The sequence below is a fragment of the Protomyctophum bolini genome (genome assembly GCF_963924005.1).
Source record: "Protomyctophum bolini genome assembly, chromosome: 9".
Lineage (NCBI taxonomy): Eukaryota > Metazoa > Chordata > Actinopteri > Myctophiformes > Myctophidae > Protomyctophum > Protomyctophum bolini.
The window spans coordinates 36,433,880-36,578,058 of record NC_137870.1 but is presented as its reverse complement, the minus strand read 5'-3'; the positions used below and the strand labels follow the sequence as shown (position 1 = coordinate 36,578,058).

At 40.8% G+C, this 144,179-nt stretch overlaps 2 protein-coding genes across 2 annotated transcripts; one reads left to right on the top strand and one right to left on the bottom strand.

The window, feature by feature from the left end:
* Positions 1 to 36,672: 36,672 nt before the first annotated feature.
* cbl (Cbl proto-oncogene, E3 ubiquitin protein ligase) lies at positions 36,673 to 104,718 on the bottom strand. Its single transcript, XM_080772614.1, has 16 exons — positions 104,564 to 104,718; positions 92,705 to 92,952; positions 65,651 to 65,797; positions 64,606 to 64,762; positions 63,407 to 63,528; positions 58,791 to 58,928; positions 56,523 to 56,610; positions 56,062 to 56,193; positions 54,694 to 54,915; positions 53,124 to 53,255; positions 50,739 to 51,215; positions 49,607 to 49,695; positions 47,738 to 47,968; positions 46,816 to 46,919; positions 45,285 to 45,542; positions 36,673 to 43,899 (listed from the first exon to the last, which is right to left on the bottom strand). The coding sequence occupies exons 1-16, from the start codon at positions 104,708 to 104,710 to the stop codon at positions 43,583 to 43,585; spliced, it is 3,009 nt and encodes a 1,002-aa protein (XP_080628740.1). The 5' UTR covers positions 104,711 to 104,718; the 3' UTR covers positions 36,673 to 43,582.
* Positions 104,719 to 105,103: 385 nt separating this feature from the next.
* On the top strand, positions 105,104 to 113,608 carry drc12 (dynein regulatory complex subunit 12 homolog). Its single transcript, XM_080772616.1, has 6 exons — positions 105,104 to 105,237; positions 106,369 to 106,440; positions 106,997 to 107,116; positions 107,697 to 107,789; positions 108,674 to 108,804; positions 113,165 to 113,608. The coding sequence occupies exons 3-6, from the start codon at positions 107,056 to 107,058 to the stop codon at positions 113,291 to 113,293; spliced, it is 414 nt and encodes a 137-aa protein (XP_080628742.1). The 5' UTR covers positions 105,104 to 105,237; positions 106,369 to 106,440; positions 106,997 to 107,055; the 3' UTR covers positions 113,294 to 113,608.
* The last annotated feature ends 30,571 nt before the right edge of the window (positions 113,609 to 144,179 follow it).

Genomic DNA, 144,179 nt, shown 5'->3' with positions numbered 1-144,179 from the left:
GGCTATAGCCCCTACCGTACGGCATACTATAGCACGCCGTTTTTCATCATTTTTGAGGATTTGAAGAAAATTCAAAATTTCAAAAAACATGGGTTATAGCCCATTGTTTTTTGAATTAAAAAAAAAATGTTATCCTCATTTTTCATCATTTTTGAACATGGGCTATAGCCCCTACCGTACGGCATACTATAGCACGCCGTTTTTCATCATTTTTGAGGATTTGAAGAAAATTCAAAATTTCAAAAAACATGGGTTATAGCCCATCGTTTTTTGAATTTTTGAAAAAAATGTTATCCTCATTTTTCATCATTTTTGAACATGGGCTATAGCCCCTACCGTACGGCATACTATAGCACACCGTTTTTCATCATTTTTGAGGATTTGAAGAAAATTCAAAATTTCAAAAAACATGGGTTATAGCCCATTGTTTTTGAATTTTTGAAAAAAATGTTATCCTCATTTTTCCTCATTTCTGAACATGGGCTATAGCCCCTACCGTACGGCATACTATAGCACGCCGTTTTTCATCATTTTTGAGGATTTGAAGAAAATTCAAAATTTCAAAAAACATGGGTTATAGCCCATTGTTTTTTGAATAAAAAAAAAAAATGTTATCCTCATTTTTCATCATTTTTGAACATGGGCTATAGCCCCTACCGTACGGCATACTATAGCACGCCGTTTTTCATCATTTTTGAGGATTTGAAGAAAATTCAAAATTTCAAAAAACATGGGTTATAGCCCATTGTTTTTTGAATAAAAAAAAAAAATGTTATCCTCATTTTTCATCATTTTTGAACATGGGCTATAGCCCCTACCGTACGGCATACTATAGCACGCCGTTTTTCATCATTTTTGAGGATTTGAAGAAAATTCAAAATTTCAAAAAACATGGGTTATAGCCCATCGTTTTTTGAATTTTTGAAAAAAATGTTATCCAAATTTTTCATCATTTTTGAACATGGGCTATAGCCCCTACCGTACGGCATACTATAGCACGCCGTTTTTCATCATTTTTGAGGATTTGAAGAAAATTCAAAATTTCAAAAAACATGGGTTATAGCCCATTGTTTTTGAATTTTTGAAAAAAATGTTATCCTCATTTTTCATCATTTCTGAACATGGGCTATAGCCCCTACCGTACGGCATACTATAGCACGCCGTTTTTCATCATTTTTGAGGATTTGAAGAAAATTCAAAATTTCAAAAAACATGGGTTATAGCCCATTGTTTTTTGAATTAAAAAAAAAATGTTATCCTCATTTTTCATCATTTTTGAACATGGGCTATAGCCCCTACCGTACGGCATACTATAGCACGCCGTTTTTCATCATTTTTGAGGATTTGAAGAAAATTCAAAATTTCAAAAAACATGGGTTATAGCCCATCGTTTTTTGAATTTTTGAAAAAAATGTTATCCTCATTTTTCATCATTTTTGAACATGGGCTATAGCCCCTACCGTACGGCATACTATAGCACACCGTTTTTCATCATTTTTGAGGATTTGAAGAAAATTCAAAATTTCAAAAAACATGGGTTATAGCCCATTGTTTTTGAATTTTTGAAAAAAATGTTATCCTCATTTTTCCTCATTTCTGAACATGGGCTATAGCCCCTACCGTACGGCATACTATAGCACGCCGTTTTTCATCATTTTTGAGGATTTGAAGAAAATTCAAAATTTCAAAAAACATGGGTTATAGCCCATTGTTTTTTGAATAAAAAAAAAAAATGTTATCCTCATTTTTCATCATTTTTGAACATGGGCTATAGCCCCTACCGTACGGCATACTATAGCACGCCGTTTTTCATCATTTTTGAGGATTTGAAGAAAATTCAAAATTTCAAAAAACATGGGTTATAGCCCATTGTTTTTTGAATAAAAAAAAAAAATGTTATCCTCATTTTTCATCATTTTTGAACATGGGCTATAGCCCCTACCGTACGGCATACTATAGCACGCCGTTTTTCATCATTTTTGAGGATTTGAAGAAAATTCAAAATTTCAAAAAACATGGGTTATAGCCCATCGTTTTTTGAATTTTTGAAAAAAATGTTATCCAAATTTTTCATCATTTTTGAACATGGGCTATAGCCCCTACCGTACGGCATACTATAGCACGCCGTTTTTCATCATTTTTGAGGATTTGAAGAAAATTCAAAATTTCAAAAAACATGGGTTATAGCCCATTGTTTTTGAATTTTTGAAAAAAAAATTATCCTCATTTTTCATCATTTCTGAACATGGGCTATAGCCCCTACCGTACGGCATACTATAGCACGCCGTTTTTCATCATTTTTGAGGATTTGAAGAAAATTCAAAATTTCAAAAAACATGGGTTATAGCCCATCGTTTTTTGAATTTTTGAAAAAAATGTTATCCTCATTTTTCATCATTTTTGAACATGGGCTATAGCCCCTACCGTACGGCATACTATAGCACGCCGTTTTTCATCATTTTTGAGGATTTGAAGAAAATTCTAAATTTCAAAAAACATGGGTTATAGCCCATCGTTTTTTGAATTTTTGAAAAAAATGTTATCCTCATTTTTCATCATTTTTGAACATGGGCTATAGCCCCTACCGTACGGCATACTATAGCACGCCGTTTTTCATCATTTTTGAGGATTTGAAGAAAATTCAAAATTTCAAAAAACATGGGTTATAGCCCATTGTTTTTTGAATTAAAAAAAAAATGTTATCCTCATTTTTCATCATTTTTGAACATGGGCTATAGCCCCTACCGTACGGCATACTATAGCACGCCGTTTTTCATCATTTTTGAGGATTTGAAGAAAATTCAAAATTTCAAAAAACATGGGTTATAGCCCATCGTTTTTTGAATTTTTGAAAAAAATGTTATCCTCATTTTTCATCATTTTTGAACATGGGCTATAGCCCCTACCGTACGGCATACTATAGCACGCCGTTTTTCATCATTTTTGAGGATTTGAAGAAAATTCAAAATTTCAAAAAACATGGGTTATAGCCCATCGTTTTTTGAATTTTTGAAAAAAATGTTATCCTCATTTTTCATCATTTTTGAACATGGGCTATAGCCCCTACCGTACGGCATACTATAGCACGCCGTTTTTCATCATTTTTGAGGATTTGAAGAAAATTCAAAATTTCAAAAAACATGGGTTATAGCCCATCGTTTTTTGAATTTTTGAAAAAAAATGTTATCCAAATTTTTCATCATTTTTGAACATGGGCTATAGCCCCTACCGTACGGCATACTATAGCACGCCGTTTTTCATCATTTTTGAGGATTTGAAGAAAATTCAAAATTTCAAAAAACATGGGTTATAGCCCATCGTTTTTTGAATTTTTGAAAAAAAAATTATCCTCATTTTTCATCATTTTTTAACATGGGCTATAGCCCCTACCGTACGGCATACTATAGCACGCCGTTTTTCATCATTTTTGAGGATTTGAAAAAAATTCAAAATTTCAAAAAACATGGGTTATAGCCCATCGTTTTTTGAATTTTTGAAAAAAATGTTATCCTCATTTTTCATCATTTTTGAACATGGGCTATAGCCCCTACCGTACGGCATACTATAGCACGCCGTTTTTCATCATTTTTGAGGATTTGAAGAAAATTCAAAATTTCAAAAAACATGGGTTATAGCCCATCGTTTTTTGAATTTTTGAAAAAAATGTTATCCTCATTTTTCATCATTTTTGAACATGGGCTATAGCCCCTACCGTACGGCATACTATAGCACGCCGTTTTTCATCATTTTTGAGGATTTGAAGAAAATTCAAAATTTCAAAAAACATGGGTTATAGCCCATTGTTTTTTGAATAAAAAAAAAAAATGTTATCCTCATTTTTCATCATTTTTGAACATGGGCTATAGCCCCTACCGTACGGCATACTATAGCACGCCGTTTTTCATCATTTTTGAGGATTTGAAGAAAATTCAAAATTTCAAAAAACATGGGTTATAGCCCATCGTTTTTTGAATTTTTGAAAAAAAATGTTATCCAAATTTTTCATCATTTTTGAACATGGGCTATAGCCCCTACCGTACGGCATACTATAGCACGCCGTTTTTCATCATTTTTGAGGATTTGAAGAAAATTCAAAATTTCAAAAAACATGGGTAATAGCCCATCGTTTTTTGAATTTTTGAAAAAAAAATTATCCTCATTTTTCATCATTTTTGAACATGGGCTATAGCCCCTGCCGTACGGCATACTATAGCACGCCGTTTTTCATCATTTTTGAGGATTTGAAGAAAATTCAAAATTTCAAAAAACATGGGTTATAGCCCATCGTTTTTTGAATTTTTGAAAAAAATGTTATCCTCATTTTTCATCATTTTTGAACATGGGCTATAGCCCCTGCCGTACGGCATACTATAGCACGCCGTTTTTCATCATTTTTGAGGATTTGAAGAAAATTCAAAATTTCAAAAAACATGGGTTATAGCCCATCGTTTTTTGAATTTTTGAAAAAAATGTTATCCTCATTTTTCATCATTTTTGAACATGGGCTATAGCCCCTACCGTACGGCATACTATAGCACGCCGTTTTTCATCATTTTTGAGGATTTGAAGAAAATTCAAAATTTCAAAAAACATGGGTTATAGCCCATCGTTTTTTGAATTTTTGAAAAAAATGTTATCCTCATTTTTCATCATTTTTGAACATGGGCTATAGCCCCTACCGTACGGCATACTATAGCACGCCGTTTTTCATCATTTTTGAGGATTTGAAGAAAATTCAAAATTTCAAAAAACATGGGTTATAGCCCATCGTTTTTTTAATTAAAAAAAAAAATGTTATCCTCATTTTTCATCATTTTTGAACATGGGCTATAGCCCCTACCGTACGGCATACTATAGCACGCCGTTTTTCATCATTTTTGAGGATTTGAAGAAAATTCAAAATTTAAAAAACATGGGTTATAGCCCATCGTTTTTTGAATTTTTGAAAAAAATGTTATCCTAATTTTCCATCATTTTTGAACATGGGCTATAGCCCCTACCGTACGGCATACTATAGCACGCCGTTTTTCATCATTTTTGAGGATTTGAAGAAAATTCAAAATTTCAAAAAACATGGGTTATAGCCCATTGTTTTTTGAATTAAAAAAAAAAAATGTTATCCTCATTTTTAATCATTTTTGAACATGGGCTATAGCCCCTACCGTACGGCATACTATAGCACGCCGTTTTTCATCATTTTTGTGGATTTGAAGAAAATTCAAAATTTCAAAAAACATGGGTTATAGCCCATCGTTTTTTGAATTTTTGAAAAAAATGTTATCCTCATTTTTCATCATTTTTGAACATGGGCTATAGCCCCTACCGTACGGCATACTATAGCACACCGTTTTTCATCATTTTTGAGGATTTGAAGAAAATTCAAAATTTCAAAAAACATGGGTTATAGCCCATTGTTTTTTGAATTAAAAAAAAAAATGTTATCCTCATTTTTCATCATTTTTGAACATGGGCTATAGCCCCTACCGTACGGCATACTATAGCACGCCGTTTTTCATCATTTTTGAGGATTTGAAGAAAATTCAAAATTTCAAAAAACATGGGTTATAGCCCATTGTTTTTGAATTTTTGAAAAAAAAATTATCCTCATTTTTCATCATTTCTGAACATGGGCTATAGCCCCTACCGTACGGCATACTATAGCACGCCGTTTTTCATCATTTTTGAGGATTTGAAGAAAATTCAAAATTTCAAAAAACATGGGTTATAGCCCATCGTTTTTTGAATTTTTGAAAAAAATGTTATCCTCATTTTTCATCATTTTTGAACATGGGCTATAGCCCCTACCGTACGGCATACTATAGCACACCGTTTTTCATCATTTTTGAGGATTTGAAGAAAATTCAAAATTTCAAAAAACATGGGTTATAGCCCATTGTTTTTTGAATTAAAAAAAAAATGTTATCCTCATTTTTCATCATTTTTGAACATGGGCTATAGCCCCTACCGTACGGCATACTATAGCACGCCGTTTTTCATCATTTTTGAGGATTTGAAGAAAATTCAAAATTTCAAAAAACATGGGTTATAGCCCATTGTTTTTGAATTTTTGAAAAAAAAATTATCCTCATTTTTCATCATTTCTGAACATGGGCTATAGCCCCTACCGTACGGCATACTATAGCACGCCGTTTTTCATCATTTTTGAGGATTTGAAGAAAATTCAAAATTTCAAAAAACATGGGTTATAGCCCATCGTTTTTTGAATTTTTGAAAAAAATGTTATCCTCATTTTTCATCATTTTTGAACATGGGCTATAGCCCCTACCGTACGGCATACTATAGCACGCCGTTTTTCATCATTTTTGAGGATTTGAAGAAAATTCAAAATTTCAAAAAACATGGGTTATAGCCCATCGTTTTTTTAATTAAAAAAAAAAATGTTATCCTCATTTTTCATCATTTTTGAACATGGGCTATAGCCCCTACCGTACGGCATACTATAGCACGCCGTTTTTCATCATTTTTGAGGATTTGAAGAAAATTCAAAATTTAAAAAACATGGGTTATAGCCCATCGTTTTTTGAATTTTTGAAAAAAATGTTATCCTAATTTTCCATCATTTTTGAACATGGGCTATAGCCCCTACCGTACGGCATACTATAGCACGCCGTTTTTCATCATTTTTGAGGATTTGAAGAAAATTCAAAATTTCAAAAAACATGGGTTATAGCCCATTGTTTTTTGAATTAAAAAAAAAAAATGTTATCCTCATTTTTAATCATTTTTGAACATGGGCTATAGCCCCTACCGTACGGCATACTATAGCACGCCGTTTTTCATCATTTTTGTGGATTTGAAGAAAATTCAAAATTTCAAAAAACATGGGTTATAGCCCATCGTTTTTTGAATTTTTGAAAAAAATGTTATCCTCATTTTTCATCATTTTTGAACATGGGCTATAGCCCCTACCGTACGGCATACTATAGCACACCGTTTTTCATCATTTTTGAGGATTTGAAGAAAATTCAAAATTTCAAAAAACATGGGTTATAGCCCATTGTTTTTTGAATTAAAAAAAAAATGTTATCCTCATTTTTCATCATTTTTGAACATGGGCTATAGCCCCTACCGTACGGCATACTATAGCACGCCGTTTTTCATCATTTTTGAGGATTTGAAGAAAATTCAAAATTTCAAAAAACATGGGTTATAGCCCATTGTTTTTGAATTTTTGAAAAAAAAATTATCCTCATTTTTCATCATTTCTGAACATGGGCTATAGCCCCTACCGTACGGCATACTATAGCACGCCGTTTTTCATCATTTTTGAGGATTTGAAGAAAATTCAAAATTTCAAAAAACATGGGTTATAGCCCATCGTTTTTTGAATTTTTGAAAAAAATGTTATCCTCATTTTTCATCATTTTTGAACATGGGCTATAGCCCCTACCGTACGGCATACTATAGCACGCCGTTTTTCATCATTTTTGAGGATTTGAAGAAAATTCTAAATTTCAAAAAACATGGGTTATAGCCCATCGTTTTTTGAATTTTTGAAAAAAATGTTATCCTCATTTTTCATCATTTTTGAACATGGGCTATAGCCCCTACCGTACGGCATACTATAGCACGCCGTTTTTCATCATTTTTGAGGATTTGAAGAAAATTCAAAATTTCAAAAAACATGGGTTATAGCCCATTGTTTTTTGAATTTAAAAAAAAAATGTTATCCTCATTTTTCATCATTTTTGAACATGGGCTATAGCCCCTACCGTACGGCATACTATAGCACGCCGTTTTTCATCATTTTTGAGGATTTGAAGAAAATTCAAAATTTCAAAAAACATGGGTTATAGCCCATTGTTTTTTGAATTAAAAAAAAAATGTTATCCTCATTTTTCATCATTTTTGAACATGGGCTATAGCCCCTACCGTACGGCATACTATAGCACGCCGTTTTTCATCATTTTTGAGGATTTGAAGAAAATTCAAAATTTCAAAAAACATGGGTTATAGCCCATCGTTTTTTGAATTTTTGAAAAAAATGTTATCCTCATTTTTCATCATTTTTGAACATGGGCTATAGCCCCTACCGTACGGCATACTATAGCACACCGTTTTTCATCATTTTTGAGGATTTGAAGAAAATTCAAAATTTCAAAAAACATGGGTTATAGCCCATTGTTTTTGAATTTTTGAAAAAAATGTTATCCTCATTTTTCCTCATTTCTGAACATGGGCTATAGCCCCTACCGTACGGCATACTATAGCACGCCGTTTTTCATCATTTTTGAGGATTTGAAGAAAATTCAAAATTTCAAAAAACATGGGTTATAGCCCATTGTTTTTTGAATAAAAAAAAAAAATGTTATCCTCATTTTTCATCATTTTTGAACATGGGCTATAGCCCCTACCGTACGGCATACTATAGCACGCCGTTTTTCATCATTTTTGAGGATTTGAAGAAAATTCAAAATTTCAAAAAACATGGGTTATAGCCCATTGTTTTTTGAATAAAAAAAAAAAATGTTATCCTCATTTTTCATCATTTTTGAACATGGGCTATAGCCCCTACCGTACGGCATACTATAGCACGCCGTTTTTCATCATTTTTGAGGATTTGAAGAAAATTCAAAATTTCAAAAAACATGGGTTATAGCCCATCGTTTTTTGAATTTTTGAAAAAAATGTTATCCAAATTTTTCATCATTTTTGAACATGGGCTATAGCCCCTACCGTACGGCATACTATAGCACGCCGTTTTTCATCATTTTTGAGGATTTGAAGAAAATTCAAAATTTCAAAAAACATGGGTTATAGCCCATTGTTTTTGAATTTTTGAAAAAAATGTTATCCTCATTTTTCATCATTTCTGAACATGGGCTATAGCCCCTACCGTACGGCATACTATAGCACGCCGTTTTTCATCATTTTTGAGGATTTGAAGAAAATTCAAAATTTCAAAAAACATGGGTTATAGCCCATTGTTTTTTGAATTAAAAAAAAAATGTTATCCTCATTTTTCATCATTTTTGAACATGGGCTATAGCCCCTACCGTACGGCATACTATAGCACGCCGTTTTTCATCATTTTTGAGGATTTGAAGAAAATTCAAAATTTCAAAAAACATGGGTTATAGCCCATCGTTTTTTGAATTTTTGAAAAAAATGTTATCCTCATTTTTCATCATTTTTGAACATGGGCTATAGCCCCTACCGTACGGCATACTATAGCACACCGTTTTTCATCATTTTTGAGGATTTGAAGAAAATTCAAAATTTCAAAAAACATGGGTTATAGCCCATTGTTTTTGAATTTTTGAAAAAAATGTTATCCTCATTTTTCCTCATTTCTGAACATGGGCTATAGCCCCTACCGTACGGCATACTATAGCACGCCGTTTTTCATCATTTTTGAGGATTTGAAGAAAATTCAAAATTTCAAAAAACATGGGTTATAGCCCATTGTTTTTTGAATAAAAAAAAAAATGTTATCCTCATTTTTCATCATTTTTGAACATGGGCTATAGCCCCTACCGTACGGCATACTATAGCACGCCGTTTTTCATCATTTTTGAGGATTTGAAGAAAATTCAAAATTTCAAAAAACATGGGTTATAGCCCATTGTTTTTTGAAAAAAAAAAAAAAATGTTATCCTCATTTTTCATCATTTTTGAACATGGGCTATAGCCCCTACCGTACGGCATACTATAGCACGCCGTTTTTCATCATTTTTGAGGATTTGAAGAAAATTCAAAATTTCAAAAAACATGGGTTATAGCCCATCGTTTTTTGAATTTTTGAAAAAAATGTTATCCAAATTTTTCATCATTTTTGAACATGGGCTATAGCCCCTACCGTACGGCATACTATAGCACGCCGTTTTTCATCATTTTTGAGGATTTGAAGAAAATTCAAAATTTCAAAAAACATGGGTTATAGCCCATTGTTTTTGAATTTTTGAAAAAAATGTTATCCTCATTTTTCATCATTTCTGAACATGGGCTATAGCCCCTACCGTACGGCATACTATAGCACGCCGTTTTTCATCATTTTTGAGGATTTGAAGAAAATTCAAAATTTCAAAAAACATGGGTTATAGCCCATCGTTTTTTGAATTTTTGAAAAAAATGTTATCCTCATTTTTCATCATTTTTGAACATGGGCTATAGCCCCTACCGTACGGCATACTATAGCACGCCGTTTTTCATCATTTTTGAGGATTTGAAGAAAATTCTAAATTTCAAAAAACATGGGTTATAGCCCATCGTTTTTTGAATTTTTGAAAAAAATGTTATCCTCATTTTTCATCATTTTTGAACATGGGCTATAGCCCCTACCGTACGGCATACTATAGCACGCCGTTTTTCATCATTTTTGAGGATTTGAAGAAAATTCAAAATTTCAAAAAACATGGGTTATAGCCCATTGTTTTTTGAATTAAAAAAAAAATGTTATCCTCATTTTTCATCATTTTTGAACATGGGCTATAGCCCCTACCGTACGGCATACTATAGCACGCCGTTTTTCATCATTTTTGAGGATTTGAAGAAAATTCAAAATTTCAAAAAACATGGGTTATAGCCCATCGTTTTTTGAATTTTTGAAAAAAATGTTATCCTCATTTTTCATCATTTTTGAACATGGGCTATAGCCCCTACCGTACGGCATACTATAGCACGCCGTTTTTCATCATTTTTGAGGATTTGAAGAAAATTCAAAATTTCAAAAAACATGGGTTATAGCCCATCGTTTTTTGAATTTTTGAAAAAAATGTTATCCTCATTTTTCATCATTTTTGAACATGGGCTATAGCCCCTACCGTACGGCATACTATAGCACGCCGTTTTTCATCATTTTTGAGGATTTGAAGAAAATTCAAAATTTCAAAAAACATGGGTTATAGCCCATCGTTTTTTGAATTTTTGAAAAAAAATGTTATCCAAATTTTTCATCATTTTTGAACATGGGCTATAGCCCCTACCGTACGGCATACTATAGCACGCCGTTTTTCATCATTTTTGAGGATTTGAAGAAAATTCAAAATTTCAAAAAACATGGGTTATAGCCCATCGTTTTTTGAATTTTTGAAAAAAAAATTATCCTCATTTTTCATCATTTTTTAACATGGGCTATAGCCCCTACCGTACGGCATACTATAGCACGCCGTTTTTCATCATTTTTGAGGATTTGAAAAAAATTCAAAATTTCAAAAAACATGGGTTATAGCCCATCGTTTTTTGAATTTTTGAAAAAAATGTTATCCTCATTTTTCATCATTTTTGAACATGGGCTATAGCCCCTACCGTACGGCATACTATAGCACGCCGTTTTTCATCATTTTTGAGGATTTGAAGAAAATTCAAAATTTCAAAAAACATGGGTTATAGCCCATCGTTTTTTGAATTTTTGAAAAAAATGTTATCCTCATTTTTCATCATTTTTGAACATGGGCTATAGCCCCTACCGTACGGCATACTATAGCACGCCGTTTTTCATCATTTTTGAGGATTTGAAGAAAATTCAAAATTTCAAAAAACATGGGTTATAGCCCATTGTTTTTTGAATAAAAAAAAAAAATGTTATCCTCATTTTTCATCATTTTTGAACATGGGCTATAGCCCCTACCGTACGGCATACTATAGCACGCCGTTTTTCATCATTTTTGAGGATTTGAAGAAAATTCAAAATTTCAAAAAACATGGGTTATAGCCCATCGTTTTTTGAATTTTTGAAAAAAAATGTTATCCAAATTTTTCATCATTTTTGAACATGGGCTATAGCCCCTACCGTACGGCATACTATAGCACGCCGTTTTTCATCATTTTTGAGGATTTGAAGAAAATTCAAAATTTCAAAAAACATGGGTAATAGCCCATCGTTTTTTGAATTTTTGAAAAAAAAATTATCCTCATTTTTCATCATTTTTGAACATGGGCTATAGCCCCTACCGTACGGCATACTATAGCACGCCGTTTTTCATCATTTTTGAGGATTTGAAAAAAATTCAAAATTTCAAAAAACATGGGTTATAGCCCATCGTTTTTTGAATTTTTGAAAAAAATGTTATCCTCATTTTTCATCATTTTTGAACATGGGCTATAGCCCCTACCGTACGGCATACTATAGCACGCCGTTTTTCATCATTTTTGAGGATTTGAAGATAATTCAAAATTTCAAAAAACATGGGTTATAGCCCATCGTTTTTTGAATTTTTGAAAAAAATGTTATCCTCATTTTTCATCATTTTTGAACATGGGCTATAGCCCCTACCGTACGGCATACTATAGCACGCCGTTTTTCATCATTTTTGAGGATTTGAAAAAAATTCAAAATTTCAAAAAACATGGGTTATAGCCCATTGTTTTTTGAATTTTTGAAAAAAATGTTATCCTCATTTTTCATCATTTTTGAACATGGGCTATAGCCCCTACCGTACGGCATACTATAGCACGCCGTTTTTCATCATTTTTGAGGATTTGAAGAAAATTAAAAATTTCAAAAAACATGGGTTATAGCCCATCGTTTTTTGAATTTTTGAAAAAAATGTTATCCTCATTTTTCATCATTTTTGAACATGGGCTATAGCCCCTACCGTACGGCATACTATAGCACGCCGTTTTTCATCATTTTTGAGGATTTGAAGAAAATTCAAAATTTCAAAAAACATGGGTTATAGCCCATTGTTTTTTGAAAAAAAAAAAAAATGTTATCCTCATTTTTCATCATTTTTGAACATGGGCTATAGCCCCTACCGTACGGCATACTATAGCACGCCGTTTTTCATCATTTTTGAGGATTTGAAGAAAATTCAAAATTTCAAAAAACATGGGTTATAGCCCATCGTTTTTTGAATTTTTGAAAAAAAATGTTATCCAAATTTTTCATCATTTTTGAACATGGGCTATAGCCCCTACCGTACGGCATACTATAGCACGCCGTTTTTCATCATTTTTGAGGATTTGAAGAAAATTCAAAATTTAAAAAAACATGGGTAATAGCCCATCGTTTTTTGAATTTTTGAAAAAAAAATTATCCTCATTTTTCATCATTTTTGAACATGGGCTATAGCCCCTACCGTACGGCATACTATAGCACGCCGTTTTTCATCATTTTTGAGGATTTGAAAAAAATTCAAAATTTCAAAAAACATGGGTTATAGCCCATCGTTTTTTGAATTTTTGAAAAAAATGTTATCCTCATTTTTCATCATTTTTGAACATGGGCTATAGCCCCTACCGTACGGCATACTATAGCACGCCGTTTTTCATCATTTTTGAGGATTTGAAGAAAATTCAAAATTTCAAAAAACATGGGTTATAGCCCATCGTTTTTTGAATTTTTGAAAAAAATGTTATCCTCATTTTTCATCATTTCTGAACATGGGCTATAGCCCCTACCGTACGGCATACTATAGCACGCCGTTTTTCATCATTTTTGAGGATTTGAAGAAAATTCAAAATTTCAAAAAACATGGGTTATAGCCCATCGTTTTTTGAATTTTTGAAAAAAATGTTATCCTCATTTTTCATCATTTTTGAACATGGGCTATAGCCCCTACCGTACGGCATACTATAGCACGCCGTTTTTCATCATTTTTGAGGATTTGAAGAAAATTCAAAATTTCAAAAAACATGGGTTATAGCCCATCGTTTTTTGAATTTTTGAAAAAAAAATTATCCAAATTTTTCATCATTTTTGAACATGGGCTATAGCCCCTACCGTACGGCATACTATAGCACGCCGTTTTTCATCATTTTTGAGGATTTGAAGAAAATTCAAAATTTCAAAAAACATGGGTTATAGCCCATCGTTTTTTGAATTTTTGAAAAAAATGTTATCCTCATTTTTCATCATTTTTGAACATGGGCTATAGCCCCTACCGTACGGCATACTATAGCACGCCGTTTTTCATCATTTTTGAGGATTTTAAGAAAATTCAAAATTTCAAAAAACATGGGTTATAGCCCATTGTTTTTTGAATAAAAAAAAAAAATGTTATCCTCATTTTTCATCATTTTTGAACATGGGCTATAGCCCCTACCGTACGGCATACTATAGCACGCCGTTTTTCATCATTTTTGAGGATTTGAAGAAAATTCAAAATTTCAAAAAACATGGGTTATAGCCCATCGTTTTTTGAATTTTTGAAAAAAATGTTATCCAAATTTTTCATCATTTTTGAACATGGGCTATAGCCCCTACCGTACGGCATACTATAGCACGCCGTTTTTCATCATTTTTGAGGATTTGAAGAAAATTCAAAATTTCAAAAAACATGGGTTATAGCCCATCGTTTTTTGAATTTTTGAAAAAAAAATTATCCTCATTTTTCATCATTTTTGAACATGGGCTATAGCCCCTACCGTACGGCATACTATAGCACGCCGTTTTTCATCATTTTTGAGGATTTGAAGAAAATTCAAAATTTCAAAAAACATGGGTTATAGCCCATTGTTTTTGAATTTTTGAAAAAAATGTTATCCTCATTTTTCATCATTTCTGAACATGGGCTATAGCCCCTACCGTACGGCATACTATAGCACGCCGTTTTTCATCATTTTTGAGGATTTTAAGAAAATTCAAAATTTCAAAAAACATGGGTTATAGCCCATCGTTTTTTGAATTTTTGAAAAAAATGTTATCCTCATTTTTCATCATTTTTGAACATGGGCTATAGCCCCTACCGTACGGCATACTATAGCACGCCGTTTTTCATCATTTTTGAGGATTTGAAGAAAATTCTAAATTTCAAAAAACATGGGTTATAGCCCATCGTTTTTTGAATTTTTGAAAAAAATGTTATCCTCATTTTTCATCATTTTTGAACATGGGCTATAGCCCCTACCGTACGGCATACTATAGCACGCCGTTTTTCATCATTTTTGAGGATTTGAAGAAAATTCAAAATTTCAAAAAACATGGGTTATAGCCCATTGTTTTTTGAATTAAAAAAAAAATGTTATCCTCATTTTTCATCATTTTTGAACATGGGCTATAGCCCCTACCGTACGGCATACTATAGCACGCCGTTTTTCATCATTTTTGAGGATTTGAAGAAAATTCAAAATTTCAAAAACATGGGTTATAGCCCATCGTTTTTTGAATTTTTGAAAAAAATGTTATCCTCATTTTTCATCATTTTTGAACATGGGCTATAGCCCCTACCGTACGGCATACTATAGCACGCCGTTTTTCATCATTTTTGAGGATTTGAAGAAAATTCAAAATTTCAAAAACATGGGTTATAGCCCATCGTTTTTTGAATTTTTGAAAAAAATGTTATCCTCATTTTTCATCATTTTTGAACATGGGCTATAGCCCCTACCGTACGGCATACTATAGCACGCCGTTTTTCATCATTTTTGAGGATTTGAAGAAAATTCAAAATTTCAAAAAACATGGGTTATAGCCCATTGTTTTTGAATTTTTGAAAAAAATGTTATCCTCATTTTTCATCATTTCTGAACATGGGCTATAGCCCCTACCGTACGGCATACTATAGCACGCCGTTTTTCATCATTTTTGAGGATTTGAAGAAAATTCAAAATTTCAAAAAACATGGGTTATAGCCCATCGTTTTTTGAATTTTTGAAAAAAAAATTATCCAAATTTTTCATCATTTTTGAACATGGGCTATAGCCCCTACCGTACGGCATACTATAGCACGCCGTTTTTCATCATTTTTGAGGATTTTAAGAAAATTCAAAATTTCAAAAAACATGGGTTATAGCCCATCGTTTTTTGAATTTTTGAAAAAAATGTTATCCTCATTTTTCATCATTTTTGAACATGGGCTATAGCCCCTACCGTACGGCATACTATAGCACGCCGTTTTTCATCATTTTTGAGGATTTTAAGAAAATTCAAAATTTCAAAAAACATGGGTTATAGCCCATTGTTTTTTGAATAAAAAAAAAAAATGTTATCCTCATTTTTCATCATTTTTGAACATGGGCTATAGCCCCTACCGTACGGCATACTATAGCACGCCGTTTTTCATCATTTTTGAGGATTTGAAGAAAATTCAAAATTTCAAAAAACATGGGTTATAGCCCATCGTTTTTTGAATTTTTGAAAAAAATGTTATCCAAATTTTTCATCATTTTTGAACATGGGCTATAGCCCCTACCGTACGGCATACTATAGCACGCCGTTTTTCATCATTTTTGAGGATTTGAAGAAAATTCAAAATTTCAAAAAACATGGGTTATAGCCCATCGTTTTTTGAATTTTTGAAAAAAAAATTATCCTCATTTTTCATCATTTTTGAACATGGGCTATAGCCCCTACCGTACGGCATACTATAGCACGCCGTTTTTCATCATTTTTGAGGATTTGAAGAAAATTCAAAATTTCAAAAAACATGGGTTATAGCCCATTGTTTTTGAATTTTTGAAAAAAATGTTATCCTCATTTTTCATCATTTTTGAACATGGGCTATAGCCCCTACCGTACGGCATACTATAGCACACCGTTTTTCATCATTTTTGAGGATTTGAAGAAAATTCAAAATTTCAAAAAACATGGGTTATAGCCCATTGTTTTTGAATTTTTGAAAAAAATGTTATCCTCATTTTTCCTCATTTCTGAACATGGGCTATAGCCCCTACCGTACGGCATACTATAGCACGCCGTTTTTCATCATTTTTGAGGATTTGAAGAAAATTCAAAATTTCAAAAAACATGGGTTATAGCCCATCGTTTTTTGAATTTTTGAAAAAAAAATTATCCTCATTTTTCATCATTTTTGAACATGGGCTATAGCCCCTACCGTACGGCATACTATAGCACGCCGTTTTTCATCATTTTTGAGGATTTGAAAAAAATTCAAAATTTCAAAAAACATGGGTTATAGCCCATCGTTTTTTGAATTTTTGAAAAAAATGTTATCCTCATTTTTCATCATTTTTGAACATGGGCTATAGCCCCTACCGTACGGCATACTATAGCACGCCGTTTTTCATCATTTTTGAGGATTTGAAGAAAATTCAAAATTTCAAAAAACATGGGTTATAGCCCATCGTTTTTTGAATTTTTGAAAAAAATGTTATCCTCATTTTTCATCATTTTTGAACATGGGCTATAGCCCCTACCGTACGGCATACTATAGCACGCCGTTTTTCATCATTTTTGAGGATTTGAAGAAAATTTCAAAAAACATGGGTTATAGCCCATTGTTTTTTGAATAAAAAAAAAATGTTATCCTCATTTTTCATCATTTTTGAACATGGGCTATAGCCCCTACCGTACGGCATACTATAGCACGCCGTTTTTCATCATTTTTGAGGATTTGAAAAAATTTCAAAATTTCAAAAAACATGGGTTATAGCCCATCGTTTTTTGAATTTTTGAAAAAAATGTTATCCTCATTTTTCATCATTTTTGAACATGGGCTATAGCCCCTACCGTACGGCATACTATAGCACGCCGTTTTTCATCATTTTTGAGGATTTGAAGAAAATTCAAAATTTCAAAAAACATGGGTTATAGCCCATTGTTTTTTGAATTAAAAAAAAAATGTTATCCTCATTTTTCATCATTTTTGAACATGGGCTATAGCCCCTACCGTACGGCATACTATAGCACGCCGTTTTTCATCATTTTTGAGGATTTGAAGAAAATTCAAAATTTCAAAAACATGGGTTATAGCCCATCGTTTTTTGAATTTTTGAAAAAAATGTTATCCTCATTTTTCATCATTTTTGAACATGGGCTATAGCCCCTACCGTACGGCATACTATAGCACGCCGTTTTTCATCATTTTTGAGGATTTGAAGAAAATTCAAAATTTCAAAAACATGGGTTATAGCCCATCGTTTTTTGAATTTTTGAAAAAAATGTTATCCTCATTTTTCATCATTTTTGAACATGGGCTATAGCCCCTACCGTACGGCATACTATAGCACGCCGTTTTTCATCATTTTTGAGGATTTGAAGAAAATTCAAAATTTCAAAAAACATGGGTTATAGCCCATTGTTTTTGAATTTTTGAAAAAAATGTTATCCTCATTTTTCATCATTTCTGAACATGGGCTATAGCCCCTACCGTACGGCATACTATAGCACGCCGTTTTTCATCATTTTTGAGGATTTGAAGAAAATTCAAAATTTCAAAAAACATGGGTTATAGCCCATCGTTTTTTGAATTTTTGAAAAAAAAATTATCCAAATTTTTCATCATTTTTGAACATGGGCTATAGCCCCTACCGTACGGCATACTATAGCACGCCGTTTTTCATCATTTTTGAGGATTTTAAGAAAATTCAAAATTTCAAAAAACATGGGTTATAGCCCATCGTTTTTTGAATTTTTGAAAAAAATGTTATCCAAATTTTTCATCATTTTTGAACATGGGCTATAGCCCCTACCGTACGGCATACTATAGCACGCCGTTTTTCATCATTTTTGAGGATTTGAAGAAAATTCAAAATTTCAAAAAACATGGGTTATAGCCCATTGTTTTTGAATTTTTGAAAAAAAAATTATCCTCATTTTTCATCATTTCTGAACATGGGCTATAGCCCCTACCGTACGGCATACTATAGCACGCCGTTTTTCATCATTTTTGAGGATTTGAAGAAAATTCAAAATTTCAAAAAACATGGGTTATAGCCCATCGTTTTTTGAATTTTTGAAAAAAATGTTATCCTCATTTTTCATCATTTTTGAACATGGGCTATAGCCCCTACCGTACGGCATACTATAGCACGCCGTTTTTCATCATTTTTGAGGATTTGAAGAAAATTCTAAATTTCAAAAAACATGGGTTATAGCCCATCGTTTTTTGAATTTTTGAAAAAAATGTTATCCTCATTTTTCATCATTTTTGAACATGGGCTATAGCCCCTACCGTACGGCATACTATAGCACGCCGTTTTTCATCATTTTTGAGGATTTGAAGAAAATTCAAAATTTCAAAAAACATGGGTTATAGCCCATTGTTTTTTGAATTAAAAAAAAAATGTTATCCTCATTTTTCATCATTTTTGAACATGGGCTATAGCCCCTACCGTACGGCATACTATAGCACGCCGTTTTTCATCATTTTTGAGGATTTGAAGAAAATTCAAAATTTCAAAAAACATGGGTTATAGCCCATCGTTTTTTGAATTTTTGAAAAAAATGTTATCCTCATTTTTCATCATTTTTGAACATGGGCTATAGCCCCTACCGTACGGCATACTATAGCACGCCGTTTTTCATCATTTTTGAGGATTTGAAGAAAATTCAAAATTTCAAAAAACATGGGTTATAGCCCATCGTTTTTTGAATTTTTGAAAAAAATGTTATCCTCATTTTTCATCATTTTTGAACATGGGCTATAGCCCCTACCGTACGGCATACTATAGCACGCCGTTTTTCATCATTTTTGAGGATTTGAAGAAAATTCAAAATTTCAAAAAACATGGGTTATAGCCCATCGTTTTTTGAATTTTTGAAAAAAAATGTTATCCAAATTTTTCATCATTTTTGAACATGGGCTATAGCCCCTACCGTACGGCATACTATAGCACGCCGTTTTTCATCATTTTTGAGGATTTGAAGAAAATTCAAAATTTCAAAAAACATGGGTTATAGCCCATCGTTTTTTGAATTTTTGAAAAAAAAATTATCCTCATTTTTCATCATTTTTTAACATGGGCTATAGCCCCTACCGTACGGCATACTATAGCACGCCGTTTTTCATCATTTTTGAGGATTTGAAAAAAATTCAAAATTTCAAAAAACATGGGTTATAGCCCATCGTTTTTTGAATTTTTGAAAAAAATGTTATCCTCATTTTTCATCATTTTTGAACATGGGCTATAGCCCCTACCGTACGGCATACTATAGCACGCCGTTTTTCATCATTTTTGAGGATTTGAAGAAAATTCAAAATTTCAAAAAACATGGGTTATAGCCCATCGTTTTTTGAATTTTTGAAAAAAATGTTATCCTCATTTTTCATCATTTTTGAACATGGGCTATAGCCCCTACCGTACGGCATACTATAGCACGCCGTTTTTCATCATTTTTGAGGATTTGAAGAAAATTCAAAATTTCAAAAAACATGGGTTATAGCCCATTGTTTTTTGAATAAAAAAAAAAAATGTTATCCTCATTTTTCATCATTTTTGAACATGGGCTATAGCCCCTACCGTACGGCATACTATAGCACGCCGTTTTTCATCATTTTTGAGGATTTGAAGAAAATTCAAAATTTCAAAAAACATGGGTTATAGCCCATCGTTTTTTGAATTTTTGAAAAAAAATGTTATCCAAATTTTTCATCATTTTTGAACATGGGCTATAGCCCCTACCGTACGGCATACTATAGCACGCCGTTTTTCATCATTTTTGAGGATTTGAAGAAAATTCAAAATTTCAAAAAACATGGGTAATAGCCCATCGTTTTTTGAATTTTTGAAAAAAAAATTATCCTCATTTTTCATCATTTTTGAACATGGGCTATAGCCCCTGCCGTACGGCATACTATAGCACGCCGTTTTTCATCATTTTTGAGGATTTGAAGAAAATTCAAAATTTCAAAAAACATGGGTTATAGCCCATCGTTTTTTGAATTTTTGAAAAAAATGTTATCCTCATTTTTCATCATTTTTGAACATGGGCTATAGCCCCTGCCGTACGGCATACTATAGCACGCCGTTTTTCATCATTTTTGAGGATTTGAAGAAAATTCAAAATTTCAAAAAACATGGGTTATAGCCCATCGTTTTTTGAATTTTTGAAAAAAATGTTATCCTCATTTTTCATCATTTTTGAACATGGGCTATAGCCCCTACCGTACGGCATACTATAGCACGCCGTTTTTCATCATTTTTGAGGATTTGAAGAAAATTCAAAATTTCAAAAAACATGGGTTATAGCCCATCGTTTTTTGAATTTTTGAAAAAAATGTTATCCTCATTTTTCATCATTTTTGAACATGGGCTATAGCCCCTACCGTACGGCATACTATAGCACGCCGTTTTTCATCATTTTTGAGGATTTGAAGAAAATTCAAAATTTCAAAAAACATGGGTTATAGCCCATCGTTTTTTTAATTAAAAAAAAAAATGTTATCCTCATTTTTCATCATTTTTGAACATGGGCTATAGCCCCTACCGTACGGCATACTATAGCACGCCGTTTTTCATCATTTTTGAGGATTTGAAGAAAATTCAAAATTTAAAAAACATGGGTTATAGCCCATCGTTTTTTGAATTTTTGAAAAAAATGTTATCCTAATTTTCCATCATTTTTGAACATGGGCTATAGCCCCTACCGTACGGCATACTATAGCACGCCGTTTTTCATCATTTTTGAGGATTTGAAGAAAATTCAAAATTTCAAAAAACATGGGTTATAGCCCATTGTTTTTTGAATTAAAAAAAAAAAATGTTATCCTCATTTTTAATCATTTTTGAACATGGGCTATAGCCCCTACCGTACGGCATACTATAGCACGCCGTTTTTCATCATTTTTGTGGATTTGAAGAAAATTCAAAATTTCAAAAAACATGGGTTATAGCCCATCGTTTTTTGAATTTTTGAAAAAAATGTTATCCTCATTTTTCATCATTTTTGAACATGGGCTATAGCCCCTACCGTACGGCATACTATAGCACACCGTTTTTCATCATTTTTGAGGATTTGAAGAAAATTCAAAATTTCAAAAAACATGGGTTATAGCCCATTGTTTTTTGAATTAAAAAAAAAAATGTTATCCTCATTTTTCATCATTTTTGAACATGGGCTATAGCCCCTACCGTACGGCATACTATAGCACGCCGTTTTTCATCATTTTTGAGGATTTGAAGAAAATTCAAAATTTCAAAAAACATGGGTTATAGCCCATTGTTTTTGAATTTTTGAAAAAAAAATTATCCTCATTTTTCATCATTTCTGAACATGGGCTATAGCCCCTACCGTACGGCATACTATAGCACGCCGTTTTTCATCATTTTTGAGGATTTGAAGAAAATTCAAAATTTCAAAAAACATGGGTTATAGCCCATCGTTTTTTGAATTTTTGAAAAAAATGTTATCCTCATTTTTCATCATTTTTGAACATGGGCTATAGCCCCTACCGTACGGCATACTATAGCACGCCGTTTTTCATCATTTTTGAGGATTTGAAGAAAATTCTAAATTTCAAAAAACATGGGTTATAGCCCATCGTTTTTTGAATTTTTGAAAAAAATGTTATCCTCATTTTTCATCATTTTTGAACATGGGCTATAGCCCCTACCGTACGGCATACTATAGCACGCCGTTTTTCATCATTTTTGAGGATTTGAAGAAAATTCAAAATTTCAAAAAACATGGGTTATAGCCCATTGTTTTTTGAATTTAAAAAAAAAATGTTATCCTCATTTTTCATCATTTTTGAACATGGGCTATAGCCCCTACCGTACGGCATACTATAGCACGCCGTTTTTCATCATTTTTGAGGATTTGAAGAAAATTCAAAATTTCAAAAAACATGGGTTATAGCCCATTGTTTTTTGAATTAAAAAAAAAATGTTATCCTCATTTTTCATCATTTTTGAACATGGGCTATAGCCCCTACCGTACGGCATACTATAGCACGCCGTTTATCATCATTTTTGAGGATTTGAAGAAAATTCAAAATTTCAAAAAACATGGGTTATAGCCCATCGTTTTTTGAATTTTTGAAAAAAATGTTATCCTCATTTTTCATCATTTTTGAACATGGGCTATAGCCCCTACCGTACGGCATACTATAGCACACCGTTTTTCATCATTTTTGAGGATTTGAAGAAAATTCAAAATTTCAAAAAACATGGGTTATAGCCCATTGTTTTTGAATTTTTGAAAAAAATGTTATCCTCATTTTTCCTCATTTCTGAACATGGGCTATAGCCCCTACCGTACGGCATACTATAGCACGCCGTTTTTCATCATTTTTGAGGATTTGAAGAAAATTCAAAATTTCAAAAAACATGGGTTATAGCCCATTGTTTTTTGAATTAAAAAAAAAAATGTTATCCTCATTTTTCATCATTTTTGAACATGGGCTATAGCCCCTACCGTACGGCATACTATAGCACGCCGTTTTTCATCATTTTTGAGGATTTGAAGAAAATTCAAAATTTCAAAAAACATGGGTTATAGCCCATTGTTTTTTGAATAAAAAAAAAAAATGTTATCCTCATTTTTCATCATTTTTGAACATGGGCTATAGCCCCTACCGTACGGCATACTATAGCACGCCGTTTTTCATCATTTTTGAGGATTTGAAGAAAATTCAAAATTTCAAAAAACATGGGTTATAGCCCATCGTTTTTTGAATTTTTGAAAAAAATGTTATCCAAATTTTTCATCATTTTTGAACATGGGCTATAGCCCCTACCGTACGGCATACTATAGCACGCCGTTTTTCATCATTTTTGAGGATTTGAAGAAAATTCAAAATTTCAAAAAACATGGGTTATAGCCCATTGTTTTTGAATTTTTGAAAAAAATGTTATCCTCATTTTTCATCATTTCTGAACATGGGCTATAGCCCCTACCGTACGGCATACTATAGCACGCCGTTTTTCATCATTTTTGAGGATTTGAAGAAAATTCAAAATTTCAAAAAACATGGGTTATAGCCCATTGTTTTTTTAATTAAAAAAAAAATGTTATCCTCATTTTTCATCATTTTTGAACATGGGCTATAGCCCCTACCGTACGGCATACTATAGCACGCCGTTTTTCATCATTTTTGAGGATTTGAAGAAAATTCAAAATTTCAAAAAACATGGGTTATAGCCCATCGTTTTTTGAATTTTTGAAAAAAATGTTATCCTCATTTTTCATCATTTTTGAACATGGGCTATAGCCCCTACCGTACGGCATACTATAGCACACCGTTTTTCATCATTTTTGAGGATTTGAAGAAAATTCAAAATTTCAAAAAACATGGGTTATAGCCCATTGTTTTTGAATTTTTGAAAAAAATGTTATCCTCATTTTTCCTCATTTCTGAACATGGGCTATAGCCCCTACCGTACGGCATACTATAGCACGCCGTTTTTCATCATTTTTGAGGATTTGAAGAAAATTCAAAATTTCAAAAAACATGGGTTATAGCCCATTGTTTTTTGAATAAAAAAAAAAAATGTTATCCTCATTTTTCATCATTTTTGAACATGGGCTATAGCCCCTACCGTACGGCATACTATAGCACGCCGTTTTTCATCATTTTTGAGGATTTGAAGAAAATTCAAAATTTCAAAAAACATGGGTTATAGCCCATTGTTTTTTGAAAAAAAAAAAAAAATGTTATCCTCATTTTTCATCATTTTTGAACATGGGCTATAGCCCCTACCGTACGGCATACTATAGCACGCCGTTTTTCATCATTTTTGAGGATTTGAAGAAAATTCAAAATTTCAAAAAACATGGGTTATAGCCCATCGTTTTTTGAATTTTTGAAAAAAATGTTATCCAAATTTTTCATCATTTTTGAACATGGGCTATAGCCCCTACCGTACGGCATACTATAGCACGCCGTTTTTCATCATTTTTGAGGATTTGAAGAAAATTCAAAATTTCAAAAAACATGGGTTATAGCCCATTGTTTTTGAATTTTTGAAAAAAATGTTATCCTCATTTTTCATCATTTCTGAACATGGGCTATAGCCCCTACCGTACGGCATACTATAGCACGCCGTTTTTCATCATTTTTGAGGATTTGAAGAAAATTCAAAATTTCAAAAAACATGGGTTATAGCCCATCGTTTTTTGAATTTTTGAAAAAAATGTTATCCTCATTTTTCATCATTTTTGAACATGGGCTATAGCCCCTACCGTACGGCATACTATAGCACGCCGTTTTTCATCATTTTTGAGGATTTGAAGAAAATTCTAAATTTCAAAAAACATGGGTTATAGCCCATCGTTTTTTGAATTTTTGAAAAAAATGTTATCCTCATTTTTCATCATTTTTGAACATGGGCTATAGCCCCTACCGTACGGCATACTATAGCACGCCGTTTTTCATCATTTTTGAGGATTTGAAGAAAATTCAAAATTTCAAAAAACATGGGTTATAGCCCATTGTTTTTTGAATTAAAAAAAAAATGTTATCCTCATTTTTCATCATTTTTGAACATGGGCTATAGCCCCTACCGTACGGCATACTATAGCACGCCGTTTTTCATCATTTTTGAGGATTTGAAGAAAATTCAAAATTTCAAAAAACATGGGTTATAGCCCATCGTTTTTTGAATTTTTGAAAAAAATGTTATCCTCATTTTTCATCATTTTTGAACATGGGCTATAGCCCCTACCGTACGGCATACTATAGCACGCCGTTTTTCATCATTTTTGAGGATTTGAAGAAAATTCAAAATTTCAAAAAACATGGGTTATAGCCCATCGTTTTTTGAATTTTTGAAAAAAATGTTATCCTCATTTTTCATCATTTTTGAACATGGGCTATAGCCCCTACCGTACGGCATACTATAGCACGCCGTTTTTCATCATTTTTGAGGATTTGAAGAAAATTCAAAATTTCAAAAAACATGGGTTATAGCCCATCGTTTTTTGAATTTTTGAAAAAAAATGTTATCCAAATTTTTCATCATTTTTGAACATGGGCTATAGCCCCTACCGTACGGCATACTATAGCACGCCGTTTTTCATCATTTTTGAGGATTTGAAGAAAATTCAAAATTTCAAAAAACATGGGTTATAGCCCATCGTTTTTTGAATTTTTGAAAAAAAAATTATCCTCATTTTTCATGATTTTTTAACATGGGCTATAGCCCCTACCGTACGGCATACTATAGCACGCCGTTTTTCATCATTTTTGAGGATTTGAAAAAAATTCAAAATTTCAAAAAACATGGGTTATAGCCCATCGTTTTTTGAATTTTTGAAAAAAATGTTATCCTCATTTTTCATCATTTTTGAACATGGGCTATAGCCCCTACCGTACGGCATACTATAGCACGCCGTTTTTCATCATTTTTGAGGATTTGAAGAAAATTCAAAATTTCAAAAAACATGGGTTATAGCCCATCGTTTTTTGAATTTTTGAAAAAAATGTTATCCTCATTTTTCATCATTTTTGAACATGGGCTATAGCCCCTACCGTACGGCATACTATAGCACGCCGTTTTTCATCATTTTTGAGGATTTGAAGAAAATTCAAAATTTCAAAAAACATGGGTTATAGCCCATTGTTTTTGAATTTTTGAAAAAAATGTTATCCTCATTTTTCATCATTTTTGAACATGGGCTATAGCCCCTACCGTACGGCATACTATAGCACACCGTTTTTCATCATTTTTGAGGATTTGAAGAAAATTCAAAATTTCAAAAAACATGGGTTATAGCCCATTGTTTTTGAATTTTTGAAAAAAATGTTATCCTCATTTTTCCTCATTTCTGAACATGGGCTATAGCCCCTACCGTACGGCATACTATAGCACGCCGTTTTTCATCATTTTTGAGGATTTGAAGAAAATTCAAAATTTCAAAAAACATGGGTTATAGCCCATCGTTTTTTGAATTTTTGAAAAAAAAATTATCCTCATTTTTCATCATTTTTGAACATGGGCTATAGCCCCTACCGTACGGCATACTATAGCACGCCGTTTTTCATCATTTTTGAGGATTTGAAGAAAATTCAAAATTTCAAAAAACATGGGTTATAGCCCATCGTTTTTTGAATTTTTGAAAAAAATGTTATCCTCATTTTTCATCATTTTTGAACATGGGCTATAGCCCCTACCGTACGGCATACTATAGCACGCCGTTTTTCATCATTTTTGAGGATTTGAAGAAAATTCAAAATTTCAAAAAACATGGGTTATAGCCCATTGTTTTTTGAATAAAAAAAAAAAATGTTATCCTCATTTTTCATCATTTTTGAACATGGGCTATAGCCCCTACCGTACGGCATACTATAGCACGCCGTTTTTCATCATTTTTGAGGATTTGAAGAAAATTCAAAATTTCAAAAAACATGGGTTATAGCCCATCGTTTTTTGAATTTTTGAAAAAAAATGTTATCCAAATTTTTCATCATTTTTGAACATGGGCTATAGCCCCTACCGCACGGCATACTATAGCACGCCGTTTTTCATCATTTTTGAGGATTTGAAGAAAATTCAAAATTTCAAAAAACATGGGTAATAGCCCATCGTTTTTTGAATTTTTGAAAAAAAAATTATCCTCATTTTTCATCATTTTTGAACATGGGCTATAGCCCCTACCGTACGGCATACTATAGCACGCCGTTTTTCATCATTTTTGAGGATTTGAAAAAAATTCAAAATTTCAAAAAACATGGGTTATAGCCCATCGTTTTTTGAATTTTTGAAAAAAATGTTATCCTCATTTTTCATCATTTTTGAACATGGGCTATAGCCCCTACCGTACGGCATACTATAGCACGCCGTTTTTCATCATTTTTGAGGATTTGAAGATAATTCAAAATTTCAAAAAACATGGGTTATAGCCCATCGTTTTTTGAATTTTTGAAAAAAATGTTATCCTCATTTTTCATCATTTTTGAACATGGGCTATAGCCCCTACCGTACGGCATACTATAGCACGCCGTTTTTCATCATTTTTGAGGATTTGAAAAAAATTCAAAATTTCAAAAAACATGGGTTATAGCCCATTGTTTTTTGAATTTTTGAAAAAAATGTTATCCTCATTTTTCATCATTTTTGAACATGGGCTATAGCCCCTACCGTACGGCATACTATAGCACGCCGTTTTTCATCATTTTTGAGGATTTGAAGAAAATTAAAAATTTCAAAAAACATGGGTTATAGCCCATCGTTTTTTGAATTTTTGAAAAAAATGTTATCCTCATTTTTCATCATTTTTGAACATGGGCTATAGCCCCTACCGTACGGCATACTATAGCACGCCGTTTTTCATCATTTTTGAGGATTTGAAGAAAATTCAAAATTTCAAAAAACATGGGTTATAGCCCATTGTTTTTTGAAAAAAAAAAAAAATGTTATCCTCATTTTTCATCATTTTTGAACATGGGCTATAGCCCCTACCGTACGGCATACTATAGCACGCCGTTTTTCATCATTTTTGAGGATTTGAAGAAAATTCAAAATTTCAAAAAACATGGGTTATAGCCCATCGTTTTTTGAATTTTTGAAAAAAAATGTTATCCAAATTTTTCATCATTTTTGAACATGGGCTATAGCCCCTACCGTACGGCATACTATAGCACGCCGTTTTTCATCATTTTTGAGGATTTGAAGAAAATTCAAAATTTCAAAAAACATGGGTAATAGCCCATCGTTTTTTGAATTTTTGAAAAAAAAATTATCCTCATTTTTCATCATTTTTGAACATGGGCTATAGCCCCTACCGTACGGCATACTATAGCACGCCGTTTTTCATCATTTTTGAGGATTTGAAAAAAATTCAAAATTTCAAAAAACATGGGTTATAGCCCATCGTTTTTTGAATTTTTGAAAAAAATGTTATCCTCATTTTTCATCATTTTTGAACATGGGCTATAGCCCCTACCGTACGGCATACTATAGCACGCCGTTTTTCATCATTTTTGAGGATTTGAAGAAAATTCAAAATTTCAAAAAACATGGGTTATAGCCCATCGTTTTTTGAATTTTTGAAAAAAATGTTATCCTCATTTTTCATCATTTCTGAACATGGGCTATAGCCCCTACCGTACGGCATACTATAGCACGCCGTTTTTCATCATTTTTGAGGATTTGAAGAAAATTCAAAATTTCAAAAAACATGGGTTATAGCCCATCGTTTTTTGAATTTTTGAAAAAAATGTTATCCTCATTTTTCATCATTTTTGAACATGGGCTATAGCCCCTACCGTACGGCATACTATAGCACGCCGTTTTTCATCATTTTTGAGGATTTGAAGAAAATTCAAAATTTCAAAAAACATGGGTTATAGCCCATCGTTTTTTGAATTTTTGAAAAAAAAATTATCCAAATTTTTCATCATTTTTGAACATGGGCTATAGCCCCTACCGTACGGCATACTATAGCACGCCGTTTTTCATCATTTTTGAGGATTTGAAGAAAATTCAAAATTTCAAAAAACATGGGTTATAGCCCATCGTTTTTTGAATTTTTGAAAAAAATGTTATCCTCATTTTTCATCATTTTTGAACATGGGCTATAGCCCCTACCGTACGGCATACTATAGCACGCCGTTTTTCATCATTTTTGAGGATTTTAAGAAAATTCAAAATTTCAAAAAACATGGGTTATAGCCCATTGTTTTTTGAATAAAAAAAAAAAATGTTATCCTCATTTTTCATCATTTTTGAACATGGGCTATAGCCCCTACCGTACGGCATACTATAGCACGCCGTTTTTCATCATTTTTGAGGATTTGAAGAAAATTCAAAATTTCAAAAAACATGGGTTATAGCCCATCGTTTTTTGAATTTTTGAAAAAAATGTTATCCAAATTTTTCATCATTTTTGAACATGGGCTATAGCCCCTACCGTACGGCATACTATAGCACGCCGTTTTTCATCATTTTTGAGGATTTGAAGAAAATTCAAAATTTCAAAAAACATGGGTTATAGCCCATCGTTTTTTGAATTTTTGAAAAAAAAATTATCCTCATTTTTCATCATTTTTGAACATGGGCTATAGCCCCTACCGTACGGCATACTATAGCACGCCGTTTTTCATCATTTTTGAGGATTTGAAGAAAATTCAAAATTTCAAAAAACATGGGTTATAGCCCATTGTTTTTGAATTTTTGAAAAAAATGTTATCCTCATTTTTCATCATTTCTGAACATGGGCTATAGCCCCTACCGTACGGCATACTATAGCACGCCGTTTTTCATCATTTTTGAGGATTTTAAGAAAATTCAAAATTTCAAAAAACATGGGTTATAGCCCATCGTTTTTTGAATTTTTGAAAAAAATGTTATCCTCATTTTTCATCATTTTTGAACATGGGCTATAGCCCCTACCGTACGGCATACTATAGCACGCCGTTTTTCATCATTTTTGAGGATTTGAAGAAAATTCTAAATTTCAAAAAACATGGGTTATAGCCCATCGTTTTTTGAATTTTTGAAAAAAATGTTATCCTCATTTTTCATCATTTTTGAACATGGGCTATAGCCCCTACCGTACGGCATACTATAGCACGCCGTTTTTCATCATTTTTGAGGATTTGAAGAAAATTCAAAATTTCAAAAAACATGGGTTATAGCCCATTGTTTTTTGAATTAAAAAAAAAATGTTATCCTCATTTTTCATCATTTTTGAACATGGGCTATAGCCCCTACCGTACGGCATACTATAGCACGCCGTTTTTCATCATTTTTGAGGATTTGAAGAAAATTCAAAATTTCAAAAACATGGGTTATAGCCCATCGTTTTTTGAATTTTTGAAAAAAATGTTATCCTCATTTTTCATCATTTTTGAACATGGGCTATAGCCCCTACCGTACGGCATACTATAGCACGCCGTTTTTCATCATTTTTGAGGATTTGAAGAAAATTCAAAATTTCAAAAACATGGGTTATAGCCCATCGTTTTTTGAATTTTTGAAAAAAATGTTATCCTCATTTTTCATCATTTTTGAACATGGGCTATAGCCCCTACCGTACGGCATACTATAGCACGCCGTTTTTCATCATTTTTGAGGATTTGAAGAAAATTCAAAATTTCAAAAAACATGGGTTATAGCCCATTGTTTTTGAATTTTTGAAAAAAATGTTATCCTCATTTTTCATCATTTCTGAACATGGGCTATAGCCCCTACCGTACGGCATACTATAGCACGCCGTTTTTCATCATTTTTGAGGATTTGAAGAAAATTCAAAATTTCAAAAAACATGGGTTATAGCCCATCGTTTTTTGAATTTTTGAAAAAAAAATTATCCAAATTTTTCATCATTTTTGAACATGGGCTATAGCCCCTACCGTACGGCATACTATAGCACGCCGTTTTTCATCATTTTTGAGGATTTTAAGAAAATTCAAAATTTCAAAAAACATGGGTTATAGCCCATCGTTTTTTGAATTTTTGAAAAAAATGTTATCCTCATTTTTCATCATTTTTGAACATGGGCTATAGCCCCTACCGTACGGCATACTATAGCACGCCGTTTTTCATCATTTTTGAGGATTTTAAGAAAATTCAAAATTTCAAAAAACATGGGTTATAGCCCATTGTTTTTTGAATAAAAAAAAAAAATGTTATCCTCATTTTTCATCATTTTTGAACATGGGCTATAGCCCCTACCGTACGGCATACTATAGCACGCCGTTTTTCATCATTTTTGAGGATTTGAAGAAAATTCAAAATTTCAAAAAACATGGGTTATAGCCCATCGTTTTTTGAATTTTTGAAAAAAATGTTATCCAAATTTTTCATCATTTTTGAACATGGGCTATAGCCCCTACCGTACGGCATACTATAGCACGCCGTTTTTCATCATTTTTGAGGATTTGAAGAAAATTCAAAATTTCAAAAAACATGGGTTATAGCCCATCGTTTTTTGAATTTTTGAAAAAAAAATTATCCTCATTTTTCATCATTTTTGAACATGGGCTATAGCCCCTACCGTACGGCATACTATAGCACGCCGTTTTTCATCATTTTTGAGGATTTGAAGAAAATTCAAAATTTCAAAAAACATGGGTTATAGCCCATTGTTTTTGAATTTTTGAAAAAAATGTTATCCTCATTTTTCATCATTTTTGAACATGGGCTATAGCCCCTACCGTACGGCATACTATAGCACACCGTTTTTCATCATTTTTGAGGATTTGAAGAAAATTCAAAATTTCAAAAAACATGGGTTATAGCCCATTGTTTTTGAATTTTTGAAAAAAATGTTATCCTCATTTTTCCTCATTTCTGAACATGGGCTATAGCCCCTACCGTACGGCATACTATAGCACGCCGTTTTTCATCATTTTTGAGGATTTGAAGAAAATTCAAAATTTCAAAAAACATGGGTTATAGCCCATCGTTTTTTGAATTTTTGAAAAAAAAATTATCCTCATTTTTCATCATTTTTGAACATGGGCTATAGCCCCTACCGTACGGCATACTATAGCACGCCGTTTTTCATCATTTTTGAGGATTTGAAAAAAATTCAAAATTTCAAAAAACATGGGTTATAGCCCATCGTTTTTTGAATTTTTGAAAAAAATGTTATCCTCATTTTTCATCATTTTTGAACATGGGCTATAGCCCCTACCGTACGGCATACTATAGCACGCCGTTTTTCATCATTTTTGAGGATTTGAAGAAAATTCAAAATTTCAAAAAACATGGGTTATAGCCCATCGTTTTTTGAATTTTTGAAAAAAATGTTATCCTCATTTTTCATCATTTTTGAACATGGGCTATAGCCCCTACCGTACGGCATACTATAGCACGCCGTTTTTCATCATTTTTGAGGATTTGAAGAAAATTTCAAAAAACATGGGTTATAGCCCATTGTTTTTTGAATAAAAAAAAAATGTTATCCTCATTTTTCATCATTTTTGAACATGGGCTATAGCCCCTACCGTACGGCATACTATAGCACGCCGTTTTTCATCATTTTTGAGGATTTGAAAAAATTTCAAAATTTCAAAAAACATGGGTTATAGCCCATCGTTTTTTGAATTTTTGAAAAAAATGTTATCCTCATTTTTCATCATTTTTGAACATGGGCTATAGCCCCTACCGTACGGCATACTATAGCACGCCGTTTTTCATCATTTTTGAGGATTTGAAGAAAATTCAAAATTTCAAAAAACATGGGTTATAGCCCATTGTTTTTTGAATTAAAAAAAAAATGTTATCCTCATTTTTCATCATTTTTGAACATGGGCTATAGCCCCTACCGTACGGCATACTATAGCACGCCGTTTTTCATCATTTTTGAGGATTTGAAGAAAATTCAAAATTTCAAAAACATGGGTTATAGCCCATCGTTTTTTGAATTTTTGAAAAAAATGTTATCCTCATTTTTCATCATTTTTGAACATGGGCTATAGCCCCTACCGTACGGCATACTATAGCACGCCGTTTTTCATCATTTTTGAGGATTTGAAGAAAATTCAAAATTTCAAAAACATGGGTTATAGCCCATCGTTTTTTGAATTTTTGAAAAAAATGTTATCCTCATTTTTCATCATTTTTGAACATGGGCTATAGCCCCTACCGTACGGCATACTATAGCACGCCGTTTTTCATCATTTTTGAGGATTTGAAGAAAATTCAAAATTTCAAAAAACATGGGTTATAGCCCATTGTTTTTGAATTTTTGAAAAAAATGTTATCCTCATTTTTCATCATTTCTGAACATGGGCTATAGCCCCTACCGTACGGCATACTATAGCACGCCGTTTTTCATCATTTTTGAGGATTTGAAGAAAATTCAAAATTTCAAAAAACATGGGTTATAGCCCATCGTTTTTTGAATTTTTGAAAAAAAAATTATCCAAATTTTTCATCATTTTTGAACATGGGCTATAGCCCCTACCGTACGGCATACTATAGCACGCCGTTTTTCATCATTTTTGAGGATTTTAAGAAAATTCAAAATTTCAAAAAACATGGGTTATAGCCCATCGTTTTTTGAATTTTTGAAAAAAATGTTATCCTCATTTTTCATCATTTTTGAACATGGGCTATAGCCCCTACCGTACGGCATACTATAGCACGCCGTTTTTCATCATTTTTGAGGATTTTAAGAAAATTCAAAATTTCAAAAAACATGGGTTATAGCCCATTGTTTTTTGAATAAAAAAAAAAAATGTTATCCTCATTTTTCATCATTTTTGAACATGGGCTATAGCCCCTACCGTACGGCATACTATAGCACGCCGTTTTTCATCATTTTTGAGGATTTGAAGAAAATTCAAAATTTCAAAAAACATGGGTTATAGCCCATCGTTTTTTGAATTTTTGAAAAAAATGTTATCCAAATTTTTCATCATTTTTGAACATGGGCTATAGCCCCTACCGTACGGCATACTATAGCACGCCGTTTTTCATCATTTTTGAGGATTTGAAGAAAATTCAAAATTTCAAAAAACATGGGTTATAGCCCATCGTTTTTTGAATTTTTGAAAAAAAAATTATCCTCATTTTTCATCATTTTTGAACATGGGCTATAGCCCCTACCGTACGGCATACTATAGCACGCCGTTTTTCATCATTTTTGAGGATTTGAAGAAAATTCAAAATTTCAAAAAACATGGGTTATAGCCCATTGTTTTTGAATTTTTGAAAAAAATGTTATCCTCATTTTTCATCATTTTTGAACATGGGCTATAGCCCCTACCGTACGGCATACTATAGCACACCGTTTTTCATCATTTTTGAGGATTTGAAGAAAATTCAAAATTTCAAAAAACATGGGTTATAGCCCATTGTTTTTGAATTTTTGAAAAAAATGTTATCCTCATTTTTCCTCATTTCTGAACATGGGCTATAGCCCCTACCGTACGGCATACTATAGCACGCCGTTTTTCATCATTTTTGAGGATTTGAAGAAAATTCAAAATTTCAAAAAACATGGGTTATAGCCCATCGTTTTTTGAATTTTTGAAAAAAAAATTATCCTCATTTTTCATCATTTTTGAACATGGGCTATAGCCCCTACCGTACGGCATACTATAGCACGCCGTTTTTCATCATTTTTGAGGATTTGAAAAAAATTCAAAATTTCAAAAAACATGGGTTATAGCCCATCGTTTTTTGAATTTTTGAAAAAAATGTTATCCTCATTTTTCATCATTTTTGAACATGGGCTATAGCCCCTACCGTACGGCATACTATAGCACGCCGTTTTTCATCATTTTTGAGGATTTGAAGAAAATTCAAAATTTCAAAAAACATGGGTTATAGCCCATCGTTTTTTGAATTTTTGAAAAAAATGTTATCCTCATTTTTCATCATTTTTGAACATGGGCTATAGCCCCTACCGTACGGCATACTATAGCACGCCGTTTTTCATCATTTTTGAGGATTTGAAGAAAATTTCAAAAAACATGGGTTATAGCCCATTGTTTTTTGAATAAAAAAAAAATGTTATCCTCATTTTTCATCATTTTTGAACATGGGCTATAGCCCCTACCGTACGGCATACTATAGCACGCCGTTTTTCATCATTTTTGAGGATTTGAAAAAATTTCAAAATTTCAAAAAACATGGGTTATAGCCCATCGTTTTTTGAATTTTTGAAAAAAATGTTATCCTCATTTTTCATCATTTTTGAACATGGGCTATAGCCCCTACCGTACGGCATACTATAGCACGCCGTTTTTCATCATTTTTGAGGATTTGACAAAAATAAAAAAAACGATGGGTTATAGCCCATGTTTTTTTCATGGGCTCATTTAAAAAACGATGGGTTATATTGAAGCGTGCATGCGTATGCACACCTGGACCTGTAAATGAACAACACAAAAACTAAGGCACTGGTGTCGGACTTCTGGTTTACCGGAACGGGGTTCAACTCCCTGCAGTGCCATGCTCAATGTGTTGTATTTACCGGAAAAATTGAGTGTTGCGGAGGATGAGAAACATTAGCAAATTACGGAGTGTTGCGGAGGATGAGAAACATTAGCAAATTGCGGAAGATGAGAAACTATAGCAAATTGCGGAGTGTTAAAAAAAAAGAAAAATTGCGGAAAAATTGCGGAGGAATTGCGGAGTGTTGCGGAAAAATTGCGAAATTGCGGAAATTGAAAATTGCGGAAATTGCGGAAATTGCAAATTGTGGAAATTGCGGAAATTGCAAATTGTGGAAATTACGGAAATTGCGGAAATTAAAAATTGTGGAAATTACGGAAATTGCGGAAATTGAAAATTGTGGAAATTGCGGAAATTGCGGAAATTACGGAAATTGCGGAAATTAAAAATTGTGGAAATTACGGAAATTGCGGAAATTGAAAATTGTGGAAATTGCGGAAATTGCGGAAATTACGGAAATTGCGGAAATTGCGGAAATTGCAAATTGTGGAAATTGCGGAAATTGAAAATTGTGGAAATTACGGAAATTGCGGAAATTGAAAATTGTGGAAATTACGGAAATTGCGGAAATTGAAAATTGTGGAAATTGCGGAAATTGAAAATTGTGGAAATTGCGGAAATTGCGGAAATTGCGGAAATTGCAAATTGTGGAAATTACGGAAATTGCGGAAATTGTGGAAATTGAAAATTGTGGAAATTACGGAAATTGCGGAAATTGAAAATTTTGGAAATTACGGAAATTACGGAAATTGCGGAAATTGCGGAAATTGAAAATTGTGGAAATTACTGAAATTGCGGAAATTGCAAATTGTGGCAATTACGGAAATTACGGAAATTGCGGAAATTGAAAATTGTGGAAATTACGGAAATTGCGGAAATTGAAAATTGTGGAAATTGCGGAAATTGAAAATTGTGGAAATTGCGGAAATTGAAATTACGGAAAAAATTGTACTTAAGTACATTACTTAAGTAAAAGTACTTAGTTACTTTCCACCACTGCATACATCCATGCAGCTGACCTCCCCATTGGTGGATGACAATTGACACTGTAAGAACAAAACTGAGATATAACCGACAAATGGATAAGGACTACTTCAAACTATATCCCGTGAGGCGCACGCACACACCTTACCTGGCTGTAATATATTACAACAGTGATTATTACTTCATTACTTACTACACAAAGTCAATGGCTTTTGCTTTTCATTTTATTAACAGCACTGACACTGTGCATATTTCCAAAGTGATATGAGCTTTTAAAAACCATCAAAAAAGTTAATGAAACGCAACATGGCAACATATAGAACAGCATCTCCCTCTTCTGGTAGAAAGCTGAACTACAGCCCACTGTGGGCCCAGACGAGTTCTATTAACAGGTAACAGCTCCTGGTAATGCATCGGATTATCTCCGAGGGATGAGGGATCTGGTCTAGGATCAGTTTTCTTTTTTCTTTCCTTTCAAACCTGAGGCATGTTCCTCGACCGTCAACCTGCTACTCTCAGAGGTCCCCAATGCCATTGTGACGTCACATGGGCAAGAGAAGAAATGAACACAAGCAATACTGAAACTGTCTCGCATTCAGAGATTCAAGAGGTACACTGACTGAGCAATACCTATGTATACTCTGTTCAAAAACAAGGCCTTATTGTACACACGCTGAAGAGCTTTGCTAAGAACTCTAAACATATGGCACTGCTCACAGAATTATTCACAAAACGAAACAATAAAACCTTTGGAACAAAAACAAATAAAAGTCTGACAATGTATTGTACAGGAATGCAGAAATGAAATAAAACATAGCTGTTTATTTTTATATCAGTAACTTTATACATTTTTTCTCTTTCCTTTAAAGTGACAGTATCAAAGCACAAATTGGTATATTGTGCAAAAAGAAAAAGATGATAATAATAATGATAATACAAAACAATGACATGAGCATGTCTTCTCAGAACATGGACAAAGACACCGGTACAGTATTCATGATCTGAGGGAGTGCTTAAAAAAAAAAAAGTCCCCATCCATCCAATGTCTATTTGCAAATGAAACCACGCATTCAAACACTCTCACTGCTGTTTTTTTTGTTTGTTTGTTACATTTTTTTTAATCAAGGCAACTAGGAAGAAAAATGAAAGTATAGAGCACGTCCTGACAGCATAGAGAGACGACAGCATTGTACACCTATAAACTCCAACAAAGGGCTGATAAGCCGAACCTCTCATTAACATTCTTCACATGCTGGGAGAGGTGAACAATAACGCCCCCTGTGTTCACTCATAGTACCTGAATAATTCATCCTGTTAAAAAAAAAAAAGGAAAAAAGAGTGCAAGTTACAACGTGACAAAACGACAAGCTACTTGTGTGTGACTTCAATGAGTGGATTTTGTTTTAGCTACAGTGTGTTGCATGAATCAGTGGTTCTCAGACGTTTTTCCTCGTCAACGACCCCCAGATTAATATGCATGCATTATTAGTCCGCAGACCCTCAGTCATCAGACAATATTTTGTGCCATGGTCAGGGAACCCACATAGGCCTACTGCGTTCATATGGTTTAAAAAATATTTACTATTTCCCCCCCTCCCTCCAAAGTGTTTCAAATAGCCACCAATGGGGTCCTGGAGCTCATTTTGAGAACCACTGGCATGGATGACCGTGCAGGTCTGAGACCTGATCTAAGGCTGTGTTCAGTTATCTAGCTCACTGGCATGGATGACCGTGCAGGTCTGAGACCTGATCTAAGGCTGTGTTCAGTTATCTAGCTCAGTGGTTCTCAGAGTGGGGTCCGGAGACCCCCAGGTGTCCTTGAGGGAATTCAAGGGGTCCCCAGCTAAATGATGGTTAGGAACCAAATGGACCCTTATGGGTCTGTAACTCAGAACCAAATGAACATAGATTTTACAATATAAATTGGATACAGATGCCATTAAATGGGGGTCCGTAGCCTAATGCATGTCAAACTTTGGGCCCTTGAAATGAAAATGGTTGAAAATCAGAGTGGAGAAAAAAATCTTTTCAAACGGGGGTCCACGGGCAAATTATTGTCAATTTGGGGGTCATTCACATGAAAAACTTTGAGAACCACTGATCTACAGGTAAGTGAGTCATGGATGCTTAATTGCGACTGTATAGGTCGCATTTATATTTGTAATATTTATGTTGTGCAACGGCGTCGCTTGCCAAAAAGCTCACGAGGCCATGATAAGACGTGGTGTAAGCTTTGGGGATCTGCCGTCCTCGGCAAGCAACACCGCGTTGTGCCTCTAAGTATAAATGAGACTTCAGTGTCCGAGTGAGTGTCCAGACCGGGAGACAGTTTGGGAAATTTGACTCGCATTTGAAACCATCCAGGCGTGTGGTTCAAACCTGATTCACAAAAATAATTAAAAATACAGTTTCCAAGTGTTTATCCCTTATTGTTCAGACATGAAACAAAAAAAAAAAACAAGCTGATTCAAGCCGTCTCTGGACAGGGCTAGCCTTGCATAGCGATACTAATATCACTGCGTGGATATTAGTCTCGTCCCTCTCAGTATTAGCTTAATTTCTTTCTGCAATGTCCCGCCCCATATTTGCATGCTGGGCCCTGGTTGGTTATAGCCTGGTTCCAGGCGAATCTGGTTGGCAGTCACCACTTCGGCCCGTGAAGTTGAAGTCCTCCCACAATTGAGAGGAGCCAGAGTGTCTGCCAGGGGGGCAAAATATGCATCGCAAAGGCAGATGAAGGCAGGCTATGCAAGGCTAGGACAGGGCAAACATCAGATTTGAGCTGCCAGTATGAACATAATACCAATGTGAGCACAATGCAATGTGCTAACTATCAGAAGAGGGGTCTAAGTCTTTGATGAGGGTCCTAACTCTAGCAGGGACAGCCAGGGTGAAACTGAGCCACGTCTAGGTACTGCACATATTATTCCTGAGTTACTTATTAATAATGCTTAATTCATAAAGCATGGCAAAAAAGCTGCCGCTTACCGAACACAACTCATCCTGGAGCCAACAGCATGGACCATGGATTATCAATTAGGCTTTACAATTGTCCCAAATACTGATAAAGAAATAAAACAAAAAGCAAACTCATGAGCGAATATTAAAATAAAAGTAAAGAAAACACCAGAGTGACCATGCTAGTCTCTCCCTTTCACTGAGTCACATTATACGGATGGATCTTAGGTTAAAAACAAATCATAATGTTTTTGTTAAATAGTTAAAGCTCTAGAGTATATATTCTTATAGTAATGTTGCTATAGAGCATGGTTCTTCAACAGGGGGTCCAGGGCCACCAAATCTTAGCAATTCGTTTTTTTTTTAACATTAACCACTTTAACCTTACCATACCTATTCTGAGGGAACATTAGCCAAAAAGGTTAAATGTCTGAAATAAACAGAAAACATTGATTTTACATACCACTGATGACAGTGCTGTCAAACAAGTCTATGAGTTTAATCTGCAACCCAATTTTATACAATATATAGTGGGGGTCCCTGCTTCGTCTTTCTCTCTCAGATACGGGTTCCTAGAGGCTTGACAAACGTTGAATACCTCAGAGTCTGAGTGTATGTTCAGTAACGGGAGTCTCCCTGTCTCTCAAGCACTTTAATAAACAGAAAATACATTTTCACGTGGGTTAACAATTCTCCAGGAGAGGGTATACCCATTTGTCAGCTTCAATTTCATATTGGTCAAGTTCCAATTTTTGTCTGCTTATTTATTTGTCTCATCCCTTTCTGTATCCTGTGTGAGCTCTCTCTCTCTCTCCTGTTTGGATAAAAATTATATCCTGACCCGGAAATGCATTTTATGTTTATTAAAGAGCTGAAGAGACAGAGACAGACGCCTGTTAACAAACACAAACAGCAATGATTACTATCAGAATATAGAGCTTTTTAACACTCATTCTAACAAACACATACGTATCACGTAATGCACCTTAAACCACACTTGTGGGTGGGGCTCGTTTCCTATTTCAGGAGTTATTCGCTCTTCCAAGAAATGTCATTTTATGAGGGAACATTCACTATGTTGAAACTTTATGCTGTATAAAAAAAGAAAGGGGTTTTATTTTAAAAGCTGCAGGTTCACGAGCCGCTTGTGTAAATTTCAAGTATGCTACATTACTGACTGAAGGAATACCAGTGATACTGTCACTTTAAAAAAACAACCCAAAAACAAAACATAGAACAGAAAGACTGTTAAACAAATATTCACAAATGTACATTTAAGGCTTAATTGTTTAGCACTAACAATAGTAGCAGCAGTGAAGCACTTCCGAATGAATTATAATAACAATAATTATGATCATATTACAATAATATATTCTCAAAGTAAATCAATAACAAATATTTGTTTTTAACTTTCCCACCAGTTGTTTACAGCAGTGGTTCCCAAACCTTTCAGCCCGTGACCCAAAAGAGAGATTAGACGTTTGCCCGGGACCCAAACCAGTGAAAATAGCAGATCTACAAGCTCGCGGCGCATTGTGAGCTTGTAGATCAGCTATTTACCCATAAAAATGCGTCTCGTGACCCACAAATGGTTCCTGACCCACTGTTTGGGTACCAGTTGTTTACACAAACAGCTGGCCTGGGCAGGAGAAAATAACCCCAAGACACCCAGAACCACTTGCTGCATCAACAGAGGAGCACAGAATGAGAAACATTTCACCTGACAAAAGGTCATAGTATAGAGCGCCCCCAACCCGTCCTGTCTGGGTAACTGTCGTACGTACGTCCACTAGTCGCTAAAAAGGTCACATGATTTCACACGCTCAATCGCTACACGCCAGTCCCTCAGGCCACATGGGCAGAGAGCGAGTCGGAGAGGTTTGGAATCTGTGTGTGTACGACTGCACTGTTGACCGCACATTCATGGAGTCTGTGTGTGTGTGTGTGTACGACTGCACTGTTGACCGCACATTCATGGAGTCTGTGTGTACGACTGCACTGTTGACCGCACATTCATGGAGTCTGTGTGTGTGTGTACGACTGCACTGTTGACCGCACATTCATGGAGTCTGTGTGTACGACTGCACATTCATGGAGTCTGTTTGTACGACTGCACTGTTGACCGCACATTCATGGAGTCTGTTTGTACGACTGCACTGTTGACCACACATTCATGTAAGAACGAGAAGAGAAGAGGGGGGGTTAAGCCAGATTTGTACGCCGACGACGCACAACAAGTATAGTCGACCTACAAGCTCATAACGTGATACGGATGAGAGCTTGTAGGTCTGCTATTTTGGGAGCGTGCGACAGAGCACAAGTTTGGCTTTAGATGGAACGCATGCACACGCACACACACACTTACCATACTTATGAATACAGTTTTTTGCATTTCTTTGTGATTATACGTAGTTACAAATTGCAGATCTACAAGATGCTGATCTATTTTTCGGTGTGTGACACACTGGGGCACAACGAAGTATAAACTGACCATGACTCCAAGGCCAAAAGCTACCCTCTAACCTCATTCATTTGAGGTACAAGTATAGTAAGCGCTCGCACACACACACACACACACACACACACACACACACACACACACACACACACACACACACACACACACACACACACACACACACACACACACACACACACACAGTATCTGGAACTGATGTCATGCTAATGTGAAAAAGACAACAAAAATAACAACAGAACTGCATGTATGCTCTCATAAAAAAGGGAAAAAAGAGAGAAAAATGTACCACGGTAATATTTGAAACCCAAGGTGGTCACAGACTGAAAAACATCCACACAATATGACCCTTCTCTTTCTTTACAGGGACATCAAGGCTGAACTCATTTTCACATACTGTATATGTACGTACACATATATTATACATATTTAATATATATTTGCTCATATATTAAATTTTCATATAGACACAGACCTTTTTTGTTTTGTTTCGTTTGTTTCATTTCGTTTGTGAGGTGTTGGTTATATATATATTTTTTTCCCCCGCAAGAGGCTTCTTAACGGTGTAACATCGTCAAATCGTCTTCTAGAGGTTATGTAGAAAACTTCACTGGGGTTAATCCAGTCATCACTGTTCCACAAACACACATACACGCGCACACACACACACACACACACACACGCACACACGCTCTCACCTGGTCTGACCGAGGTGTACTGTGGGGGAGGGAGGGTGCGAGGGGGGGGGCTGTAGCACAGTTTAGAGGCCAGACCGTGAAAAGCGCATCATGGAGTGCAGGGACAGAATCGGCCAGCCAGCCAGTTAAGAGATTGAAACCACATGAACGCTATAGCGTCCCTATTCTGGGAGTGGACGTTGGGCGATAGAAAAGGCGATCTACAAGCTGACAGCGCGTCGCAGCGTGACTCAATGCAAGTACCACATCACTGCCTCAGGACTCATACAGGGGAAAAGCCATTCACTTAATACACTTTGTGGAAAAGGCTAGATTCAGTTTGCAGCAGTTTGTAGGCTTATAGTCAATAATGTGCAATCTTAAAAACAAATAGCGTTGGTGTTGCTTAGAAACCTTGTACTTCATAATTTCAACACAATGTTTTTTGCTTCTCTTTTTTTTTAACCGTAAATCCATACCCGACTTCGTCATACAAGAGTGTCGTGCAAAAGTTGTGAAAATACACATTGCAACGCAACACGTTGTGAGCTTGTAGATCTGCTATATTTGGGGGGCTGGGGGGGCTTGGCCAATCTGGGACTAGAGCAGTGGTTCCCAAAACGGTTTTAGCCTGTGACCTAAAAGATAAATGTGACGTCTCTCCACGGGACTTCGAAACTAGTGAAAATAGCTGACCTACGACGCGATGCTTCGTGCCGCGTTGTGAGCTTGCAGATTGGCAATTTTCACTAATTCTTAAAACATTTGTTTTCTAATTTATGGAATTTATTAGATTTGTCTTTGATTTCTTCATGCCATTACTGGAAAAAAAATATTTTTCATGAAAATGTTTGCTTTTTGGGAATGTTTTTTGAAAATGTTTTGAAATAATAATTAAAAACAAAATGTAGCAAAATAAAGAATAAAGGGACCCATAAAAATTGCGTCTGCGACCCACAAATGCCCCACTGTCTGGGAACCACTGGACTAGAGCACAAACAACAGACAGAGAGAGAGAGAGAGAGAGAGAGATCCAGAAGAGGAGTGTGTGCTATGTAAGAATGTGGGCTGTGGAGGGAATGGAGACAAACTCGCGCAGGATGTTCTTGGCCATTTCGACATTGTTCTGTGCAATCATCAGGGCTTTCTGGATGTCCTGCTGCGAGTAGCCCTGGCTCACCAGCAGCTCGATCTCGCTGCTGATCTGTGGGTTGGCCCCGCCCCCTACACCTCCCCCTCCCCCCGCCCCCCCGCCGCCGAGGGGTCCGAGCATGGCGGGCGGGACGGGGCTGGGCCGACGCTCCGAGTTGAAGCGTCTGGGCAGGGGCTTGGGGGGTCTCTCCGGGGCTTCGCCCGAATCCGAGAACGCTACGGGGGAGAGAGAAAGAGGCGAGGAGTTCTTTATTTAACCCATTTAGGCCTGACGTCGAAGTAAAAAAAAAACGTTCACTCTGAAAGAATATAATATTCAAAGATTTGTGCCGCATTTTTACGATTTTTCAATAGCTAAAGTATAACATAATGCTTAATTAAAACACCAAAAGGGGTTCCCACCCAAAATGGGTTAATCATCTTTCTGTTTTTCTCAGATAAACGGAAGCATTTAGATCACAAGCACACACGGAACCACACTCCAAGGATGAATACAAATCTTTGGAAAGATTTGGAAACATTACTTTTCGCCTACAATAGGGAAGGCAGATGGAAAGCGGTTACCGCTTAAAACCCGCCGGCCACACAAGCGTTAAGTGCACGCACGCCAAATTCTCTCTACTCCAAGTTTGCAGAATGCGGCCGTTCTCACCGGGGTGTGCATGGACGCTACACTCGCACATGGTTTTTCTCCACTCTGGACGCATTCTCTTGAAATGCATTGACCAGACGCCCTGCCGTGCTGTATATTGGTTCAAATAGATATTTAACAAATGAAGTATTAACACGAGCTTGTGAATAGATAATAACTACTGACCTACCGCAGCCGTCTCCAGCACGAAACTTTATATATATATTGTGATATTTGGGAGACATTCAGTAGGCTGCATTCTGCGTTGATCACAGCTACTGTTTTGACAGCGTTGAGTGCTCTGATTAAACGTCATTTTATCCCCTTCGATGCATTGGCGGTAGGCATGTAACGATACACTCAACTCACCATACGATACGTATCACGATATGAGGTTCACGATATTTTCAACACAATTATTTTCCATACAATGATTTATCTCCCCCCCTAAGAATTTTTCACAATTTCTGAGTGGTGCAACCACTCCTACAACTAGAAATGTCTGTGTTCACCTACAGTATGTGTTCACCTATCTATGTATGTATTAATGAGCACGAGTATGACTGAGTACCAGTAGGGGCGCTGTTTGCCAGAAACAGAGAGAGATAGATAGTATTAGTGCTGCACTGTTGCCTGCTGAGAGAGAGAGAGAGAGAGAGAGAGAGGAGGGGGGGAGAGAGAGAGGGGAGTTGCACCACTCGGCTCACACAGGTGTGATTTTTATTTAACTACTAAATCGATACATATCGTCGGGATATAATGTCGATATATATCGATATACCGTTACATGCCTAATAATTGACGGCATTGGAAACGGGTGCATTACTGTACGTCACTAACGGGTGTGTTACTGTACGTCACTAACGGGTGTGTTACTGTACGTCACTAACGGGTGTGTTACTGTACGTCACTAACGGGTGCATTACTGTACGTCACTAACGGGTGTGTTACTGTGCGTCACTAGACTTACGCATCACGCCTCCGACGTCCAAGTCCATCGACAGGTGGCTGAAGGCCGCCGTGGTGGAGGAGGAGCATGAGGACGAAGAGGACGAAGAGGAGCAGGAGGTCTGACCCAACAGGTCAGACAGGGTCCGTCGGCCCGGGGCTAAAGGCTTGGGGACGTCGTAGCTGTTCTCCTCCTCCTCCTCGCCGTCCTCGGTGGGACCGTTGGTCAGCGCCAGAGGGGGCAGATCGGTCAGCGCCAGAGGGGGCAGATCAGAGTAATCTGAAGGGGACACATGGGAGAGTGCAAAACACAATGACTGGTTGGTCCTCAAAAACTGACTGACTACCATGGACATCCCTGGACATATCAGAGGACGTACCTTGTAGTATGTGGACTTTATTTCCTCATTACAGTTAGATTTCCAACCACAGTTAGATATCCACCTAACAGTTAGAAACCACCTAACTTCAAAGTGTTCATTTTTTCAGAAAATGAAAAATACACATTTTTCAGGAAATGAAGAAAACCTTACATTTTGAAAACAAACCAATACTGCCTCCTCAAAGTTGGTGCTGTGACTTTATATTGTCAATATTACTTGCATGAGAAGGAGAGAGGTGGTGGAGTTGGCTTCATTAGCAGACAGTTTGAGGGTCCAATGGAGTTAAGAGCTCTTTTCCGAAGCACTCATTTTCATTGGTTCAATATTGTGTTCAATAGCACTGATTATGAAAAAAATATATAAAATCAAAAACCTCACAAAGGGAGTTTCCTCCCGACAGCAACGACTTATTTTGGCTTTGGACACACCTGCCCTATATAGGGCAGTAAATAGAGTAAACCTGCCCTATATAGGGCAGTAAATAGAGTAAACCTGCCCTATATAGGGCAGTAAATAGAGTAAACCTGCCCTATACAGGGCAGTAAATAGAGTAAACCTGCCCTATATAGGGCAGTAAATAGAGTAAACCTGCCCTATATAGGGCAGTAAATAGAGTAAACCTGCCCTATACAGGGCAGTAAATAGAGTAAACCTGCCCTATATAGGGCAGTAAATACAGTAAACCTGCCCTATACAGGGCAGTAAATAGAGTAAACCTGCCCTATATAGGGCAGTAAATACAGTAAACCTGCCCTATACAGGGCAGTAAATAGAGTAAACCTGCCCTATATAGGGCAGTAAATAGAGTAAACCTGCCCTATATAGGGCAGTAAATACAGTAAACCTGCCCTATACAGGGCAGTAAATAGAGTAAACCTGCCCTATACAGGGCAGTAAATAGAGTAAACCTGCCCTATATAGGGCAGTAAATACAGTAAACCTGCCCTATACAGGGCAGTAAATAGAGTAAACCTGCCCTATATAGGGCAGTAAATACAGTAAACCTGCCCTATATAGGGCAGTAAATACAGTAAACCTGCCCTATACAGGGCAGTAAATACAGTAAACCTGCCCTATATAGGGCAGTAAATACAGTAAACCTGCCATATATAGGGCAGTAAATACAGTAAAATGCGCCACTGAGATGAAGGTTGAAAAAGAGAGGTATACCTGAATCAGCCTGCTGCTGCACGGAGGCCGTGAGGGCCTGAGCCTGGATGTTGTACATGGCTTCATACATCTGAGGTTCATTCTCCAGGTCAGCCAGCGTTAGCCTAAAAAAACACCACAGAGAAACACGCGTCAAATCCACGCAATAAAACAACCTAAAAGAAACTATTTACCACGTTCGACCAAGGGGCCAGTGAGGCACTCCAACGTTGAAGCGCTGGGCCCTAGTGGTAAGAGGAAGAGCGGTTTGACTTCCATGATCAACCCAAGTACACACATGGAGTGTAGTGGCATTTGTTTCCAAAAATATAATGTTCCAAGGTTTCTGATAGCCACGTTCGCCAGTTTGACACAGGTTTGAGATGACACGTAATGCACAGGTGGGGGACACTGTATTTGTAAGTCCACAGGCAGAAACTGGACCACAGTACTCACAGACAACCATGAAGCAGCGAAGATGTTGGCAATGGAGTTTAGTGAAGAATGTTGCAGTACAGGAAATGCACAAAAAACGAAAATAAAAATAAAGTCCTTTGCTTGCACAAACACAGAATTGTCCTTTGAAATGTTGTCTGAATGTAAAGATTCCAAAAAACAAGAGAAAACACCCGATAATTGCGGTCAAAACTGTAGAGTTCCACGAGTCAAACTAGCGTCTCAAATCCCTCTTTTCCTCATGTTGCGTAACCAAGACTAATTCTCCTCCTAGGCTGCGCATCAAAAACATTAAACCAAACTTTAGGGGGCGCTCTTTACCAACTGCCAAAAGTTATGTCTAAGCATGGAAAGCTGAACAACATTAATCATAAATGCAATAAGGCAATAAATGAAATACAAGAAAAATATGAATTACACATTTTTAACCACTTTGGCTCTTACATGGAGGTTACTAGTGCTAAGATTCCGTTATGTTTAAAGTTACCTTGAGCCGAGCGGGCAGGGCTGAGCTGGGGCCTGGAGGAGGAGGGGGAGGGGGGCCGGAGGTTGCCTGGGGGCCGCCGTCGGGGAGGAGGTCTCTCCTACCGGGCTGGGGGAGGAGGCCGCCATCATGGCGGGTTGCAGGACGGGGCGGGACGAGGGGATCATGTACTCCGACTCCTCGTCGGTCTCGCCGTCCTCCGCCGCCGTCACGGGCCTCAGGCTGGGAGGCGGACTGAGAGCACAGGGAGGGGCCGTGGACCAGTTAATAAGACCCCAGGGCCTGATTCTACACATCCATTCTGACCCGAGATCAGATTCTACAAAATGTCTTCTACATCCTGACAGTTTTCTGATAAAGCTATGTTTCTATGTCAGTCGTTCTTCGATTAAAAAAAATAAATAGCAGACCTACACAAGCTCGTAGCGAGCCACTCGGTGGCGCGCTATGAGCTTGTAGATCTGCCATTTTTCAATAGCTAAAGCATAACGTAATGCCAACACCAAAAGGGGTTCCCACCCAAAATGGGTTAAATACATGTGGTGTTCAATCTTTTCTCCTTTCAAGGACCCCAAGAAATGATCTGTAATTGGCAGATCCCCGTCTGGAAATAGTTTGTCCCAGGGACCTCCCCAGAACAAAATAATAATGTGCACCCTGGCGTGTACAGTAGCTTAAAGCACAATGGACCTAAATTAGTACAGTAAATGTACTTGAGAACACCAACATAAAAAATAAATATGTTTTGAGAGGTATGACACTTCAATAAAAACAATCACAAATACTGTATATCTCAATAACAACACTGATTATGCTCCTTACATTTTACAATCAAAAACACATTTTTGTAATGTGGAATTTAGATTCTACCCAAATTCCCTGCTAGAAATCCATTCTGTGCTAAAAAAAAAAATCCATTCACTTAGCCTGTTAGGGACTTTTGCAATGTCTGGTGGGTGTCAGTGTGTCCTCTCCTCCCAAATTACCATATTTGTCATATATATGTATATCGCATATAGTATTTAAACTCTAAATGTATACAGACGTCTAAATGTAGACGTCTAAATGTAGACGTCTAAATGTAAGTTTGGGAACCACTGCTTTCAACACTTTAGCACTTTATGAACATGAACAAAATAGATGGGTCCCCCCTGGAACTCCCTCAGGTACCCCTGGGGGTCCCCGGACCCCACTTTGGGAACCACTGGTCTAAATGTATACAGACGTCTAAATGTAGACGTCTAAATGTAGACGTCTAAATGTAAGTTTGGGAACCACTGGTCTAAATGTATACAGACGTCTAAATGTAGACGTCTAAATGTAGACGTCTAAATGTAGACGTCTAAATGTAAGTTTGGGAACCACTGCTTTCAACACTTTAGCACTTTATGAACATGAACAAAATAGATGGGTCCCCCCTGGAACTCCCTCAGGTACCCCTGGGGGTCCCCGGACCCCACTTTGGGAACCACTGGTCTAAATGTATACAGACGTCTAAATGTAGACGTCTAAATGTAGACGTCTAAATGTAAGTTTGGGAACCACTGCTTTCAACACTTTAGCACTTTATGAACATGAACAAAATAGATGGGTCCCCCCTGGAACTCCCTCAGGTACCCCTGGGGGTCCCCGGACCCCACTTTGGGAACCACTGGTCTAAATGTATACAGACGTCTAAATGTAGACGTCTAAATGTAGACGTCTAAATGTAAGTTTGGGAACCACTGCTTTCAACACTTTAGCACTTTATGAACATGAACAAAATAGATGGGTCCCCCCTGGAACTCCCTCAGGTACCCCTGGGAACCACTGATTTAAACAACAGAGGAGATGCGGAGCAGTTGGTACAGTAACCGGAGGACGGTACAGTACCGTGAGGCCATGGCGTAGATGGCGTTGGCCGAGGCGGAGGGCTTCACTTTGGGGCAGTCGTAGTCTGGACACGCGGACGCTGCAAAGTTCTGGAATGGAAGCAAAACGGAGATCATTCCCCCGAGGACAAGACAGGCCATACACTTCATTTTGTGGCATCCGATCAGGGGGGCAGTCAGACAGATATTTTGTGAAGCCACTAAGGAAATCGGGATTTCCTGAAAATTCATATAATGGCCTGTTGTGGCGCTGTCATTGGGCTCAAAAAAAACCCCATAGCTACATAGAGAATAGAGATCCATGTATTTGGGCCCAACTTCACCTAGACTGTATTACCTTAATAAACATGGTCATGAATACTTTCTGCTTCCAGTCACTAGTTTAAAGTCTCATTTCTAATGTCATAATATTCTTTTTGGAAAATTATGGTCCCATTTATTAAAATAATTACCATAAAGTCGCGTATGTTCTGAGGGGCGTGGCTACCGTTACAGTCTATGAACGGCTTCAGGCTTCATTTTACGTTCATGTTAGACCCGGGGAACGCTTTGTCCATATTTTTTACAGTCTATGCATCCGACACAGTTGGTTCTCAACGTGGGCTTCAGGGACCCCCCCCCAGGGGTCTTTAACGAGTTGCAGTCAAAGTCTCTGTAGAGACTGTACAAATGGAACCATTCTGTTCCATTTGTACAGTCTCTGATTGGGGTCACCGGGATTTTTTTCTTCTTCTTTTTTTCACATGGGCGTCGGTAGCCTAATCCCTTTTGGTGTTTTAAGCATTATGTTATACTTTAGCTATTGAAATTGTAAAAAAAATTGGTATTTTTGAAAAATCGTGAAAATGCGGCACAGATCTTTGAATGTATATTCTTTCAGAGCGAACGTTTTTAACTCAAATCTTTGCTTCTGAGGGGTTCCTGGAATAACATATTTCCAGATGGGGGTCGGAGTCCTTGACATGAAATATTGAGCACCACTGATACAGAAACATGAGGTATTTCAGAAAACCGTCAGGATTTAGAAGACATTTTTTTAAATTTCGACGTCAGGCCAAAATGGGTTCAATTGAAAAGGTTGAGAATCGCCGGTCAAACCCTGAAGGCCCCGACACTAAGTGTGTTCCTCTCACCAGCTGGTGGTCCAGGCTGTTGTTCCTCTGCGGGTCCATTCTGGAGTCCAGGGCCGAGGGCAGCGCCAGGGGGAGGGAGTGTCTGTTGGACAGCTCTCGGACACCGCTGCGAACGTCGCCTCCCAGCAGGCCGCCGGACCCCTGCGTGGACGAAGACGACGACGAAGAGGAGGAGGAGGAGGGGGCGGTGGTGGAAGAAGAAGTAGAAGACGCTGACGAGGCGGGGGCCTTGGGCACGGGCCTGGAGTTCCATTCGGCGGTGCCGCCGCCGGCCGCCGCCAGGGGCCTGTTGGGGGGCGCCGGGGGCATCTTGTCCCCGCCGGGGGTGCAGGGCAGCGGCCGCCTCTGGAGCCGCCCGTCGGGGCCCGCCGCCCCCGCCGCCCCGGCCGAGTGGGGGCGGTCGGGGGGAGGGGGAGGGGGGAGGTCCCTCAGGGCCGGCGGCAGCGGGAGAGGCTTGTCTTTGTGGTGCGACGCCACCTGCAGGCGGTGGGGCGGAACGACCACGGCCGCGTGAGGAGGACGGAGAGAGAGAGAGAGGGAAGGAAGACACTTAGGACACAGTATGAGAACTAAACGTCATCAGAAGTTACACACATAAAAATAAAGAAATTACAGGAGTACTGCCGCCCGTGGCTTTCTTACCATATCTGACGAAGAGAAAACCAACAGGAAAGGTGGAAAAGAATATCTATTAGGTCTGCGACTTCCCATAAATATTGATTCGTTTTTGAATAATCAAAAGGCACATTGTATTAAACCATATAGGCCTGACCTCAAAATAAAAAAAAATCCTCCAGTTTTCAAAAAAAGCAGACCTATAAGCTCGTAGCGCGCACTATGAGCTTGTAGATCTGCTATTTTTCAATAGCTAATTGAATACCGGTACTTTAGATTTATTTTATTTATCAATGAATAGGTTAACAAACACTTTAGCCCCATTATATACCTGGTCCCACAGTGTCTTTCAATTCAAACATAGTGAAAATAGATAATCATCAACATAGATCAGCTATTTTCACTATTTCATGAACAATTCTAAACAGCTTGTAGATCAGAAATGTTCTCTATTTGTGCGTCTTTATTCTTTTTTTCTGAGCTTAAGGCAGTATTTTAAAGAACCATACTGGTGTTACTACAATCATTTCATTTGTATTGTCAACAGAAACAGACATAAATCTACACCATTTCCCCCCAAATGACTTTATTACATTTAGCGCACTATCAGTTCTATTTCATAAAGTTGAAGTTTGGGGGATCTGTGTGTGTGTGTGCGTGTGTGTGTGTGTGTGTGTGTGTGTGTGTGTGTGTGTGTGTGTGTGTGTGTGTGTGTGTGTGTGTGTGTGTGTGTGTGTGTGTGTGCGCGCAAAGATGGACAAGCAATGGCAGAGAAGAAAGGAGCAATCTCTGCTAATGGCTAGAAGTCAGAATCAGTCTGGTGTGAACATGGACGTGCCTTGCCGGTAGCTCTGTTTCTTTGGAAATGCAAAGAAACTAAGAGGTTATTCAGATCCCGCGAGACAGGTTTCCTTACAAACTAATCTCCAAGGAGGTCGACAAGCCTGAATTAGAGCTGCATACAGAAGTGTAAAGAGGCAGCATGTCGGGGGTCGATGGGCCGCTGATAGTCGATTGAGGACACCTGCCTGTGCTTCAAGGCCCCAGGGGGGCCTGCCTGGCCCTTACATTAAATGGATCCTTGCTAAACTGACAGCGGAAGATTCTCGCCGGGTTTGGAGACAAATGGGCCTGGGCTCTCTCTGCATGCACAGTCGCCTTCTCTGCTGGCAAAGCTGAGCCGGGACAGCTCTTCAACGGACAGAGAGGGGTTTATCGTGGATCCTAGACGTCCTCTAGAGGCTTTGGATGGGACCCCCGATGACAAGCCCTATGCTGAGCTGCTGAACGCCATCTCTCACCGCTACCGGTGTGTGTGTGTGTGTGTGTGTGTGTGTGTGCAATGACACACTGATTGGTTCAGTCTCCGTGCTGCATCTCTGCAGACAGGCTCTGAAGCTACAGAAAATGTGGGTTGAACATTCCCCTCATTACGGACATGTTTATATTCACTGGCTGTGCTTTTTTTTTATAACATTCGTCAGCTATGCAGTTTGTGTCTATGGTTTGTATTGTGTTTGGAGTCTGCCGAGAATGGTATGGTCGTTCAAACCACTTACGCAAATAGTGAAAATAAACGATATGAGCCGTTACTGCATGAATCCATGGAGCGGTGCCCTGTAGGCCAGGTGTATAGGCAATCAATGCCGAGGTGTGCTCAGCAGGTGCGCTTAATGTGACACCTCCCAGGAGGGCACACCTCCGTGGATTTGCCTTCAGGGAAATCCAGTGTCAATGAGGCAAAACATGCGAGTGGACGGAGGGTCTCACCTTGGTGGTGACCCCTGGACTGGAGGCCCCAGGGGGGTTGGGTGGTCTGTGCTGGAGCAGGTCTAGCCTGGGAGGTACGGGGGGCAGCGTGGACTGGGGGGTCATGGACATGGGGGAGGGGGGCCGCTCCACCTGGAAGTGACAAGTGACAGAACAAGACGGTCTGTTAAGATCGAGCAGAAAACCCCCCACAAGGTCTTAAATAGAGGGATCCACTTGGTGCCTGACACTTAGTTATCCATGTTAAAAGGAACACCTTTTTTAAAACGTATCTTCATATATGGTCCTCCATAATGCTTATTACATGACGGTGCCCTTTGTGTCTATACCAACTGTCTAGATCCATCGATTTATTTAACCTGCCGTCGGCGTTGACGCCGCCTAACCCTAACTTTGACTAAATGTTTATGGCATGGCTCCTACTATACTCCTACTATACTCCTACTAGCCATCCATAGGGTTTGAGTGTCTGTCTCGCAATCTATGTGCTAATCCCAAACCTTTTTGGCCATGCACCCCCTGTCAGTGCCCGACCTAGCTGAATTTTTCGGGCCAAACAAAGAATTAGAAAGTAGAAAAGAACTGCACTTTTCTTGTTGTTTTTCTTCTTTGTAATTATTTGTTTGGTCCAAAATAGTGTGTGTGTTGTCATGATTTGTCACGACAAGAGTTGGCTTTGTACGACGAAATGTCTATGGGAAAATGCATTGGGATTAATTTCCTGGGCCTGGCGTCGTCATGAAAGGAGGCAGGACTGCGACGCTCTACAGTATATGGGCATAATATGTTAATATATTGTGTGTGTGTGCGTGTGTGCGTGTACATCTTTCCACATTTTGTGAATTCATAACCACCATGCCTCTTTATTCAAGACAGAGTTTGTAGTTTGGTGTCAAACAGTGAAAAGACAGCTGAAAGACAACCTCTGCATGTGGAATTGTGAGCTTGTCGACCAGCTAATTTCACCGAATGGTATCCCATTATGGGTTCATGTGCTCAAGTGGCATGATTTTATGCAGCAAGTCTGCATTGACCTTCTGAAAATGCCAAATCCTACAGCAGTGTGTGTGTGTGTGTGTGTGTGTGTGTGTGTGTGTGTGTGTGTGCTTCCACGCGCGCGCACGGTGGGCATGCACAGTGTGGGACTGCACAGCAGCGTGCCTGCCGACCCCCCACAGTACATCTGCTTCCATTTGACTGCCTCATGCCACTCCTATTTTTTTAACCAGGCACCTTACAGTATGTATAAATCATGCACCTTATGTATATATTTCACACCGTGCTCTTATTGATATCGGACCCGTTTTTCTGTTTCTCTCTGTTTTTCTGTTTCTCTCTTTGGCCATCTCTTCCTTGAAACCAAAATGATGACGCTTGTACGACAAAGGATTTGTACACGCGTGATGTGAAAATAACATCGTTGAGGAGTCACACCGTGGACGCGGTCAATGGGCTGAATATGTCAGACCAATGCCTGGTATGTTTCTTTAAGCAACATTAAAACCCTGGCTTTTTTTTAAATGAATGCTTAAAACACCAAACAGGGTTCCCGTTCAGAATGGGTCAATACCTTAGTGCAGGCCAGCTTGCTCATCATGAGGTGAGGGTCTTCCAGTCTGTCGTCGTCGTCGTCGTCGTAACTGGGCGAGGGCGCGCCTTCGGCCCCGAACATGCCCCTGCAGCCGCCGTAGGAGCCCCCGCTGTTGTCCTTGGGGTCGAAGGGGTCCACCACGATGGGCTCCGTGCCCTTGATCTCACAGCGGCAGAACGGGCAGCCCTGACCCTCAGACTCCTGGTGGACAGGTTGAATAGGAGGACACCATCAGCACGTGGGATGTATTGCACACACACACACACACACACCATTTTGGAAAGAACGTGGGCCCCTTCCCTACTTCCTTCACAGGTGTTACCGATGATACTAACGAAGGCTCTGTTCCATTCTGGTCAAATCATAGAGTATTAAAAGGATAGAGACTGATCTGGCGCGAAGCTCCAAAAGCCATAGTGAGAGAGAGAGAAAAGTGAAACATGAATGTATATACGCACGCACGCTACATAAAGTAAAGTTGTACAATTGGATTATAGGTCGCCTATATACTGGCAGGTGATAATGGCACAAGGGGGAATTAATAATCAGACTGTGAACATTATAGGCTATACAAATAGAGTTTGCATGACAGGATTCCGTGGTATAGCCTATAGCAAAGCAATTTAACCAGATCAATTCTACCCCAAATCACCGACATGGTCGATTCGCACGGCCGGATTAGTATCACCCCGGGACCCCGGTGTTTGTATTAGTATCACCCCGGGACCCCGGTGTTTGTATTAGTATCACCCCGGGACCCCGGTGTTTGTATTAGTATCACCCCGGGACCCCGGTGTTTGTATTAGTATCACCCCGGGACCCCGGTGTTTGTATTAGTATCACCCCGGGACCCCGGTGTTTGTATTAGTATCACCCCGGGACCCCGGTGTTTGTATTAGTATCACCCCGGGACCCCGGTGTTTGCTGAATTATGGTAGGTCATTTGGCCTGGAATTATTACAGCCCCAATCACAGACGATCACCGTCGATTCGCACAGGATTAAAAACACAAACGTCCTCTGTGATGGTGAGGTCCTGGGGTAATACTAATCCTGTGCGAACAGGGCTTTTTTATAACAATCAACTCTGAGACTGCACAAATGGACCGTTATGGGTCCATTTGGTTGTGCCCGCGCCGACCTCCGCAGGGACCCCCTTATCCGCGGACGCCCACGCAGAATACTGCGGACCCCCGCAGAGGTTGGCGCGGGGGTCAGTGTTGCCAACTGTCGTGACAGAAATAAGCTAACCAACCTCCAAAAACCCGCCAAGCAACTGTGAGGAAAAAAAACACACGCGCACACACACACACACACACACACACACACACACACACACACACAGTACCTGCCAGGCGGTGAGACAGGAAGTACACATGAGATGACCACAGGGCTCTATCTTGACGTCCTTGTCGTTCTCAGCACAGATCTTGCACAGCTGGAAGGTGGAGCCCATCTCGCAGTACAGCTCATATTGTTCCTGAAAGGGGACAGACGCACATTGTGAGCTTGTAGATCTGCTATTCTCAAAAGATTGTTATAGATTTGAAAACGGGACATTCTGCATAATGAGTATACTCTTGGTCCTTTAAGTACATTTTGATGCCAATACCTTTGCACTTTTACTCAAATTTTGAATTATGGACTTATATTACTAATATATACTTATATTTCTAAATTACAAAAAATCTCCCCCACAATCTCCTTCCACTACTGATTATATCCAAACAGCCGCTGAGATTTTAAAAGAAGAAAAACGATGAAATAAAAGTCACATCCATGGTTCTGTTGAGGACGTGGCGCTCTGACCTGTGTGACTTTGATGTGGTCCTGAGGTGAGGGTTCACACAGCCCCGTCAGGTCCGGGTTCTGGGTCCGCCCGTCAGGAAACAGGTAGCTGGACATGGGAGAGAGGGAGAGGGGCTAGAACCATCTACATCACTGGTTCCCAAACACTGCTATTGGTGGGAGAGAGGGAGAGGGCTAGAACCATCTACATCACTGGTTCCCAAACACAGAGAGGGAGAGGGCTAGAACCATCTACATCACTGGTTCCCAAACACAGAGAGGGAGAGGGCTAGAACCATCTACATCACTGGTTCCCAAACACTGCTATTGGTGGGAGAGAGGGAGAGGGCTAGAATCATCTACATCACTGGTTCCCAAACACAGAGAGGGAGAGGGCTAGAACCATCTACATCACTGGTTCACAAACACTGCTATTGGTATGGGTCCCCTTACCCCTTAGTTTTTGTTTCCTACATTTAGTTTTTAATTAAAGGAGCGTTCAGTGGTTTAGGTGGTTTGTAAGAAACCCTGGTCCGCCTCGGTAACAAGATGTGCACATGCACGCTCTACAGTGGACACACACACACACACACACACACACACACACACACACACACACACACACACACACACACACAACAGGCCAACAGCAGAGTAATCTAGTAAGAGAGTATCGTTGACTCCCATTGTTAACAATGGAATGCGGAAGTGCTCATTCTATCTCAATGGGATAGTTCCAGCCATAGGAGCAATGTTTGGAACTGTCCATACTAGCCCATAGGCACCCGCTTTGTGGCGAGATCAAAGCGTGTCGCTACTCTCCTACTCTACACTCTGGCCAACAGCACGCACACCAAGGCCCGCCTCCGCTCGATCATGATTGGAGGAAGGCCCCTCTCTATCCTGATTGCATGAAGGATGGGCCCTCTAGCCAAATACGAAACCTAAGCTTTTTTTGACCCCAGGGGTGAACTGGGGACAGGGATATTTGAATTAAGTGAAATCACTGAATATACCTTTAATATTATTTAAAAACATCTAAAAAATTCCAAAACATAGAAAACAAATATTGAAGTATTAGTGAAAATAGCCGATGTACAAGCTCACAACATGGCATGAAGGGACGCGTTGGGAGCTTGTAGATCGACTTATTTTCACTAGTCTGGGTCCCGACTCCCGGGCAAACACTTTTCTGATTTCTCTTTTTGGTCACGGGCTAAAAAGGTTTGGGGAACCACTGATCTTACATTCACTTCTCCTCAAAATATCCTCCTCCATTACGGGACATTGTTACAGCTGTTCCAACGCAAGCTTAACCCATCGTCTCTGTATTCGTGCGCAACTGTCTGAACAGGACATTCGGCGGAAATATTTCGAGCTCACAGTGCAGCTGTGTGGTTATGAAGACTCATGACATGGTAGGAAGTGGTTATGAAGACTCATGGTAGGAAGTGGAGGAAGTTGCTAGTTGTCCGTGTGTCTGAGGATAGGTTCTCCGTTTACCTCTGATCCTAGATCAGTATTTATATTCAAAAATAGCAGATCTACAAGCTCGTAGATTGGGCTTGTAGATCTGCTATTTTTCAATAGCTAAAGCATAACATGATGCTAACACCAAAAGCCAAAATGGGTGAAGAGCATCTGCTAAACGCTTAAATTGTAATTGTGTGTATCGATTGCATTTTTTGTAACATTTGTAAATGTGCTCTGGAAAGTAATTGCAGTTACGGTTATGTTTTCTTGAAAGTGGAGCAGGGCGAATTTAGCAGTTCAAACACTAATTTCCAAAAATGCACGTAACATTTCTGTTTATGAGCATGCCAAACTATAACGCAATTACCGGCTTTCACAGTATTTGAATTTACTGTTGCCCCGAGAGGTGATGAGTGGAATCTGTTCAGCAACTTCATTCAGAGAACAGAGTTCTTACGTCGCCCGGCATAATGACGCACACATGACATGACTAATTTGCTAAATGGGCTAGACGCTGTAATTGCAAGTTTATAGATGTTTTGGAGATTGGGGCAATGTGCAATGAAACGTTCACCATCCAAATAGGCTTTTGATTACAGGTTTGGAATTGGACGGGCCGGCCAGAGCTTTCATCGAATCAACGCTGGAATGAGGCCCGACTGGGCTGCATATTACTAACCCAGGAGGGTTTCACAAACGTTTCCATGACAAGGCCCCCAAAAAAGCGACCCCCCTCCCCCAATTTAAAATGGCAAAACAAAACCGAACGTGAAAAATTGCAGAGGAAGGAAAAAAGAGGCACACGTTGGAACTCACAATCCTTCCCTGAAGCCGTCGATGAGTGCCTGGAAGAGGGGCTTGTTGTGGGGGATGGTCTGGAGGATGTTGCCGTCCGCCGTCACGTAGCCGATGGCCCACTGACCCAGCCTCGTGCAGCTCAGTCGAAAGATGTAACTATAGGAATGAAGGGTTTGTTTTATTGGTTAACTCAATCGGTCCCGGGCCGGGGTTCCTTACAAAATAGGAGCTCCGGGGTGACCGGGAAAACATGGCCGCTTTTTACTCTTTACTATATTCCAACTCTCTCCTTACTGGCCCCTTACATGTGCACTTACAGCCTCCCCAATTGATCCAAAATGCCGCAGCACGCTTGGTCTTCAACCAGCTGAAATTCTCACATGTCTCGTCTCCCCCGTTCTCCGCTCCCTCCATGTTGCTGCCCCGCACAGAGTATACTGTAACACACTGACGCTGGGCTACAATGCCACCCCAAAAATAGCAGACCTACAAGCTCGTAGCGCGCCACTCGGTGGCGCGCTATGAGCTTGTAGATCTGCTATTTTTCAATAGCTAAAGCATAGCATGATGCTAACACCAAAAGGGGTTCCCGCCCCAAAATGGGTTAAAAGTCTGATCCAACCCTACAAACCTACAACCCCCCCATTTTGCCTTTGTCTGTTTCATCGACTGGACTCGGTTGTTTCTTCATTTATATGGGCGGATAAAACGGCTCGTATTTCCAAAAACTCACTTACAAAAGGACGGAAGCGAAGGAGGCGTCGGCCTCCCGATATTTAAACGTTACTATCGGGATGCAAATGCAAGGGCATAACTGGGTCGCAAATGCAAGGGCATAACTGGGTCCTCTGACACATTTTCTCCTGTACCTCCAAAATTAGGCACTTTGTGAGAAGAATCTACAGTCAAACCCAAGTGGCCACGGGTTCTATGATCTAATTCTCATACATACAAACTTTATAAACATGTCATTTCTAGCTTTGTTGCTGCCTTTGGGGCGTCTGTGGACCCTGGTCATCGCAGAGATGCGTGGGCTGAGGAGCTGGGCGTTCCAATCTCAGATGAGTTGTGGGTGGTGGTGGGCCTGTGTAGTATTAAGAGCTGCTCTTATCAATTCTAGATATGGATTGATTCAATTTAAAAGTATTGCACAGATTGCATTACTCTAAATCTAAACTTAGCCAAATGTACCCGACAGTCTCCCCTGGTGATAGACATGGCATTGCAGAGTCTGTCACATCATTTCTGGCAGTGTCCACTGTCCAGTAATAACCAATTGCTGGGTAAATATATCGAATGTGTTCTCCAGACAACTGGGAAAGGATATTCAGCCAGGTTTGATGTTTTGCAATATGTTGTTGCTCTGATGAGACAAGGGGCCCTTCCCTTCCCACCAGTAAGAGATCATTAAGGCAGCTATGGTTGATGCAAAAAAAGGCTCAACGACATGCTCTCCATTGCTAAGATGGAACAAATTCGTAATGACGGTCAGAATAGTTCCAAAAAATGTGGATGCCATTCCTGGCAATGCTTGACAATAGTGGAGTACAGTAAATGTTCTGTATATCTGGCTGGTTTTATTTTTATTTAACCTTTATTTAACCAGTAAAATCACATTGAGACCATAGTCTCTTTTACAAGTGCGCACTGGCCAAGGGAAGAGGCAAATAAATGTTACACAGCTCTGCCAGTAACAACAAATACAGGACATGACAAGACAAACATATGACATCCGTAATACCAAAAACCTACTACCAGGGAGGCTCAGAGAGAGTCTAAATAGCTAACCACTAAACCAAGTACAGACTAAAAAAGACTAATAAGAACAATACATCAAGAAAATACTAAGCCAATATAAAACTAAGAACACAGAAATTGCTACTCGTCAAAGCAGGAGCAAAGGCTGGAGAGTGTGCCAGAGGCAAACCTCTCAAAAGTCACTAGGGGGATCAAGGAAGCCAATTTATATCTGGTCTGTAGAACGTTCCACACCCAGGGCCCAAAAAACGCAAGGTTTTTTTCCCCCTGCCTCAGATTTGGTGTTGGGTGCGACATAGCGCATCCAGGCATTTGATCTGAGGTTAAGCGAGTTTTGGACTAGTTCAAATTTAGAACTAATGTAACTCATATTTATCCCTACCTTCTGATGGTCATCGATCCCACCCATATGTCCCATTTAAAATTTGTTTGTTTGTTTTTCTTCATTTATGTGTGTGCGCTCGTGTCTCTTGTACAGTATGTAGTATTAAGCTTACTTGTCTGTAATTGGATATTGGTCATGTCTTGCATCTGACAAACAAAAAAAAAAGTATGTAAACGGTATGTAAAAAAACCAAAAACATACCTACATACCTCATCGAATCATTAATTCACTTGAGCCCTATTTTATACTTTGTCGCACAATGGTGTGTGAAAGATAGTGAAAATAGCAGATCTAGATTGTTGTTATCAGAGAACATTTTAATTTGGGTTTAAAACAGCATTGCTGTTATGCAATGATGCGATGAGATACACTGCATCAACAGTCCCAGAGGGGGAAATTGGGGTGTTACAGCAGCATGACACGTTAAGTGCTTAAATTAAAAACAGTGCACTAAAAATAGCCTATACTGGGAGGGATGTGGGCACGGATCACTGTGCTATGTCTTTGACAGTGTTGTAACGTAACCAAGTACATTTTCAGTATTTTCTTTTGTTGTACTTTACCTGAGTGAGTATTTCTGTTTTCCAATACTTTTACTCCACTACATCCTCAGAGGCAAACATTGTACTTTTACCCCACTACAATTATTTGAAAACTTTTTGATTATTATTACAAGAGATACATTAACCACTTCAGCCCTATACACATTTCAGCCATTTGATAAATAGCCGCGTTGTGAGCGACGCATTGTGAGCTTGAAGATCTGCTATTTTCAAAAGGTTTCTATACACTTGAAAACTTGAAAACATTTTTTTAACCCAATACTTTGTACTTTTACTCGAGTACATTTTGTATTCCGGACTTGTACTATACTTTTACTTAAGTAAAACTGAATGGAGTACTTTTCCCACCACCACCACATGGTCTTATGAGAGAGTAGCATTGCGTTCCACATGGCCCGGAGCAGGAGACGAGGTGACATCATCGGCTCTCTGGGGTACAATCAGCCCATTGATGCTCGTTAGGTACCAGCCTCGCCACGCGGCCCCGGGGCCAGGAAGCGTGGCGAGGGCACACACACACACACCAGGGCGAGGAACAAAGTACTCAAATGTTTTTACTAAAGTAAAAGTACCACGAGATTACTCGTGAATCTGCTATTTTCAGCATGCGACGCGGCGTACGACGAAGAATATCCCAAGTTTCACATGGGAGATGTCTTTTGTCGGCCGAGGCGATCGTGTATGTGGCCTACTAGCCCTGCACACAGCGCTACTCGACGCAAAATAACAAGCTATTGGAAGCCATTATTATGTTGAATCAAACAACAAGTTTACTTCAGTGTTTGTTGGTGTGTTCTGTGTCCGCTGTCTCCGTGGACTCAGCGCGAGCATCATCATCATCCAGGTGTAAAATGCGGGGCGAGTGCCAGCTCTTGGTGTCATCATAATGTAATTGATTATTGTCCTTGATCCAGACTATCTTTAGCGACGAGTATACACTATAGAGTATATATACTATTATTGGCTGAGGGGAGGGGGGTTTGTAGGGTCCGATATAGATATGCGGTTGCCATACCTGTGGTTGCTTTGAAGGCCAGCATCAGAGTTTTGTACTCTGCACGGCCAGCGACCGGGAGGGTCAATGGAGGGAGCGGAGAAGAGGGGAGACGTGTGAGAATTTTGGCTGGTTGAAGACAAAGCAAGCTGCGTCATGTACTTGTACTGTATGTTACTTTTTACAGTTCACACCACTGATTACGCTAGGAAGCCGGACCGGTCCGATGCCGGTCCTGATTTACAGTACTGAGAGCCCTGCATGACAGATTACAGGTGTTTTTGACCAATCAGTCAGACCAGTCAGAAAGTGTGAAATATTGAAATCGATTTGGAAAACTGATTTGATTAAAGTTTCTATTTGAGAACATTTGACTTTTTTTTTTAAAGGTAGAAAAAGCCTCCTGTGGAGAGGTGTTGAAAGTTAGCAGCACAACATAACTTAACCTACACTAGTGTGAAGAGAAAGTGTGGCTTGTGAGACTAGTATGAGGAAAGAACTCTTTGTGTTCTCAACGTGGGGTCCGGGGACTCCCAGGGGTCCTTGAGGGGGTGCCAGGGGGTCCCTAGCTAAAGGATTGATAGTTAGGAACAAAATGGATCCTATGGTAACTCTAAGGAATTTACAGTGTAGATTGATGTCCCAGAGATAATAATACAAAAACAACATCAAATGGGGGGGGGTCCATGGCCTGCCCTATTGCATGTCAAACTGGGGGTCGCTGAAATTAAAAGGTCAAGACAAGAACCTCATTGGTGTTGACAGATGTGTGGAGGCACAGCTACAATGAACTGAAACCATGGAGCAAATGTCACTGAATATCATACTCAAATTGTTTTGACAATAGGCCGGGCTAGCTTACTGTGTACACAATATATCTGTGTGTGTGTGTGTGTGTGTGTGTGTGTGTGTGTGTGTGTGTGCATTGTCTCACCTGCCAGGCTTGTGGATGAACTTTTGCAGCCTTGCTTTGACCTCATCGTAGGTAAGGAAGGCCATGTACCCAGGATGAGTCACCGCTAAGCTGTTCCAGTTCCGCAGCAGCGAGGACCACGGCTGCGGGCGGGGGGGGGCGCGCGCGCACACACACACACACACACACACACACACACACAGAGTATGTCATGGAGTGTTTGTGTGCGAACAGCTCAGTGGACAAAACAAAGACAGCGTCAGCGGGGTAATACAGAAATGTAGTAAATTATGGATGACGTTAAAACAGCTAACTCCCTGGTATTTATCCATTACAGCAAGTTTAACATGCTTCAAAAGGAAGAAGGCACACACTGTACGGTCATGTAATAGTGGAGACATTGTGCGTTATTATATTATGTGAAATCGTGTCTCATTCCACAGAATCACAGACATAGTGGCTTTGGATAGCTAAAGAGGCCACAAGCAAATGTCTCAACTGCTTTGAAATTATATACAATTAGTTAACACGAATACATTCTGGACATTTTGTCCAGAACAATTTAAAATACTTTGCGTGCATGCATGTGCGTGCACACGTGTGTGTGTGTGTGTGTGTGTGTGTGTGTGTGTGTGTGTGTGTGTGTGTGTGTGTGTGTGTGTGTGTGTGTGTGTGTGCGCGCACATGCGTGCGTGCAGAGGAGAGAAACTAACATATTCAAATCTCGAGAAACTCCAGGAAATGAGAAAATCAAACGGCACACTTCTTTCTTTTTTCGGGGCATTTGTTTATTCTTTATTTAACCTCAGCATGACTGAAGTAAGGCCACCTACTGTACCACACAAGCTGAATTCAGGTGAGAAAGACCTTTTTTCCTGTGATATTATTGGCTACCGTCTAAAGTATTAAGATAGCACAGCGTACAGAGAAAGGAAACCATGGGCGGCGAGAGGAGAGACATGCGAGACAATGCAAGACACGCAGCTTTGAATTGAACACACAATTTCTGCCTTCCTTCCGTAGTGCCATCTTTAATCATGCACCTTGTGTCTATTGGACTTGGTATATTTGATTTGACTGTGTCTTCCTGTAATTTGATTTGTCCCGTGTTCCTATTTCTTCTCTATTCTGTCTTCTATCCCAACTCTTCCTGTGACAGAAAATGTTGAGTGCTGTGTTGTGTACAAGCGGCCAGTGAGGTTTGACGCCTCCGCCAGTACCTGGAAGAGTCTGGTGAAGATGTCAAACTCGAACACAGAGATGTAGTCGTTGCAGGTGAGGTCTATGGTGGACTTGAGCGCCATGGCCTCCAGGCCGGAGCTGATGGGGTGGAACTCGTGGAGGGACTGGCGGAACACCTTCCATGGAACTATGGTCCTGTTAACGGACAGAGACAAGCAGCAATGGGAAAACTTTCATTTGACTCTTACACCACGGCAAATGTAAAATGCATGTATGCCATTATGCACTTAGGGATATGGCTTCAAAGTCAATATGATTATTTCCAACGTATGTCTCCATTATGTATTTTTTGACCAGTTAACACATTTTGATGCCTTTGACGGAGTGTTCCATCAATTAGAATCCAACCACTGTCTGCAATCCTCTGTCAATGAATGTACTTAATCGATATGAAACTGTTTAGCTGAAAATCTACTTTTAACACCGGCTCGGTTGCAACGCCTTGCATACCCCAGCCCCAGGAAACATGCGCACACGTCCCATAGAGTGAGAGTCCCATTTCATTATGGCACGGTTTTCATGCCCTGGGAATGTAAACAAATCTCCATAGCATCAACGGAACTTCCTTAGGCGGTTACTTCCTATACTATTACTTACACTAACACTTCTTGTGCAGCCAAATTCTTGTTCAACCCAAAAATGATCTGTTAATGCCATGTTCTATTCCACCGACTACTGCTGCTGCATGAAGCCCAGTTCAAAGCAAAGATTTGCAGCGAGGCGTCACCGCTTTGAACTTCGTCACATGGTGGTGTCGTGCACCGAAAATAGCCGATTTACACGCTTGCAGTTGCGCTGCGGATTTGAGATAGAAGCTATTTTTGGCACACAATCATACATCAGATCATAAGCATTAGAACGGTGTGGAAAATAAATCACAGCGGTTTTGAATTAGCGTGTCATGTCAACTTAGCAAAGAATTGGCTGTAGTATAACATTAAGTTTGGGAACAAAAGACAAAAAAAATGGCTAAACCCATTATACCAGTGTTACAATAAACAAATGATGTGGAACAGGACTCACTTGTCCCCAAAGGCTCTTCTCCAGAATTCAGCTGCGTCTGCTTTGGTAATGCGGAAGTTGTCACCCTGGAACAGACCGTTGGGGAAGATGGCCTTGAGCTCGGCCAGCATGTGACTGAAGATCAGCGACAGCTTGGTCAGGTTCCGTCTACAGAAGGAAGGAAGGGAGATGGGTAGAGATTTCGGAGATTGTTAAACAAGCTTCCATATTTTGAGTTTGACATTATAGGCAGAAATTGTCAAACGAAACCTCATGGTAACAGCATAGCTCCCGTGTGGATCTTAGACCTCATGTGGCCCCCCGGTGATGTATGTGATGAATATAAAATAATTAGCGGAGGACACTTCTGTGGCCTACAGCCCGTCGTCTGTGTAAACGTAAAATAACACTTCTGTGGCCTACAGCCCGTCGTCTGTGTAAACGTAAATTAACACTTCTGTGGCCTACAGCCCGTCGTCTGTGTTAAATGTAAAATAACACATCTGTGGCATACAGCCTGCACAAGACGTTTGGTGCTGATCGTCGAGCGGTTTGCGAGATTAATAACACGTTGACTGCCAGGTTTTAAAACTAAATATGACCTTTTTTGTTGCTTCCAGACTCTTACAAATGAAGTCCAGCGCCACCCTTGACTATTTTAATTCCAACCTAAAAACCTGTCTCTTCTCTATTGCTTTTAGCTCAGTCTGAGGGCAACTAACTCATTGTCTGTTTTGACCACTGAATGCAATTCACTTTAGTGTTTTAAATCACTTTCTACGTTTCTTTTACCCGTTTTATTGTATGGGGAAACCAGTTTTTTTTTTAAATGGAAAGCAATTTTTAAATTGGGTCAACTTCTGTTGTTTTTAGATGTGCTATAAAAAAGTGACTTGACTGTTTAACTAGCGTATGGGACCTTTCCATACACTCTCAAGAGTTACAGACTTGTAAGGGTCCCTTTGGAACCCTGGTGATCCCTGGATCTGCTGTTGACTAAACAACATATTAAACGCAGGGCCTGTACGTGCTCTTTTCCAATGTTTGCAGGAAAATAAAAAGGCATTTACCAATTCGTTCCATGTGGGATACATCTGTATAGGCTCCACAGGTTCAATCAAGCCTTTTGTAATTCATTGTTATTTATTTTGTAATGTTCTGCCATGTTGAATGTTTTTCATCATGTGGTCCACGTCCTTCCGCTTCTCCATTTACTGACGTCATTAAATAATGGCTTAGAAAGAACGTAGTCTAGAAATACTGCATCGTGGATGTGTGCTACCGCCCACCACTGTTGCTGTTTACATCCGTGTCTGTCCAGTCAACTCATATTTGCAGTACATAATTATGTAGTGATTGAGTGAATGTCCAAATTCCTATAGTATAGTGAGCCAGCCTCATAGCCTCATGTACAGTAGTATACAGTATGTAATGAATAATACCAATACTACCGTAATATCTCCAATTTATATAGCGCTTTTCTGAGTACCCAAAGACACTTTATGGGGGGCATGAGAAACAAGTAAAAACAACTTTATTTGGGGGAAAAGACTAAGGAATAAAAAATCAATTATAAAACAGTGGAATGAGTTAGCTGGGGATGTCAATATTGAAGGTGGCTTGAGGGTTTGGAGGGTGGTCTGGAGGGTGGTCTCGAGGGTTTGGAGGGTGGTTTGGAGGATTTGGAGGGTGGTTTGGCTTTGGAGGGTTTGGCGGGTGGGGGCATCTCAGAGTTTTGGGGAGTGCATTACACATGGTTGGAACTTGGGACAGTGAAAGCTCTGTCACCACAGGTACGGTATTTAGCCTCATATAAAGTAGTAATAGAATATGTAGTGATTGAATGAAGACTTTTGTGATTTCACTTTTTTTTTTTATGAAGTCACAGTGACCTTGATTTTCTTTGACTACCGACTTCTAATCAGTTCATCCTCGAGTCCAAGTGGAATTATTTTTTGCTCATGGAATTCCCTCAAGACATTCCTGAGATATCGTCAGTGGTGGAAAAATGCGTCACATCGCGACACATTGTGAGCTTGTAGATCGTCTATTTTCAAATGGCCGAAATGTGTATAGGGGCTGAAGTGGTTAATATATGTTTTGTCAAACATGTACTTAAGTACAGCAATTAAGTAAATGTACTTAGTTACTTTCCACCACTGGATATCGTGTCCTCAAGGTGGGGACGTCTGGACTGACTTGACAACCCAAAAGTCTGCATGGCGGAGAACATGACAGACAGAGGTACATACAAAGGCAGAACTGTGTCTGTGTGTCACGCCACCGACCACCGACACCACCCGCCCGCCACCAGAGGGCGCAGCTGTATGTCTCTCTCTCTCTCACACACGAAAATGTTTTTTTTTAAAACTACGTAATTTATTCCATTTGTTGTTATTGCAATTTACGTTTGCTTCCCACGTTCGCGCATCTTACTTGTATTTACAAAGCCCTCGGACAGACTTAAGTAGTTTCACTTTCAAAATGGTTCAAAAATGGCTCACAACGCGCCGTAAGCTTGTAGATCGGCACTGTTGTACAACAAAGTATATGGTGATGGAAGGATTCTGCTCGACAACAGCAACGATATTCTGACATTCTTTGACATTATACTGCTATTTTCGCCTATGTAGGACTGTCTTACAGTACATATGAGAAGGCAGGGAGCAAGGAGAGGAGAGATTAAGGGCATGTGAGAGAGAGAGAGAGAGAGAGAGAGAGAGAGAGAGAGAGAGAGAGAGAGAGAGAGAGAGAGAGAGAGAGAGAGAGGAGCACAGGAATGGTGCTCTCAGCACCAGAGTCCATCTCTCTCCTGCAGAGATGTTAGGCATAGAAAGCCTTGATTTACGACACAGCACAGAGAGAGGGATTGTGCTCCCACTCCTGTGGAGGGGAGGGAATTAACATGCACGGGAGCATGCACAAGAGAGAGAGAGAGAGAGAGAGAGAGAGAGAGAGAGAGAGAGAGAGAGATTGGGCAGTCACTGAGGATGGATACAATAAAAGGATTACTGCACCTTGACAGTGCATGTTGGGTTGATAGCTTACATGAAAAAGTGACAGTGAACCAGAGAGAGAGAGCGAGAGAGAGAGACAGCAAAGCTAAACAGGGTTCTATGTTTCCTTGCTCTCAGCAATAAGTTGAACCTCAAACAGTGAGCAGTGCTGTAGCTGGCTGCTTAATCTACTGCACTCTGTCCTGCCTGCTGCTTTAATACCATCATCTACCATCTAACCAAAACTGAGCAAGACACTGTGATGTCATGCCTTTGAGGCCAAGGCGGCCATCACCAAAGATAACTGCAAACAAACAAACAAACAATTAAAGCAGGCAGAGAGTAACAAAACCTTTCAAGACGCAGTGTCATGATTTGTGCCGTTTTGTTTTCCATTGTCCAAGGAATCAATATACTGAGGATGTCTTCCCTGTGTATACTGTATGTATTTCATTATTGTAAGCTACAAGCTTATCTGTCAAAGGCACAGATAGGAATAGACTGGACTGGACTTTCCACCACTGCTTAGGACTGGGTGTTATATACTGTTGACCTATGTTCCCTTTGAGATCAACCTTTGAAACCTCTGGCCGATGTTTGAACTGTTGAGGGGGTTTCCTCCTCATTTCTGCAGCCATGCTGGGGTCCTTGTGGAGTCGGATAGAACTCCAAATGTGGACAAGAAATAAAAACATAATAGCTCCGTCCAGTGATTAGAAATTGATAATTAGGGCAACCAGACTATTGTGATTGTAACACTTTATTATTCTTTACGGAGTAACTCTTTTTTTGATTCGCTACACCTCCCACAGTTTTGACGGTACACACTTGAGCCATATCTCACATTGACCGGCTTCATCGGGAATGGATGTGCTTGCTCATTACTAAGAGAAATATTGTATAGTTTAATTGATATACATTTATCCGTGCATTACATTTCCCCATTGACATGAATGCGAAAATGTGAAAATTCACGTTCAAGTATTTTTCCCTCTGAGACCGTGAGCGCTATAGTTACAAAACTTGGAGGGGAAGTTCGTAATAATTACTCAAATTAATTAACTCATGATTATATCGGTCGGCCTCATGGTGGCGCTATAACGAGAGAGAGCGAGAGAGAGAATTTGTGAGGGGGGGCTATATTGATGTTCTTCACATTGCTAAATAGCTGTCATGAATATCTCAAGTTCACTAACATCGAAGGCGAAGGACAGGGAAGGATCAACATATAGATATAGAATGTCAGAACAGGTCAGTTCCATATATGGAGATCTAAGGGTTTGAGGTTTTAGGTCAGATGTAGAGTTGCTGGCCAATATCGATGACATCAGGGATCTCCATATATGGGCATTCCCATATATGGGCTTAATATTGATGACATCAGGGATCTCCATCCCTGATGTCACGTGATGTCACGAGGCATGACCATATATGGAGGCGTGGGGTGGACGGACAGACAGACGGACCGATGGGAAATGCACGTTTTCATAGTAAATGCGAGCTGCCGTCGCAATAAGCCATGATTGACCCACAGGAAATCTATTTCCTAGACATCCTCATCAAAGGAGATGGTAAGGGGTTTGCACCTGATCCTTACAGAAAGAAAACAGACGTGTTACTATTTACATGCAGAGCCCTTTCATCCCACACACTTAAAAGAAAAGTTGGCAAATTGCAAAACAGAAAATGCCGCAAATTCACAAGTGCATAATTATGGAACCTTAGATGGCGAACTGTCAGTTCAATATTAAACTGAGAAACACTACAATCCTATTAAGTAGTAGAGTAGGCTCTCTCTCTCTCTCTCCACTCCTCTCCCCTCCCCCCCCCCCCACCCCAACTGTGTCTGTGTCTCTTCCTTACAGCGTTTAAGGGCTGTACTCGCTAATAGTACAATGCCAGCTCTGTGTGTGTGTGTGTGTGTGTGTGTGTGTGTGTGTGTGTGTGTGTGTGTGTGTGCGTGCGTGCGTGCACACGCTGGGCAGTGTCCAGTGCTGGAGTGGCCTATCCCCTACAACTGCTACTGCTGTTTCAGCTGCACAGCCAAGGCAGACAGACATGTCTCAGTGGGTCTGCAGCCGTACACACAGAGCGATGCTGCTTTCTGTCCCACAGCGACTGGAATGACCAGTGGTGGAAAGTAACTGTATAAAGTACTGCACTTAAGTACAATTTTGAGTATTTCCAATTTCCAATACTTCTACTCCACTACATCTCAGATCCATATATTGTACTTTTACTACATTTATTTGAAAACTTTGGTTACTTAGTTATTATATGTTAATGTTATTATTATAAAACATATACATTAACCACTTCGACCATTGAAGACTTGAAACGAGACATTCACAGTAATGAGTACTTTTACTTTTGCAATTTTAGGCACATTTTTAACCAGTTGATCCATAAGTGTCCCTATTCTGGGAAACAGGTGAACATTGAGTCCGGTCCCTGGGGGACCCGGGTCAACGAAGCCAAGGGTTTAAGTGGTTAATAACATAATTGTTGCTGGTTAAAGTGAAGTTACATGGTGCCTGTTACATGGACCGTAAGCTTAAAGGAGGAACTCGTTAGCTGGTTTAGAGGAAGGCCTGTGAGCCGAAGTATAAAAAGTAACCGCACATGGATCCATTCCATACATGTGGTACACTTTACCCCCTTAAAGGGAAACTTTGCAAAAATATATATGTTAATGACGTTTAGAAGATTTAGAACACTTTCCTGGAGGTCTTTGTGTGTGTAATATGTGGTTTTAGATATTTTTGATTTTAGCAGTGAGCCCAGTGTCTCTGATTTCATGGACACTGGGCTCACTTAATTCCTGGACTACATGTTGTCTCAGTAAGACAGCCACAAGAAGGAGCAGTGCACCAAAGCATTATGGGAATTGTAGTCCAGTAAGGAAGTGAGCCCACTGTCGATGACATCAGAGACACTGGGCTCACTGCTAAAATCTAAAATATCTAAAACCACATATTGCACACATAAAGACCCCCAAGAAACAGTTCTAAATCTTCTAAATGCCATTAACATATATACTTTTGCAAAAAGGGTGAAGTTTCCCTTTAAGTTTATTTACATGTACAGGGATGTACACCTCTCCATAACATTTGGTGTGCATCGCCCTTACTGCTATGAAATGCAAGCTTATCATATAAACACTAAAGGCCTATTCATATTCATATGATATGTGTTGTAGTTTTTGGTGGTCATCATATCACCTAAAACTGGAGTATGAATAGGCCTTATCATTGATGATTTATCATTATACAACAGGTCGTTTCGAGGAAGCAATCTGATTGGTTGAAACAGCCTTCTAGCCGTGGATCAAACCAGCACCATTCACCACCTAATCAAAACAAAGAATTCAGCTGCTCTGTTTTCCCAGAGCGCTACAGTAGCAAACTCGGTGGCTAGGCTAGCTAGTTTCTTGGGACATTTGTGGTCGTAGTGACTACATCTGTCATTTAAAAAAAGTTTTAAGGATAACTGTTGTATAATTGCACATTAGCGATATTACACTCGAGGGTGTGGTTTAACGTGATTATTGCCACTTCAGTGATGCTTGCGGAACTCGACTTTGTCTCGTTCTCCATCTCTCACTAGCCACTCGTAGCCATCAGCAGCGTCGTCGTCGTCAGAGACTGACCACAGCATTCTGGACATCGAGTTCTCCCCCCCTTGTAACATAGTTTGACCTTTGACCCTGCAGCTGGCTGCTCCCTTCCCATTTCCTGCCGGCTGCGATAAAGTTCTGCTCTGTGCTATAACGCACCGCGGTACCATGGTTTACTGCAGTATAGCCTCTACTTGAGTAAATGTACTTTACTCTACTAACCACAGCACGTCCGTCCAGGCAGCAGGGGTCAGCAGTTATTGGAGAGCAAGAGACCGTCTGTCTGTCTGTCTGTCTGTCTGAGTTGACCATTAGAAGCCATGTCATCATTGCCTGTGGTGTCACGTTATACTGTGCCGTTCGTGCTTATGCTGCCGATTGTCAGCGACATGTTGGGACACTCAAGATGATGAAAGGCCATTAACGACATGAAGCCTATTCTGGGGCCAAAGAAAAATGTAGATCTTGCAACTATTCCGACTGAACTGAACCCATTTTGACCCGAGATCAGATTAAAAAAATGTCTTCTACATCTCGACCGTTTTCTGAGAAAGCCGTGTTTCTACAGTATGTCAGTCGTTCTTCGATTTGTCAAAAATAACAGACCTACAAGCTCGTAGAGCTTGTAGATCTGCTATTTTTCAGCCAACACCAAAAGGGGTTCCCGCCCTAAACACCTGCACACGCACGCACACACACACAGCTGTTAACAATAATCATAACACATTATAAGGCATTTTATTAGTATCACAATAAGTGTGATTAGAAGTAGGACAATGAGGGGGCATTAAATAAAATAAAGGCATTAAATCTAAGGAATGCACAGGGGCGAATGTTATATAGGGTTGCAGGCTATAATGTACAACCTAGGCCGTAACGCCCGACAGTACAGTGAGTCCCCGGTTCGATTCCACGGCCAAATATTATACCAATTTGGGGGGGGGGGGGGGCACGTTTGAGCAACTGCTGTAGAGACAGCCATAATATTTTAAAGTGCTGCCTCTAGTGATGTCATTACATTACGGTCTCGCACCTTCCTACCTTAGAGTATATATGAATAGAGAAGGCACCCAGAGGAAACCCTGAGGCGAAATGGACATAGTGGCCGAATGAAGGTATTGCAGCCTGGCCCCAAACACATGAACGCGCTGGTCCGTTGACTATCATTGTACACGCCCCAAGCCGTTTTCTGTCAATAATACGATGATGATAATCCAATCATCACTGGAAAATTAGCTGAAAATAAATAAAATAACTAAAAAGTTTGATCCGCATGGCGGGTCAAACGCTAGATCTCTTCTTAAAAGTAAAAAATATCAATGCTGCAATGTAGAACTACTCTGTTACGAGTAAAAGTCTGGAAAGTGGAAAGTCTGTGGTAATTGGAAATACTCAAGTAAATAATAACCTGCAGAGAGACAAAATATTATAAAGTGCTGCGAGCAAACATTAACAGAGCACTGTGTCTGTTCAAAATGCAGCATTACGCGCGTGCGCTCGCGCGCACACACACACACACACACACACACACACATACACACACACACGCGTGCGCGCGACGGCGCAACATGGACATTCTTATGTTCCTCTTTCATCGCAGCAGTCGTCACTTTATAAATGAACCCTCCGGAAGGGAGCTGGCTCTCAGTCCGCCCGGATCTCCCCGTCAGGAAACAGCCGTGACAGCACACAAATTACATTACATATCATTACAAAGCAATCATTCTCAACCACATTTCTTATTCACACGTGGACATGTGCGCACGCACGCACACCTATTCATTTGAGAACCAGACATGAGGCCTCCAATGTGGCGCGTGCATCATTTTCGGAGGGTATTCTGCACACGCGGCGTGAACGAGTGAAAACACTTTTGCCGCATACGCTCACTAGACTAGTAACATGTGAGCTTAGTCCTCCTGTTGTGAGAAAACGGCATGTGCCTGCGGCGCCCCCCAAAGAACAGCAGATGTATAAGTTCACAACGTATTGCAGTGAGACTAGGTTGTGGGCTTGTAGATCGGCTATAATTCCCGGCGCACGGCACCGGCGTGCAGCTATAAGTATAAGTTACCGCCCTTAATTGCCGAAGCCTGCGGGCACGGAGGAGGCTGTGGATTGTGTCACGATAATAACCATAATCTATGAGGGCTTCATGAGTTGTCTGATACGGCAGGGACATAAATTACCATAATGCTCTGTGTGTGTGTGTGTGTGTGTGTGTGTGTGTGTGTGTGTGTGTGTGTGGTCCTGGGGGGGTTGCGGAAGTGCACACACAGTAGAGCAATCCAAGCTGAAACGGCAATAGCCTCTGAAGTGAGGTTTTCTATTACCAAAGTTCAGCCCACGATGCTGATAGCTGCAATGCAACGCTAACACGATAACCATTCCAATTCAAGGACCCCCAGTTTTATGTGCATTTATTATTTCCTTTCCTCCCCAGTTCTCACACATTATGTCTGTGCGTTGTCGTTTTCTACCAACTCATCTGCCAGTGAGGAGCCCCCCATGGGAAGGATGTAGAGCCTCCATTCATTCTACTCCTGCCTGGTGCCGTAGGAGTGCATGTAGTGACAAATATCACCCTTCGCACCTAGGCTCACCTCCCCCGAAACATGAGCCATTTGTGTCCGTGTAGGTCGCTCGACGCTACCGGATGCACCGCGGTGGACTCAAACCCCCAGACTCCATGGTGGTGGGGGAGGAGCTATATACACCACTGCTCCACCCGAGGGCCAGAAATAGCATGTTTGTCCACAGCAGGGATTTGCAACACAACCAGTTGTGACAGAATTTCCAAACTGCGACCGACCTGCAACGGGTCAATTCTGATTCGCCGGTCAAATATATATCCGAAAGCTAGACATGAATGGTGATGTAGAATAGATCAGCATTCCCCCATTCAGTCTACTACACCTTGGCCCATAGTAAAAGTAATATAGCCTTAATTCACCTTAGGTCTATCAGTGTATTATGAGGCCAGAGTAAATAAAATGGTAAATTGTGCATTTCATTGTATACAGCACCTTCCAAGGCGCTTTAGTTTAATTACTTGTGCATTACATTCACCCATTCACACACCGATGGTGGAGGAAACCAACCTGCACATCAGGAGCAAAAGGGGTTCTGCTCAAGGCCTTTGACACCAACTGGTGAACCAACGAACTGGGAACCTCACGGTTCCCATCCGGCTGCTCTTCCAGCCAATCTACCATTGAGCCACTGCCGCTCCTAAATCTAATTGAAAGCAATTATGACCAGGATTCATTCTACAGCAGGGTGTGGGTGTGTGAGTGTGAGTGTGAGTGTGAGTGTGAGTGTGAGTGTGAGTGTGAGTGTGTGTGTGTGTGTGTGTGTGTGTGTTTGAGAGCAACGTGTTTACGGTTTAATATTCACATACTACTGTGCATGAATGCTAGTCTTGTCACAGTGAATACGAGTAGGTCTCGGAGGATTTCACTATTTTATTTTTTCTCCAAACTAGGTACAGCACTGAGCTGCAGTTTAATATGATTGGTGGAATATTGTCAACGCACGACAAGCCCCCCGCCCCCTCTCATAATGTCACGGGGAATAATCATAGCAGTACTTCACTTCACTTATCACAACAATCGTAAAAAGGTTGAGTGGGAGTAGCAGAGAGCTAAACATAGCTCAGCGGTAACCGATAAAGCTGGCCATGACGAGCCTTATGCAAACGGTCCCTACTGTACCGCTTAAGCGTGACACTGTCACACGCCGACAATAGTCGATCTACAAGCTCTCTCTACGTGTCACTGTGAGACACGTTGTGAGTAGATTGTCTAACTGCTAGACAATCTACAATCACCGGCATACGTCATACTGTGTATATAAAACATTTTAACTCTCTCCTTACTGGCCTACCGGCATGCACACTCTCCAAATGATCCAGAATGCCGTAGCTCGCTTGGTCTTCAACCAGACAAAATATCTCCCACCCTTTCTCCGCTCCCTCCATTGGCTCCCGGTCGCTGCCCCGCACAGAGTACAAAACTCTGATGCTGGCCTTCAAAGCAACCACAGGTATGGCACCCCCACATCTTCAAAGTCTGATCATGACAAAAATAATTAGTATTTTGGTCAAAATGGTCCATTTCTCCTTTTTCATTTAGTTTGTTACCTTGTAGGTGGTTGTACTGTTAAGTAACTTCAAAAATAACCATAAAAACCGCATGGAAACATAGTGTATTGTGATAATGCTTGAAGAAATATTGTGATGTGATTTTCCATATCGCCCACGCCTACTGGATGCCAGGTCTACATAGGACCTGGCATGTGTCTGCATAACATGCCATCTAAATTACATTTTAGCCTTTGCATAACCCTGCAATGTCGTCAAGGCTTGGGAAGTGCTACGGGCTAAAGTACATATGCCTTGGTATATCCTTATGCTCCAGTAATGTGCAGGACTATAACTGCATATATCTCATGCTGTGTTATATACAATAGCACCATTGATAAGATGCAGCAGTCCAGATAGTCAAAGCAGGGGTTTGAGTCTCTCAGAAGGCCAACCTTTGTTTCACACGGATGTCGTGTTACGTTTATAGAAAATAGGAAGTCATCACGCTTTAGGACAACCGACACACAAGGCTCTCTCAGCGAACCAAAATAGCAAGCGGGCCTCGAGTGACATTTGCAAATAGGTTGTCCCGTACAATGACACATTGTGATGTGGATAGAACGTGGTATAGCCCTGTGTGACCAGTTGTAAAATAGCTTTGGACAGATGTCACGCCGCGATCGCTGATGTCCATCAGCGGACTGTGTTGACTTAACAGGACGAACAAATAAAACAATGGTCGCAGATGCCATATGCGCTGCCGTGCTCTATTGTCCATGCAATGATGAATGCTTTCTGCACTGCACGGTATAGCATAGTAAGTACAGTACACACCTTTCATTACAGTATGTTCACACGAGATGGTACCTACAGTACAGGTGAACGGCAGAGATTCGTACCCTTGGCCAGGAGCTTAGAGTTACAGTAAGTCCACGGAGTTAAAAAGTTTTTAAAAGTTACAAACTTGTCTTGAACACTATACACCAGGAGGCTTTCAACTGCTTGTGAACCAGGGACCACCACCCTGACTAAAGAATCAACCTGGGGACCACAGTTGTGTTGGGATGGGATATGGGCTAAGATTAGTGCTTTTACGTAACACCTGCTATGGTCTAAACATACGCCCGTCGCCTGCCACTGTTTCTCAACCGATATATACTGTACAGAGTACAGTACTGTACGTACTGTACGTCTGTAATCCACGTAACTCGAGAACCGTTCGCCCCACCGACTTCAAATTTGCTACACGCATTCCACAAGTGCAGTGCCCAGTGTCGAGTCCATCAGATAGCCGGTTGTCCGGAACCAGCACAAAAGGCCCTGTCCAGGCTCTGGACAGGGCAGGCAGAGTCATCATTATGATGACAGAACTTCATTGTGATGTCAGAACAGGCCAGCTCCATATATGGAGATCTAGGGGTTTGATGAGGTCAGATCACGAGCGTGTCACAAGGCGTCACAAGACTGACTGACGGGAGATGCAGGTTTGCACAGTAAACTGCAACCTACGGTCGCTATTTTATCAGTCCACTTCTCACATGCAGTCTGCAGTCTTCACACATTCCCCACACATTTACACAGGGCCAACTGATTGCCATGGCAACCCCATAACCTTGATTTGGCTATAAATCCCCACCCATGTAGAATTGCCCACAACTGCCAGTTGATAACTGATACTTAAGGTACATTCAGTCAATACAAAGACGAGAAGTTGAGTGAGCGCCCGCACGGACGCGGAACGACCAGGCGCAGCACAAACGGGACGAAGCAAGGCGAATATTTAAATTCAAGTCTGAACTCTGAACGGACCTTAACACACTCCACCTTTCACGGTCAGTTTGTACTCTGCATCTGTCAGATACACGGTTGTCCAGAACCACCACAAAAGGCTCTGGTCAGGCTCTGCCACCTAATGAGTCTAAGTCCCCTCACCTGCGGATTCCATGACGTCACATTGAGATTAGGCAACACACTTGAGATTTGGGCATGCCTGACACAGAGCTCCATATATACGAATAAAGGGACACAGAGATACACATCTCCATATGGGCACACAGACAGATGGGTGGAACGGGTATTTCATAGCCGGGTGGGCATGGATCTCCATCCGTTACCAACTTGGTGCTCTACAGCCGGGCACCGGTCTAGTATAAATACAATTCCATTGTTAAATGTATTCAAATGTTTAAATACAGAATTTCAACAAATGTAAGAAAGTATTTAAATGAATTGCTAATACAATATATATTTGAATAGAATAGAACATATTGAGATTGAATACAGTACTCCATAGAGCAGACACATGATGCCATGATTATATGGTCACATTTCCTAATAATTATGACTCAATCAGGCAAGCTGGCACGCTTACGCTTCTTGAGATTCTAAGGCACTTTTCTGTGGCGTTTCTTAGCCTCGGAAACCCAGACGTTTTTATTTCCAGGGAGAAAAAAAAAAAGTCTGGGTCAGAGTCCACTTCAATTCGGCATAGAGTAGCACAAACATTGCTCACTCTCTGCTGATTTCTGATCGTCTTCAGCCTTTGATAAATTGACACACATACGCACACATGTGTTCTCTCTCTCTCTCTCTCTCTCTCTCTCTCTCTCTCTAATATAAGTAATTAGTCTCATGTTGCGCAGCTGTGCATAGTTTCTCCCGGTGGATCCTGCCGGAGCTGCCTATGCCATAAAAAGCATAGGTGAGTTACTTAACCTCAGACTTCCCAGTACCTGATAACATTGGCGGGAAGGGGACATCGACGATACAAAATCTGAACTTTGCTACATTACTAAATGCATGGTCAGGGGCCACGTGCAATACCTTCACAGGCCACCAGTGGTCCATGGACCACCTGTTGAAAACCCATTCCAACACTGCAGGCTTTCCTGTACTTTCCTGCATTCTTTTTCTGGAAATACTCGTTTTCCAAACAAGGCCAAGTTTTAAGCCTAACATGAAGTGTATGAATGAATGGTGTTCTACAAAATAAACACGTCAAAAAACCAAATTTGCATTCCACCTCCAGCCTTCATTATGTTCACTCACCTATGAGCACTTATGCATTGATTATTAAGTGAATGAATTAACAAAATTCTACCACAGATGGAAAACATGCACATGTTACAACCACTGCATGCTTTAAATGGGGAGACAAACCGTGCAATTTAAATTTCTCAGCTAGAAACAAACCTAATATAAAAGACGCCGTCTAACGACTCACTGGAAATGACTGGAATCATCACGACCAAAAGAAAAAGACGCAGAGTGGCACAATTTTATGATTTGGTGCACTAAGCTCCCGATACCTTCACAAACTACTACATAACTATTATAGAACATGCTTACCGGTATCTAATCTCACAATCTGACAATACAGCAGCTATAGAAGAGCTAGCCTGGGGGATGTGATGCAAGTCAGATGAATGAGACAAGAGCACTCTTGTGGAGTATAAGCAGCTCTCTTTACGACAGCGGCTGCAGGCAGGACAGGAGACACAGAGAGGAAGCCCAGGCCATTGGTCAAGCTCGCAGAGGAACAGAGACGCTGAGTCATCTGGCTGGCAGATCAATGTCTACTCTACACTCAGCTTGCAGATCAGCGTCTACACTAGGGCATTAAGCAACTAGTTCACTAGTCGACTAGTAAATCCACTAGTCGACCTTGCTGGTACTAGTTGACTAGTTGATGAGAAGAAAATTCCCCCCGAATTTGTAGGCCTCAAAATCAGGTAGATTATAGTTACCAATGTACACCGTTTTTTAATGTACAAATATGTATTTCCAAGAATAAAAATAAATAATAATTATATATATATATATATATATATATATATATATATATATATATATATATATATATATATATGTGTGTGTGTGTGTGTGTGTGTGTGTGTGTGTGTGTGTGTGTGTGTGTGTGTGTGTGTGTGTGTGTGTTTCTACCTGTTGGTCTTCCTCAGCATTTTCTACAATCTACCACTAGAGGCCGACCCATGCTAGAGTAGATGTCCGGGTCTGATGCCGATCACGATTTTGGAGAGGCCTAGCTCACTGGTTACCAATGTTTGTAACCTATATCTTTTGTCACAAGGTGCAGTTTCTATTTTCGAATCAATTTGGAAAACGTAGTCAAGTACTGTAATGGCCAGACTGATATCAGTCGAGCTCTTATGTCTACATTTCATCTGCAGCTGTAGAGAGCAGACAATGCATGAAGGCTGAAAATCATACTATAATATATAACATACTATAATAATCATCATCATCATCATCATCATCATCATCTGTGTGTGTGTGTGTCAGAAACACCGCCGTAGCTCCTTACTGCCTGCACCAATCACTCCCACTTTTCACATAGGCATTGACCATATGAATATGGAGGGCGTAACGAAAATATCAGGTAAGGGCTAGTAATAATAATAAGTTGAATTTATATAGCGCCTTTCAAAAACCCCAAGGGCGCTTAACAATACAGGAAGAAATAAACAGACAAAGTAATTGCCAAAGGCCTGAGTAAACAAATGTCTCTTCAAGGCAGACAAAAGTCCAATATTGTTGTCTGGCGAATCTCCGTGGGGAGAGAGTTCCAAAGGGCAGGGGCTGCCACATAGAAGGCTCTATCGCCGAAGGTCCGTTTTTCACCGTGACGGATGGTGAGGTACCCCCATGTCTGAACTGAAGACCTCGGGTCTAATATGACTGAAGCATGGTTGGAATGCCTTTTTGTATTGTATAACTATAACAAGATGACAGGCTCCCTACAGGGAGCGAGGTCTGCAGAGAACTGCAATTGCATGGACTATCAAATAGAGCTAGCAGTGCCAATGCCCTCCAATTGCCAGCAAAGTATATATGGAAAGCTAAGATTCAAGCCAATTGGGTCTACTGGAGTGAGAATGTACACACACCTCTATTACAAACGCAACACTCATCTTGACATTTTACTCTTCTCCCAGTGAAGCGAGAAAGAAGGAAACCACGTGGTCGCACAAATAGCCTCCCATCCACGTCCATGTTAAAGAAATGTGTAGAATGTCTATCTCTCTTCCTGTATCATTTCACTGTAGCGCCGACCGCCATTGCATTTTCAATGGGCTCTAAAACTATGTATTTATTTTAGAGTTCTCCCGATACCATTTTTTTGAGACAGAGTAAGAGTACAATTACTTAATTTTTAGTACTCGCCGATACCGAGTACCGATACGAATACTTTATTTTTGTTGCGTAACGACTTATTTTACCCCATTTTTCTCATAGATGAAGATGGATCTGAGATCTACACAGTTGTCATTTATGCTTGTAGATCGGCTGTTTTTAGGGATTTGCTGCCGTGTTGGGTCAGACTTTTCTCGTTGCATTCGTTCAGCCTAGTGTCAATCGGATGTTTTGGTACTCGGGTATCGGGGCCGGTTCCGAGTACCGAGTACTAGAGGGTGATATCGGCCCGAGGGTGGTATCGGTCCGGTATCGGATACCGATACCAGTATCGAAACAACTCCATTTTTATTTTTTACTACTATCAAAGTAAATATGATAACAGCCTGGCAGGGAGGGTTATTCTGGTCAATGAACTTAATTCAAAGGCACCGCTCGCTTCACACTGGGTGTGATGATGTCAATAGTATCATTAAAATCTTAGCGTTTTGCCAAATGTTTGCAGGGTCACTTGTGGTTGGGAATTGCTGACTTACAGGCCAGCGTATTTCCTTTTTGAACTGGGCTTTGACTGAACAGAGTCCCATGCGGTTCAGATGGATCACCCTTCAGCCCAGATGCGCAGCTCTTCCTGTGAGCAGCAGGATATATCGACAGCTTATCCCAGGAACAAAGGATCAAACGGACCCTCGCAGCCAAAGGTCAAAGCAATATCCGGACAGATAGAGGGAGGGGCTTGCAGGCCCCTATAAGTGAATACTGAAAACACTGATGGACCCTACAGTGGAGAGCGGTTACCGGTATGTCCCATTAAACTTGAGTTGCCATTGCATGGCACACGGTGTCGCCCACTGAAAATAGCAGATCTTCAAACTCGAGATCTGGAATTTGAGTTTTTGAGTTTGTAGATTTTGTAGATCATTTCGGTGGGCGACACTGGCGCACAACTCAAGTTTAAATCCGGCTTTGGTCTGCATTTCCTATCTACCTTGATAACTAAAATGTATTCCTAAAAATGGGATTATGGATTACTTACTTCTGGATTAATTACTTACAGATTGTATGCCCACAGAAAACACAGCTAACACTGCTAACCACAGGCCACAGTCAGTGCACCGTACTTTGTCGAATATAAGACAACCTTTTTTCCCAATGAAATTAACCGACAAGATGGAGGAACGGCGTGGCCATCTCAGACCAACAGAGTTGTTCAAAAGCAGGCCAATAGTCAGGGGATATTAATACAATCTGGGATTTTTTTTTTTACCAAGAATGTCATATGCCCATGTGTGGTCCAGCCCTGTATCAGTGTTGTTTATCACTTCCTTGTTTACGGGACAACAAAACTTATCTCTGAATCTACGGCGCTGTCCATGGTTTTGATTAGAACGGCAATATTCTGTCCTAATTTCTGACTTGAATATTAACGCCTCAAAAGAGACATCAGACGAGGTAGTAATGGAACATTATACCTCCCGGTTTTGGGGGGAAATTCGGAAAAATTCCTCCTCTGGCTCAACAATGGCTCTACCCAGGAGCCATTGTTGTGGCCAAATTTAAATTCACAAATGTACCCAAACTTTACAGCTGCAATAGTTAATACTGTAGCTGGGAATTGACACACCGTTTCTCACACAGTCTCTCTCTCTCATGCTCAAAGGGAAGTAGTAAATGTCTCCGTTGTACACAATGTGAAACAAGAAGAGGAAGTGAGTGGCACTGGCAGGCAGGAAGTCGCTGGGTTTGCTGTGTTCTGTTCATTGTGATGGATTGTTAATCATAAGGCCTCTTTGCGTCTCGTCTATGTAAGCCTCACTCCTTCATCCCCTTTCATCCCCGTTCTCCCTCACTCTTCAATCCCCGCTCTAGTCTCCCATGCTCTTCCATCCCCACTTTCTCACTCCTCCATCCCCACTCTCTCTCTCACCCTTTCATTATCTCTCTCATCTACAGTAAACTACCATCACTTGTGCCTGTGCTCAAATCAGCGCATAAAACCACTGTTACCTCATCATAGCGTATAACACCCTATTCTGGCGGCGGGTGGGTGTTAACATTCTGCAAAAAAAGCCAATGTACAAGCTCACAGCTGCAGTGAGCTCGTATAGATTTGGTCAGGTGTAAAGCAGAGAAAAAGGAGTGGACCAAAATAGAACACTGAAGGAAGCCGGTCATAACGCATATTGGGTTTTGAAAGATAGGATAGGGTTTAACCACAATCAAGAGACATGTCATTCAGTGCACTGAACTAACGACCGAGAACAAGCCTGTATACACAGTACTGCCGCATGAAACTTGGCTTTCATTTGATCTCGTCGGAAGCAAATGTGTCACAGTGTTACCGTCAAGAGGAATGTGTGCAAGCTCTACAGTGAGGGGGGGGTGATGTTTATCCCTCCAACAACGTCTGTCTTTCGGAATTATGTCATAATGTCTATGGACTTTTGTTTATTTAGAGCACTACACATGACGTCTTGCGGCAGCCATGTCTATGGACTTTTAGTGTTTGTTTTAACCCATTTAGGCCTAACGTCGAAATTAAAAAAAGTTTGCTCTGAAAGAACATATATTCAAAGATTTGTGCCGCATTTTTACGATTTTTAAATAGCTAAAGTATAACATAATGCTTATTGATGCACGATAATTATCGTCCCGATAAATTGCGACCCGATATTAGCAATTATGACGTCATCCCGATAAATTCGATAACGTTATAATAGCGCCGATAATATACTTTATATGGGCTCGAAATTGCGATCATTTTGGACGCAAATGCGCCTGAAATTTTATCTGTGAGACATAAAAATATAGTTGGTAGCAACTATGGGACTACCAATCATTTCTGTGGTGCGCCCAAACGCTCCCCGAGTCGCCAATCTCTCCGGAGGAACGGCTGAGACGAGCGAGAGAGAGACGCTTCTCCACTCTGTCTGTTGCAGTGTGTAGTTCCATAGCAGGCTAATAGCCCCGCCTGCTTCTCCTCTCTATCTCCCCTCTCTCATTTCACTCACTGACTCGCATTCATACGAACGGTGACAGCAGCTGACGAGCGCGTATTGGTGCTCGTTCATTCATCGCGCTGTTGAATGCGTGTCACTCGTTACCGGTTGTAGTTTATTAATTTGCTCCAGTTGTGTAGCATTGTGAAACGCGACGCGACCGTTTTGGTTGAGAAATGTAGAAGTAGTAGCTGTTTGGCTACATGATGCTACAGACCATGCTAATGACTTATATGCTAACAACAACGTCTATCACTGGAACTTGGATAGTGTTGTATTTGTGTTTGTGCACACACACACAGACAATAGTGGTTCTCAAAGTGGGATCCGGGGAGTCAGAGTTTACAAATGGAACGAAATTGACCCTTACAGGTCCATTTGGTTCCATTTGTACCCTCTCAGAGTTGACATTGATTTTACGATATAAATAAAAAATTATAAATTGAGGTCCCTTATGTAAATGGCATTAAATGGGGGGTCAGTAGCCTAATGCATGTCAAACTGGGTGTCCTTGAAATAAAAATGATGAGAATCACTGCTAGAGCCCTGGCATATATTTTCAAATGGGTGTCTGTGGGCTAACAATTTGGGGTCCTTGCTCCTTGACATGGAAAAGTTTTGAGGCCAACTGACCGGACACACACAGACATTCACAGACATTATATTGTTGTTTTTATTCATTTAAAAAAATTCACACCTGTGTGAAGTGAGGGGCACTCTTATCATCATACGTCATCTGGCCAATCACAATTTGCTCTGGGACTCCCAATTTATATTGTAAAATCAATGTTATTTTTACTCTGAGAGTATACAACTGGAAATGTTCCATTTGTACACTCAGAGTTACAGACCCATAAGGGTCCATTTGGTTCCTAACTATATAATTTAGCTGGGGACCCCCTGGAACTCCCTCAGGTACCCCTGGGGGTCCCCGAACCCCACTTTGGGAACCACTGATATAGCCTACTATACTGTAATTGCTTAGGTCAAAGCTGTGTTACATGTACCGTTACTCACTAGTATGTATTTTTTATTCATGTCTATATATTTTTATTATCGGTTATCGTATCGGTATCGGTCTTGAGAAGCAAGAAGTTCTCGATATCGGTATCGGTTTCAAAAAATCAATATCGTGCACCACTAGTTAGAACAGCAAAAGGGGTTCCCGTACAGAATGGGTTAAAGCACTTAACCAAAAAACATTACCAGGCGCCCTTCACTTCACATGCAGTGTGACTTTATTTTTATTTTAGATAAATGGAGACTGTAGGATCTCTGGGGACTCCATTGTGGGAGAAATGTGGAGGGCACCAGGACATAGCATATCCGCCCACACCGACACACTGGGAGCCTTCAGCGTGGCCCCAGAGCAGCAGCTATGCATACAGAAGCCGTTGTGGAGTCCCATTCATCAGCATTCAGCACTTTGTCAATACCTATCAAATATCACTGAACTTACTGCACCAATGCTCGCTGCATAAAACTACTTCTCGAAAAAAGGACATGTACAGGCTGGGTCCAAAGGGTCTTGTCTGCCTGCCTGGCACTATTGCTTTTATGTTATTTAACTTTTATGCAATTATTTTTCGCATTTTATAATGGATGGAAGTCAGTGCAAAAAAAAAAAAATCGTCCTACTGTAGACCTCAGAGCAAAGTCATCTTAAGGAAATGAACGGTGGTCTGAATCTGAAATCTTGCCCAAATATGGAGTCAAACATTATAGATACGTCCTAGAGTGGCCAAATGAAGTCCAAGATCCACGTTGGGTCCACGCCATTAGTGGACCCAGCCTTTTAAAAGGGAGTCAACAACCTCAGCGATATTTTTGAGGGGCGCTAGCCCCTCCAATGCACAGCTTTGTGTGGTTGTACCACAGAATGTGATGATGTTATTGGCTAAGCACAGAATGTGATGATGTATGTTGATGATGATAAGAGTGCCCCTCACTTCACAGCACACAAGTGTGATTTTATGATTACACCATACAATGGGTGACGAAAATAATGAGCGTATATATTTTTCGCTTTTTTTTTAATTGGATAATTTTCGCCTGTAATGACATGCCCCAAAATAGGGACGCCAGGTGGAGAGCGAGTCAAGGAAGGAGTGACCTATAAATGAACAGACTTCACAGAAGAGTGAACTTCACTGTTGGAGCCAGCGTGATGTAGAGCCACTGTCATCATGTACAGTACTATATACAGTAGACCAGTGCCATGACATGTGCAATTATAGATAGTCAAACAGACTCTGTAGTTTCACTGCGACCACTCTGCCAGTGGCTCTACTAGTGTTCAACGGTGGGCTGATACTCGTTGGTTATATTAGTGCCACAGCCTTCTCCAGAGACACACAATAGTCGTCTTTGTGTGCGACGCTTGGCCGCTGTGTGTGTGCGTGCGTCCGTGCTTCCTCTACTACAATAACCAGGAATGTCTTCCGCCACAGTCCGCATGGTTGTAATGAAGTGATGGCAGAAATTAATTTCACAGAGAATTGCCCCCCCCCCATGATAATTAAACTAGGAGGAAGGACAGCGACGCTGGCTTCCTCTTGGCTCGCATTATTGCCACAGCAGATGACAGAGAACAGCAGCCTCTCTGAGGAACTGAGCTATAGCATGAGGATGCATTTAAAAGAAAATATCACACCCGTGTGAAGTGAGGGGCGCTGATATATTAAAGTCTAACTCATGTTGATTAGGTGATGTAATGGTGATGTAAAACAAACGGTGCAAACACAAACATTAAAGGCCATTAACAATAAAGAGACGATTTGCTCGTCTACATATGACATACATTTTCCCTTCCTTTTCAATGGCATTCAATGTTTGTATTGCCACACATGTATGTCATATTTGAGGCACATATGCCCTACTTTCTCCTTTCATTGTCGATGGCAAATATGAGACATGTGGGGACAAAAGCTGTAAAGGAGGGGCTAGCGCTAAAAAAAACAAAAAGAAAAACACCTTCCAGTACTCTGGGTTGGGGAAATGAGATTAATCCACTGACCATACTAAGATTTTAAAAAAGAAAGTCACTTTTGAGGGTTACAAATTCTGACAAATATGGTTGGTTAACTTGGTTCAGCAATTATCAAGAATAGTAAGGTACAAGCTTTGTCCAGAATGGATCCATTCATGTCCAGGTCCAAAAAGGTTGCACATGAAGCCTCTTTAGTTGAACAGGGTCTGCCAGTGCTCCATTACTCCATCATCTTTCTTCCCTCTACACCAAATCTGTTCACTGAAAATAGCCGATCTACAAGCTCAAAAGACACGTCACACTCGCAAAGCTTGTATGGGAAATAGGCTTTTGTCCGCAGAATGTTCACCTCAGAATAGTGGCGCTAGGGTGCATGTCATGGTTAAAGCAAGAGCAGACCTCTGTACCGCCGAGCCAGCCACGCCAACGTTGTCCGTCCGCAGTGAGGCCTGTCATAGCTTGACGTTCACCTCCTACCACCTTGTCATGGTGGATCATTAACCCACGAAGAACATATAGCCGGGGAGCCACAGGCCCAAAAGCTAAAGGAATAGAGATTAACCTGTGATGTCATGACATACTTTTTATGCGTTTTTTTCTATTCACTTGGTCATTAAGGTCCACAGAGTGAGAGGTTTGCTCTCCTGGGCCTACATTTGGCCATATAGCCACTGTGATGACGGCTATGGCCGTTTTTAGACCAAGGAGTGTTTTTCGTGCAAAACTAATGCTTGGAATGGGTTCAGACTTCAGAATCATGAAAACCCCCTAGTTTGACATGTCACATGCTACTTAAAGCATGATGATATACTGGTTGTCTATGGTATGGTATGGTATGGTACACAAAAATGTCCATCACTTTTTTTTCGCGATGTTTCCAGCAGAGCAGGGCTCTCATTCTGTGGACCTTAATGACCAAATGAATAGAAAAAATAAATCACACCCGTGTGAAGTGAAGGGCGCTAATATATTAAAGTCTAACTCATGTTGATTAGGTGGTGCAATGGTGATGTAAAACAAACGGTGCCAAGACAAACATTAAATGCCATTAACAATAAAGAGACCATATGACGTAATGAGGGACAATATAACGTACATTTTCCCTTCATTGTCAATGGCATTTTTAAAACAAACATTGTACTAAAAACAAACATTAAACCTGTATATAGCGCCCCTCAAAAACACAAATAAAAAGTATGTCATGACATCACAGGTCCTCTCAAATTGTGGGTGACTGGCTCCCTGGATAATGCAGCAGAGTAGACAGACGTGACAACCTGGCATGGAAACAGAGGCTGCATTGACCCCATCTATGACTGAGTGCGTTTCTTTCCTTCTCATGGCTGGAGAAAGGTTTTACTAAAACAGCATAGCAAGTTAACAGCAGAATAGGCTAGCCTAATCGATTCAAGAGCAGACAACTCTTCGTCATTCTTACTTTGCCGTTAGCAAACAAGTTCTTATACGTTGGAGTAGAATATGAGGAGCCTGCGATAAACACAACACAAGATATAGACTGTAGCCAGATGGCTATGAACGCAATTCCCGTCAGTGGACTTCAAAATAAGTATATAAATAATATTCTCTAGTGATAATATCGTTATCGGTATCGGCTAACACAGAAATTGTGGTATCGGGATCGGATTGAAAACAAAAAAAAATCACACCTGTGTGAACTGAGTGGTGCAACTCCCCTCTCCCCCTGCCCACCTCTCTCTCTCTCATTAGCAGGCAACAGTGCAGCACTATCTCTCTCTCTCCGTTTCTGGCACAACAGCGCCACTTTTGCCCCTACTGGTACTCTAAACATTGTAACATAGTAACATAGTCACAGACATTGCTGTTCCTTGGTGTGGTTGCATCGGGACATCCCTAGTTGTCAGTGATGTTCTGTACATTCATGTTCCAAGTCTCCTCTTCATTCAGTCAGTAGTTCTCTACCTTCTGTACATTCATGTTCCAAGTCTCCTCTTCATTCAGTCAGTAGTTCTCTACCTTCTGTACATTCATGTTCCAAGTCTCCTCTTCATTCAGTCAGTAGTTCTCTACCTTCTGTACATTCATGTTCCAAGTCTCCTCTTCATTCAGTCAGTAGTTCTCTACCTTCTGTACATTCATGTTCCAAGTCTCCTCTTCATTCAGTCAGTAGTTCTCTATTTTCTGTACATTCATGTTCCAAGTCTCCTCTTCATTCAGTCAGTAGTTCTCTACCTTCTGTACATTCATGTTCCAAGTCTCCTCTTCATTCAGTCAGTAGTTCTCTACCTTCTGTACATTCATGTTCCAAGTCTCCTCTTCATTCAGTCAGTAGTTCTCTACCTTCATCTATCTGAGCGTGCATGCTCTCTTGCAGTGCTGCGCTCCATCATGTTGATAGTCCAACACCTGGGAGCCAGCTGTCAAGTTCCACTATAGCGTTCTACTAGAGGGCCAATGAGAGCAACCCCACTGGGAGGATTTGTCCTTGATCAAGGTCACCTCACCGGTAGTTAAACACTTTTAACCTGCAGGGGGTCTCTTTGGGCATGTCATTATAGGCAAAAATATTCACAGATTGTCCAGAAACAGTTCAAGAAAAGCCAAAAATAGCACACAACACGCGGCCACACCAATGCAACTAGTCGCAACGCAACTAGTCGCAACTCCTCGCTGCATGGCTTATCATTGGTGTGGTTTAAGGGGCATGAAACCCTAGGCGTCGCTCGGTCATGTACCCTGCCGACTTTTTCTCAGATGATCAAGAATTAAAAGCTGATCTGACCTTGAGGCCGTTCTCATTCTCAAGGCTGCTTCTCAAACACCTGAACGACCCCGCAGCAACTTTTCACAGAGCAGAAGAGTTAAGTGTTTCTAATAGCTTTGTCTAGTGGGTGTAATTGGCGATGATATTTCACTCCCATCTGCCCCCCCCCCCCCACCTCAACTGAATTGGCGTGAAAGTATATTTTTCTTGACTTCCTGCTATTTACCCCCCCAACCCCTGACACCTGATCAGCATGGCAACAACAATTTCTACCCATCTCTTCTAAACCACACTCGCCTCCCACGGTTATCTGGTGGTGAGTCACACGAAAACAACACGACTAACAGCACTGGGTGAGGATACACTTCATCTAGCAGTGATGTTCAACTAGCGGCCCCCGGTCAAAAATCCATACAATAACAGGGAATTTTGTTAATGTTTCTTGTCAAAGTCTTGAGCTGTCAAATTAACACATTTTTGTCAAATAAAGAACATGAACCTTTTCCTGAACTACCAAAAAAAAAGAAGCATTCCCTCTGACCAATTTAAGGAGGGGGACATGGTGGCACAGTCGGTAGTGCTGTCGCCTCACAGCTAGAAGGTCCTGGGTTCGATTCCCGCTGGGGATCGCTGTGAATGCGTTCTCTCCTCTGCGTCATCAGCGCCCATACCCGGCCTAGGTGGGGTTGGCGAAAGGGCCTTTCTGTGTGGAGTTTGCATATTATTCTCCCCATGTTCCCTAGGGTAGGTAGTAGGTACCCTCACAAAAAACATGCAGTACTAGTCCTGGTCTCTAAACTGCCTCCCCCTGGCCAGCCGGGGCGCCTGATGGAGGGGAAAAGGAACTGGTTGGATTAACGTGTTCCTTGTGTATGTAAGAATGTAAGAAAAGAAAAGGAGGTGGGGGTTCCATGACACAATCTCCAATCCGTGTGGCGATTGCTAGTAAACATTGAATTGTTTCTTTCCTCCCCCTCTTTGAGTAACCTTATATTGTAACATCTGTCCCTGTTACTATGGGAGCAAGCATGCTTATTCTTAGGGTTCGTAGTCATACAGGTTTCTATGGATGCCAAGCAGAAACACATAGGCCATGAGTTTAATAGGTCTACTGTATAATATATGAATTGTAATTACTTCCACTGTGACTGATCAATGTGATTTTCCCTTTAACAACCGGAACTTTGAACATTCAGTGGATTTTCTGTGGTTTTCTCTGTGTGTTCTGAACCTTTTTGAGCTGCAATGAAAATTGGCAAACAGGCCTCGATAGTGACTTGCCGATCTAAGGGTTTGAGGTCAGATGTAGAGTTGCTGGCCAATATTGATGACATCAGGGATCGCCATATATAGGCTTAATATTGATGACATCAGGGATCTCCATCCCTGATGATGTCACGTTCTCAATCCCTGATGATGTCACGTGATGTCATGTTCTCTCTCACCCCGACCAACCAACCAACACACACACACACACACACACACACTGACGGGAAATGCACGATTCCATAGTTAACTTGATCTTTGCTAAATAATAAACAAATTAATAAAAATCTAAATAAATTATATATATACAGTATATACTGTATATAATGATAAAGAACATGAGTGAGTGGCATCAGGAATTCCTCCCGCAAACGTGGAAAACAAGAGCTAAACTTCTTCATTCCTCAAGTTCCCTCTGAGAGTTTCTGACAGTGGCACATCAAGACCGAAAAAAAAAAACGGATGCACGTTTATTTACGGCTGTCGTCTAGACATGCACCTCCGTCTAGAGAACCATATAGACAAGGAGGTAGAGGAAAAACGAGAAGAGGGACAGCGCGGCAGGGGGTCGTAAGAGAGAGACAAAAAGCCAGCGAAGACACAAAGGAGAGAGGAGATCTACGTCAAGGCGTTACAGAGAGGCTGGCGAGACAAAGCCAGAGACGTCGCACAGAGAGGGTAAATGACGGGTAGGCATGCAGAAAGGAGGTGACAGACGTCAGTATGAAACGCCATACAGACCACAGACGCTCTCTCACATGTTCCAAACCACAACACACAACACCTTGCTGCTGCTCTCAGCCCGATATGTCTGAACCTGTGTGTAACGTGACACACTCATTTAAAAAAAGCAGGGAGGGTTGTCACACACTGACTTCTGATCAAGAGATGGAAAGCAGTAGATGATACATTTGCCGTAACTACAGAAGAAACGTTGTTATCTTTAAATCTCTAGAGAAACTAAAAAGCAATGTTTCCATATTGTATCATCCCATTCACAGTCCCATCAACCTTTACGGTCGAAACGGATTGGTTATAGAACCACTGATCTCAGATCCACTATAATCCTCCGATTCTGAAAACAATTGAATAAATGAAATAAACGGCTGGTAAACCAGTACCGTTTAGCTGCAGACAATTTCATTATGGAAATACATGCCGTTATTCACTTTCCTAAATAATACCATATATACACACGCACAAACAGACACCCCCCCAGGTTACGCACCTGGGCTGCGAGTTCTCCTCGTACATGCGTTCCTTGCCCTCCTTGAAGAGGCTGATGGTCTGCTTGGTCTTCTTGGTCAGGTTCTCCATGAAGACGCGGAAGTACTCGTTGTCCCCCAGCGTCTCCATCTTGCCCTCGTAGCGGGACAGGATGGTGCGGAGGTGCTGGTAGGTGTCCGGCAGCAGGTCCAGGATGTACGGCGGACTGTTCTTCAGCGCCAGCTTGGGGTTCTGGCACAGACGCACCACCTGGCGGGCAGAGCAAAGAACATCATTAGGGACTAGGATGGGGGGAGAGAGAGCTGGAAGTGGGAGGAAATCAAAAAGGTTTCCTGACCTGAGATCAGATTCTAAAAATGACAGTTTTCTGAAAAAGCTATGTTTCTATGTCAGTCGTTCTTCGGTTTTTCAAAAAAGTAGCAGACCTACAAGCTCGTAGCGCGCCACTCAGTGGCTAAATGGGTTAAAGGGATGCCCTCTCTACCCGCTCCGCTACGACGTACACACCTCTAACAAGTGGCACTTCTTCCTCGGCCTAGTGGGAATGTGCGTGCACTCACTGTTTCACCGCAATAGGATGCTGTGTCCATGGATTTGCGGCATTTTGTACAAAACAGGCCACTCCTGCAAGCTATAGATGTCAATGTTAGCCAATCGGGATGGAATATGAGAAATCAAAACGGACCCGTCTTGATCACATGACTATAGAGATAATGTGTACCGATTTGCGTGGAATTTAGATAAAATCTGAAGGAGTAATATCCAAAATTGTGTTTAAAATAAATCAGCGTTCTGGTGGCGCTATGAAGTGTAGCTGTGAAAAATGCAGGGCAAAGATCTTTCCTCTAGGGAGTGTGAATACAACGTTTTACACAGATCAGTTATAGGTCAAAACATTTATAGAGCCACCATGAGGCTGATTTGAACATTTTCATATGACATTTCTTCCTCTGCCTAGTGAGACTGTGCGTGCAACATTCCACGGAAATTCCACGCTTGATGTTCATGAATTTTTGGGGGCAGAGGTTCAGCTGTTCCAGGGAGTGTTTGTGCACAGTCTGGCTGCGATCAAGCCAATAGTGCCGGAGATTAGCTGTTCACAGACAGACGGACAGAGTGCAAAACATACTCTCCCCATGCCTTCGGCCTGGTGGAGACAATAAAGACACTATAGGCAGTAGAAAGGACCCACTGGTTAGTAGTCACTATACATTTATGTCTGGGAGCATCAGTCGGGGGGGTATAATTTATGTCAGGCGGAGGAGCGGTGTGTCTGGTGAAACACAGCTCTTTTCTATACCAGATAATACCACTTATCTTTAGTGCACAGCGTTGTCAATAGAGCTATAGAGAGAGGACCTGCGTGAAGGAAAGACTCCACATTAAACCTAGAGCCCCTATTCTTGGGACACATGCATTGAAAATTCTGCTTGGTGTAGAGGGAAAAAAACATGGGGCCTAGCATTAGACCCTTGGAGGAGTCAGGACGTGAGTCAATTGACATTATAAGCGGGAAAGCATCTGCGTCATTTTATATGTTAGCGTTGGCAAAATATCAGATCCCTAATCTCACAAATACTTTTTTGAAAATCTTGAAAGTGTGAGTACATATTTAGAATTTGTTGTAGAATCATAATAAAACATGCACGTAACCCCTAACACGATGCAACCACAGCCCACCAGCTCTTAGTTTGCAAAATTGACAGAAACAGACAGACCAACCGGCTTCATATTATGGCAAAAAAAAATGCAATTATGCTGGCCTTATCTTATATACCGGTATCCTTTAAAAGCCAATTTTAAGACGGTGGCTTGTGGCTTTCTGGTTCTGGACAGAACACTTAACAGTGACTAAATACATGGGGTTTTTTGTTCAAAAGATCTAGCGATGGTTTTCTTATGGACTGCCTCACCGCCCCCACACAGACACACACACACAGCAGCAATTCTCTGACATAAACACAATCTGAAACCGCATCCTCTCTAATATTCATTGTATTCTATTCATTTCCAGGCTGTCAGTCCTCAGTCTTTCTGTCTTGAGTCACTCATTGTATTTGTATTAAACTGTACTATTCTGTAATATTCACTTTCTTTTTTCAAACTGGTAATAAATTATTCAATCAATCAATCTATCACAGCTGCACAAAAGAATGGCGACAGCGGGAATCGTTTCCTTATTTATTAGGTGACATTTTGTTTTGTGGAGCGTGCTTATAGAGGATGCTTCAACTTCCTTATTTTTTTACTGAAGGATGTACATCAAATCTGACTGTACTAAAGTACTGACTGTGAAACTGTCTGTAGGCACCTTTAAAAACCCATTTTGGGCATCATGTCATAAGTGAAAATATCCAAAATAGCCTATATATCTTAAGCTTACAATGTGTCGCAAAGTGACGCTTTGTGACCTTGCATTATGATGTAGATCGGCATTTATTTTTTTCACACACATTTTCTAGGCAAAAACTCCTTATGTCTCCCAGATTGTCGTCGTTATGCCAATTAATTCCTCCCACTGCTCCCTATTGCTCACCTGCCAGTGGGGACTGAGGAGCCCCACCGGGAGGACTGAGGAGCCCCACCGAGAGGACTGAGGAGCCCCACCGGGAGGACATAAAGCCTTTGCCTCACCCCTCCCACTCATCATCGCCCAACGACATGACCCCAGCTGGCGCCAATTTACAAATATCACCCTCCCCGTCCGGCTTCCCTCCCTCCAACACAGACCAATTGACAAATTTGTCAGTCCCTGACTGACTAACCAGCAGGTTCTTTCTGCCTTGTTCCGCCCTGGTGCCAACATGAATTTGCTAAAACATCATTTTTGGAAAAAACTAAAAATGATATGCCCATTCACGATGCTGCACCTGTGATGTTCCTTTTTACTGACACCAAGTTTAAAATAAGAATTGAGTGCAGAGAAAAGCAATACGAAGCAACTGAAAAACACGTTATTTCAATGGTAGTGGATGGAGATTAGAAAGGATTTTTGTCCAACCCACGAAACGGCAACCAATGGGTGCAAAGAGGGGCACAACCACGGGCGGGACTTGACAAAGGGTGAATTGTGTTGGCACAGCCATTCGGCCAAGCTAGATGCACCACGGTGGACTCAAACACGAAACACCTAGTGGGCAGGTACTTAGTGTAGTGTAAACAACAGAAATTCAGTAAAGCAGCCAGAAAAAAAAGTGTCCTTAGCTATACAAAACAGACAACAGACTCCATAACCTCCTAAACTCACAGAGCATAAAACTAGCCTGGCGTGTGTCAATGATCAACACCACTGAAATGACTGAACATACTGACATTTCATCAGATTAGCCCCATAACACATGCAAAGTCAGAGCAGCCAATACCAATACTGCTGGGTCAGGGAACGCGTGTGTGTGTGCGTGTGTGTGTGTGTGTGTGTGTGTGTTAATGAGCAACGTGCTCGAGTTAAAGCCAACAGAGATCTACTGTACTTTGTGTAATTGTTCAGATGGTGTCTGTCTCTCTCTGTGTGTGTGTGTGTGTGTGTGTGTGTGTGTGTGTGTGTGTGTGTGTGTGTGTGTGTGTGTGTGTGTGTGTGTGTGTGTGTGTGTCAGCATGTACGACATGTGTAATATTTCTGTCCCATCTTCAGTATTAAAATTAAAATTAACTACTCCTCCTCTTGATCCATCTGGCCTTAACTGACACGTCTTTGCCTGAGCTGACTGGTTGACCATTAGAAATGATACCAGAACACAGCCCAGAACACACATGATGCTCAAAGCCAAATCGGGAGGAAGTGATGGGAGTAATACAGTGACACTAACAGTGACATAAAACTCAAAATGTAATTAAATTCAGCTCGCAACCTAATCTGACTCTCATGTCCTCTCTTGAATAAGTGTTTCTCGAAAGCTCCCACTTGGAAAGTCTTTCAAGCGAACACACATGTCACATTTTTCGGCCAATTTTTGTGCCAGAGTTTAATATAACAGGATGGACCTTAGGAGAATGCAGGACAGGACATAACCACTTAAAGTAGTGCAGTAAAACTGCATTTTAATAATGCAGATTTACAAAAACACAAACACAAACGACACATGGCATTGCTTATAGAAAAACATTTAGCTATTCGCTGTACTTTGAAGTATCTACAGTATGTAGTGATTACTGCTTGAGTGGACATTTTGCACTGTAGAAAGTTTATTTGGCTGCAATCCACCTTTGAATGCCATGTTATTATGCTACAGTATAATGTTATTAACTTAACTGCGCAGGATATACAAACATTTAGTTTAGGTTTGTGTTGTGTCCTCATTTCACTTCAGCATTGTGTCATCTTTTTTTACATTATTTTATGTCTATAATGACCAAAACAGGGATGCCAGGTCAAAGGTGTGTAAAGGTGTGACTCTGCTTTTTGGAAAACATTGATTTCCTTAGTGAAGGCAGCATTATCTGATGTGAAATGCCACCAAACCTTTTGTCATATCCTAGTAAATAAATACTGGTTGATGGTTAGACCTCTTTGTCATGCCACTGTATCATCACAACACCACCATGATGAAACCTCTGTAGATCTCCAACTCAACATTGAATGATGATGAGTCACTATAGTGTGTGTGTGTGTGTGTGTGTGTGTGTGTGTGTGTGTGTGTGTGTGTGTGTGTGTGTGTGTGTGTATGGTTTCAATGTACAGATTATTTAATTTGGAGTGGTGCAACGTCCACTCCTATGCGGAGCTAAGTGTGTCCCTGGCTGGCTGGCTGGGTCCGTCCGAGCACGAAAATAGCGTTTGGTTGGTTTTCACCACCAAGTATCACTGTACACATTAATGATGATTTCAGGTGTGACAGTACAGTACAGTACAGTACAGTGACCCCCTGGGACCCCCACACGGTAACTGTCAAAGTCACACAGGTGTGATTTTTTATATTATACCGTTTAGACTGATGATACTTTCTTGTCTTACCTCTGATCCTAGATTACTATTTCTATATACAATACATTGCAGACTATAACACAATGGGCACTCTACAAATTAATCAGGGAACATGTCCCTTCCATGAAATAGAAGAGAGATGGTGAATGCAGCTCAACACTGATGCTAGAACCCCTAAACTGGGCTACACACTACAGGATAATCGGAGAGATTTGGGCTTGGAATTGAAACGTCTCTCCCGACAATCATGGGGCATTCGGGTTCCAGGCTTTTGGGAACCCATTATCCTATGGTTTGATTGGGATGGACAGATCCAGGCAGGTAAACAGATTATTTTAAATGCTGGACATTAAAATAATGACATAATGCAGTACTTATGTTATAATTTGGCATTCTCCAAAACATTGAATACGTGTTATAAATATATCTGTTTTTTTTAATTAAATGCAAATTCAATTCCATTTCACTGACCTGTACAGTCAACTTGTAAAGTAATTTTCATAGAATTACATGAAAACCTAAACTGATACTGTTGATTCGATAATATCGAATCAACATTTTCAGATAATTTCAGATATTTACATACTTAGTATGTAAATATCTGAAATTGTCCCTCATTTGTTGCCCAACCTTTAAAGCTCCGGATACATCCTGACAGTTTTCTGAAAAAGCTATGTTTCTATGTCGATTTTTCAAAAATAGCAAATCCAGAGTGGCGCGCTATGAACTTGTAGATCTGCTATTTTTCAATAGCTAAAGCATAACATAATGCTAACACCAAAAGGGGTTCCCGCCCCAAAATGGGTTAAGGATGCATAAATGCATATACTGCAGTATATTGTTTTTTTCAGGATTCAAATTCGAAAACAGCAAAAGTATAGCAGATCGAGAAGCTCGAGCTTGCAGATCTGCTATACTTTTGTACTTTTCGTGTTGGGCGTAAATGTATGAATAAAACGTGTGCCCGACAGCAACGATATGAAATGTGTTTGGTGGATTCACATGCATTGTCTCAGGTGGTGGCTATAAGCTGTAGTATCATGGCTGGGACGCAGTGGATTCACATGCATTGTCTCAGGTGGTGGCTATAAGCTGTAGTATCATGGCTGGAACGCAGTGGATTCACAAGCATTGTCTCAGGTGGTGGCTATAAGCTGTAGTATCATGGCTGGAACGCAGTGGATTCACAAGCATTGTCTCAGGTGGTGGCTATAAGCTGTAGTATCATGGCTGGAACGCAGTGGATTCACATGCATTGTCTCAGGTGGTGGCTATAAGCTGTAGTATCATGGCTGGAACGCAGTGGATTCACATGCATTGTCTCAGGTGGTGGCTATAAGCTGTAGTATCATGGCTGGAACGCAGTGGATTCACATGCATTGTCTCAGGTGGTGGCTATAAGCTGTAGTATCATGGCTGGAACGCAGTGGATTCACATGCAATGTCTCAGGTGGTGGCTATAAGCTGTAGTATCATGGCTGGAACGCAGTGGATTCACATGCAATGTCTCAGGTGGTGGCTATAAGCTGTAGTATCATGGCTGGAACGCAGTGGATTCACATGCATTGTCTCAGGTGGTGGCTATAAGCTGTAGTATCATGGCTGGAACGCAGTGGATTCACATACATTGTCTCAGGTGGTGGCTATAAGCTGTAGTATCATGGCTGGAACGCAGTGGATTCACATGCATTGTCTCAGGTGGTGGCTATAAGCTGCGGTAGCATGGCTGGAACTGGGACTGACTTCTGGACAACGGCGGGACATGGTTGGACTGCTGAGATGGAGGAAATGCGCGTTTCATTTTTTTCTGCCGGGCAAGAAAAATCATAATAATGTCCTATAGTGGGATGCATGATAATTTAAAATGTCTCTCACCGTATCCATACACCTAAGTATCTGACCTTCCTCTTTCTCCATCATCACCCCTCCGCACATGTCCAAACCAACTCAAACTCTCCTCCCTTATGGAATATTTTAATCACGATTATGAATTGTTGATATTGAATGTTTTGTTAAAAGTGTCAAATGTAATATAATGACCTCTATGCTATCATTGTGTCCGAGTCCGATGGATGATGTGAGGAGTGGAAGGCAAGGAGCAACAGAATGACCAAACACTTAAGTTGCAAGTTTCATTATGTAGCCTTACATACCGGTCTATATAATGTTTTTATGTACATCTTACTAACAATGCGTACGTGTTGACTGTTACTGTGGTGCCTTTTTCAAAACAATCTAAAAGCGTACCACATCAAAGAAGGTACCCGACCCACCCTTCCATACGCCATGCGGTGGGCGCTGATGACGTGGAGGAGAGAGCACGTTCCCAGTGCCCGCCTGCCCGGTGGGAATCAAGTATCAAACCCAGCCAGGACCTTCTAGCTGTGAGACGACAGCGCTACCAACTGCACCACCGTGTCCTATGACAAAAGGTTGTTTCAAAGCAGATTATTTACTAAGGACATCTGTGGAAACTCTGGACTACCTTTTTTTAACTAAATTCTGAAATACAACGAGACATTCCAAAATTAGACAGTTTAGCTCGACCCCCACAATGCTGGATGACAAAGCTATGTGAGCGAGTCCCGAAGCTAAAGTGAAGGGCGAGGTCACTGATATATATACAGTATATATTGGCCATTATTTCACTCGTTTGATGGCTTCTGTATCTGTAATTATGTTGATATCTCTAACAAACATGTACCACAGGTCAATTTCGGGGTGAAAATGACAATGGCCTCCAAGCAAAGCTACATTCCATTGTTTTTCTCTCCTCAACCTTCTCTTCCTCTAACCTAAGGGCTTAACAGAAACATACTGAGTCACAACCAACCCATTCCATTGATGCTGAAATAATAAAATAAAAAACATACTGCAGTGCATACTGTAGGCTCACAATAAACGTTGCTGTCGGAAGCTTCTATTCATAATCTACGGAGCCGAGCAACACAAGAAAACTCAGCCAGTGAAATGATGACAGATAGTTTCTTGTTGCAAAACATGTTAACCACAGGCTCATTGGTTCCAAACGGCCAATTAGAGTGTTGTGCTTCCTCGTTTCAGACTTCAGTTTTAATCAGCTTTCTGCACAATCAAAATGTGGAAAATGGAGGACACAAACCTAGATAAATGTTTGTATACCATATGTTAATATAATTATTACATAGCAGGTGGATTGCAGCCAAACATACAACTTTTTGACAGTGAAAATGTGTTTCCATAAGCCATAGATACCAATATAATAGAAATAATAGCCAATGTAGATCTGCTATTTGTGCATTATGCTACTAAAGTACTGGGTTCTGGATAATTTTAAATCAGGATTACTCTGATTGACGGATTAATCAGTGAAGGGAAAACCAGAAACCAACTTGCTAATGATTTCCGTTTGATCACTATTTAATACAAATACGGTATAAAGATATTACTGTGTGAGATCACTGTGGGATTCTGGGAACAGGGCTTTGATTGCTGCATTACAAACAAGCCTCATACAATAACACTTTTAAACTAATGTTTAAACCAGGGGTAGGCAACCTTTGGCACCGGTGCCAACATTGGCACATAGGAGGGTGATCACTGGCACAGTGGCATACTGTAGGTGTTTATATATTTTTTCAAATAAGTGAAGACCCTCACATTTGTATGTAAATTACATGCTGCACATAATTCTACATTCCTTAAAACACACATAACTTTCACTGGGGAGGGAGTCTGGAACATATTGTGGGTCATTGCTCAGTCGAATGATTATAACAATGTGAAAGAAAGTATTTAAAAAGAAAGGAAAAGGTTATATTCGTGGACAATCAAAATATGTTGGAATTTGTAATGTGGTATCATTGAAATTAATGTTGACATGGCACACTGCGACTATTTAGAAATTTCATTTCATTTAATTAAAAAAAAAAGGTTGCAGACCCCAGGTTTAAACTTCAAGCAGAGGCAGTGGAATTGTTAAACCAAATTGAGTAAGAGCATCACGTATGTGGTTGTAAACTAACTCAACACCACCAGTTTTATTTAAAATGTTAACGAACACAGATGTAGTTGAATCAAAATATTGCAAAACTAGGGGCAGCAGGTTTCTTTTGAGAGGCGAATTAGTTCTGTAATCTACCGAGACCGGACGTTTAACTTGCGTGGGAGGTGTTTAGATCTAGTTACTATAGTGACCTATGCAGCGCTGTGGTTTGCTTTCAACTCTGGCCGTAATGTTTTCACTTCTATTTTCAAAATGTCTGAGAAACAATAGTCTTTGAATCAAGGAGGGTTTATTTGTCACTCACTCCTACAGATACAAGCAGCAAAATGTTGGTGAGATATGGTCTGCAAGACTGTGCAACAGCAGCAATCCAAAATGCACAAACGAAAAAAGGAAAATAATAATAATAGAAGGTGAATTAAATATAAGGTTAAAAAGTTTAGATTTACGATACACACTAAACCTTTTAGTAGCAATAGGAAATGTGGGAACTTTGGCTGTGAGCATCATTCCCTGTCTTTAAGTCTTTACCAACATAAGTACTTCATTGTACGACATATAGCAAAAATATCAGTCAAAAATCCAATGTAGATGCAAGATGTTTGCTATATTTGGTTTTCAGGTACCAGACTGAAAACACACACACACACACACACACACACACACACAGTTCTCTTTTTGACCCCATGTCAAAAAGAGAACTGATCACGCAGTGTCACTTCCCTTTTCTTGCATTTACTTTGCATGACCTGTCATATTGCAGATGTGAAGAAAGCCCTGACCAACCTACCGCATATGCTAATGGTGCAAAACATACTCATGGAATGTGGATTCTAACAAATGATAGCTTTACAAAGAAGAGAGAGACGTGGTCTCTTAAGCTCAGCGGTGCCTCAATGAGGAACAGAAGACACACACACACAATAGAATGTGTTGTCCTCGCAAGTCACTTCGATAACACTGTGTGAATCTCACAGGAAGCTGGAGGTCAAGCAGCCACCACGTTTTTTCTTCTTTTCGTTTTTTTTCCGAGAAGTGAGGCAGTGTAATGAGCCTCCTGTGTCGACGAGGCCCAAATAGACCTCGTTAAATGATCACATTTCCGCCTTCTTTTCGACAATGCTCTAGTGTAGTTTCCAACAACGGAAGTCTAATTTCTGATGGTGATTTCAATAATGCAGTACTTCAGAGAATACCTCTGCTGCTGGTGCAAAGTGCACCAGCAACACCCAATTATAGGGGGAAAATGTAAAAAGTTTAAAACAAATTGTGATGCGCTGTGTGAACAGTACTTACAGGTCAACTATTTAAGCTGTTTGTTGCACAACAAAGTATATGACTTTTAAGGCCACTGTCATCAAGTTACCTCCTGACTTCATGTTCAACCTTAAATATTAAAAATATTTCCTCCCCACACACATTTGTGTGTCGTCACGTCACGGCTGTTGTATCCCCTGACTCACCTGCCCGTGAGGAGCCCCCTCCGGGAGGATGTAGAGCCGTCATCCTACTCCTTCTGCCCAACACTCGCTGCTGACATGTGCCGCCCCAGCCCGTAGGAATACGTGGAGTGGCGAATATCACCCTTCCTGCCCGGATTCCCTCCCCGAACACAGGCCAATTGTGTTCGTATAGGCTCGGTAAAACCAGATTCAAACCCACAACCTCCACGGTGGTGGGCAGGCACTTAATACCACTGTGCCACCCGAGCGCTAAATTGACAGTATGTAGATGACCAACATGGTCACACCCCACCCACTCCACTTAAACTCAACATTCTTTGTTAAAGAATGGAAATAATCTGGGATTGTTTTGATTATACATACTGTACATTCATAAATAATTTGATTTGGAGATGGAAAAAATATATTTGGACTATTATGAATCAAACTATAGGTCTGTTTTACTCCACGTTTACAAATATTTTAGTACAGCTCAAATATCTTTTGTCCGTCAATAGAGGGTATATGCGCAAGCGCATGCATAAAGTGAATGGCAAATCGAGTGGCAGTAAAAGTGAGTTTAACATTGTTTAATGTCGTTTAATGCAATTAGACATGACTTTTCTGTTTGGAGGTATGGGCTGTCAGAAAGTAGTTTTTAGCCACTTAGTAGGCATTCCTGCATAACTGCCTGGTTTGAGGATGATGTCACACAAATACCCTCTATAGCTGATAGGTCTCCTTATCAAGAGCTTTCTCATTCATCATCTCCAAGGGCAGTGGTCAAAGACCCTTAAATTGGTACTGCATTAAGCCGCAGACCCCCATTAGAAAGGATTTTGCTCCAGGGGCCCCCCATAACAGAAGATTTTTGTTGTTAAGAAGATTAGATTTTGTACAGAATTCTACCAATGTCCAGTCTAAACTGTAGCCAGGGAGAAGACAGTTTAGAGAGTGATGTCACTATAGTCCTCACACACTTCTAATATCTGATAGAAATAATAGTGAAATTAAACTGTTCTTGATTTTGGCTGGGAATCCCATGGACCCTATAGTACCCCGATAATCTCGCTACACATGGATACCACTTTTTAAACATGTCTCCACTGCTATTCTTTATTTCTCGTTTGTTTACATTCTTTTGCATAACTGATTGGGCCTTTAAATGGAAAAGTGACATTAGCTTTTGGACAAAACATAATGACAACAATGACATGAAGCATAATTATGAGCCAGTAAAGCTCATTATACCCCATCGTGCAATAGCGACGCTAGCCGAAAAGGACAGATTCACAGGCTGACAACGCGTCGCTAACGTTGTCAGCGTGTAGATCTGTCCTTTTCGGCAAGCGACACCAGACAGCCAGATTGCAGCTTTGTATGCTAACGGCGAGCTAACTAGCTTAACAGCTAGTTAGCTTGGCCGTTAGCATAGCGCCCACTGCCCAGCATACGAGCTGCTTGGTATCACGTTAGCACATCCATACAGCCATCCATCATTCCCAAACCAACCTTGTCCATCAGCTTCCAACATTTCTCCACCGTCTTCTTGTCCACGGCCCCGGGCTGGTGGTGAGCGTGGAGGTGGTGGTGATGAGGCTGGAACGCGTCCTTCATCATCCCGATGAGACCCCCACCTTTCTTCAGGTTCCCTGCCATGTCTGGGGCCACCGGGACAGGGCCCGACTGGGGCAGGGGTGCTGCTGCTAGGGGCCACAAGGAGGGACCCTCACCGCCACGATCCGGGCCAAGCCCCCCGGCGAGGACAGCTAGACGGCGCCCTCTCCGGGTGTCGGATGATGATCCGTGGAGTGAATACACCCTCCTCTCCTCTCCTCCTGAGGGGGTAAGGACCGGGGGTTCTACCGGAGCGCTGATCCCATCAGCAGTGAGGCTGTCACACGGTTTGAATGGACGGATGTCCGCCTCCCCTGCTGCCCTGGTCTGGTCTCACTCCCTGCACCCTCCTCCCCCGGCGAGGAGTCACTGTGGTGCCTCTGCCACTCTCTCTCTCTCGCGCGCGCGCACGGTCTGTCTCTGCCTTCAGTGCACAGGGACCAAGGCTGTCAGTCTCTAGTTTGTCCTCCTCAGTTAGAGGACAATGACACCATGTCTCTGCTTGCAGAGACCTCCTGCAGTGTCCTCTTCCTCCGTTGACCGATAAGCACCCCGGCCGGCCAACCCAAGTAAGTCACCCCCCTTCAACAATGCCGTTCCCCTTTCTTGTCTTGCAGATGAGATCAGATGCTGGCTGTACTGTTCTAGCCTGGGTTCACAATGTTGTTGGAGTACGGTTCTGTTGCGGTCACGCAGCGCTCAGTCACACATGCAGCCGAACCGAGCCTCTGTGCTGTGGCCGCTGTCTGTGCGAAGACGATCGGCGTCTTGACTTGCATGCAGAGGACGGAGGATCACACGCAGCGGATCCAACGTGACATCAGGGGACGCCTACTGCTGCTGTCGCGGCCCGCGGGGACGAATAAATTATAAATACCGGTAATAAGAAATTGAGCATTCGCGTGCTTGCTGTTCCCCTTCTGCCGTGACGTGTACGCGCGGCGGCCCCTGCATTCTTTTGCTTTTCCTGTGTACATACAAGTGACGTCCCCTTCAGTTAGCCTCGCCCATCGCAGGCAGCGGTCTGGTCTGCCCTCCACCTCGGTGCGCGCCCGTCTGCGCATGAACGCGCACGCCTTTCTTTTTTCTTTGCAGCAGCATTCATAAAACTTACAGGGATATATTAATGAATCATGAATGAAAGCAGATCATACACCGAGAACAGTCGCATTAAAGCCAATTGCCAATATGGAATAGAATGAAATGTGGAATGGATGGATGGATGCTGGTGGTGTGGTGGACCGTGGGAGGTGGGCTCGTATCTTTTGGTCACCACGACAACAAAGGACCGTTTTTTTGTCCAGTGGTAAAAAAAACGTGCGCCAGTAAAGTTGTGATTGGTTGTACAAGGTGTCAGTCAAGTCAAGTATCGATCAGCGTGGGATAGTCAACCCTTAGCAACCAAATAACAACACACCGCCTCCTGTAGGCCGATGTGTGTGTACTTTGACTGTACTGAGCTCGTTTTCGGGGAAAAAGAATAAAAGGAAGTACCGAAGTAGTGTATAACTTAACTGACCTCCAAAAAACATGCCTCCAAAGAAAAAGGGGAAGAATTTAAAGAAGACCATTATAAAGAAAGACTCAGAAAAAAGTAATTACAGTGAATACGAGTGAATATTGTGTGCATTTCACCAGTGAATATTGTGTGTGGATTTAAATAGATTCATACATTTTTGTAATTATATCATGTTGTACAGCAGGTGAAAGTGAACTGGAAACAAAGTATCAGCGCAGTGTTCTGGATGTGGCCATTCTGAAGGATCATCTGGGTGAGTGTTTATAAAAATCACACCCATGTGAAGTGAGGGGCGCTAATATTATAAGTTACTCATGTTGATTAGGACGGTGATGTAATAGTGATGTAAAACAAACGGTGTCAAAACAAACATTAAATTCTCTTTATTGTTAATGGCATTTAATGTTTGTGTTAGGGGGACAAGATGTCATTGTCAATTGCATAAAACATTAAAAAAAACATTAACATTAAACCTGTATATAGGAGGCGCTGGCGCCCCTAAAAAATGTGAGATTGAGAGAGAGCTATTTGAACAAAGGAAAAAAGCTACACCCCCTTTAAAAGGATCATGACCAACCTTAATACACTTAATTAAAGCCGGATACACATGTGGCATGGTGGGCACTGGGCAGGGACTTTAACACTACCCTAGCGCAGTATTTGTTTCGTTTTATTGTATTCTATGCTAGTGTTATGATCAAAGCATGTGATAATCACTAAGGGGGACTGTGTGTGTGTGTGTGTGTGTGTGTGTGTGTGTGTGTGTGTGTTTGTGTGTGTGTGTGTGTGCGTGCGTGCGTGTACGTTAGCCATACATTGCGGTGATGCAGGGAAAGCTCAAGCAGCCAGCGCTGGCCTGAGGAGTCACATGAGAGACCTGGAGCAGAAACTTCAGCATGAAAGACAACAACACAGGGATGTTAGCTCAGGTATAATATGATAAGATAAGACAAACCTTATTATCTACAGGTGCAGTTGTCTTGTCTCTGTTCATACCTTCTATAGAGTATTGTACCGACGCAGGGTCTACTCCCTTGAAGTAGCCATATGACAATGGCTTTCATGAACTAGAAAAGAAGTTCCTGCAAAAACTGTGTGGGCTCACTGCCCACACCCCCACTGCATATGATGTACAGTAGAAAATTCCCTGATCCAGTGATGATGGATGGTGACGTATTCACTGCCACCCCAGGAAGCGGCAGAGGTTTGAATGCGTGAACCAAGAAGAAGAAGAAGAAAAGAAAAACAGACAAATACAATCCCCTCGGCCTCCCCCTTAAAAATCTCCATGAATTCAAGGCTTCATGGGGTGTGTAATTGGTAGAAAATATTAAATAAAATATGTTATTTTTTGTGTGAACTACTCCTTAAGCAGGCCTCTAATTATGATGACGCTAGTGTACATCGCAGTAATACATGAGCAAAAGTGCCAAAATGAACAGAAGTCTTTAATCATTAATTCAAGGACTATAGTTTGGTACAAACAAGTCCCTGTATGTCACTGTACAGATCTGGGCCGCCAGTCTAAGACCATGCAGACAGAGCTGACCATCAAGGTCAACAGACTGGACCAGGAGGTCAATCAGCTTCAACAGCAGCTAGGTATGAATATCCTACACTGTACAACAATCCCGCCGCTCCTGAAGTCTCTATTGTTATAGAATGTTTAGTTTCAGTTTCGTTTTTGCCTATCCCATCCAATGTCAGGCTTTTTAAATTACGTCATAAGTGACAGTCTATGGACTTTTCATGTTTGTTTAGAGTGTTTTTAACAAACTTTGCTGGCTATATAGTGGAAGTTAGACTAAGGGTAGAAGTGAGCATTTGGTTATAGTTTCATGCCAAGGAAGAGCACTAGAGGTGGAATATTTGCTTTGAGCTGCATTGTGCCTTTGTAGATCTGGAGAAAGCACATGATAGGTTGCCGAAAATGGAAACTGTGGAATGTATGAGAAAGTCTGGAGAAGTATGTTAGAGTGGTGCAGGAAATGTGTGGAAGTTGTAAGACAGTGGTGAGGTGTGATTATGGGTGTGACAGAGGAGTTCAAAGTGGAAGTGGGTCTGCATCAAGGATCAGCGCTGGGCTCCAGCTTGTTCGCTGTGGTGATGGACTGGCTGATGGATGAGGTTAAACAGGAATCTCCATGGACCATGATGTTTGTAGAGTACATTGTGATCTGTAGTGAGAGCAGGTATAGGAAAGGCTAGAGAGGTGAAAATATGCCCTGGAAAGGAGAGGAATGAAGGTTAGCCGCAGCAAGACAGAATACATGTGTGTGAATCAGAGGAACCCGAGTGGAACAGTGAGGTTACAGAGAGTAGAGTTCATTCCAGAGCAATGGAGAGTGTGGAAAAGAGCTGAAGAAAGCAAGCAGGTTGGAATGGGTGGAGAAAAATGTCAGGTGTGATATTGTGTGATAGGAAAGTATGAGCAATAACCTTTGTGTGTGCTGTGCAATGCATGTAATGTATGCACATGTGCTCAGCCCTGTGTCAGGAAGAACTGAAGAAAGAGAAAGCAGAACATGAGCAGTTGGACCAGGAGAAAGATGACATAATCAGTGGCCTCAAACACAAACTTGAACACATGGAGACGGACTATGAGAAAATTCTACATGTAAGTAACAATACACACACAGTCAAATAGTGTTCAAGTCCCTCTACTGTATAGGCTATTGAATGGGTTCAAACTTCTATCATGGTAGAAAAAATGAGAAAAAGGATCACATCTTTTTGGCAAAGAGTGAAAAACAAACAAGGTGTTCTTTGGTACAATTGGGTGACAATGGGTAGGCAAATTCTAGTTGTGATTCTTCTATTCCTATACATTTCTAGATTATGTTTATATACGATACACCTTGCTGACTGGCAGCTTATTTGTGTCTTCACCTCTTAAAGTAATTGATTGTCATTCAAAAACAGGAAAGCGCCTCCCCTGGAAATAATCTATATTTAGGCATTAATCCAGAGCGATTTACAGTAAGCAAGAACAAAAAACATGTTAATGCATCAAATACATAAAAATTGTTATCATGAATCTTACGTAAGCTTAAGAACCTAACAGTGGAATATCTATCTAATGAAACTATAAGTGTATACACTATATAGAGTGTTATGTCTACATAAAGTGCTATTTAAGACTTAAATTACATAAGTTGAGCCTATGCATACGCCTGTAGGAGGTCCAGGCTAGGGCAAGTACTAAGATGGAGATGGAGTCTGAAGAGGTGGGTTTTCAGACTGCGACGGAAGATTGGGAGTGAGTCTACAGTTCTGATTGCAATGGGAAGTGCATTCCATAGTTTTGGAGCCAGAAGGGAGAAGAGTTTGAGACGTGTGAAGCATTGCAGCGTCGGCCAGAAAGCCGGAAACGCTTTTCCCCCGCTGCAAGTTGCAGCGTGGGTGGAGCTTCATATTATACATTAATTATCATAGACATACATAGTATTTATAATGATAAATGCATCAAATATTTTGTATTTTATATTATTGGGTTTGTTTTGGCTTGTTTTGGAAGTGGGTTGGCTTATTTCATTTCATGTCATGAGTTGGCAACACTGCCGTGGAGCAACATGGTGTCGCCCGTACGGTCTTCGCGTCTCGTCCTCTTTAGACAGTCCTTGCTAAAAACCAGGAAGAGACTCCTGCCACTCGCGGCAACTGGCATCTTCGTGACTCTTCTGTCTGGATGCAGTATCAATCTCACAGACACGTCTGCATTCAATCACTTATCACTGCCAGCCATCAGTACCACCCTTACTTTCCAACATACTCCATTCACCTCAACCCTTACATGAAACACAAAAATAAACAACTTATAATACATTCCAACAACACAATGCCAATACTCCCATACTGTTACAATTATTATTCCCAGCTTAACCAATACCACCATAATAATTAACCATAACAATATTAATAATAATAATAATACATACTCAGAAGGACTGTGGTCCGTAACAGCTATATATTAATTTAATTGTATTGACCCTATAATCAATATACAGTAGCTAAGGCTTTGCCCACTCAAATGGTGCAGATATCTGGAGTATACTGGCTCAGCTGCCAGTGATAAGTCCCCATCGGGAGGATGTAGCACCTGTGTCCTACTCCTCCTGTTCAACACCCCCCACTGACAGGTACTGCCACAAACTAAGATAGTCCTCCCCACTTGGCTTCTCTCCCTCGAACACGGCCAATTGTGATCATATAGACCTGAGTGTGTTGATGAAGTACAGTATAGAGACGGACAGAAAGAGTCTTTGTGGACCTATTATGAATTGAATACACACACACACGCACACACACACACACACACACACACACACACACACACACACACACACACACACACACACACACACACACACACACACACACACACACACACAACTTAACTTAAAAAGAAAACACTTTTACAAAACAATTACAAAAAAATAAAAATAAAATAACTATAAAAACACATACGCACGCACAAACTTTAAAAAAAATCTTTAAAAAGTACGTAATTTATTCTAAATGTTGTTATTGCAATTTACGAGCTGCGTTCGCTTCCCGCGTCCGTGCGTCTTACTTGTCTTTTAGCATTATTTTGTATAGATCTGTGCCACCGTGCCTTAGTTCTTTCTTCTTTTTTTCAAACTGTTAATAAAGTAGCCTATTCAATCAATCAAACCAGAAACCATAATAGCCGAGAGAGGAGGTGTGATATTATAATGAGGACGTCAGGAGTGGCAGAGGAAAGGTATAAAGGAGTGTGTCAGAGTGGTGCAGGTGCAGGATATGTATGAGGGAGTGTGACGGGGTTGAGGTGTCCGGTAGGAGTGATGGATGGGTGGAGGTGGTCTTACATCGAGGATCAGCCCTGAGCCCTTTCTTGCTCACATTGGTAATGGACAGGTTGACAGATGAGATCAGGCAGCGTGGACTATGATGTTCACAGGTGACACAATGCAATATGAGAGGAGGGAATAGGTCCTCACTCAGTCTGGACAGGTGGAAGTATGCACAGGAAAGAAGATGAATGAAAGTCCAAGCAGATAGAATCGGTACCATATCCCTCCAAGAGTGAGCATCAGTGAGGACTAGGCATGTAACGGTATGAGACTTTACAGTACTAGAGCACAGAGTCGGTAATGATGGAATTTGGAGATCCATGCCCCACCTGGCTATGCAATACCAGTTGTACCCACCCACGTCAGAGTACCCGTTCCATTTTGTCTGTGTCCCTTTTATGCCCATATATGGAGATTTCTGTATCTGTCTCTCTGTGTCCCTTTATTCCTGGAGTTCTGTGTCAGGCATGCCCAAATATGAGGTGATGTGATGTCAGAACAGGCCAGCTCCATATATGGAGTCCAGTGATCAGGTCCAGACCTGGGCATATTTGTGATGTCAGAACAGGCCAAGCTCCATGATGCCTGGGCAGGGGCCCTGTCCAGAGCTCAGCACACAGCTGATTTTAAATGTTCATAAACGACAGCTTGCTGCACCTGGCAGTTATGACCGAATCATTCTTGTTTTGGTACTATGGCCCATAAAATAAACTATATATCTATTATAAATAGATTGTAGAGACCTGTGAAGATCTAAAGTTACGTATAGTTTTTACTGCCTCTACCATTTAAAAATTCTACAATATGAATATAATAGTCTTCACTTTACTTCCTGCATGCACCATGCACAAAAAAAGATCTACAAATGAGAAAAACATTGTGATGCGATGGACTTGCGCAGCATATACATATTATGCGCATATTAAGATAAGTAATTAAATACTGTGAGCTCGGAAATCTCACTGTGTAAACTGTAAATACTGTGGCTGTTTATGCCACAGTAATACGGTATACCATTACATGCCTAGTGAGGACACATGGATATGTGGAGTGGTTGACAAAAGTCTTACTGCGCTTAAACCACATGAACCTTTAAAGCGTCTTTATTCTGTGGGCAAACATTCAGTGAAAATAGCAGATCTACAAGCTCAGGCGTTGAGCTCGCTGTCTGATCTGCTGTCCGGCAAAGAGATTTGGTGTAGAGAGGAGCCCTGTCCATTTTTGTGGATGTGCATCATGGTCAGTGTAGTGTACCTGATGTTGGATAGGAATTTGTGGAGGGCAGCGATCCAGGAATCCCGAGTTGGTGTTGGGTAGACTTCACTCTCGCAGCTAGAAGAAGAAGAAGAAGAAGAAGAAGTGTAGTGTAGATTAGAAGCATTGAAGCAATAACACTATACTGAGCAACGGAGGTGAATCAGAGATACCTTTAGTTTCCCAACAATGCATTGCCCAGGTCCTCATCGGTTGTCATGCAATAACCTTGAATCAGATTCCGATTTATTATTGGTCTTTTATGTCTTTATTTATAGGACAGACTTACTTATGCCTATCGCACTTTCCTGGGCCTTCTTTTCCAGCTGTTTTCATGTCAGTCCACTCCACACTGCTTTTTTTCTTTTTTTTTGTTACATTTTTTTTTAAATGTGCGCCTAAAATATCATGCCAGGTTGAAAGTGGTTGAGATTATCTGTGTCTTCTTTTAATACATATTTAATCAATGAAAGATATTATCAAGACTTTGGTAAATAATAACTTCAGTGGAACAAATGGGAAGAACAAGTTATTTTCTTCCATTCCCTGAAAAGTAACAATTTTGGACACACACGGTTTATGCCCAGACAGCAACGACATTCACAGTCAAGGACATGCGTAGCCGCGCAGACCCCAGAACCAATGCGAAGCAAGTTGAAGGAAAATGAAATAATCCAAATTGTTCTACAGCCACATACTGTAGTTGAAACTCTGCCTGTAGTTCTCCTAGCACCCACTGGGTGGCAATAGTGCACTATTCTGCTACAGAGAACATTGGTGATAAATGGTGTGGTGTGGACTGTGGACATGCTATGACTAATACATGGAAATAATGGTTAACTTTGTCAACGTATTCAGAGGTCTCGTCTCTATTGGTGTTTTATTCAGGACACCCTGGACAGCCTGACGTCTCAGCTGTCTGTTGTTGGTCAGGGATGGGAGGACCAGAGCACATCCATCCATCAACAATACAAGGACCTGCTTTCCCAATTCACCCTCAACACGCTGGACATCTAATCCAGTGTTTTGCAAACAGTGGGTTTCCTACCAAAAATCAAGAAGTTTTTTTTTAAAAGACAGAAAAAGACTAATCTCAAAAGAGTTTCTGGATGCCTTTTGGGCCTTGAGCAGAAAAGTTTGCGAACCACTGACCTAAACGATAGCAGTCCCTATACCTTATCAGTGTAGGAACACACTAGACTAGACATCTGTGTATTATATATACAGCTCTTATGACTGTAACAATGTGCCACAGTGTTTCATTTGAAACTGCATCAATATACAACTCAAAATACCTTATAGCCAACAGAGAAATTAGCATTTAATTTTGTATTTACCTGTCCATCCAAATGTACAAGGAATTCAGTCATCTACACTTCTACAGTATATGCAATGCATGTTGTGTATTGTCCAGATGTATTAAATGAGTAATCCTGGTGATGTGAAAGCCTGGTTATTTAAGTGGTTTTACAAGTTACAACATACAGACAATTCCTCAATTTCAGATATCAGTATATTAAATACATGTTAATATTGCAGTTATGGCCTATACATCAATGTTTAGGCCATTGAGCAATGACTATAAGACTGTCAACCACAGTAAAAGCAGTATACAAAATGCCTGGCAGCCTATATCCACGTCTCCTGAACTGCATATACAATATATTATATTATACTGCACATGCTGAGTAGACTGAAATCAAATATGACAAGGTGGGAAGAGGTGAAAATAGCTCCATCATCATTCCATAGTTATAATGAAACATTGTTGGCCTGAAGCAGTATTCACCACCACTACTGTGATGAATGAATAATTGAACAAGATATGGAAGGAATGAAAACTGTCCTAAAAAACAAATACCAAATGTCTCTTGTTAATGAGGTGCAGTCTCACCAACAGTCCAAGAAAGATGACCACAGCGTACATTAAACCTAATGTCTCCCATTGGAGGACAGATAAACAGGTTGAGCTTCCAAGCCTCTCGTCTGTGGGTCTTTTTTATGGACTTTAGGGATGTATCTTTTTATAGCCTCTCATTTCTGAAGTAATGAGTCGTTTACTTGAGAATTAAGACAAGGCTGTGCTTTAATTACCTGCAACTAACACAGAAACACAGAATCGGTTGAGCAGGTTTGAGACATTTCTGTTGATTTATAATGTAATAATGGTGATCAGGGTGGTTCAGTTGAACACTTATAATGAAGCAATTTGAAATACAATTAAAACCTATGGGTTCTGTTGAACTTTCGTCTTGAACAAAGTGTCACACTACTCAAGTACATTTTGAATTCTGGACAGTATTTCTATAGTGCAGTATTGCTACTTTTACTTAAGTAGTTAAGAGAGTTTTTTCCACGACTGGTGTGATCTCATCTCTCTCATGAACACTGGGTCCTAAAATCCAAATGACCTGAGGTGTGTGTGTGTGTGTGTGTGTGTGTGTTTGCACGAGCGCACGTGTGAGTGATGTGCGTGCGTGCGCGCATGTGTGTGTGATGTGCGTGTCACTGTGACACATAACATGCCCTCAGTGTCACTCTTTCTCTGTCACTCACACACAAGGACACATACACTCGCACACATGCATGCACGCATACACATACACACACAAACACAAAGGCAGACAAGGCAATCTAAAGGCCTTCGATCAAGGTAGGAATGAATGAATCACATGATGGGACTGAGACGGAGTAAATGAAGCTCCATTTTATTCCTCTGAAAGACAAACAATGTCAAGACGTTTTGGTCATTATGGTCAACTGTCTGGGAACAAAAAGTCACAGACAGGCCTCGACAGCGTCTCACCTTGCTGACAATTTATAGCACTTTCAATACCTTCTCTTCTCTGAGCACACAACAATAGGACATTTGCATGAATTCACCAGGAAATCAATAGAAAATCTCAGTCTTTGGAATTTAGAATGAGTTAATTATTGGATGCTATGTCCCATAAATGTAATTCCTTATTCATGGCTGCACTGACGTTGAATTATTCATGCAAACGGATGACTGTCCAATACGACACAAAGACAGGCAACCGTGGAAAACTTTGTGGAATGAATTGGTTGGATAATCACCATAATAAAACCATTGTGGCTCAAAAGAAATATGCACACAGGCATATCAGGTGTTATTTTAGTCAAAACCCTGTTCTGTATTTAAAACTCTGACTACTACTTATGCATTGCTTTGGGGATTTGGGGCATCATCATGTGCAAGGGAACAGTTTTCTCTGCTTTCTTGTTATTTCTATAGGGTAGTATCTACAAGCTCAAAACACGCTGAGCTGTTTGACAGTATATTCAACAGTGTTGAAGTGTCCAACGGCTTTTGGATTTGACTGCAGTACTCTGAACCAAACCTGAGTTGATCATGACTGCATGTGAGCCTGGTTGCACATACGACATGCACACATGGACCCAGCACACGTTCTCATACCGTTGCAGGCAGCAGAACCTCCATAACTTGGGGCAAATTGCTCGAGCTGTATAGGCTACAATTGGCTGCACTTGAGTAAGGAAATAGATTTTCACGCAGCTCTGCAGACACTCAGCACTCATCATGGGTTCCATAAATCCAACAGCTGCTGGGCTGCGGCAGATAGTGAGTTTTATTTATGGACTATGGGACCAGAGAGGCAGAATGATGAAATGAACTGGACATATGGTAACACTGACATAGTGATGAATGTGTGTGTGTGTGTGTGTGTGTGTGTGTGTGTGTGTGTGTGTGTGTGTTTGTGTGTGTGTGTGTGTGTGTGTGTGTGTGTGTGTGCTTTGCGTGCGGTGTTACATAATTGGACAGGTGGGTGGTTACATACAGTGACATACAAGCAGTGCGGTGCTGTAAAACCTGTCAACTCTAATGCTGCAGTGGATGTAGAGTGCGAAGACAGCCACTGGCAGAACCATAAAGCAGACACTGCAATGAGGTGTTAGATGGGTGTTCAATCAACAAACCCATATAGGAGGCACAAAGGAGCACTCACTGAGAACCAGTCTGATCAATGCATTCCCACACCCAGGTCGTATATACCACGCACTCATCATGGGTATTTGCTGAGCAAGCGTCTTGCTCAAGCATGCCTCACCGTAGCCTTAGATCATGACCCTTGTTTGTAGATGTATTTTATCAATGTTGACATTTACGAGCGTCGCAGCGACCACCCCGCCTAATTTGCCACCAGTAAACCCTGCAGTTCTCCGAACATGTACAGATGCTAAATATAAGGTGCTTACCCGTTTGCCCCAAATGTTAACTAGCGCCACAGTGTGTTATGTACGAGTCCATATTTTTCAATAATGAAGCATTTTTATCCCGCCTGTGACCGATTCCGTCTAAAGTTCCTGTTGGGCGGCCGTAGTGAGGGGGGGTGGGGGGGGGGGCATCCAGTGAAAGCCTCAATGTAAACAGGAAGTAAATGAGAGGGGAAAGTGGCGCTTGGCAGGATAACTCGGAGTTAAATGTTGTCTGGAAACCATGACTAATCCAATAGTCTCTTTATATCATTTAAGTGGGTGCAGATTCTTGAAGATAAAGAGCAATGAAAGGAATATCTGCATTCTCTTCAATATTCAGAATATTCTTCTCTCGTTTGATATCATTGAAGAATGAAGATGCACTAGGACGTACAGTACATACAGTACACACGTCCTTCCGTTGGTTGGATTGCTTATGACGTGTGGACACGTCGGATGGACGGAACCTAGGTAAGCACACGCAGCAGGCTGAGAAACGGACAAATTTTTCGGCCGGAGTTTCAAACATTGTGATATTAGTGTACACAATACATATCAAGTACACTGTATCTCAAGTTCATGTACACAGACTTAGATGTACATGGACAACTCATAACATAACACTCACTGACAACAGATGAACAGTTTAACTGTGCCGTATGGAGATATATGGAGGTCAGATCTCTACATCTGACCTCACTGACACCAGATTAATAGTTGAACTCCTGCTTCTCAACTGTACCGTATTAAGAAGCTCTGTTGTTTCAATGCCCTTTAGGCCCTAAATGATACGAGCACACGACCAATGGGACAGATCCTTCAGTGTTGCTAAGATACCACCCCCCCACCACACACACGCACACACACCCTTGGACGATGGGGTCTATTCTCAAACTCAGAGCCACAGCGCTCTGCTCAAAATTAATTTGCATGTGACGAGCGGCACTGACATTATTCCAATGGGTCTGACACTTCGCGATCGACTCGAAAGGTTCCCGCGAGCTACTGGTAGCTCGCGAACCCCAGGTTGGTTACCCCTGCTTTAGGGTGATGTCGCTTCTCGCCCTCAGGGTGTCTTACTGGTAATATGTAATGTCCTGCAAGTACTGCTTAATATTGTAGGCCTATATGAGCAGTGTCATGAAGCATCAGGGCATTCTTTTTATGTGTGAGCTTGGAGATCCATTGTTAGCGGACTGAAAATTAGGGAGAAAACCTCCTACAGTATCTCCACTTGAGCTGGATTCGGGTGGTGGTGGTGATAATATATATATATATATATATATATATATATATATGACACATGCAAGATATGTAGTCGACTAAAACTAGACTAACACTAACACATTTCAGATGACTAAAACTAAATGGAATTTTATTCAAAAGGCAATGACTAAAATTAAATAAAAATTTGCTGTCAAAATCGGCACTGCTATACAGGTACTACAGACACTCAAATACTGCACAGTATTACACATATTGTGCTACACAGGAACACAGACTGTAGCCAGACACAAAACAGTAAACAAAGCAGTTTGTCACCTCGAGCGACTTCTATTCCAATATCCAGGAGATTGGATTTCATTTTGTTTTTCTCTGTCATCTTCTTGACTGATGGATTTATTCAAATGTCAGTCTAGTGTAATGTCCTGGCACTGGAGTTAAATGCAAATCTTTTCATCACACTTTGTTTGTGTGTGACTCCAGAATAACATCTTCGCCCAACCTCTTTGCATCCATCGATGTAGATCAGCTATTTACCACATCACCCAGGGTCTGTTTCTTCTTTCCTGTAAATCGTCTTTGTCCCTCATAACTCATGGCTTTGTCTCTCTCTGAAATACAAAGGTCAACTCTAAGGGGCACTAGTGAGCAAGTTCATCTGAGTTGGGGCAGGTTCATCTGAGTTGGGGCAGGTTCATCCGAGTTGGGGCAGGCTCATCTGAGTTGGGGCAGGTTCATCTGAGTTGGGGCAGGTTCATCTGAGTTGGGGCAGGCTCATCTGAGTTGTCATCCTAAAGGGGAAGGATATTGAGCAGCGGTGCTGAGGAACAGACAGGAAACCCATAAAACCTGTGACTGCTGGAGGACAGCAGGCATGCAGGACGGGAAGGTGACAAGAACGATAACATCACTGACAGACATCGATTGAGGATACTTCTGAGGTCAACCTGTGAGTCTCGTTGTGTGTGCGTGTGCGTGCGTGCTATTTTGATCAGGTTGGTAAATCTCTCTCTCAGACCAGGTCTGTTTTTTCCTGCTTATAACATTTTTAAATAATCAGACATGAGACAAACAGTTGGAACACCTGAAAAGTCATAATGAACACTATTAAAAACACTCCTGTGCTTTGGCTTTTGGTCAAAAGCCTTCAATTGGCCATAAGGAATGATATGTTTATTAAAACTTTACTTCAGAAAATAAACATTACTTTCTAATAACAAGTTTGAATGTGTAGTGATGCACAGGAGCAGGGATTAAACCCGTCTTTCACTCGCCACCAGACCAACGCACAACCTGTTGTGCCAATAGGGCTGAGCCCGATTGGCAGGGCTGTATCGGCCCTTGGCTGGGTGAAACAATCAATACCCCTCCCCCCCCCCCCAGTCCTTGGAGCACGTCCTCGCGCTTCACACTTCATGCCGCGGACCACTGCACACGACATCCCTCAAGTACCTCAAGGGAGGACTGTTGTGGGCACGGGTCTTGGCTCAATACTACACAAGAAACAGTAAATACACAAGTACACATAAAAGGCCTGGGTGATTAGGCCTAACCAAGGAAGCTCTGAGAAGGAAGGGAAGTGGTCACGTGACTGGGCTGCGCCATGACACTTTCATGGACACTTTCATGGCAGCCAAACTCACACAGGAAGTGCAATGAATACATGGCATGTGAATGGAGCCGGCTGGACCAGCTCATAACAAACATTATTCATGAACAATGGAGACCTTGTAAAGTAATCACTTCTGGAAAATAACAGAAGACATATCACAGGTTGTTTTCTAATCACATACTTTTCGATGTGCACAGAGTGCACAGTATATATATATAATTTTATCTGAGGATCTAAACAGCAGCAGGTATCGTTTCTGGCTCCGAAGTATCTCGATATTTGGCTGCCAGACAGGAAACGGTGGGAAGTCTCGCGATACTTGGTGGGTTCAGAAATGTACTTTATGGTATCTCTATTTTTATAGAGATACCATACCTCTATAAAAATTACAGTGTACACATCGAATAACAACACAGCAGACAATAATGTGTTACATGTCTTCTGTTATTTTCCAGAAGTGATTACTTTACAAAAGGTCTCAATTGTTCATAAATAATGTTCATGAGCTGGTCACTGAGCTCTCATTGACTCCAATGCATTCTGCCAAACTTCCAGGTAGTTTGGCTCCCATGAAAGTGTCCATGAAAGTGTCATGGCGCAGCCCAGTCACGTGACCACTTCACATCCTTCTCAAAGCTTCCTTGGGCCTAACCAAGGACTGTCTAAAGAGTACAAGAAGCGAAGACCGTAAGGGCGCCGCCATGTTGATCACATGGTGCTCCATGGAAGGAAAGAAACATGCGCAATGGGCTTTATGCAGCCTTGGTCTGCAACTGCGCATGTTCCTTTCCTTCCATGGAGCACCATGTGATCAACATGGCGGCGCCCTTGCGGTCTTCGCTTCTTGTCCTCTTTAGACAGTCGTTGGGCCTAACCAGGAAATGTAGCAGAGGAGTGGGAGTGAACCTTGTATTTCCTAACCCTGAAGAGTTCTTCGCTGTGGTCTACCGGGGAGGGGAGGGGAGGGGAGGAGGAGGCGGGGGGCTTTCAGGCTAGATCATAGAACAGACAGCAACACACCGAGGAGAAAGGAGGTGCATGTTTGAGGAGTCACCAGCTCCGGCTCACAGGAGATCATGGTACACATGATGATAATGATAATAATAACACGCTGACAGTACGGTACGGTAGTTTTCCACCCAGTATTTCAGTATTTACAGTAGTAGTTACCAATGGAAGGGAGCAGAGCAGGGACGTGCTGGGACAAATTGTGAAATGTGTGTGTGTGTGTGTGTGTGTGTGTGTGTGTGTGTGTACTGTGTAGTGTGTGCGTGCGTGCGTGCATGTGTGGGATTTGAGTTTGAAAGTTAATTGGCTGTTCAGTTTCAGCTGGATGTGACATTGACAGTGGTGTGCTACGTGAGGCAATTATGTCATTTCACCAGAATTAGTGTAATTAGAAGGTGAGAGGGATCCTTGATATGACATTACAACAGGCCGTTTCGAGGACGCAATGTGATTGGTTGAAACAGAATTCTAGACGTGCTTAAATGGCAGTATAGGAACACCTAATCAAATCAAAGAAATCATCTGCTCTGTTCTCACAGAGCGCAGCATACTGGGTTGCTAGGCTAGCAAGTTTTTTGGGACATTTGTGGTCGTAGTGGCTACATCTGTCATTATCTTATCTTATTATCTTAGTTTTAAGGTTTACTGTTTTTCACTCGCAATATGCACTTCTGCGCTGCTTTGCGGAACTCGCAGCAATTTGTAGGCATGCATTTATGACATTAAAGAATACCCTCTTGTGTAATATTGCTTAAACGAAGGCGTGGTGGGGGTCATTAACATGTGATTGTGAATGAATGTGGGTTTTAAATGCTTTCTGAACATGAGTTAGGGTGTTCACTGTATATTCTTGCTACTTTGGTGCATTTTGCTATCACTGTTAAGATGAACCTCTTTGGTGTGTGCATGCATCAACAATACAAATACAATTGAAATGTGACACCTCTGGGATTTTACAGTTCAGTAATAAACAAACGCACAGACAGACCACTCCTTCTGGCCATAAATGTGACACATATATTATACGACTCACTGACTCAGAGAGCATCTTATTAGTGCCAGATCCACAACTTTGCCCACAGTTTAATGTCAGCAGGTGTTTCATGAGACTTCAATTCATTGTGAGTGACAACCAGATCATTCTATCTTGTTCTGGTATATGCACCAGTCCAGTACACCTTTTGTATGATCCTGTTTTAGCGTGCATCTTCTGTATCATCTTACAGTTACATGCTTGAATTTACCCCCAGGGTCCAATAAAGTGTAATAGTCATCAATCACCAATGTATAATACCACAGAATCCAATGTATCCCTGCATTTCTATTGTACTCTTGTTTTACAGTCTGTGCACTCTATGAATAGTTTTAGCCTCATTGGCGTTCTATCGTTGTCTTGCTGTAATCATTGAGTTCCCTGCAGACTGTCCTCTCCAGCAGGTGTCACTCATTATGGTGCTAGAGAGCCCACTAGAGAACACCCTTTCTTATGTTTGCTTGATCGCTTCCCCAGTCTCTCCCCTTCCATGTATTCTTTGTGGACACTACATGTTGATGGTGATATCTTTACCTGGCCACAAGAAAGAGAAGCCATGCAGCAGTAGGCAAGCAGCAGTGGTGGACAAAGTACTCAAATGTTTTACTTAAGTAAAAGTATCAATACTGCAGTACAAAAGTATTGGCATGAAAATATACTTAATGTACCAAAAGTAAAATGTACTCACTATACATAGGGGACAATGTTTTATGATATGATAATTGATTGCAGCTGCAGGCCTGTGCAAAGCAGAACATTCATTAATAACAGTCATTATTATGAATGCTTGATTCTGATTGGTCAATGGCATTCAGCGGCGTAATTATGTCTTGATAGACTCACGCATGGCTCAATAACAGACTGCCGTCTAATCTAAAGGCTCAGAGCAACTGCTCATATCAATTTGTGCTGCTTGATTTTGTGCCATATCCATTATCCCACATAACAGCGATGTAAGACACCATGTCATTTACAACTAAACATTGCTCTCAGGAATGTTAATGAAAACATTTGAAGCCAGGCATACACAACGCGGTAACTGGAAATTGTACACACTTCCTTTTTTTCTGAAGTGACCGTGTCCATCCTAGGTACACTGTCATTACCGTAAGCAAGGAAATAATTTGTTTTGTTGTTAGGGTTAAATGTATACATTTTTGTATTAAGTCGGCGTGTAATAAGCAAGGTAATTTAAGCCACACCGGCAGTTGTCACGCTGTCTATAATTATACCAGTGCATTCACACAGCATTCAACACATTTAGCACCATTGCCGTAGGACTACAACAATTAATAAATATTATAGGACACACACAATGGGCCTGATTCATAAAGCTTATATTTCTACCATATAAGTAAAGACCAACATCATTGTATAAAAACAAGAACAGGTCTCCACGTGCGGCTTGAATGGCCCTCCTAAAGGCCTCATGTGGGTTTTTTGGGCAGAATTGTCCTGTGTGGGGAACTGGTAAAGCGCTTAAATCACAACATTCTGAATATTTTTGTACTGTAACGTACATACTGTACATAGGCCTGTACTGTATCAATGCTCAGCACAAGGTTGTTCCACCGCGCCTCAAGCCTGTTGTAGGCTGGTCCGGTGCATCTCAGCAGCAGGACAGGTATACCAGGAGGAAGGAAGGCACTGGAGCAAACTCAGACAGTTAAAACGTTGTCGTTTTTACCTTCACCCTGTTCATTAAAGGCTTGAACTGTCCGAGTTCACTCCAGTGCCTTCCTTCCTCCTGTATCAATGCTCTGATCTGATCCTATTTATAATCAGCCCTGTTTAACGCTTTCGCTGCTATCTACGCGTATGCTCGTAGACAACTGTATACTCCATAATAAAGCAGCAACTGTTTTCAACTATGGGATTTTTAAATCCAGCTCCATTGAGCCTCCAGGATTTTCAAAGCGCTGCATCTCAAAAGGTTCGAGCGCTGTCCATGGTGAGCCGGCGCACACGGCGATCGTAAATCATGTGTGAGTTTGTATTGCATCGCATCGCATGCATGTAACTGGTGGTAATGATAGCTAAGGGGTCTGAGCTAACGCGAGTGATCACTGTGCTGGAACTGGAACAATAATGTAATGGTCACTCAGGGAAAGTAATTCAATAAGCCTTGTATTGTGTGTGTGGGCGGGGCAGGAGAGAATGTCCTGTTCCCGTGGTGTAAAGAAGCTCTCTGGACAAGACCTTCAGCCATCGCAGGGGCTTACACACCATCCATCTCTTTAATTAAGTATTACATCCTCCTACGCTGTTCAGCATAATAATCATCATATTACAAACGGGGGAAAACCAAGCAGTTGGCAATTACATTATTAAGAGAGAGATTGAATGACGTGATTATAGTTTAGTTTGGAGAGAGACATTCTGAAATAGCAGTAAAGCAGCATTCATTCATAATAATTCATCCCTACAGAGTTATAGTGTATCTGACTGGACAAAGAAACTGCAGCAGCCACCAGCATACATTAATGGGCGTGTAAGTACCCGGTCTTATTACTTAACTTAAGACCTGGAGGCGTGGTCAATGCTCTTTGGCCACTCAGAATAGCCAAATGGCATTGACCTCCAGGTCTTAAGTTAAGTAATAAGACCTGGACACGCAAATTAATTGCATAATGGAGGCCTCCTCCTCCGTATAATGTTGATCCTTTATTAGGATACTGAAGCAATATTATTTATTAGGGGTGAAGCAAATTTATCAGCAATATGATTTAGCAGGAATAAATAGCAATGTTCCGATAGGGGAAGCCATGGTTACAATAGTAGGCCTACGCTACTGTATGAGTTAGCTGCATAGTGTGTGTGTGTGTGTGTGTGTGTGTGTGTGTGTGTGTGTGTGTGTGTGTGTGTGTGTGTGTGCATGCGTGCGTGCGTGCGGGAGGGAGTCTGGTGACTGTCAGCCGTGGCCTGTGTACATCTCTGAGCCCTGTGTGCTGCCATTCATGTACAGCAGGGAGACACGCCTGAGGAGAAACAGGTCTGAGGACTTGGAAGAAGAAGCCAGGCAGCACTAAGTAGACAACCTCTGACAGGAGGATGAAGCAGAATCTATACTTTGATGAACAACCACATGACGGTTCACTGGTCCAGGTTGCCCCCACCGCCGCTGGAGACCGGGGTTCAAGAGACTTTTGAGTCTGACTTTGCCGGGTGGGCGCGATGCGGGCTGCAGGGAAGGGCGATCACTGTCGCTGCAATAATCGCATGGCCAGACTGTTGCCTCTCGCAATTTTCAAATGCTTCATGTCATACAGTCTGGAGCAACGGAAGCTCCATCATAAGCGATAAAGCGGCCTCCTCCCCCACTTCCGTTTCGTCTTTACAGTCGCGCAAATTTATCCTAATATAAATCGAAATCGTCTAAGCTATATAGCTTGCTGCTTAGCAGAAACTTTTATATGTTTTCGTGAAGGGAAATGGCAGCTTCCTTACTCGGATTTCAGGAGGTGTAGTTCCAGACTCTATAGCCTATACAGCATTCAGAGATTGTGGAATAGTTGTCTAGCTACGCGAGACTATACTGCAATAGTAACTCCTGCAGCTGACACATTATGGCATCCCCTAGTATCCCCCTTCACATTCAAAAGATCCCGTGATCTTTTGTGGCATTTTTGACAACCCATATGATCCATATCACCTCAGGTCACGAGACACAAGCCCTTGTCACAATGTGTGCAGCGGAAAGGAATTTCTCCACTGTGAATGCGCTCAATGCGCTGCTGTTCCTTTACCTAACTCACTGAAGCCCTTGTCAATGTGTGCAGCGGAAGGGTTTTCCCTCCTGTGTGAATGCGTTGGTGTGTCTTTCGGTCACCAGACACACTGAAGCCCTCACAATGTGTGCAGCGGAGGGGCTTTTCTCCGGTGTGGACACGCTGGTGTGTCTTTAGAGCACACAACTGAAAGGCTAGCTTGTCACACTGGTTACAGTGAAAAGGGGTTTCTCCAGTGTGAACACTTTGGTCTGTTTTCAGTTTACGTAAGACTCGCTGACTGACTGACTGACTGACTGACTGAGAGGACGTGCTGTGCGTCTTTCTGGGCCAGTAGACTGCAGTGAATAAGTAATCTTGTGTCTAGCCCTCAGGACAGTTCTTCAATCTGAGATGTTCTCTATTCACCCATAATTAACTACTCTTTCTAATTAGACACTAATTATACTGGGAACGTACGCACATGCGCGCACACACACAGTCACACACACACACACACACACACACACACACACACACACACACACGTGTATGTTGTGTACTTTATCCCCTTGTGGAAATGTGTCCTCTGTGTTAGACCTTCACAAAGATGACCTGTGATTAAATCCAGCTTTCTCTGTCTCTCTCTCTCACTGTCACCATCAGTCAGAAATCATTATGTCGGAGACATGGCAAAACATCTTATTAGGCGTTCCTTCAAATCCTTTTGACAGTTTCTCTAAGCACACAAGCAGACAAATGCTTAAAACATGCAGACTACTTGGAAATGCACAAACATCTTTCTCGGGCAGCAATGGCTCATTGCTTCACTTCAATTCATTGTTGCCTGAGGAAGAGTTTTGAGGCTCGAAATATGTTGCAAAGTATAGTCTGCATGTTTTAATGTGTTTGTGTGCCTATGGGGGGAAATACTGCAAGGAATGTGTATTTGAAGGTATTAAAAGTTCTATGCAGAAAAATGTACTGAACTTGAGGGGATCACCAGGAAAAATGTGACCATGGGTATGGGGCCCTATATGATTAAACAAATAACTGAATTAACCCATTTAGACCTCACGTCAAAATTTAAAAAATGTCTTCTAAATCGTGACAGTTTTCTGAATGTTTCTTTATCAGTGGTTCTCAATATTTCATGTCAAGGACGCCCACAATTCTATGTATTTGGCCGCCGACCCCCATGTGAAAATATGTTGTTCCAGGGACCCCCCAGACGCACAGAGTTTGAAACAATCGCTCTGAAAGAATATATATTCAAAGATTTGGGCCACATTTTTCAAAAATAGCAGATCTACAAGCTACAAGTCCATTCACACTAGTGGCAGCAAAGGAATGTAGCTGAGGAATAAGATACATGGGGAAAAGGAAAACCACACAACGTTGGATCGAGCTGTATTCTTTGGTTATTATAAAACCACACAACGTTGGATCGAGCTGTATTCTTTGGTTATTATATAGTTTCCACCACCACCATGTTATGGTTTGGAGTTAATCTCTGAGGCTCATTAATATGCTGTTTGCCTTGATTTAAGGGCAGAGGTTCAGTTCAGAACATAATTATTTGAGCACAACTCAAAGATTCATCTCATTGGCTCCAGCCTGTGACTGTAATAATCTTCATGCTCACGAACAACCATCTGGGCAATTTAAACAAAGCAATGAGCCAGTAATCCTTTGAAAATAAATGAACAGTGTCATAAATACTGCTGGGATATTTATGCACCTGTTGCATATTCACATTGATTACTGGATTCCTCCTGCTGTTATAGCAGCTTCTACAACTCAAACGGCACAGAGTGGAAAGTCAGTTATTTCATTAATGCCCTATTATTCCCTATGCCCCCCCTGTCGTACAGTGTTGGTTTCCATTTTCTCTAAATCACACTCTGCCAACTCTAATACAATATATAAAGGATGGAAAAGTAGAATAAAAAGGGCTATATTGGGAGAAGTGATTTTTCTTCTTTTTTCCCCCCATCCTCTACTTTGTGTGACATTTAAATGAATGTAAAGTTTGTCTGCTGCCCTCCATGTCTGTAATGACCGCTGTGTTAATAATCATATTTGAACTGGGGAGCCCCCCACCCTGAAAAGCACATGTAATCCTAGGAGTTGAGGAATTACATTTAGTTTGACTCGGTTCCACAGATAAATAGTGAAAATATAGCTGATCTACAATGCCGCATTGGGAGCTTGTAGAACAGCTATTTTCACGATTTTATTTCTTATATCATTTGACAATTTGGCCAATGTTTGACCAGTTTTTATAGTAATTTGTTTATTACTTTTGATGCAGTAATGGTCTTTTTATTTCGTTAGGTCTAGGAATAGGTCTTGAATTGATTGCACCAAGTCTGTGTCATTGCTGGGTAAAGTTGTCTGTCACTAATCAGCCTCACATGGAAGCAATGTCTCCACTTTAGTGTTCCCTGTGATGCTATACTCAGTTTCCGTTTCCCCCAGCTGATGGCTGCTCAGATGGACACGATGAGCACTTATCTCTCCTTTTCCCTGACCCCTCAACCAAACATTTCTCTCACTTGACGCCAGCTGTGCAGAAACTGCATATATTCCCAGGATAGGCAACAAGAAATGACACAAGGAAATAAGGAGTGCTAGATGGTGAGGTAGAGTCTGAGTACGTTTTCAGTCTGGCGGAAAAATGGGGACAGAAGGCCAATACATGCTCCTTCCGATTCGATTCGGACAGTTTGGACGTCGGAAGGAGCTTGTGCTGGGCTTTAGTCTACAATCCTGATCGGGAGTTCAGGGGCCATTCCACAGCTTGGGAGGCAAGAGGGAGAAGAGTTTTAGTCGAGGGGCCACATGCCCAAAAGCTCAAGGAATAGAGTTTAACCTGTGATGTCATGCCATACTTTTTATTTGCGTTTTTTCTATTAATTTGGTCATTAAGGTCCACAGAATGAGAGGCCTGCTCTGCCACATCGCAAAAAAAAGTTATGGCCATTTCTGTATACCACACCAGAGACAACCTAGGCAACATTTCCAAATTTGTCAAACTAGGGGCTTTCATGATTCTGAATCCATTCCAAGCATTAGTTTGCACGAAAAACATGCTACGTAAAGCATAATGACATTTGGAAAATGTTGCCATATATATGTTGTCTATGGTGTGGTATACAAAAATGGCCATATTCTGTGGACCTTAATGACCAAATTAATGACGCAAATAAAAAGTACGGCATAACATCACAGGTCCTCTCAAATTGTGGGCTCCCCGGCTATTTAGGACACCTGGAGAGATGGCCCGAGTATCAAAGGGAAGAAAGGGACAAGCTGTCCCGAGTTAGCTGAGATAACTTATGGGGGGGGGGACAAGTTGTGGCATTAATAAGAACAGGCACTTCTTGCTTCATTTTTGCACTCCATTAGCCCATGGAATTAAGACAGATGACTTCTTAAGATCCATTACACCTCTCTCTCTCTCTCTCTCTCTCTCTCTCTCTCTCTTTCTCCCTTTTTCTCATTCCTCACTCCAGTACTCATTCTCTCATGTGCCTCATCTAACCAAACCCTGCCTGTTACAGTAACAGCTACAAGCAGCATGGCTGGAAGGCAGTACAAACCTCACTCAGTGATTAAACATCAAGTATAGGTTCAGAAATCTAATCAAAAAGTCAGTTCAGCTGGATTTAGGAAAGGAGCTGACAAGAAACAAGCCACCAACAGACTTTCAAAAGGGCAACTGCATGCTCTGTGAAAAATAGAGTATAAGTGTGTGTGTGTGTGTGTGTGTGTGTGTGTGTGTGTGTGTGTGTGTGTGTGTGTGTGTGTGTGTGTGTGTGTGTGCGTGTGTGTGTGTGTGTGTGTGTGTGAGAGAGTGAGTGTGAGAGAGTGCGTGCACGTGCGCGCGTGCGTATGCCTGCATGGAGGCTGTATAGCTGCACTCACCAAGGTGTGCAACTACTATAGCATACTGTAGGCCAGTGGTTCCCAAATGTTTTCAAGGACCCCCTGTTTGACATGCATTAGTCTACGGACCCCCATTTAATGGCATTTCTATCTCTGGGACCCCCAATTTACATTGTACAATCACTGTTAATTCATTTAACTCTGAGAGTGTACAAATGGAACCAGTTAGGGTCTATTTGGTTCCATTTGTAGTATACTCTCAGAGTTACAGACCCATAGGGGTCTATTTGGTTAAAAACTATCATTTAGCTGGGAAGCCCCTGCAACACCCTCTAGGACTACTGGGGGAACCACTGCTGTAGGCTATGTGTTCACGACAATTACAGTAGGTGCAATATGTTACTAGAATGAAATAAAATACATGGAAATAGAAGACGCAGAAGACTAATGTTACCATGCCAGTCTTTCCAGAGGGAGCCTGTTTGGAAAAACATTGTCTGTGACAGAGACATGTGTACGTTTTCTTACACAATAACCACACTCGCAAAACCTGTGTTTTTTGTTTATGAGATAAGATCCTGGTAGTTTTGCATGTCATGTTCTATTTCAGAACAAGCTGTAATTTTCGGTGTGATTTTGCGCCCTCTAGTGGACACTGGTTAACTTTGGGTTTCCATGCATTTAGCTCCATTCACAAGCAAGACATCAGAGCCCAGTGTCACACAGTGCAACTGCTCAAACAGTATTCCTTATACACTTTTTGTACATGCCTTGGAAAGTATCGTCTGTGAGTACTGTGATTGCAATACTTTCTGATGTGTATTGTACATTTTGTAGCCACGTGCTTTAAGGGCCTTGCAAATAGCTTGTAGAGATATCACAACTCTAGCTGGGATGAAGCTAGAGTTGCAATACCCTCCATTGACTCATCCAATTTGCTTTCGCGATCAGCTTGTATTAAACAACGTTAAACTCACCAACATTGCAGCTCTAGGACAAGCTTGAATTATCCTCTTTCAATCTGCGGTGGTCATGCCGACACTATACCGTTAAGTAAGGAGCTTTGCCGTCAACGAGTAAGTAAAATGGCTGTTTTCATTGTGGTGCGTGTGGTGTGTATTCTCTGTGGACTACCCGAACTCTGGAGTATAAAATGCATGCATAATTCAACAGATTTGGAATACCAAATGAGGGCAAAGATAAAGCAAAGAAAAGGGTACTGTATAAAGCTCGGATACAAATATTGGATGTACATTTATTGAACACGGATGGTATTTCGGAGGATTTAAACCATTTAAGTAATTTCCCCACATTTGTGCAGAGAGTTCAGAGAGACACTCTAAGGGCAGACAGAGGAGAAACGTATGACGAAGTCGGATTCTAACTCACAAGGAGGAGCACAAGGTCTGTGCACTAACTGGCTGAGCCATCGCCATCGGGGCACCCCAACTACACACAGTATAAACAATGTCTGTACTTGAATGTGTCGAACAAACAGAAAGGTAGGAGCGCACACCAGTAGTGGGGAGGTGCTGACCGCAGGAGATAAAACTATGACTGAGAAAGGAAAGAGGCCGCACAGCTCATAGTCACAATGCCATAAATGTTCTTATTTTTCCAACGTTTCAGGGAATGACATACAAGGAGTTACACCAGCTATTTATAAAGTTTGGGACAAGGGATCAGGGAGTGTCCTCAATCAGGCCAACACCCAAAGTGGGTGATTGGTTGCTGGCAACAATAACTTTATTTATTGTGTGAAATGTAGCCATGTTTCCATGTGATCTCCATCTTACCCTTGCCATGAGCTCTCCAACCACGCCGGTCCAGGCAAAAATAAAGTAAATAAAATAAAAGGAGAGATCAAGTCGTTTAGTAGTTTTATTCAATAAAAGCATTACATAAAATGTTGCCGATTAGATTCCAATTGCATTTAATGCATAACATAAGCTTTAATGTTATGCATTAAAGCTTAACATTGTTTACAACATGGTTTTACATTCGCCATCGCTATTATTTGTAGGATGAGCGGGGCGAGGGAGGGAGCGCTTGCTCATTCTAGGAACTCCAAATATCGCCTATACGGCTCTGCATGCATCAATGTAATAAACATATGCCTTGTGGTCCCACGTGAGCCATGTCGTCACAAGTTTTGCGGATTCACAGTTTTGCCCGGAGACGGGAGGAACAACATGTCACGTAAAAGCAGTGGAGATTTGCTGTCTGACTGGCTGCTATTGAGAAAGTCATTCATTGTATTCAGTTTGTACTAAACAACAACATTGTACCGAACGCTGTTTGATATTTGAGCCGACATTTAGGAAGTATTCTATTTGTCTTTGGGGGCATCGTGGGTCATAAACAGGTGCATACAATGAAAGTGACGTTGGTTTTGTAAATCAGGCGCAGAGTCTGAAGACATTACTTATGTTATGTCCGGAAAAACCTGGCCGCAAAAAAATCACTTTGTCTCTTTCACACAGTTTCATGCACAGCAACCTGCACCCCCACCACCTTATTTACTGCCTCTGTCTCTGAGTGAACCGACTCGCTGTTCAACTGTCTCCTAGTCCTATTATATGGTTTGTGTTGTCATGTTGATCTAGTAGGGTGATTTAAGGAACCACAGGGTGAACATTTTCCCCCTCATGCTATTTTTCAAATATTGCAACTGTCAAGTGAGTGTTCACTGGCTGCGTTATATCATAAACGGCAACACTTTGCTATTACATTCTGGCGACATCAGTAACCAATGATTGACAAGATTAAAGCTGATTAATCATCTGCTATCCTCTAGTCTATAGTACACTGTTCTAAATCTTTAAAGCAGAGAAAGTCCAACCAAGATGAAGAGTTTTCATTCAAACGGACAAAAGCATGGTTGCAGTGGCTTGATGCAAACAGGCAGACCTGCCAACCTGCACGCATTTATGCGTGCATGCAATTCTAGGCCTCAGTACGCACGTAAGACATTCACAATGATAACTACGCAATTTTGGGTTAATGGTGAAAAATCAGCCCCCAACTATTTCTGACAGAAATTGGTTGGGGGCTGATTTGCTGGGCAGAATAGCCCTCAAAGGCTTCTGAAGTGACATTGACTCCACGCACCACGTCCTGACAGCCAATCAGCGTTGATGTTGTCCAGAAATGTTTTGGCCATCCTCCCCTGCAACCACATGCGACTTCCACCCAAAACAACCCCAGAACTAAAAACACAGCATAACGTGTGTAAAGAGAAGTGGTGTTTGGGAAAGTTTTTTTTCCCAAAAGAATGATAATCAGGTCACGTAACGTTACTTGTAATTTGTGCATCTCGATCCGCGATGTCTCGGGCTCGGGCAGCAGAGTAGCCTACAAAAAACTTTGCCTGCCTGTCATGATATCGGGAAGATGGTGTGATGCATGGAGGACAGAGGAGATAACCCAGAAATCATGTCAAATGGTCGAAAAAGATAATATGCTGCCCATCAGCGTGGTCAATGGCGAGGGTTTTCAGGAGTTGCATCAAAACAGACTGTCACCCGTCGGTCGAATTGAAACCCATTTTTGGCTAGTGGAGTTACGCATGTGGCTCACAACACTCTTTCTCACAAAGTTGATCCAACAACACTTTGACAACAACACTTCAACACGCATGCCAGGATGGGATTCCAAGATGGCCACCCTACCCTCCCGAGCCATTGCGGTTGCATGTGACAGACCTGGTTTCATAGCAACAATGTGGGTCCACCTGGCTGGACGGGGCTGGAGGGTTCGAGACATTGCAACCTAACTGTTTAATTATTTCTTTTAATTTTTTATCCCACGATTTTTGTAACCCATTTCGTTCACCCAGTGTCAATTGTCTATGTAATCCTGGGCGCTACACTCCCTCTGCCAATTCATACCAGATTCAATACCAGAATCAATCTATTCTGTGCGGAAGCATTAATCAGTTCTGTGTGAGATTTACCCCCCAACCTCACTTACAGTATCAAGCAAGAGTATAATAACAATCTATACCTCTCTCCTATATTCTCAATCTATTTGGGGCTAAGGTGCACCAAAGGTCAAACCCAAATCTCAAGGCACAAAAATGCTCATACTGGTAAGTGTCATCATAAATCATCTCATTGTAATGTATTCGGAGGTATCTCAATCTAATCCATGTACTGTATGCACCACCTCTGATGTCTGATCTAGACTATGAGAGTTCTCCATCTGACTGTAAAGAGGGTAGTGATACAAAAAGAGCATGTTACAGCCAGCCACTAGCAGGCCGGAGAAACCATTCATCTAAAGAGCATGTTACAGCCAGCCACTAGCAGGCCGGAGAAACCATTCATCCAAACAACCAGCGGGCCAATCATTGGCATGCGTACCGTTCTATAAATGTAAATCTGTCTGTCTGGTTTTTAACTCATTAAAGCAGCCATGCATGTCGTCTTGCTGGCCTATTAATTGTGAAACCTCTGCAGTGCTTAGGCTCCAGAGTTATCAAAGGTACAATATAAATGCTAATTTCATAGCTCACTGACTGTCATAACTCCTCAAACGTCCCAGCCTGGACGCTTCCCTTCCTTCTGTTCAGAATGGCAAAACAGACTTATTAAAGAGGTGACGTTTCATTGGCCAGTTTGCACATTTTCTCCACCACAGCTGGAGAGAGGCAATTACAAACAAACTGCTTTCAATTAATGGGTCTTATCACATCCACTGAGCAAAGGTCAGGAACATGCATGTGCATGTCCGTCTACCACACATCTAAAGGACGACCAATTCTCTTTCTAGCTTCACTTGATGATTGATGTAAAAAGCATTCTATATTTATCTCAAAGTGGTTGTGCCATCAGGAGTCTAAACCTCTCAGAGTGCACTAAGAAATAGAGCCTGCATCATTGTCGTCCTTCTCCATGTTAAGTACAAACTAATAAAATTAGTAATTACACTTGGCACCAACCTATCAATCACATCCATAAAAACCCATTGGCGATCAATAACACAGGGACTCACTGACTGCTATCCACACAACAGTGAACCGGTTTGTCCCCATGTCTGATATTATATTATTATTATTATTATATGTTCTTTTACTGTCTGTCTGCCTGCCTGCCTGTCTGTAAATATTTGTACTTTTGTACTTAGTACAAAACTGCTTCTTCTGCACACCACAGAGAAAATCGAGCAGTTTGAAGATGTAAATACAAGCAATTCTAAAAATAGAACTCTTATTCCAAGCCTCCCAACGCACGCACGCAGGCGGGCACACACACACACGCACACGCACACGCACACACACAGTTCAGATGTATGAGTCTCTCACAGAGCGCTGCAGTCCCGCCGGGCCATTTCAGATAAGAAGAGAGGGATTATTTTCCATTCTCAACTTCTTTGAACATTTTTAATCTTGAACTAATGAACAGGCCCAGTGGCCAATTCACACTGTGAACAGCACTGATACAGGCTAAACAACATATGGCTGTGACCACCTGCGTATTGTGGCTGGGGCTGAGTGGCAGGGTGGAGCGCACGCTGGCTGATTACTGTTTTAGAAATTCCTAAAAGTTCTGAACAGGGTACATCAGAATGCAATCACACCTGTGTATACTGACCTGTGTGACTCGGAAGGGTGAGTGTGTAGCGTGAATGCATGCGTCTGTCTGTGCGCACCCGTGTGTGTCTGTGTGTGTGTGTGTGTGTGTGTGTGTGTGTGTGTGTGTGTGTTGCGTGCGTGCATTGTGTGTGTGTTAATATACACTATGTGGACAGTGGATAAGGAATATACACTTCAAGACTTCCCCTCAGGGCTTTTTAAATCAAAAGGATTTAGTGGCAAATGAAATGAATGGATGAACACATTGAATTATACAAGTCAAAACTCCACTCATACAACAGGATTCCCGGAAGACTCATAGTTCACAGTATTGATCCATACATAAGCTCTGCCAATCATGTTGGGATCAGCAGAAGCTGTAAAGCTTTGATAACACGTCTCCTTCAAATGGAAGGTCACGAATGACAGGAAACAGTGGAGGTGGACAGTACCAGTGGTGGTAAAAGTACTCACATCTTTTACTTAAAGGGATAGTGACTTTTTTTGTTTTGTTTTCTGAGCTCAATTGAACCTAAAAAAACGGAACTTCTAACAATCAGTATAAATTTTCTGTGGTTTTCTGGCTCAAACAAGTGCTCTGATTTTCGTGCTGACTGTGATGTCACAGCCTGCAAATCCCATATGACAATGGGATTTGCCAGCAGGTTCTTCCTTCTCTGACAGTCTGACTGTGTTTCTACCACAGCTACATGACTGTATGTGTAATGGGTCCTGTAAGACTTCAAAAGTACAGCGCATGACACAAACACTGACGAAGACCTGCAGCGCCACACACACACACACACACACACACACACACACACACACACACACACACACACACTCAGTCTCAAGCAGCCTCTGGAATCCGTTACGGTTGTTGGGGATTTTGCAAAGCAGCTCATCCATTCTTTTGATCTATTCTCAATCTCCAGCCGGCAAAGAGCGAAGACAGAAAAACAAAAGAGGGCTGCTGTCTCCCAGTGACTAAACCAGAGAGCTGCAGTGATGACTCACATAGGATGACAATGCGTGTGTGTTAAGGATGCAAACAATTGATATAGCGGTACTGTCAATACATTGCTTATATAAGAATGTTAGAAGAGTTGATGCATACAAACATTGAAAAGTCTTTGTTTACTTGGCAAACCGTATGCATATAGTACCTTTCTCCCAAATGCCATACAGAAGTTTATTAAGGAAAATAAATGTGTTGAATTTCCAGACATGGTCCTCTAATTTATTTGAGAAGGTGGACCTGAGGATGGCCACTTGTTGGTCAATATGTAACGTTTGCACATGTTTTAACAACAGCTGCCTGTGCAGACTAGTTATTACAATAGACACTTGTATCGTTCATCCAGAATATCTTCTTCACACTTGACCTCCACAGCTCATGGAATGAACAACCTCCAGTGCATGAGAGATTTAGCCGTTAGAGAGTCACAAAATAACACAATTTATTTCTGATTCAAGATCTCCTTATACTGAATTACATTTAGGACATATTTACAATTACAATGAAGAATACATGTGATATATATTAAAATTGTCTTAACTAACAAAATACAACTAATAATGAATCAATGTTGTTAAAGCGCCATAAAATTCGCACGCACGCACACTAGTTTGTTCCGGAAACATTTCAGAACCAGAGACAGCGACTGTAGCGACAGGTGAGGTTGCTGAGGGGAGATTTCAGCACCAGGGACAGCAGCATGGCATATTGGTAAGCTACACTGGAGACCTGTGGTGATAATGCTCCATGCTGAGCCAAGCTACACTGAGACCTGTGGTGATAATGCTCCATGCTGAGCCAAGCTACACTGGAGACCTGTGGTGATAATGCTCCATGCTGAGCCAAGCTACACTGGAGACCTGTGGTGATAATGCTCCTCGACGAGGGGAAACTAAAGGACGGCCAGAATACAGCTTTATTTGTTTACAAGAAATTCATGTTTGTGCATTGTTCAAAATAATAAAAACAAATATTTGTACCTCACACATGTAGTGTGTCACTTAATACACACACACACAGAACCAGAGACAGCGACTGTAGCGACAGGTGAGGTTGCTGAGGGGAGATTTCAGCACCAGGGACAGCAGCATGGCATATTGGTAAGGGGTGAGGTATTTCATATGAATTTTCACGTGGGAATAGCTCACAAGCTCCGTTGGCCTTGCACACAGGCACGCACGCACGCACGCACGCACGCACGCCAGAGAATAGGGTATCAGAAGTGTCACCTTGGTGGTATCAGCTCAAGCTTCAGTCCTTATAGACTATTAGCTCTGCTCTACAAGTACTCATCTCTGCTGAAGCCTGAAGGCACAGAGAAAGATCCAAGCCAAGCCATGCTGAGCCAAGCTACACTGGAGACCTGTGGTGATAATGCTCCATGCTGAGCCAAGCTACACTGGAGACCTGTGGTGATAATGCTCCATGCTGAGCCAAGCTACACTGAGACCTGTGGTGATAATGCTCCATGCTGAGCCAAGCTACACTGGAGACCTGTGGTGATAATGCTCCATGCTGAGCCAAGCTACACTGAGACCTGTGGTGATAATGCTCCATGCTGAGCCAAGCTACACTGGAGACCTGTGGTGATAATGCTCCATGCTGAGCCAAGCTACACTGGAGACCTGTGGTGATAATGCTCCATGCTGAGCCAAGCTACACTGGAGACCTGTGGTGATAATGCTCCATGCTGAGCCAAGCTACACTGGAGACCTGTGGTGATAATGCTCCTCGACGAGGGGAAACTAAAGGACGGCCAGAATACAGCTTTATTTGTTTACAAGAAATTCATGTTTGTGCATTGTTCAAAATAATAAAAACAAATATTTGTACCTCACACATGTAGTGTGTCACTTAATACACACACACACACACACACACACACACACACACACACACACACACACACACACACACACACACACACACTCTTAGGTGACAAGTAAAGATGTATGTAAATCAAAGGCAGTGGACAAATTGCCCTGTTTGCACTTTCGGGGTGCATTGAATAAACATGACTCCTTCAATACGGTATTGCTAATTACACAACAGCACATGGGAGGGACCACCTTCCCGTTCTCAAGCTTCGGATTTATTAGAGTTTTGATTGGAGAAAACGTTCTTGAGTTATCATCACATCACATCAGAGCATTAAGAGCCACTTCATGAACAGTTTTAATGCCGGGATTAAACGGTCGTATTTCAGGTTTCACTGCCGTGTTTTAAGTTACCTTTGAAGAGCCACTGTGCTGACCGCTGAGTTGCTCGTCATGAAAATCGACTTAAAGCGGTGTAATCGCTTGTCGTAGTGTTAAAGAATATTCCAAAGTGCCGAACACAACAACAGAACGGAGCAGGAAGCGTTCCGCGCCACTCCACCCACGCCATTGTAATTAATTGGGGCTCAATTTCCCTTAATGACAATATATTTAACCACTTCAATCGCATGCATGCCTATTCTGAGGGGAACATTCTCCCCAAAATAGCAGCTCTACAAGATATTTGGTGTTGACGGAGAAAAGCGGTCCAAGCACAGTAACTCAGGTCCGTCTAAGGATTAAAAATAAATAAATAGTTGTAAGGGGTGTGATATATGACACCTTCAAACATAAGGATAGTCCACTAGTTCTCTCTAATCTAGGCATAATACATTTGATTCGATGACAGCTCATCTTTATCTCTCCACTGTTTGTATTCAATCATTATAATATGGAGAAATGAGACACTAACCTCGTGGACTGTCATAATAATTATGTTCTGAAAAAGGATGATAAGATCACACATATAATACGTTATTATCTCCGTGTTGTGAAATGCCAATTTAACACAATGCAGGGGAGAGGAAGTAAGGCGGTAAGAAAGAAAGAAAGAAAGACACATACGTTAGTGGAGATCAATACTGTATTCTGGAGGAGTTCCACTCATATATCGTAATTAATATTCTAATGACAGGTGGGGTTCGCTCCATCGAACGACATGACAACCTCTTTCTTTTATGTTGCTTTTAATGAAATAATTAATGAGGTAATAACAAGGCACACAATGGAAATGGCTGTATGGCAAATGAATATAGCACCAAAGATTATTAATTTATAAAGATGGGCGAACTTCATTGGAGCCACAAGAGGCGAAATGGTACTCATGGTACAAAGCCTACATACAAATGGTCCGTCAAATTGCAGATGGACAGAGAGACTCTTCCAGACTCCTCTAAAATCTTGCGAGAGTTTGTTGCTGGGATAAAGAAATGCCGATAACAAAGTAGACTTTTCTCCTGATTTGTCTAGCTAAAAGAAGCCATTTTAGTATGAATAGCTTGTAAATATTGTGTGCCTTGTGATGATTGGGTCCAGTATTTAGTTTAGTGACCATGGAGTTAAGGAATGGTTCATAAGCTGTGTTCACGTACACTCTCCCATTGGAAATCAATAGACTCCAGCATTCAAAGCAAAGTTGGATCCTCTTGCTATTGGCCTCTTGGATAGCACTATTGAAAACCCAATGGCTATACAGTATGTCAAATGAATAGCACTGTGCTAGCATAGCACAGAAGCGCAGAGGAGAGCTGCATGCGTGGGTGGGAGTGTGTGAAACGGGGTGTAAACTATGTTATGCAGGTACACACAGCATGCAAGATACACATACTGTGCTACACACCACAGTGCCTGACATGTCAGTGGGTCATGGTCAGCGAGGGGTTAATATGTAGATTGGTAGAGAGATGAGTCAATTAGAATAGATCATTAGAGACACTCTGATCTGCTGACAGCATTGAAAACCCTCTCTCTCTCTCTCTCCCCATGTTGCCCTCATCTCCTCTGAACAACCAGTCTCAATTAACAACTCTACCACTAAGACTATTAAAATGCATTATAGAGGCCAGAGGACATTGTTCATTTCTCCAATGTATGTCTTTGTAATGGAGCTATGAAAGGTTTGAATGACCATGGTGGATATATTCAGGGGAGGATTATCCAACGGGCCTGTTGGGCCCAGGGGCCCCTGAGCTAGGGGGGCCCCTGAGCTTGAGCGTCCACGTGACCGCAAAGAGGCTCAAGCTCAGGGGCCCCCCAAAAAAGGGGTAACAGTGAATAACAGTGACACACATGGTTTGCATTATTAAAAGTCCTAAACCATCATGATACGGTACATTACTGCAAGTGTTTAAATCCTCCGTTTGCATTTATTTGGCTTAGTTTTTGTCTGTATATTATTTTTAAGCAAATCCCTGATAACTAGTTCTTAACAGGCCCGAAAAGTAAGATCATACCCCCCATGCCAAAGCGCCATCGCTCGCCCAGCAGTCTGCTGTCACCCAGGCGGATGTGTGCACGCGGCCTCACCCTTTAATAACCCAGCAGTCTGCTGTCACCCAGGCGGATGTGTGCACGCGGCCTCACCCTTTAATAACCCTGTGCGCGTGGCGCGTGCACGTGTTATCATGTACTACAATGAGAGGTCTACGGATGCGATCGGCGGATGCTAACTGAGGCTAAAAATAAGGTAAATAAGTATTTATAAATGTTTTTTTTAATCAAATATCGTGTTTCTCTTGGCTCAGGTGACCTTAATAACTTTTCACGAGATGCACACAGTTTGGCACAGATACGGTTAATGAAGTGGCTCTAGTCTGGATGCTCTGCATGTGATGTGATGCTCACTCAAGAAAGTTTTCCCCAATCAAAACTCTAACGTTGGTGAGCCTGAGAATGTATAGAAGGTGTCCCATGTGCTCTTGCGTAATTGGCGGCTACCGTATTGAATCATGTTAATTCAATGCACCCTGCAAGTGCAAAGAGCACTTAAGGTGCAGGGCAATTTGTACCCTGCCTTTGATTTACATATGTGCTTGTCGCCTGAGAGTTTAATTAAGTATAATTTGTGCCTTGACTTAAGTCTAGTAGTTTGTATACAGTAGTGTGTGTGTGTGTGTGTGTGTGTGTGTGTGTGTGTGTGTGTGTGTGTGTGTGTGTGTGTGCGCGCGTGTGTGTGCGTGCGTGCGTGAGCAAAAAGAGGGCGAGAGAGACACACAGAGTGACAGAGAGGGATTATTCTAATGCATTATTCATGTAGATGTCATTAGATGTCATTGTATGTCTTTGCTGGGATATACTGAACATGACAGCATCAGTTTGAATTGCATATTAATAACTGCAAGGTAATCCAAGGTGTTCGTATACCAAATTCTACCGAACAGTTTCCGTTAACTCACGTTTCTCTGGATGGCTGACACTAGAAGGCTGCAGCAATGTATTATTTCCCAGTGTTTCTCTACGGACTGCTATGCAAATAATGCATTATTGAATCAATTTCTGACATACAGGTCACATAGTATGACCTTTTGAGTATGAACTAAAATGGATGGAGAGCGTCGGGCGAGAGTAGAGATACAGAATGAAACATATTCAGTCGTGGAAGACGACTTTTCAAGACGAAATTCATGGAGCGCTAAAACACTCGGGTATAAAATATGGGGAGACATGCTGGAGGGTGTGGGGTGTCGGGGGTTAACAGGGCTTGGCTGGGACGGAGGGAACAGACATCTCCTGAAGGTTAATAGGGGTGTCAGAACCCAGTCCCTCTCCAGTGGTTCTGTTATGGAGTCTATGACAGCCCGACCCAATGCTGTCTGTCTGTCTGTCTGTCTGTCTGTGACCAAGGACCATGGAAGGATACGGGGATGTGGTATGGGCAATGTCACAAGGGGTTAAAAGACAGAGAGTGGAGGAGGTAGGAGGTAGGAGGACAAGATGAGAAGAGTGCAGATGGCAGTTACACACAAAACCACAGGATAGGAGATGCGAGATAATTCCCCCGCGTGCCTCATGTCTGCCTGACCTTCCAGACACAGAGAGAAGCCATGGAACACCAGGACTTAACCTCTCTCAGCTCCTCTGCTGCACATCAAAGACTAAAGCAGTCTGAGTGGTAGCCTATCCACTCCACTACCAAACACAACACGAGAGAGCAGTCTCATGGAGCCACAGAAGGAACTCTCAAGAGAGCATTTAAACTGCATCGATTGAGCATGTTGTTTCTCACTGAAAATTACCTGTGAGGCAAGAAAAAAAATATTACACTGACAAAATACAAGTCCCAGGAGACAAGAGACAAGCTATTCATACTAAAATGGCTTCTTTTAGCTAGACGAATGTCGTTTCATTTTGAACTTGTGAGTTGTACTTTCAACAGGCCCGTCTAGAGTTTAAATGGACAGGTATCAATCAAAAGGGACAGGAAGAGGAAGGATGGATGGGGAATGTCAGAACAGGTCAGCTCCATATTTAAGCTCCAGATTTAAGGGTTTTTGAGGTCAGATGTAGAGTTGCTGGCCAATATTGATGACATCAGGGATATTAAACTCATATTTGGATCTCCACATATGAGTTTAATATCGATGACATCAGGGATCTCATCCTGATGTCACGAGGCCACACACACACACACACACACACACACACACACACACACACACACACACACACACACACACACACACACACACACACACACACACACACACACACACACACACACACACACACATATAATTAGATATCAAAAAAGAGAAAAACCTTCCAAGGAAGGGACTGCACACTCCAGAGTTTTTGTCTAATGACTGTCTCTATATATACTTGACCCATTCACACTTCTGTATAGCACCTGACGAAGCTCACGGCGAAACGCGTCGTCCGTCTCTGTTCCCTGGAGTGTGCAGTCCCTTCCTTGGAAGGTTTTTCTCTTTTTTGATGTCTATGCCTGCTAACTAGACTTGCACCTCCTACGGGTCTTTTTGGATGTGCAGGAGTCCCTTTTTGTCTCATTATATATATATATATATATATATATATATATATATAATTAATCACATCCCTCCTTTTATATTATGATTAAAACAGGCCTAAATGTTCAGACCTTCTGTAATGAATCCCAATTATAGTGACATTATCTACGAGCAGAAAGGTTCACGCAGTGTTGTGGGCAGTAATAGTCATTTCTTGCTGCTATTAATAATATTAATTGCCATGGAAAAATGCAGACTGAGCTCCAAAGCCTCTCTCTGCCTCTTAATTACAACGTGGTCAGTGAACAGAGGAGGAGAGGAGGGGGGTAGACATCATTAAATATCACGGAGGACTGAGAATGCACTAGTTAAATTAATTAAATGCATATTTTTGTAAAGTTTCAATTAGTACAAGTCCAGTTCACTAGGCTGTAACTTTTCTGGATGGAACTCCTCCCCTGTCACCTTGCAGTGCAAAGTAACAACCGACTGAATATTCACAAAATAATATTGAAACTCAAAACAAATGATCTGGCCTCATTCCCATTGAGTCTTGGGAATAAATTATCCATTGTGAACGACACAGAAGTGACATTTATCAGAAAGCACCTCATATCCTTCTGCACAGGCTGATACATCTCAAACAGCCATTAATCAGAAACATATTATCTGAATTAGCATAGGCCTATACAGTACATTAGCATACCATGTACCACATCGCCATACTGTAAGACAAAGCAGAACACCCTCAAAGAAGTGTGTGTGTGTGTGTGTGTGTGTGTGTGTGTGTGTGTGTGTGTGTGTGTGTGTGCGCGCGTGCGTGCGTGTGTGCGTGCATTGTTCTTTTTGAATAGCATGTTTAGACAGATGCTGGTTTTGAAGGTCAGCTAGTTACTTTGTAGTACTTAATTGTTTTTCAATGTCTTCTTTGCATTCTATTTACTCCCACCATTAAAGTACTATAGAAAAATAACAGTTTAAATTTTATTCTGACTCCTCCACGAAAAGGCCTAGTTGTCCTGACCCCTTATCCACCATTTATACATTATGGATAATTACTGTGGACTTACAGTAAACTGTTATTCGTCTATAGTACTCTTTGTATTGTGCCATTTCATCTGCCCTTTGTAAGTAACTCTGCATAACTGCCTCAATCGTACATTGTAATTGTGGTGGGCCACCATGACACATTGATGCTGTAAGAAGTCCTTTTATTTGTAATCCAAGAAAAATATCTTTCTTGTGACTCAATAACCGGCCCCTCGATTGTCTACTAGACAGGACATACAAGAGAAATACAGAGAGGGGAACGGGTGTATTGATCTCCTCTTCTTCATCCTGATCAATCACTCCTCTGCAATCATCTAGACATACGTAGCTGTGTATCGACCAGGGTGTCTGCCTTTCTTGGCCTCGTGCACTGATAATAGCAATACTATTCTGTTAATGAAAGCTCCATTCAGGTTGTTTCAAACGATGAGACTTGAATATAACGGCTGCAAACTGTTCTGAGTGAGACCTGTCGCTTGATATTGTGTTGCAAACATCACCAATGATTTGCCATAGATGCTTGATAAAAGCATGTAAAACCACAATCAATTTCAATTAAATTAAATTCACAGGTGAAGAATATGGGATTCCATAATTATACAATGTTGCAATGCCTTGTGTCAATTGTGTAATTTACATGCTAACGTGGACCTATTTTGGTGATGCAGCTGTGGTCACCTAGGGTGTCTTCCTTCTCAGGAGAAGCTAGGAGCCGAATTCCGGTGGCTATTGGCATAACAAAAGGGTTTGTTGACCCAAAGG

Excerpts from the sequence above, each read along its gene's own strand:
- cbl (XM_080772614.1), bottom strand. The coding sequence starts at position 104,710 with ATGGCAGGGAACCTGAAGAAAGGTGGGGGTCTCATCGGGATGATGAAG. Across the intron at positions 56,194-56,522 it reads ACCACATCAAAGTCACACAG|GAACAATATGAGCTGTACTG; the intron begins GTCAGAGCGCCA and ends GTCCCCTTTCAG. Across the intron at positions 47,969-49,606 it reads ATCTACGCCATGGCCTCACG|TCCGCCTCCCAGCCTGAGGC; the intron begins GTACTGTACCGT and ends CTGTGCTCTCAG.
- drc12 (XM_080772616.1), top strand. The coding sequence starts at position 107,056 with ATGAGAGACCTGGAGCAGAAACTTCAGCATGAAAGACAACAACACAGG. Across the intron at positions 107,790-108,673 it reads TCAGCTTCAACAGCAGCTAG|CCCTGTGTCAGGAAGAACTG; the intron begins GTATGAATATCC and ends ACATGTGCTCAG. Across the intron at positions 108,805-113,164 it reads ACTATGAGAAAATTCTACAT|GACACCCTGGACAGCCTGAC; the intron begins GTAAGTAACAAT and ends TGTTTTATTCAG.